Source organism: Oncorhynchus kisutch, linkage group LG4 (genome assembly GCF_002021735.2).
Source record: "Oncorhynchus kisutch isolate 150728-3 linkage group LG4, Okis_V2, whole genome shotgun sequence".
NCBI lineage: Eukaryota > Metazoa > Chordata > Actinopteri > Salmoniformes > Salmonidae > Oncorhynchus > Oncorhynchus kisutch.
The window spans coordinates 71,936,645-72,067,046 of NC_034177.2; the positions used below are offsets into that span (position 1 = coordinate 71,936,645).

At 42.7% G+C, this 130,402-nt stretch overlaps 1 protein-coding gene across 1 annotated transcript; it reads right to left on the bottom strand.

Moving 5' to 3' along the window:
- Positions 1-3,099: 3,099 nt before the first annotated feature.
- Positions 3,100-64,191, bottom strand: LOC109889958 (E3 ubiquitin-protein ligase NEURL1). The gene is made up of 6 exons (XM_020481821.2): positions 63,878-64,191; positions 48,949-49,196; positions 47,913-48,234; positions 14,512-15,213; positions 9,806-9,973; positions 3,100-8,714 (listed from the first exon to the last, which is right to left on the bottom strand). The coding sequence occupies exons 1-6, from the start codon at positions 63,990-63,992 to the stop codon at positions 8,470-8,472; spliced, it is 1,800 nt and encodes a 599-aa protein (XP_020337410.1). The 5' UTR covers positions 63,993-64,191; the 3' UTR covers positions 3,100-8,469.
- Positions 64,192-130,402: the final 66,211 nt, after the last annotated feature.

A 130,402-nucleotide genomic window follows, 5' to 3' on the forward strand; every position in this document is an offset into this window, starting at 1 on the left:
ATGACCTTCCTGTGACATCGGGTGGTGTAGGTGTCCTGGAGGGCAGGTAGTTTGCCCCCGGTGATGCATTGTACAGACCTCACTACCCTCTGGAGAGCCTTACGGTTGTGGGCGGAGCAGTTGCCGTACCAGGCGGTGATACAGCCCGACGGGACGCTCTCGATTGTGTATCTGTAAAAGTTTGTGAGTGCTTTTGGTGACAAGCTGAATTTCTTCAGCCTCCTCAGGTTGAAGAGGCACTGCTGCGCCTTCTTCACAATGCTGTCTGTGTGGGTGGACCAACTCAGTTTGTCCGTGATGTGTACGCCGAGGAACTTATAACTTACTAACCTCTCCACTACTGTCCCGTGGATGTGGATAGGGGTGTGCTCCCTCTGCTGTTTCCTGAAGTCCACGATCATCTCCTTTGTTTTGTTGACGTTGAATGAGAGGTTATTTTCCTGACACCACACTCCGAGGGCCCTCACCTCCTCCCTGTAGGCCGTCTCGTCGTTGTTGGTAATCAAGCCTACCACTGTAGTGTCGTCCGCAAACGTGATGATTGAGTTGGAGGCGGGCATGGCCACGCAGTCGTGGGTGAACATGGAGTACAGGAGAGGGCTCAGAATGCACCCTTGTGGGACCCCAGTGTTGAGGATCAGCGGGGTGGAGATGTTACCTACCCTCACTACCTGGGAGTGGCCCGTCAGGAAGTCCAGTACCCAGTTGCACAGGGCGGGGTCAAGACCCAGGGAACCTGGGACGAGTTTGGAGGGTACTATGGTGTTAAATGCTGAGCTCTAGTTGATGAACAGCATTCTCACATAGATATTCCTCTTGTCCAGATGGGTTAGGGCAGTGTGCAGTGTGGTTGCGATTGTGTCGTCTGTGGACCTATTGGGGAGGTAAGCAAATTGGAGTGGGTCTAGGGTGTCAGATAGGGTGGAGGTGATATGGTCCTTGACTAGTCTCTCAAAGCACTTCATGATAACGGAAGTGAGTGCTACGGGGCGGTAGTCGTTTAGCTCAGTTACCTTAGATTTCTTGGGAACAGGAACAATGGTGGCCCTCTTGAAGCATGTGGGAACAGCAGACTGGGATAAGGGTTGATTTAATATGTCCGTAAACACACCAGCCAGCTGGTCTGTGCATGCTCTGAGGATGCGGCTGGGGATGTCGTCTGGGCCTGCAGCCTTGCGAGGGTTAACACGTTTAAATGTTTTACTCACGCCGGCTGCAGTGACGGAGAGTCCGCAGGTTTTGGTAGCGGACCGTGTCAGTGGCACTGTATTGTCCTCAAAGCGAGCAAAGAAGTTATTTAGTCTGTCTGGGAGCAAGACATCCTGGTCCGCGACGGGGCTGGTTTTCTTTTTGTAATCCGTGATTGACTGTAGACCCTGCCACATACCTCTTGTGTCTGAGCCGTTGAATTGCGACTCTATACTGACGCTTAGCTTGTTTGATTGCCTTGCGGAGGGAATAGCTACACTGTTTGTATTCGGTCATGTTTCCGGTCACCTTGCCCTGGTTAAAAGCAGTGGTTCGCGCTTTCAGTTTCACGCAAATGCTGCCATCAATCCACGGTTTCTGGTTTGGGAATGTTTTAACAGTTGCTGTGGGTACGACATCGCCGATGCACTTTCCAATGAACTCTCTCACCGAATCAGTGTATTTGTCAATGTTGTTGTTGGATGCAATGCGGAACATATCCCAATCCACATGATCGAAGCAGCCTTGAAGCAGTCTTGAAGCGTGGAATCAGATTGGTCGGACCAGCATTGAACAGACCTGAGCGCGGGAGCTTCCTGTTTTAGTCTCTGTCTATAGGCTGGGAGCAACAAAATGGAGTCGTGGTCATCTTTTCCGAAAGGAGGGCGGGGGAGGGCCTTATATGTGTCATGGAAGTTAGAATAACAATGATCCAGGGTTTTACCAGCCCTGGTTGCACAATCGATATGCTGATAGAATTTAGGGAGTCTTTCAGATTAGCACTGTTAAAATCCCCAGCTACAATGAATACAGCCTCAGGATATGTGGTTTCCAGTTTACATAGAGTCAAATAAAGTTCTTTCAGGGCCATATATGTGTCTGCTTGGGGGGGAATATACAACTGTGATTATAATCGAAGAGAATTCTCTTGGTAGATAATGCGGTCGACATTTGATTGTGAGGAATTCTAAGTCAGGTGAACAGAAGGACTTGAGTTCCTGTATGTTGTTATGATCACACCACGTCTCGTTAATCATAAGGCATATCCCCCCGCCCATCTTCTTACCAGAAAGATGTTTGTTTCTGTCGGCGCGATGCGTGAAGAAACCAGCTGGCTGTACCGACTCCGATAGTCTCGAGTGAGCCATGTTTCCGTGAAGCAAAGAACGTTACAGTCTCTGATGTCTCTCTGGAATGCTACCCTTGTTCAGGTTTCATCAACCATGTTGTTAAGAGACTAGACATTGGCGAGTAGTATGCTAGGGAGTGGTGCGCGATGTGCCCGTCTCCGAAGCCTGACCAGAAGACCACTTCGTTTGCCCCTTTTATGGAGACGTTGTTTAGGTTCTCCGGCTGGGATCCGATCCATTGTCCTGGGTGGAAGGCAAAACACAGGATCCGCTTCGGGAAAGTCGTATTCCTGGTCGTAAAGATGGTGAGTTGACATTACTCTTATATTCAGTAGTTCCTCCCGACTGTATGTAATGAAACCTAAGATTACCTGGGGTACCAATGTAAGAAATAACACGTAAAAAAACTAAATACTGCATAGTTTCCTAGGAACGCGAAGCGAGGCGGCCATCTCTGTCGGCGCACAGACTGTATTCCCAGTCATGTGAAATACATAGATTAGGGCCTAATTAATTTATTTCAATTGAGTGATTTCCATACATGAACTGTAGCTCAGTAAAATCTTTGAAATTGTTGCATGTTGCATTTATATTTTTGTTCAGTGCAACTTGTCCACTAATGGACTTGCCAACCTCAGCAGGTAATAACCCTGACCAGTAAGTTGACAAACTGACATTGCTAGTTATAACAGGTTATGATGCATATTATTCCATGCATATCTGTGTACAGTGTAGGCAACTTAGAGTTCAGTAACAAAAGTTAAGTAGTTCCAGGCATTTAGCTTTTTAACACCACTTAAACTTTATTGAAAGTCATGTCCATCTGACTCACACAGTGAACATGATGTTGCAACTCAGAAAATGATCTTAATAATTATTGTACACACAGAGGGATTTTTTGACAAAATGATCAATTGAAAGTAGAAAGAACAAACAATGACTTGATTTCTGCTTCAAAAATCAATACTTCTACCCTGTCTCATATGGCTGTGCCTGGACTGTAAATATTTGGTCCCATTTTACAGTTAGATATTGAATATAAAATAAAGGGATGAAGAAATTGTGTGAGAGAGTGCATTTTGTCCATGTTTCAGTACAACACATGTTGCAATATAAGATTGAACATTCGTAAAATTGGAGAGGACTAAAACTAGTGTCTTTGGGAAAGACCTTTTTGGCTAAAATCATATTTCAACCCACACTGTACAGCAGGTTAACTTTTTTATTTTTACCTCTGGAAATGAAACAATTGACAAGACCTCTACATTTATTTGTTATTTTTGACATCCTGTACAATATATAAAACAAACATAATAATTAATAATATGATTGACAAAATAAATAATGATCGTACTGTACAACACAATATCATTATCATACTTTTTCTCTGTTAAAATGTCTCCATGGTTGATCTCTGTATATACTAACGTGTTCAGAAAACCTGAACCACTAGAAAAATCAAAGCGGACCACTTCTCGAGCCAATATAATTCCAGTATTATGCAATACAATGACATCGGGGGACTTGTGTTATTTAGACAGTGTCTATTAACAGCACTGAATAACTTCATACACACATTACTCACACTCAAATGTCGGCTTTTAAACACCAAATTTTGACATAAATAGATGGGATGTGTAATTTACATAAGTCTTCATTCCCATGTAGGAGTGAAATGGGTATTCATCTGAATATTAATTTGCCTGAACATTTTACAGTGTTGTAACTGATCAAAGTTCCCTTCTCCAAAAGGCACACAAGGATATACTATTCTATCATATTCAATCTTGATCAGTTTCCGTAACAGAGGGATGAGATGGAACATGTTGACACCATGAACCAACACATTCTTTAAGAAAATGTACATATAATTCACTTTTTTTTATGAACCTGAAAAATGGCTTGTTTTTCCTCTATACATGACCATTGTTGTCTTTTAAACATTTTAGATTAAAAACACTGTATTATGAGAACTTAAAGATTAGTTTGTTAAAAGGATTTGCCTAAAATACAGAAAGCAGCACTTCAAGTCTAAAGCTCACACACTGTGCAACAATAATCAGCTAGCTAGATCCATGACTTCCACACATGTGATGACACAGATGTTTACAGTTTCCTGTGTAAACAGCAAAAACACAAAGCATGAAAGCATTATATATATCACACAGGGAATTTCTCACTGAAAGAGTGAAAGGGGGATACCTAGTCAGTTGTACAACTGAATGCATTTAACTGAAATATGTCTTCAGCATTTAACCCAACCCCTCTGAATCAGAGGTGTGGGGGGGCTGCCTTAATCGACATCTTCGTCTTCGGTTCCCCGGGGAACAGTGGAGAAATCCTTTTTCCTTTACTATAATATTGTCCACCAGCCGGCTCTTTTGCAATTATTCTGGGGACGAGGTTACCTTTACCATAACAATATTGATGGACGCATGCAACCTTACAGTAACAGAGAACGAAGCTCAAGCATGGTTTTGTAACAATCATTAGAACAGTAAAGTACAGTACCTTGGATAACAGGGGTGCCAAGGAGTAACTTTGGATAACATAAAACTATTGACAAAGATCAACGGGAAAAAGTTGTGATGGAGTACTTTCTGGAGAACAATCATGCCATGCTGACTCTGAAAATTAATCAGACAATGAGGAAATCCCTGATTTCGGTAAAAATATGATGACAGTGATGGGGAAAATAATGTAGATCAACAGTGTTGTTCAGTGGAATGCCCGGTGGAAGCAGAGTATGATTGCAAATGCGGTGGGAGTTGAATAGAGAACACAGAAGGCTGTTGTATAAAACCCCTGTCTCTGGATTACATCTTCAAACTAAGGGCAACCATGAAATCCATGACAGTGAGGGAGAAGCGTTCATCCATGTATAAGGGTAAGTGTCTAATTACATTTTCAGATATTCTACGTTTCTAATTTAGTCAGAAAGTCCTTTTAATATTCCTATTTTTGCTCCTGAGTGGCGCAGCGGTCTAAGGCACTGCATCTCAGTGCAAGAGGCATCACTACAGTCCCTGGTTTGTTTCCAAGCTGTATCACATCAGGCCGTGATTGGGAGTCCCATAGGGTGGCGCACAATTGTCCCAGCATCATCCAGGTTTGGCTGGTGTAAGCCTTAATTGTAAATAATCAACTGACTTTCCTCAGAAAGACATTTGCATTGCTAGTTATAGTTATTAACTTAGTTGGTTAGCCTTTTAAAATTATAAACTTGGATTAGCTATCACAACGTGTCATTGGAACACAGGAGTGATGGTTGCTGATAATGGGCCTCTGTGCGCCTATGTAGATATTCCATTTAAAAAATCAGCTGTTTCCAGCTACAATAGTCATTTACAACATTAACAATGTAATCACTGTATTTCTGATCCATTTGATGTTATATTAATGGACACATTTTTTTGCTTTTCTTTCAAATACAAGGACATTTCTATTTCTATTCACAATTCATCATTACTTGACTTAGATTTGTGTGAATTGAGTATTTGTTGTGAAATTGTTAGATATTACTTGTTAGATATTACTGCACTGTCGGAGCTAGAAACACAAGCATTTCGCTACACCCGCAATAACATAACTACTTTCTATACTTTTAGTCTTAATCTTTGGTTGTTTACTACACAACCTTACTCACTCTGTTTAGCACAGCCTCACACGTGAATCTTTAAAGAGATGGGTCTAAGGCTTAGGAGTGTGTGAACGATGCTGAATGGGTGTAGACATAGAAGAGCTCTCCAGTAGGTGTACCAAAATAATCTAAGGCTATTTTCTCAAAAGTGGGGATACAAGTTCATCGACTTTCAAAGCACAATTACTTTCCAATTGTTCCTCAACTGCAGTGTATGATATAAAACCTTTTTAGCTCTGAGTCTCTACCAATGTAAAAAACACAATGCTTTTACAAGGTGGTGGGTCACAGTTTTGTGTTCATGAATTTTGACTTTGGAGTTTTCCCATCTAGTGGAAATCGCTCAGTTCTGCCTGAAGGACAAGACTCATCCCAATAAACTTCAACCTGCGATTACTTCCAATACACCCAGGAAATGGCACAATAATTAACCAGAGATAGTTAGAAGATAATCAGGAAGATGGCTGTATACAATAGAGTCAGCATTTTACGACCCTTCAGACAGTTAGAGTATTGATATATGTTGCGTATATATGATGCGTCTTTGCTAAGGGTTTCTGTGCACTGAACATTGTGCAGACACACACACAGGACCAAAGTGCCCCTACACTGTGTAACGAAGTCTATGGTCACGTCTCCCTCACTATACACAGAACATCCTCTATCCCAGGGATGTCAAACATACAGCCTATGGGGGATCCAATCCAGCCCGCAGGTGGTTTGAGTAACAAAACATGTTGGGGGACAGACGGACAGGACAAACTCAATATAACAAATCGAAACTGTGTATAAATGATAATGAATCTACATTCATACAGTTTTTTTTTTTACTGTGTCCAGTTCGCTAATAATCATCTAAATTAAAGCTAGACAGTCAAGGAGCATTGAAAATTCCAAAAGATGGTAAGGAAATAACACATTTTCAGTGGAGCCATCGGGACCTTGTTGAAAACCGAATGCGGCCCGCGGGGCAAAATGAGTTTGACACCCCTGCTCTATCCACATAGATTTATATCCATCTTGAATCTATAACATTCTATGGTGACCAGCTGACTGTATTTTCACATTTTTGCCTGCATGTGATCTTCCCTACAGTGTCTTTGAGACTGGGTAGAGAATGCATGTAAGGGATTATTCATGCAACATAGGCACACAGCTAATTACTATATTCCTTACTTTTCACCGGTAAAATACTTCCTCTGATTACACCATCCCTTATTCATGGCAATATCTTTCACTTTCTTCTCCAACCAAACAAACTAAAAACTGCATGTCCTCTTCATTCATGAGTCACTTGTCCAAAGGGTAACGTTATTATTCAACCAGGCGGAACATTCAGAGCGTCACAGATGGAAATGAATTGTACAGACACTAGGGCTGCCACAATTACTGTATAACTGACAGTTGTGTATGAAGACCGTTATGAAAATAAAATAACTGTCATAACGAACTGCTGACTGAAAATGGGACGGAAGGGCATTCATGCGGTTGAGTCCGTTTCGGATGTAACGTGGACTCTTAACAACTTTCTGAAACAAGCAAATTAGGATTTGGTTGCCTAGGCAACACCCCCCACAATGCAGCAGCAGGACACATAGACATAGAAGGAATATAATGGGCTTGTAACCTTAAACCCTGGCAATTTGACTGGTGAACTCATGGGTACACTACTCGCAATGACTGCCTGGTATTGGGATGCAATAATTTTCATGGTAATGCAGAATGTTCATTTAAATTATGTTAACTGATGTGGCTCATGTAATGTCAGTTCAGTTGAATCAACAAATCACAGCACATATTTTACTTCCTGCTTTGCTCCTATTGGTACACTCACAATGGCTGCCCCTCCACCTATTATGTCATCACTGACATGAATGGCGAAGCCCGTTCAATTCATTCAATTATGTGAGAGCACATGCAATCATGGGCGGTGGATAAAAAGTCAGTCTAAATTTGTCATTATGGTGACTGCGGTCATTTGGCTGGCCAAATACCGTTATCCAAAATTCAATGACTGTCACAACCCTAACAGACACAATTCTCCATCTTTCATGATATTGAATGTCTGTGCTGTACAATACATTTATAACTGCAACATTCTGAATGATAGGTCCAGGGTGCTGATAAAACCATAGATAGATAATTCCCCTTGCTGCCTTCAAGGCTCTGGAGAGATTCATGTCTCTGAAACATCCTAGTAGCAATGATATCATCAGTGGAATGAATGATGATTGTTCTGCAGAGAGTGAGCCAGATCCCTCCTGGTTAAGTCCAGCTCCATGGTGGCTGAACCCAATCCAGTATCTGGGCCACAGTGACACACTGGAGGCCAGCATTACCTCTTCCTGTTAATCTTTACAATGTATTCATATCCCAACATGTTTTTCTGATATCTTTGATGGTCCAACTGCATGATGCTGAATCTCATAATGTTGCTGAGCAATATTGAGACAATACGTCTCAATGGTTTCTTTGATGAATGAGCCTTGATGTTACACAGCCAGGCAGATCCTACGTGCTCCGGTAGGTCTTTATAATGTCTTTGATTGTCCTCCTGCAGATCGGGCAGCTGGCATTGGCCATCTTCTTCAGTTTGAGGCCACAGGCGTAGCAGAGACACATGTGACCACAGGCGTACAGCACCGTGTCCACCACGTTCTCATAGCAGATGGTGCACTCGTCACTCCACGAGCCAGAGCATGATGGGAAGGTGGGGGATTCCGAGTGGCTGGAGAATGGCGAGCTGGGGCTCGTACCTGGGAGACAATGGAATAGGTTTTAGAGGTTGGTGGATCATTTGCATACAGTAGAACTTGGAAACTATACTTAGGAATAGTTTTTCAATTTCTGACTATCTATACTGTATCTGCTCTGGAATGTTCTCTTCTATGTTTACACATTACAGGATATTGCGTCAAATAACTTGCTTTCATCCTTTTGAGAGGGGCTTAACCATCATAACAGGTGTGATATTGTGCAATATAAACATCACATTTCATCACATCACATTTCCTATTAAAGTCAAAAGAAACTCTCAACAAATGCTGGTTACGTTTACTGCAACTGACGTTGCCTTTCTTGGTCATGGTATGTTGACTGTTTTGTCACATTCCTGCCATAAACAGAGGTGGAAAATCAGGGAGAGAGAAAGGGAAAGAGAGAGGGGGGGTGGGGAAGGGGTATGAGTGAGAGAGTGAGTGAGTGGAGTGGAGTGAGTGAGTGAGTGAGTGAGTGAGTGAGTGAGTGAGTGAGTGAGTGAGTGAGTGAGTGAGTGAGTGAGTGAGTGAGTGAGTGAGTGAGTGAGTGAGTGAGTGAGTGAGTGAGTGAGTGAGTGAGTGAGTGAGTGAGTGAGTGAGTGAGTGAGTGAGTGAGTGAGTGAGTGAGTGAGTGAGTGAGTGAGTGAGTGAGAGAGAGAGAGAGAGAGAGAGAGAGAGAGAGAGAGAGAGAGAGAGAGAGAGAGAGAGAGAGAGAGAGAGAGAGAGAGAGAGAGAGAGAGAGAGAGAGAGAGAGAGAGAGAGAGACACAGATGTAGGATCTTAATTTGAGCCAGTTTGCTACAGCAGGAAAATTATCCTGCATCAACAGGAAATGTAAATTATTATGTTGATTATAATACATTTTTGTAGGCGTTGATAAACATTTTTGTAAAGGAAAATCACATTTTTTCTTTTTAAACCTCAAATACACTACACATTTTACATTTACTGCATTAAAAGAAAGTTCTCCAGCAACACAGTGATCGAATTAAGATCCTACATCCTACAGAGAGAAGAGAGAAAAGAGAGTGAAAGACAACACAGGGATAACCTGGTGAGCGAGACAATGTATTAATGGAAAGAAGGTTTACCTGTGGAGCTGCTGAAGGCTGTTGGGTTGCTGGCGTTGAGGCTGGTGTTGAGGTTGATGTTCAGGTTGGAGTTGAAGTTGGGCTCGGAGCTGACGCTGCAACGCAGAGTGGGGGTGTTGGGGGAGCTGGGAATTGACAGTCCCCGAGGGTCTGCATTCAGAGACGAGCCTGAGGGCACAGAGAAGCACTGTGTCACATGCAAACTACTCGGAACTCATGTATGTACAAATTCCTCAGAATGGAAAACGCTGGGTCTAGTTATTTGCAGATCTCCATAGATATGGTGTAATAACACTGTATGTCAGAATATGACGAAGTTCAACTTTGAGAGTCTGGCTAAAACTGACTAAAGCACACACAAACACCCATTTGCGTGTGTCTATGAGCGAGTCAGGAGCCCTTGAGGTATTGTAGTCTCGCCCCCCTCCCCATCCCCCACATATACAATCCCTCTGGCCATGGAAGAGAGAGTCTACTGTGTCTGTCCTGTGCCATCTCCATCTATTCTGAACAGCAGCACTGGCAGCCCTATTTGACATCAGCCCTCACATTGACATCTCTCTCCGCAGAGGAGAAACCTCTGACAGTTCCAAATCCACAGACCTAGTAGGCTATGTCTGAATGGCATAAAAACATTTTTGTTTACACATAACTTGATGTCTGCCATAAAACTGCTCTTGCACTGGTATAGGCATGGCATAATATATCTCTTATGTGCCAAATGAAACAACACTCAGTTTGCAAGCAACAGCAAGCATACGCAACTAACCTACACATCACCCAATTTTTTCAGGATCCCGTACCCCAAGTCTCCCTGAAATGGCAGAGATCTGTGACTTTACTCCCTAAGATTAAAAAACAACTGCAAACAGCTGTGCTTTAGTCGATGTGACCTGAAAAAACTGAGCAGGGTCTAATGCTATAGAGCCTTGACAATGGGGTGCCCCTATCCGTTCCCCTGAGTTCCCATCTCTCTTGGACCACCCTTACTGCTGTGGTTTCAGTTTCAATCTAAATAAATAAGCCTTGTTAGCTTCTGCAAACAGTGGTTCATATGGTGGCCAGGTTGGTGTTAAAAATGTTGAAACATTAACAGACACACTGTACTGTGGGCTGAGGGAAATGGCAAAGGAGAAGAGAGAGTAAATTCAAAGGCTTGGAGCCTTTAAAAGCCATCCTAGCTTTGTCTTACTAGTGTTTATTGTTGTATTGAACAAGGTTACACTCAACCATGTTTGGTTTCTTGCATGGTTATTACCAGGGGCACAACATTCACTGGGGACATGTCCCCCCCACATTCTGAAATCGCATTTTTGTCCCGCCCAGTTTTATCATTGGAATGTGATACAAAACAAGACAATGGTGTGCCTTAGGACCATGCAGGCGCCTCCGAGCCGTAGGGAGGCTGTTTGGAGTGCAAAGAAATAACTTCTAAAACCAAAGTTGGTTATTACACTAGTGACAAATGGATCAATGTCCCACTTGCAGATACACAGTATCATCTTTAAAACATGTCAACCAAATACATCCCCAGCATTACTAGCAACAAGGACAGGGACATCGTGGTAGACTACTATAGTTACATAGGTTTGCTTGCAAACTTTCTCATGATCGTTAACCTGACCTGTTTGACTGACCGGCTGCACAGCTGTCTGGTAACATCCTGGTCACATCTAATAGGAGACCAGACAGAAAGACAGACAGATACCCTTCATGTCTATTCATAAACCCTTTCATCCAGGATTAGGTTCAGATCCTGCCATCGTATGAATGCACTCCTGGCCCCTCTATCTGGAATGGATGACATCTGAGGGCATTTGAGTATGTAGGGAAGCCTGGGAGGTCTGCATGGTGCCCCAGATAAATCCACTGTGGTTATTTAGTGCATTATATCACCTTCTTATTGTTGGCAGTGATCTTTGCCACACCGCGATGGTTGCTTTTTTTTATGTGACAGATTCACTGCATCAAAACACATAAACATTCTCATTAAGACCGACTTTTCCATGCCTGACCTTACAATAAATACTAGGATTATATTTGAGGTCTCATTTTCTGTCCTCTATAGCTCAGTTGGAAGAGCATGGGTCTTGCAACACCAGGCTAGTGGGTTAGATTCCCGGGACCACCCATACAGTGAATATAAAATGTATAAACACATGGCTAAGTCCTTTTGGATAATAGCGTGTACTAAATGGCATATATTATCATATACGGCCTCGTTCAGTTGCTACTCCATTGGTGCTGTAGGGACATCAGCCACTGTACTTACATAATATGAACATATGTTTCAAACCATGTTAATATTATCACGCTTAAGCCCCATCTAGAATGTATGTGTGGAGTTGCAATGGGAATTCAGACAAACAAGTACGTTTATGAAGCTTATACAACCAAACTAAGATATTCACACAGACTCCATGACCATGTAAAAGTGATGAACTCCCATCTGCTTCATTTCACAGCTCTAACGACACCCGACCACGGACAAGTGCCACTTTCAGAGGTGGCGGTACGTTTCCATGGCAATGCGTGGCATGTGGCGCTAGTGTGTGGGCGGAGAGAAACGTCAGAGCTGCCCTCCCCACAGCTGGAGGTGGTAATGGGAAGCGCTGTCAGAGTCATAAGAGGGGAGAGAGACAGAGAGGGGGGTGGAGGTAGAGTGAGAGAGAGGAGGTAGAGAAAGAGAGAGAGAGAGAGAGAGAGAGAGAGAGAGAGAGGAGGCCACTGCTAGGATAGTAAGGTATGAGGGAAAACGCTGGCGCCTGAATGCGAGACGCAATTACATTTTAATAATGCATATGGAAGGCATCATAAACAGTTAGTACAGCAGCTAGCAGAGCCCCCCCCCCCCCCCTAATGGACAGGGGGCTCTGCTAGCTGTCTGATGCTGCTGGGCCCACATAGGACAGAAATAACCTCCTCAACCCAGGAGAGGAGAGGAGGAGAGGAGGAGAGGAGGAGAGGAGAGGGGGTATGACAGTGGAAAAGATAGGACACACAAACTACCTTGTAATATCAAAGCAGCTCATGATCAGTTCCATCACATTTTTTTTAAAGTCATCTTTAAAGACATTGCAATATTGCTCTCAAACTAGCAGTCAGTTTGGAGAATAATCAAACGAATTGAGACACGATCATTCTTATTAACAAGTTGGCCAGAAAACAAAGCCTAGCAGGGGGAACGGGGTGTTCAGGGCCTGATGACAAATATCCTGGTCTCAGTGGAGCTTGTTAACAACCTAGAGAGCACACACATCTGTGCTTACAAGCTGTATTCTGCCTCACAGCCAGTATCAAAGTCATGAACATCTAGTAATGAATATATGATCCTGTATTATTATAATGTATGCCTACATCTTCAGTGAGTTATGATTTGTTTCAACCTGTAAACACAGTCTAACAAGGACTCTTTCTTCAAATCAGTATTTCCTCATCTCTCTGTGTACCACATTGTAGGTCTGCTAAAGGGACACTGCGAGATTTTGTCAATTCAGTTTTTCTACTTACCCAGAGTCAAATTAACTTGTGGATACATTTTTTTTGATGTCTCTGCATACAGTATGAAGGAAGCTAGAGGTAGTTTCCCGAGCCAATGCTGGCTAGCGTTAATGCAATGACTGTAAGTCTAAAGGTACGCTAGCATTATGCTAGGGGCTTAATTGCCAAAATCTTGCAGGATCCCTTTAAATTCCAGCCCTAGAATCCACTTACAAACAGGAGAATCACTGCAAAGCCAAGTGAAATTAAATACGACCACAAACCTCCACATGCATTTCGCCATTAATTCCCCATTTCCAACAGCACCCTTTCCTGTCAGCCATTATTTATAACATGTTATTCTACTGTTCATTTATCATGGGCTGGTCCTAAAACCAGCCTTTTACTGGATTCAATCAAGACAGGGTTTCCCCCCTTAGGCCTCCTCATCCGGACAAGCTTGTCATGGTATGTACAGATTGGGCATGATGTGTTAGTCTGCACCTGAGATGACTTACAGCTAGGGAATTAGAGTGTTCTTATGGTCATACAGTAAGTGTGTGTGTGTGTGTCTGTGTGCGTGCGTGCGTGCGTGCGTGTGGAGAGTAACAGCTTTTTAATGTGCCCAACTACTATGCAAATACATTATTGCACCATGTTCTAATTGACCCTTATAGTTGCCTAGAGTCAAAACTGAATGGATTAAGTCGACTAGGCTAGGCTAGGATTCATTTCCCAATCAGCAAGTGAGCTGCGGTAAACTTCCATCTGTTGGAGCCACTTCCGATAACAAGTGAGTTCATTGAAAAGGAGTAGAACTGAAGATGGAACCTAAATTTACAAACTGTGGGAGGAGAAGCTAAATGCCAAGTGAGATATACGAGTTGATAAAAAGTCAGAGTGCAACAAGGAACAGAGGAAGAGGAAAACTAGTTCATGACTTGGCTATGTAAGAATCCACCCTCCACAGGTCATTCAAGGATCAGACACTGAAATAGTTTCTTAATGGGAAAAAAGACTGAAAAGTCTCACGATTTTCAGATAAACTTGAACAAAGATTAATATGATGTCTTTGAGTCAATGAGAATGACTATACAGCAACAGATTAGCATGTATTAACCCAGTTTATACTGTAATCTCACTTTAAGCACGTAATACCAATGATATGAATGTCAAAAACAATTTTATCATTATAACTGTTTTACAAAACTGTTCAGTGAACTCACCTAGGATCTTGAGTTGTGTGACGGCTCCATGCAGACCGAAGAACATCCACAGAGGTCTGGAGTTGTCCACACACACCTGCATCCCTGCGTTGATTCCATTGTGGCTCAGAAACACCTCCCCCTCCACGTTCACCACGAAACCCAGGATGTCACCACTCTGCAGGGGTGCCCCCACCCGACACACCGCCCAGAATTCCTTGCGGTCGACCAGGGACTCCGGGCTGTATGGTAGGTCGCTCGGACGAAGCCAAGCCGGGTCGCACGACGTCACGCCATAGGAGAGTGAACCGAGACGTGTGGCACCCGTCTTAGTCACTTTCACGAACACGCTCTCTCCGCAACGCAGGGGCCGGCTGGTGAACACCAGGGTCCTCTCATCACCGCTGCGATGCTCCACGCCCCGGGACACCGTGTGCTCATCGAGGGCCTTGATGTGGGCGCCTCGGAGCGGGTGGAAGTGGAGATCGCTGTCGAGGAGCGAGGGGAGCAGGGAGCACTGCTGGGAGTTGAGGGAGTTCTGGGGGATGGAACAAGAGGTGGAGCTGAGGGGGTGAAGGCGCTCCTCTTCCTCCTGCTCCTGCTGCTGGAGGCTGAGGTCACACAGGCTAATAGAAAGGTCATCTGGGTCCCGCCGTAGCGATGCTCGGTGGGCGGTGGTGAAGGAGCGAGGACGCAGGCATTCTAGAGGCACCATCTCACTGTCTGTAGGGACAGAGAGAGAAACAAACACAGAGTGATCAATAATCTGATTAACACTTTTCTTATAATATGCAACAAAGGGTCAAAGCTTTGTATAGAACTTGCTATGTTAGTACAATCCTCCCATTTGTACACTGAAGTGCAGTTTTCTGGAATACTGGTATTATGAGCTGTTTACTAAAAGCTTTTCGGTTTTCTTTCTTTCACATTCAAGATCCACTTTACTCAATGTTATGAAACATACTATCACATAAATGCACAAATAAAACCATTTTAAACATTTTTTTATGTCACACACAGCGGAAAGGTGCAGTGAAAAGTGCTGTTTTGCAAGGTCAGATATAGTAGTACGTCACCCCTGGAGCAAATTAGGGTTTAGTGCCTTGCTCAAGGGCACAGACAGATTTTTCACCTTGTCGGCTCGGGTATTTGAACCAACTACCTTTTAGTTACTGGCCCAACACTAACTGCTAGGCTACTTGCCTCCTGCAAATACCTAAATGTGCATTTTTCTGTGTTTAGAAATAAAAGTGTTGAAGTATATATCCTTATTCATCAGCCTCAAACAATCCTCATGGAATGTGAGTGTACACACAATGTATTGGAACTTAATGCTTTAATGTGAAAGTATTTGGGCTGGTGCAGTATCTTCTACGAGTAAAACACATGTATGCATAAACATGTTTCAAAAAGCTATATGACAACTTTACATAACACACAATCCCAGTGACTTTATGTACAGTATGTCCACTGTAGCCATTGAACTATGTGTTTGGGTGTTAAAGAGATGGCCAATACTGCAACTGAGAGGGGCAGACATTGAAGAGCCAACAGTATCACCTTTCCTTTGGCTGTGCTCAACACTAATAAATAGCCTCCCTTGAACTAAATTGGCAAACCGTTGAGTGAGAGTCACATGGCCGTTCATAGACCGCCTTAGCAGAGAAAATAAACCTCTGGTTGGTACAAACGGATCTGCATCATAGCACGCTTAGGGACAGGGGACAGGCAGCAGCCAAAAGTAACCTGCCCCTCTGAACCTGGGCTAAAATTAGCCAGATTGGACATGTGAGAAGAGTGGAAAGGGGTTGACTGACCTAAGAGGCAGGGTCCACTCACTGTACAAAAGAGAGAGCGCAAAGGATAGCGTGCGAAGGGAAGTGTGAGAGAGACAGTGAGAGGGTGTGTGTGACGGAGAGAAATATAGAGAAAGGAAGAGAGGGAGTAAAAAAACGAGGGAGAAATAGAGAAGAAGAGCCAGAGGAGACTTGCTACCTCACACTCCCTCTTTATCACACGGAGGCAGCAAATCTCCGGTAGGTTGGACCCAGATGATAAACTCCTTTGTCGTAATTACTTCCTGTGTGAAAGGTGTCCACTAACAACAGCCACAGTCTTAAACTTAGCACCACTATTTCTGTCCATGTCGTGATGGGGCCCCAAAATAATTGTGCCACTGTACTACAGTTCACAGTGTGGCTCCCCCTCCACTCAATATTTTTGTTAAACAGAAAACCCAGACATATGGCAGCAGATCCACAAGGTCTGCCATGAGAGGTGACTGTATAGTTCCCCTAAGGAAAAGCACCTTTAGTAAATCTGCATTCTCTGTGAGAGCTTCCCATGTCTGGAATACACTGCCATCAGACACACATAACTGCACCACATATCACACTTTCACCAAATGCTTGAAGACATGGCTAAAGGTCAATCAGATTTGTGAACATGGTCCCTAGCTGTGTGTTGCCACTCTCCATGTTGTCTGTTGTCTGTAGCTTGTGAGGTGTGGAAACACTTTGTTGCTTTTATGAATTTTGTCTTGCTGCTTTTTGTTTTATGCTGCTCTGTCTGTATGCTACGTCTTGCTTGTCCTATGTTGCTCTGTCTGTATGCTATGTCTTGCTTGTCATATGTTGCTATGTCTTGCTTGTTCTATGTTACTATTGTCTATATTGTAATTGTTTTTAATAACCTGCCCAGGGACTGCGGTTGAAAATTAGCCAGTTGGCTAAAACCGGCACTTTTACTGAAATGTTGATTAATGTGCACTGTCCCTGTAAAAATAAAAATAAACTCAAACTCAAACTCAAACATACACATTGTCCTGCACACACAGTGAATACGGTTCAAATACACTACATATTAGTATCATTTACACCTATAAATCATCTGAATCCTCTCAATTTAGAGTACAAAGGAGATTGGGCTAGAATGACATGAGTAGGGGTGCAAAATTCCGGTAACTCTCTGGAACATTCCTGGAATATGACAAAAATAAGCAGAAAATCCAGGAATCCTCCAACTGGAATTTCTGGAAAACCTGGGGATTTTGTGAAAGTTACCGTATTTTTGCAACTATAGACATGAGACACGAGGGGAAGACCAAGGCCTGAAGTCACACAATGAGATCTTCACCAAACTAACCTAATGGTCAATTTGGGCTCACACCAGGTATAGGACATGATTGTACACAAGAGAGAAACATATACAGTATTTTCACAACAAAGTTCCCAAGCAACAGCACCCAGACCCAGGGTACAGCCTCTCTCATCTCCCTCTTCGATTTTGCAACTCATCACGAAAAGCATTCATACTATTTGATGTATGACTTTACATTATTTCAATGGCACATACACCATATCACTGGCCAATGTTTTTCTTTTAATAGAGCTGATCCTAAGCCAAGTGTGATTACCCTCATAGTTGGGGGTTTAGAGCTTGGTTCCTCTCAGACTGAGTGCCTTGGTGTTTCACAACCTCACTCATTAAAACATCAATCACACACAGACAGGTGCAGACTTGCATCTTTTGTCCTCTGGAACCCGTTTGAAGCCATTGTGCCAGAAAATTAGGCAAAGGCATTCAGACATTCACTGTCGCCTAACGAGTGCCACTTTGGCGTTCCCATTTTTACTGGTTCATTTGGATACGCTCCGATGGTTTTATAATAGGGCGTATGAGGACTAATGGTGATTATCCACTATTTAAAAACGTTTCACAAAAAACAGCAAAGTTCAAGTCTTTGAAGTTTCTGAATAGCAAAAGAAAATTGTGATCACATTTTGAGTAAATTAGAAAATAGACGTGATTAAGTGACTACAACTCCACTCAAATCAGGTGAACAACACGTTATACACTAATGTTATTAACAGTGGTCGGTGCAGTGGTTGACCTCATGAATGTGGCCATTTAAAACCATAGATTTTAATCCTTGGGGCAAACTTCAAAAAGTAAATGTTTGTAGTTCTCATATTTGTGGCCATTGAAAACCACAGCCTGTCAATCATCGAACCGCAAACATGAAACAAAAAGGTAAAGGAGTCATTTCTTGTTTTATTGTGTTACTTTTTTATTTTTTACTTTAGTTTATTTAGTAAATATGATTTTAACTCGATGTTCTTAAAACGGCATTGTTGGTTAAGGGCTTGTAAGAAAGCATTTCTGTTGGATTTGGCGCATGTATCAAATACAATTGGATTTGATTTGAGAGGTCACTTTGGAAAGCAGCTTAGTTATAATCCACCTAAGACCCTTCCCAAAACTGACTCCAAATATAAAAAGAGGAACAAACAGAAACTGAGGGACTAACTGACTGAGCACAACCTAGTAAAACCAGTTGCTAAGGATTAGAATGTGACATTTTGGGGAGGTAGAAACTCCAGGATACGGCAGGGGAATTTTTTTTATCAGCCAATAAACACATGACCATTATATTGTACCTATAAGGGTTATTTAACCTCATGGAGGAAGATACATAAACGGCCCATCAAGCATTGGTCTCTGGTGCTGTTAGTCCAGTCTTGTCTGGGCTGTGTGCTGGGCTGGAGGGTGAAAGGGAGGAGGATGATAGTTTAGCCTATACTAATGCAGGAATGTAGGTCTGGACCACTGATGACTATTTCCCACTCATTAAACACAGAGAGCACCTGCTAACATAGAAACACATGATTAGTCTGATGCTGCCCAGATTCTAAATGTTCTCCTATATTCCCCAGCCAATTTAAACAACCTTTCCAACTTGGAAAGCGGAAAACGTCCTATAACTAAATTACATTTCATTCACACTGGCATATTTTCAGAAGGACCCAAATGCAATAGCAGGAAAGATAGAGCACAGTCCAGTTCACTAAAGGCAATTAAAGCTAAATCATTCACAGTAATTCAGGAATCCTATACCTTTTATAGACTTTTAAAACATCAGTTGAGACAGTGGTGTGCAGCTGTGAGTTGCCTGAGAGCGTTTGATTCATTCCTTGGCGTAGTGGAACTGGATTAGGGGGCTCACTGGGCTTTACTGAGAGTACGGCTGTAACCTCTACAAGGTCAGTGCTCCCAAGTGGCCTGTGTGTGTGTCTTTGTGTGTGTGTGTGGTGGAGGGATTTGCAGTAAGTATGCATGACTCAAGGGCCTATGATCTGTCCAGATTGAGTAAGTGAGGTCATATATCATGAAACAGAGGGGCTGCCTGGGGGAGAGCGGGAGGGGGAGAGGGGCAGCTTTGTCTGTCCCAAAAAGGAGAGAGAGGGGCTTTCGTTTATCAGGGGAAGAAAGGGTGAGGGCTCTGGGGAGAATACACATCAATGAGCTTTTAAGGAGTGTTATCCCAGCTGAGATAGTGGCGCATAGGTGTATGTGTCTACAGTATGTGTATAGTGGGATGGGGGTTGGGCACTGTATTGGTGTGTAGCAGAGGAGGTTGGTGGGAGGAGCTATCGGAGGACGGTTTCATTGTAATGGCTGTAATGGAATAAATGGAACAGAGTCAAACATGTGGTTTCCATTTGTTTGATACCGTTCCATTTATTCCATTCCAGCCATTATAACGAGCCCGTCGTCCTATAGCTCCTCTGGTGTGTAGTGGGAGGCTATATGTTTCAATGAACTCTCAGCCTCGGAGATGGCAAATGTAAGATGAGCTGTGCACGTAGCATTTTGGAACCCCAAGTTGGATTCTCTGGCCCAAAGCCAGATGTTTCTGATTCTTGGACCTCCTTCCATAGTGGAAAGAAGATGGAACTCACTGAGGTGACAAATATCTGCAAAGGCAGGCAGGGTCAGCACTTTGTGCCACTGTACTACAGTTCACATACACAGTTCACATACACATTGTGCCCTTAGAAGCACTTTGTGCTGCTAAGGGCACAATGTCCCCTAGGTCAGCGGAGAAGCTTGCCTGCCTACCCAAACTGCTTGCTCCAGCCAAACGCTACGCCACGCCCACGGACGTTTGAACAACTTTAATGATTGCAGTCTCAGACTGAAGTATGTAGCGAGCAGCGGAAGAATTCAGTCTGTCGTCAGGCATTTGAGAACCCCTTCTGTAGACATTATGCTTCAGGTGACTGCTAAACTATTGACACACACCTTCTGCGAATCATGTCATTACCAAGGAGGACAAAAAAAGAAAAATATGTTTTAGACACTTGAAATATCTTAAGGTTCTTTGATGATTCCAACATTAATCATACCTCAAAGTTGTATTGTGTCAGCAAAAAGATACATAGTTATGTCACTGCACTTCTACGGCTGAAATGTAAACATTTTCATCTGTGTGATGGTTCTGGTGAATCAACAATATTTTGCTTTGGGGCTATGGGGGGGCTATAGAGTCAATGGTGATTCTCTCTAATCACAAACAGATTTCCTCAATTAGTCTCATCTCCTTGTTTTGGTCAAGGAAACCCAGGGTAACCCCCAGTGAAACATCCACACACAATGAGCTCATTATTGATAATGGACTCTCTGGCCATCTGAAAGTGATTAGCTTCTCCCCCTGTACTGTATAGCTGAGCTCCCCAGATTTTGAGCTGACATGTTCTATTACCATTTCCATTATGATTTCACTGCAAATTTCTTCGATTCCATCCGGACTGATTAAGTCATGGTTAAGACAACTTGCCCTGTCTAGAGACATTTATATTTCTTAACAAATCATATCAATATAAAGAGCTGAGGTCATCTGAAATAAAGCTAGATTTAAATATGCTAAAACCTTGCATGTGTATAGCATGATGTTGATGAAAGAGGGTCGTCCCACATTCTAGTTTCTACTTATCCTCATTGTCCAGTGGGCATCCAGTGTGAAATGTTGGATGTTTGGAGTTGTATCTTGGGCAACATACCTGAGAATAGGGTTGCCATGGGGACTAGATCTTTTCTAAGGGAGGGCACTTATACTGTACTCTATGGTTGATCCATAGAGTGTTATTTGAATAATGGTTTATTTGGCCTTGGCCTGGATTCTGGGGTCTAAGAACATATGTATATAATTCACTGTAGTGCACACATACACTCCATTTGATCAAAAACTTCAGGACAAAGGTAACAACATGATACACATCTTAACCTCATGAGGTCTAAGAATAAATGGTAATTTTCCAAAATGTGGAAACCTGGAGCAGGATCCATACTCTTGCAAAGTTCAAATGTAACTTTAACCACCTTTAAAACACACAACCAACAAAACAGCAGGGAATGTGCAGATTATGTATTAGTGTGATCAGCAGTCCCAGACAGAGAAAGGTACGAAATAGAGAAAAAGAAAGAAAGAAAGAAAGAAAGAAAGAAAGAAAGAAAGAAAGAAAGAAAGAAAGAAAGAAAGAAAGAAAGAAAGAAAGAAAGAAAGAAAGAAAGAAAGAAGAAAGAAAGAAAGAAAGAAAGAAAGAAGAAAGAAAGAAAGAAAGAAAGAAAGAAAGAAAGAAAGAAAGAAAGAAAGAAAGAAAGAAAGAAAGAAAGAAAGAAAGAAAGAAAGAAAGAAAGAAAGAAAGAAAGAAAGAAAGAAAGAAAGAAAGAAAGAAAGAAAGAAAGAAAGAAAGAAAGAAAGAAAGAAAGAAAGAAAGAAAGAAAGAAAGGAGGGATAGAGAGGAAGGGCTGTACAATGTTTCACGATTTTAACATGCCAAACATTTCAGCTCAGTGAATTAGCTAAATGTTAATAATGTGGAGGCACTTAGCATCCCCCCGCCTTTCCCTCCATTCTCCTTTGGGTCAGAGCAGACCTTTAACAGATGAATCTGCACATTATTATTACCACTGTGAACTCCAAGCTTCACTGTTTTTGGATGATCCATTCGTAAGCAGCAGACCCATAATTAGAGGTATTAGTACAGCCTTTGCTTACTTGGGTATAGACCCTGCCTCCAGGCCTATCAAATGCATCCACCAATCACAACTAAGAAAGGAGCTTAATTCTGCCCTCCTTTACTAAGGTGAACATCCAAAATAAAGGAAACGCTTGAGTAAATGGGGCAAACACAGTAAGCAGGTGCTTCCACATAGGTGTGGTTCCTGAGTTAATTAAGCTATTAACATTCCATTATGCTTGGGGTCATGTATGCAAATGCCTAGTTGCACATTATTTTGGCAACCATGGCTAGAAGTGACTTTGAAAGAGGGGTGATTGTTGGGGCACGTTTGGCAGGAGCTTCAGTGATGAAGACTGCTCAACTTTCTGATGTTTCACAAAGAACAGTGGGATTAATTGAAAACGTATGTAGGATTCTGGCACAGCGCCCGAGACAGCCTTTTCCAGCACCATGAACAAAACACCAAATTATGGAATTTCTCATGGAAAAATGGTGTTGCATCCCTCCAATAGGGTTTCAGACACTTATAGAATCAATGCCGAGGGGCATTGAAGCAGTTCTGGTGGCTCGTTGTGGCCCAACGCCCTATTAAGACACTATGTTGGTGTTTCCTTTATTTTGGCAGTTATCTGTATCTCGCCTCATGGAGATGGTAAACAGAACCTATTGTTCTATCTATGAAAATGTAAGATTTAATGGGTCCACAAACTCAACAATTCTTAACACATGCATCTGGATATACTGTACAGACCCCCTTACACTTTTCTTAAATAATTCTCTATTTCTTCGTCTAAAAAGAGGCTGAAATTCACACCCCGTTATGGATTTTCAACATTGCAGAACCAATTCAATTATTGTAAACGTAAGTTTGACACATACAAAATTATAGACACTCCGGAGCTAGTACAGCCTTTGGCCAAGTTAAACTGCCAATAAATGTTTCTTGTAGCCATCAGTGAGCTTGCTGCACCTTTCTACTGGTCCACTCTTCAGTAGCAAACTGCTCTAATTCTTCAATGTTTGCGGGGTGCCCTCAATCAACTGCTGTTTTCAGATCTTGCCATAGGTTTAGGATGTGATTCAGACCTGGACATTTCACTGGCCACTCCAGAACAGTCCAGCATCTCTTTTGAACCATTCCTGGGTGGGTTTTTTAATGTGCGTTTGGGGTTGTTTTCCTGCTGGAAGACCCACAACCTTCAACAGAGACACATGTTTTGGACACTGGGTTGAATTAGAGCAATTCTCAGTCCGAAAAGTGGGCCAAATTGCCAGTAGAAAGGTGCAGCAAGCTCATTGGTGGCTACATGTAGCGTTTGTCTTCAATTGTCTCGGCCAAAGGCTGTACAACCAACTACTAGCTCCGGGGGTGTGTACAACTTTGTTCTCGTCATTAATCTTTATTCTCTGAATTAAAAATGGTCAAATTAAATTCTGCAACGTTGAAACTCCAATAACAAGGTGTGGTCACAATGTTGCTTTATTTTATTTTAGAAGAAATCTGGAATTATTTAAGAAAAGGGTTTCTATATATTTGGCCGCAACTGTATGTAACACACAAGTGGGTATCAGTGAATATACATAAGCTGTAAGCAGTGCCACTCAAAGACATACAGGTAGACATTACTATTTTGTTTAGTGTAAATGTTGTTTCAATGCTGTCGCTAGTGCTGCTTTAGAATGACCAGAGGTTAAACAAACCTACATTCACCTGCGTCGCCCTTGAATAAACCCTGGCCTGTTTGGCTGGCTGCTTCAATGGCCAGATTGTACAAATCTGATCTAGCCTGATTGAAAACTATTCCTATCCACAGATGGAGACCATGTGCAGCCCCAGATAACATCTACGGTGACAAGTAAAACAAAAAAAGTAAGCTCTATGTGCGTGTGATTGTTGACAAAAACAAACAGGTTAGGAAAGCTGTGTACAATAGGGTCAAGACAGCCCTAGAAGAATCAAATTGCTCAAATAAATTCAAAGAGTTTCAGTTCACATTGACCAGTATAACATGGCATGCATGAGTGATTTAAAAGAGTAAAAAGGTGTCTTTTCCACAATACATATTATGTTTTAATCAAATGTTACAATTAGTTTTTTCATCCAGTACATGTTGACCAATTGTCCATTTTTACTAGAGAGCAATATTCTATTCCCATGCGAGTTGAATTCAATTTCATCTTCATTCCCAATGTTATTTGTATGAGACGACCAGTATTCTATTTCTCACACCACAACATATAATGTATGGCAACACACACCATGATATTAAGCTAGTCCTTAGCTTCCACAAGATTATATTTTACCCTGAAACTGGACATCATTTTATATCTTCCTTAAAATGACTACAGGGACACTACCTCTAGCTTCACGGACCACTAGCACTTTGTCAGTGATAAAGTGATTAATCTAACTCCAGTAAACTAACTTCTAGCTCCAAATACCCCTCATCCATAAAAGGCTTCCTTATATTCACTGATGAACAAACTGCTTATTTACCCTGTAAGACAACCTGGTCTCAGGGAATTTCGTATTCGTCTGTACTTAAATCAGAACCATTACATTTTGTATGGTATGTATTAATTTGTGGATGTCCATCATCCATATGATATTTTATACGAATGACAATTCATATTATATGTTACAAATTTGCAAAACCTACAATATTTTACAAATTTGCTAAACTTGTATGTTACAAATTCTGGCTAGGTGGCTAATGTTAGCTAATGTTAGCTAGGCTAGGGGTTAGGGTAAATGTTAAGTTTAGGAGTTAGGTTAAAGGGTTACAGTAAGGGGAATGGTTAGCTAAAAGGGTTAAGGTTAGGGTTAGGTGAATGGTTAAGGTTAGGGGAAGGGTTAGCTTACATGTTAAGTAATTGAAAAGTTGCTAATTAGCTAAAATGATAAAGTTGCCCATGATGTTATTCAAACTCACAACATTTGGGTTGCTAGACATTCATGTTATATACCCTCTGTCCCTCCCTCCTATCCACCCACACTAACCACTCTACTTTCGTTTTTGCCTTAAGTAACCATCAGTCTTATGTAACACTACCAAACGTGACATACAGTGTATTCGGAAAGTAGTCAGATCCCTTCCCATTTTTTCCCATTTTGTTACTTTACAGCCTTGTTCTAAATTGGATGAAATAAAACATGTTCCTCACAAATCTACACACAATACCCCATAATGACAAAGCGAAAACAGGTTCGGAAATTTTAGCAAATGAATAAAAAAATATGAAACAGAAATACCTTATTTACATACAATTGAAGTCAGAAGTTCACATACACCTTAGCCAAATACATTTAAACTCAGTTTATCACAATTCCTGTTTTAGGTCAGTTAGGATCACCACTTTATTTTAAGAATGTGAAATGTCAGAATCATTTATTTTATTTTTATTTCACCTTTATTTAACCAGGTAGGCTAGTTGAGAACAAGTTCTCATTTGCAACAGCGACCTGGCCAAGATAAAGCATAGCAGTGTGAACAGACAACACAGAGTTACACATGGAGTAAACAATTAACAAGTCAATAACACAGTAGAAAAAAAGAGAGTCTATATACATTGTGTGCAAAAGGCATGAGGAGGTAGGCGAATAATTACAATTTTGCAGATTAACACTGGAGTGATAAATGATCAGATGGTCATGTACAGGTAGAGATACTGGTGTGCAAAAGAGCAGAAAAGTAAATAAATAAAGACAGTATGGGGATGAGGTAGGTAAAAATGGGTGGGCTATTTACCGATAGACTATGTACAGCTGCAGCGATCGGTTAGCTGCTCAGATAGAAGATGTTTGAAGTTGGTGAGGGAGATAAAAGTCTCCAACTTCAGCGATTTTTGCAATTCGTTCCAGTCACAGGCAGCAGAGAACTGGAACGAAAGGCGGCCAAATGAGGTGTTGGCTTTAGGGATGATCAGTGAGATACACCTGCTGGAGCGCGTGCTACGGGTGGGTGTTGCCATCGTCACCAGTGAACTGAGATAAGGCGAAGCTTTACCTAGCATGGACTTGTAGATGACCTGGAGCCAGTGGGTCTGGCGACGAATATGTAGCGAGGGCCAGCCGACTAGAGCATACAGGTCGCAGTGGTGGGTGGTATAAGGTGCTTTAGTGACAAAACGGATGGTACTGTGATAAACTGCATCCAGTTTGCTGAGTAGAGTGTTGGAAGCTATTTTGTAGATGACATCGCCGAAGTCGAGGATCGGTAGGATAGTCAGTTTTACTAGGGTAAGTTTGGCAGCGTGAGTGAAGGAGGCTTTGTTGCGGAATAGAAAGCGGACTCTAGATTTGATTTTCGATTGGAGATGTTTGATATGAGTCTGGAAGGAGAGTTTACAGTCTAGCCAGACACCTAGGTACTTATAGATGTCCACATATTCAAGGTCGGAACCATCCAGGGTGGTGATGCTAGTCAGGCGTGCGGGTGCAGGCAGCGAACGGTTGAAAAGCATGCATTTGGTTTTACTAGAGTTTAAGAGCAGTTGGAGGCCACGGAAGGAGTGTTGTATGGCATTGAAGCTCGTTTGGAGGTTAGATAGCACAGTGTCCAAGGACGGGCCGGAAGTATATAGAATGGTGTCGTCTGCGTAGAGGTGGATCAGGGAATCGCCCGCAGCAAGAGCAACATCATTGATATATACAGAGAAAAGAGTCGGCCCGAGAATTTAACCCTGTGGCACCCCCATAGAGACTGCCAGAGGACCGGACAGCATGCCCTCCGATTTGACACACCGAACTCTGTCTGCAAAGTAGTTGGTGAACCAGGCACGGCAGTCATCAGAAAAACCGAGGCTACTGAGTCTGCCGATAAGAATATGGTGATTGACAGAGTCGAAAGCCTTGGCAAGGTCGATGAAGACGGCTGCACAGTACTGTCTTTTATCGATGGCTGTTATGATATCGTTCAGTACCTTGAGCGTGGCTGAGGTGCACCCGCGACCGGCTCGGAAACCAGATTGCACAGCGGAGAAGGTACGGTGGGATTCGAGATGGTCAGTGACCTGTTTGTTGACTTGGCTTTCGAAGACCTTAGATAGGCAGGGCAGGATGGATATAGGTCTGTAACAGTTTTGGTCCAGGGTGTCTCCCCCTTTGAAGAGGGGGATGACTGCGGCAGCTTTCCAATCCTTGGGGATCTCAGACGATATGAAAGAGAGGTTGAACAGGCTGGTAATAGGGGTTGCGACAATGGCGGCGGATAGTTTCAGAAATAGAGGGTCCAGATTGTCAAGCCCAGCTGATTTGTACGGGTCCAGGTTTTGCAGCTCTTTCAGAACATCTGCTATCTGGATTTGGGTAAAGGAGAACCTGGAGAGGCTTGGGCGAGTAGCTGCGGGGGGGGGGCGGAGCTGTTGGCCGAGGTTGGAGTAGCCAGGCGGAAGGCATGGCCAGCCGTTGAGAAATGCTTGTTGAAGTTTTCGATAATCATGGATTTATCGGTGGTGACAGTGTTACCTAGCCTCAGTGCAGTGGGCAGCTGGGAGGAGGTGCTCTTGTTCTCCATGGACTTCACAATGTCTCAGAACTTTTTGGAGTTGGAGCTACAGGATGCAAATTTCTGCCTGAAGAAGCTGGTCTTAGCTTTCCTGACTGACTGCGTGTATTGGTTCCTGACTTCCCTGAACAGTTGCATATCGCGGGGACTATTCGATGCTATTGCAGTCCGCCACAGGATGTTTTTGTGCTGGTCGAGGGCAGTCAGGTCTGGAGTGAACCAAGGGCTATATCTGTTCTTAGTTCTGCATTTTTTGAACGGAGCATGCTTATCTAAAATGGTGAGGAAGTTACTTTTAAAGAATGACCAGGCATCCTCAACTGACGGGATGAGGTCAATGTCCTTCCAGGATACCCGGGCCAGGTCGATTAGAAAGGCCTGCTCACAGAAGTGTTTTAGGGAGCGTTTGACAGTGATGAGGGGTGGTCGTTTGACTGCGGCTCCGTAGCGGATACAGGCAATGAGGCAGTGATCTCTGAGATCCTGGTTGAAGACAGCGGAGGTGTATTTGGAGGGCCAGTTGGTCAGGATGACTTCTATGAGGGTGCCCTTGTTTACAGATTTAGGGTTGTACCTGGTGGGTTCCTTGATGATTTGTGTGAGATTGAGGGCGTCTAGCTTAGATTGTAGGACTGCAGGGGTGTTAAGCATATCCCAGTTTAGGTCACCTAACAGAACAAACTCTGAAGCTAGATGGGGGGCGATCAATTCACAAATGGTGTCCAGGGCACAGCTGGGAGCTGAGGGGGGTCGGTAGCAGGCGGCAACAGTGAGAGACTTATTTCTGGAGAGAGTAATTTTTAAAATTAGTAGTTCGAACTGTTTGGGTATGGACCTGGAAAGTATGACATTACTTTGCAGGCTATCTCTGCAGTAGACTGCAACTCCTCCCCCTTTGGCAGTTCTATCTTGACGGAAAATAGAGAGAATGATTTATTTCAGCTTTTATTTCTTTCATCACATTCCCAGTGGGTCAGAAGTTTACATACACTCAATGAGTATTTGGTAGCATTGCCTTTAAATTGTTTAACTTGGGTCAAACGTTTCAGGTAGCCTTCCACAAGCTTCCCACAATATGTTGGGTGAATTTTGGCCCATTCCTCCTGACAGAGCTGGTGTAACTGAGTCAGGTTTGTATGCCTCCTTGCTCACACACGCTTGTTCAGTTCTGCACACAAATCTTATATAGGCTTGAGGTCAGAGCTTTGTGATGGCCACTCCAATACCTTAACTTTGTTGTCCTTAAGCCATTTTGCCACAACTTTGGAAGCATGCTTGGGGTCATTGTCCATTTGGAAGACCCATTTGTGACCAAGCTTTAACTTCCTGACTGATGTCTTGAGATGTTGCTTCAATATATCCACATAATTTTCTTACCTCATGATGCCATCTATTTTGTGAAGTGCACCAGTCCCTCCTGCAGCAAAACACCCCCACAACATGATGCTGCCACCCCCGTGCTTCACGGTTGGGATGGTGTAGTTCGGCCTTCCCCCTTTTTCTTCCAAACATAACAACGGTCATTATGGCCAAACAGTTTTAGTTTTGTTTCGTCAGACCAGAGGACATTTCTCTAAAAAGTATGATCTTTGTCCCCATGTGCAGTTGCAAACCGTAGTCTCGCTTTTTTTATGACGGTTTTGGAGCAGTGGCTTCCTTCTTGCTGAGCGGCCTTTCAGGTTATGTCGATATAGGACATGTTTTACTGTGGATATATATACATTTGTACCGGTTTCCTCCAGAATTTTCACAAGGTCCTTTGCTGTTGTTCTGCGATTGATTTTCACTTTTCGCACCAAATTACGTTCATCTCTAGGAGACAGAACGCATCTCCTTCCTGAGCGGTATGACAGCTGCGTGGTCCCATGGTTTTTATACTTGCGTACAATTGTTTGTACAGATGAATGTGGTACCTTCAGGAATTTGGAAATAGCTCCCAATGATTAACCAGACTTCTGGAGGTCTACAATGTTTTTTTCTGAGTTCTTGGCTGATTTCTTTTGATTTTCCCATGATGTCAAGCAAAGAGGCACTGAGTTTGAAGGAAGGTCTTGAAATACATCCACAGGTACACCTCCAATTGACTCAAATTATGTAAATTAGCCTATCAGAAGCTTCTAAAGCCATGACATACTTTTCTGGAATTTCCCAAGCTGTTTAAAGGCACAGTCAACTTAGTGTATGTAACCTTCTGACCCACTGTCATTTTGATACAGTGAATTATAACTGAAATAATCTGTCTGTAAACAATTGTTGAAAATGTACTTCTGTCATGCACAAAGTAGATGTCCTAACCAACTTGCCAAAACTATAGTTCGTTGACAAGGAATTTGTGTAGTGGTTGAAAAACGAACTTGAATGACTCCATACTAAGTGTATGTAAACTTCCCGACTTCAACTGTAAGTATTCAGACCCTTTGCAAAGACTCTCAAAATTGAGCTCAGGTGCATCCTGTTTCCATTGATCATCCTTGAGATGTTTCTACAACTTGATTGGAGTCCACCTGTTGTGAATTCAATTCATTGGACATGATTTGGAAAGGCACACAACCGTCTATTTAAAGGTCCCACAGTTGACAGTGCATGTCAGAGCAAAAACCAAACCATGAGGTTGAAGGAATTGTCCGTAGAGCTCCGAGACAGGATTGTGTCGAGGCACAGATCTGGTGAAGGGTAGCAACAAATGTATGCAGCATTGAAGTTATAAGACGTTTGGAACCACCAACACTCTTCCTAAAGCTGGCCGCCTGGCCAAACTGAGCAATCGGGTAAGAAAGTTCTTGGTCAGGGAGGTGACCAAGAACTCGATGGTCACTCTGACAGAGCTCAAGAGTTCCTCTGTGGAGATGGGAGAACCTTCCAGAAGGACAACCATATCTGCAGCACTCCACCAAATCAGGCCTTTATGGTAGAGTGGCCAGACGGAAGCCACTTCCAGTGGCGGTGTGGCAATCTACTGCAAAGATAGCCTGCAGAGTGCTGTATTACTATCCAAGTCTACATCACCAGAGGAACAGAGGAGAATTCGGATAAGGGTACGGCTAAATGCTATACGAACTGGCCATCTAGCACGTTCGGAACACAGAGTAAAAGGATCAGGTTTCCGGGCACGATAGCATAGATTCAAGGCATAGTGTACAGACAAAGGTAAGGTAGGATGTGAGTACATTGGAGGTAAACCTAGGCATTGAGTAATGATGAAAGAGATATAGTCGTTTAAACCAGGTGATGTCATCTCATATGTAGGAGGTGGGACAACATGGTTGGTTAAGGCATATTGAGCAGTAATAGACGAGGCATATTGATATTAGAGAGAGGCATGCGTAGCCAAGTGAACACATTGGTCCAGTGAGTGGTTCGGCTGACTAGGGACACGGCGATTCAGACAGTTAGTAGGCCGATGCTAACACGCTAACAGATAGAAGGCCGGGGCTAAACAAGCTAGCAGTTAGCAGACCGGGTTAGCAAGCAAGCAGTTAGTAGGGGCTAGCAGTTAGCAGACCAGGGCAGGCAAGCTAGCAGTTAGCAGAACGGGGCAGGCAAGCTAGCAGTTAGCAGACCGGGGATAGCAAGTTAGCCTATGGGGGTAAGTCTGGTTTGCCTCTTCGTGCAATGACGTCGATAGACCAGTCGTGGAATTAGTAGGGTTCCAAGTAACTCTAGGTAGCTAGCAGGCCTAGCAGGTTAGCAGAATGGGCCTTCAGTGGACGTTGTGCCTGAGGGGCCTGTTGGAATCCTCAGGCAGATTATGTCGGTATTCCAGTCGTAGAGGACCGGCGGGGTTCCGTGCCCCGTTCCGGAAGTAGAAGGGGTCCGGATATTGTAGCCCAGGAGTGAGCCGGGAGATGGACTAACCCCAGGGTAGTTGGTGCTAGCTCTGGGACGGAAACGTTAGCCAGGAGTAGTCAACCCGGGTTGCGGTTAGCTAGCTGTGATGATCCAGGTGAAAAGGTTCAGAGTTTGTGGTAGGAATTTGCGGATGTGGAGAGAAAAATAGGTGCGGTATGCTCTGGTTTGAAACGCGTTGTACGAACTGGCGATAGCTTTCCGAGCTAAAGGTTAGCTGATGACCTCTAGCAGTGGTTAGCTGACTGATAGCTGGTAGCTAGCTAGCTTCAGTTGAGGTATTCCAGTTCGGAGGTAAATAGAAATACTTTAGGAAAAAACAAACAGATCCACACCACATTGGGTGAGGCGAGTTGCAGGAGAGTATTTTGAAGTTGATGTTTAGGAAAAATATGAAAAAGAATGCGGAGAAAAATATATATACACATGAGACGAGACAAGACAAAGATGTCTGACTGCTACACCATCTTGGGTAGATGGCACGATCGAACATCTCTCGAGACTGAAAATAGCTGTGCAGTGATGCTCCCCATCCAACCTGACAGAACTTGAGAGGATCTGCAGAGAAGAATGGGAGAAATTCCCCAAGTACAGGTGTGCCAAGCTTGTAGCGTTATCCCCAAGAAGACCTGACAGTGTAATCGATGCCAAAGGTGCTTCAACAAAGTACTGAGTAAAGGGTCTGAATATTGATATTTCAGTTCTTTATTATACTTTTGCAAAAATTCATAAAAAACTGTTTTTGCTTTATAATTATGGGGTAGTGTGTGTAGATTGATGAGAGAAAATCTATGTAAATTATTTTAAAATAGGGCTGTAACGTAACAAAATGTGGAAAAAGTCAAGGGGTCTGAATACTTTCCAAATGCACTGTATCATACTAAAGGGAGTGTCTTGGATTTACTTACAGAATAATACGAAATGCTCTGAGACCAGGTTGTGTAAGAACACAGCAACACCTGTGAGCAGTGTTGTCATGTTCACGGTTTTCTCGCTAAATTGGGCTACTTTGAAAAAGATGTCGCGGCCACCATTGCATTTGTCTTAAAATATATATACAGTGGCGATTTTGGTGAGGCAAACAAAAACAAAAAAATGTAGATGCATACCAGCAAAGACACTACACAACACAACACTAAACAATACATTAATTGGACTATAACGGTGACAAACGGTGCCCACAAACTGTTAGGGCCTACATAAAGCTGTCACAACAACAGAGTCCCAACAGCAGTCCCATCACCTTACCACTGTTACACATGGCTATCAGCAGAGCCTTGTCTGGCAGCGAAACAGTTCATTCAGCCTTGTTTTCTGCCTTTAAAAAAAACATAGCTGATATGGCTGACTTGCTAAAACAAATGTGGTCTCTACTGACAATTGAGATGTACAAACTATGGCATAAGGGGACGACGAGCGGATAAGAGGCAATCTGTAATTTTGATTAAGACAGCCCCACGCACCTCTCTGATTCAGTGGGGTTGTGTTAAAAGCAGAAGATACATTTCAGTTGAATGCAGTTAGTTGTACAACTGACAAGGTACCCCCTCCCTCCCATTTCTGTCTTCTCTGTAAATGTTATATAGGTATTGTCTAAGTGAGGGTCAGAGATAGTCAGAATATTGTCATCTGTTATTAATTTAATGAACATTGTTTCTTAAGCTACAGTCGTGGCCAAAAGTTGAGAATGACACAAATATTAATTTTCACAGTCTGCTGCCTCAGTTTGTATGATACTCCAGAATGTTATGAAGAGTGATCAGATTAATTGCAATTAATTGCAATGATACAGGACCATCAGGACCATCAGTCCTGTATCATGCCATCAGTAAAGGATCCTGAGACCATTCATGTGTGGGGTTGCTTCTCAGCCTAGGAATTGGGTTCACTCACAATTTTGCCTAAGAACACAGCCATAAATAAAGAATGGTACCAACACATCCTCCGAGAGCAACTTCTCCCAACCATCCAGGAAGATGTATATATAGAACTGTGACCTGCTGCTTATGACTATCAGGCATGAGCATGTTGTTCATTATTGAGTGAGTGAGTGAGTGAGTGAGTGAGTGAGTGAGTGAGTGAGTGAGTGAGTGAGTGAGTGAGTGAGTGAGTGAGTGAGTGAGTGAGTGAGTGAGTGAATGGTGGAGAGGGGGAGGGCCTGGAGGGGTGTGTGTGCATTGGGAGCACTGGTTGAGAGGTTCTGCAGCAGAAGCAGCTGAGTCACGGAGACAGAGCCATCACACGTGCCAGTCGTGACACATTTTTACCAGTTGTAGGTAGGCTATTTAGATTTATGGAGACACCCTTTTTCCATAAAACATTAACTCACTAGAAATTATAGAATGGCGACAAAGCATTAGAAAACAACTTTAGGTGCACTAGAGCTCTTTATATACATTTGCTCAGAGGTGGTTTAAAGTAAACTGCATTCTAATGTTGACTTTTCTTATACATAACAGTATCAAGGGAAGGGTTTTGATCAGTTCTAGGGTCTGGAGCGCTGAGCGAGTGGAAATTTTAAATGGAAGTTATGGAACTCCTTCGCGTGCTTGTGTTACGGGGAAAAAGTAATTACATTAAATGTGGAGAGTGATAGGCTACATCTGCATCTGTTGACTATCAAGTTGGCTATTCATTTCTATGCCATTGCAGGCTACTGTAGCCTACTATTTTATACAATAAATATATATTGAAATGACAATATCACTGGAGTCAATGCAAATCCATTTGTGCCACTTGTGTAGCTTACCTGGAGCTGGCAAACAGATGTAATAATTGTGACGTCCTGACCTTAGAGATCCTTATTATTCTCTATGTTTGGTTAGGTCAGGGTGTGTCTCGGGTGGGAAATTCTATGTTTTCTGTTTCTTTGTTTTTGGCCGAGTGTGGTTCCCAATCAGAGGCAGCTGTCTATCGTTGTCTCTGATTGGGGATAATACTTAGGCAGCCCTTTCCCACCATTAGGTTGTGGGATCTTGTTTTCTGTTTAGTTACTGTGGCCTGACAGAGCTGTGTGTTTTCGTTTTCTATTTTGTTTGAGTGTTTTTTGAATTACTACAGAAGTTCCCAACAAAAACGGACCAAGCAGCGTGGCCAGGAGGAGTGGACAAGGGAGAACATCCTGGATGGAGAAGGTCCCTGGCCGGAGAGTATCGCCGTCCATGGGAGCAGATGGAGGCAGCGAGAGAGGAACGGCGACAATACGAGGAGTTACGTCAATGACGGAAGCCTGAGAGGCAGCTCCCAAAAATATTTTGGGGAGGCACACGGGGAGATTGGAGTCAGGGTTTAGACCTGAGCCAACTCCCCGTGCTTACCGTGGGGAGCGTGTGACCGGTCAGGGACCGTGTTATGCGGTGTTGCGCACTGTGTCTCCAGTGCGCATTCACAGCCCAGTGTGCTCTGTGCCAGCTCCCCGCATTTGCCGTGCTAGAGTGGGCATTCAGCAGTTCAGGCTCATGGTCTCCGGTGCGTCTCTTCGGCCCAGGATATCCTGCACCGGCTCTGTGCACTGTGTCTCCGGTGCGCCTTCACAGCCCAGTGCGTCCTGTGCCAGCACCCCACAGTTGCCTGGCTAGGGTGAGCATCCAGCCAGGACGCATTGTGCCAGCTCTACGCCCCAGACCTCCAGTCCGCCTCCACGGCCCAGTATATCCTGCGCCGGCTGTACGCACTATGTCTCCAGTGCGCCTGCACAGCCCAGTGCGTCCTGTGTCAGTGCCCCGCACTTGCCGGGCTAAAGTGAGCATTCAGCCACGACGGGTTGTGCCAGCTCTACGCTCCAGACCTCCAGTGCGCTTCCACGGTCCAGTATATCCTGTGCCAGCTCCATGCACCCATGTGACCAATGGCACAGAGCCTCCAGCGACAGTCTGCAGTCCGGAGTCTCCAGCGACGGTCCCCAGTCCGGAGCCTCCAGCGACGGTCCGTAGTCCAGAGCCTCCAGCGATGGTCCCCAGTCCGGAGCCTCCAGCGACGCTCCCCAGTCCGGATCTTACAGGGTGGGTTCCTAGCCTGGAGTCCCCAACAACGATCTACGGACCGGAGGCCCCGGCGATGATCCCTGCACCAGATGCGCCACCGAAGTGTGGGGAGCCTCAAGCGGAGCGGGGTCTGCATCCCGCACCGGAGCCCCACCGAGAGTAGATGCCCACCCGGACCCTCCCCTATAGGTTCAGGTTTGAGGCCGGAGTCCGTTGTTGTAGCCTTGTAGTATTACGCCATTTTTAAATGACCATGTTTAGTTAATTAAATCAGAAGTGATTCATTATTATCGTTGTCACAGCTCAATCGCAAATGTATCATTCTCCACATTTAATGTCAGTTTGTGGACTTTCCCCTGAAATTAGATATTGGCCAATCAGGGGCTATAGGCTACCCGCATCTGGCTCAGCAAACCATGGCAAAGTTACAATTATAAAATGCAGATTTTTTGTAGCCTATGCCTGTTGAAATTACAATTCAATCTCGCAAATACGCCATTTATAACAGTTTGTACTCTTAACATCTGGCACATAATAATGTCACAATTGCCAGAAAATAGCCTAACATTTGTTTTTTGAAGTTTGTCCAAATGTTTCTTGCACAGAGATTGAGATCCTTTGTCCAACTTTCATCATTCAAACTCTGTCGGGTTTATCTATAGTTATGCACATGCACAAATGGGATTCATTTACAATTACAACCTGGGTGGTTTGAGCCCTGAATGCTGATTGGTTGAAAGTCATGGTATAGCAGACATGTACAAGGGGAATGACAAAAACATACTTTTTTACTGCTCTAATTATGTTGGTAACCAGTTTATAATAGCAATAAGGCACCTCAGGGGTTTGTGATATATGGCCAGTATATCACGGCAGCTGAGGGCTGTTCTTTGTGGTATATGGCCAATATACCACGGCCAATGGCTTTGTCCTAAGAACAGCCATTAGCAGTGGTATACTGGCCATATACCACACCTTCATGTTGCTTAATCATAGCAGTTAAAACATGTTACATCGACATACATTCATTAAACTGATCTGGAGAGTTTAATAAGGGCGATTTAACTTCTCTCGCGACATTCTTAAACTTGCAATAATTAATTTGATGGAAATCCACATTTTGCTTCTTTGGCTACGTTGTTAAAAATGACGTTGATATTCCTTCTTAATTCGCTCAATAAAAAGGGTTTATTGGATAAATGTGGAAACTCTTCTCTTACTGCGAAACATTTGGGATAGTTTTCAGGCCATGTGGCAGGTTTTCAGAGGTCAATTTTAACTAAACCTGGCAACCCTGCCTGTGAGACACTGCCTGAATGCCACAGTCTCATGAGCATTGTTCCCATAGATATGGTAAAGAGGTCAATTGAAATCGACCAAAACAATGGAATTGCCATGGAAACACATGGGGGAAAGGACCGTGGGCGAAAGATTCAGAGTCTCCTCATTGTCCCCCAGCAAAATGTGCTTACATTTAGGCTATTGTTTATACAGTATGTGTATTTCACACTATGTTGAGGTAAAAATCTGACATTAACGCTTGTATGGATGTCAACGCCATCACAGGTTCATGTCATCATTTCCAACTGTATTACAGTTAAAAAAGACTGACTACCACCACCGATTTCTGTATGCTAGCTATGCTAACCAGATCATACGAACGGGAGTTAGCATTTAGCAGTCACTTCTTCTAAACCTGAAAAGGGATTACTTCTACATGCAGCGAAAACAGACAAATCGGACTTAAGTAACTACATTGTGGGCCTGTTACAATACAGAAATAATAACAATAAATAATGACAGATTTGATGAATATCCACTTTGTTAGATCAGATTTGTTGAATGTGTGCCAATCTGGTCAATGGAACATCTGTGCTCCATTGACTCCTTCACTGCATCTATAGAGATCCTATTAAATGATTCTAATTCCTAATTCTATGATTGTCCCATAAACAAACAGTTGTGTTATAGAACAGAACTTTGGTTTCAGTCAGATTAGCACATAGTCCGTTCATGTCGTTAAAAAGCTGTGTGATTTCCCACCATTTTCAGCCACGAAAGGGAGGTACATTACATGACCAAAAGTATGTGGACACCTTATTCCAAAATCATGGGCATTAATATGGAGTTGGTCCTGCCTTTGCTGTAATAACAGCCTCCACTATTCTGGGAAGGCTTTCCACTAGATGTGGAACATTGCTGCGGGGACTTGCTTCCACTCAGCAACAAGAGCATAAGGGAGGTCAGGCACTGATGTTGGGCTATTAAGCGTGGCTCGCAGTCTGCGTTACAATTCATCCCAAAGGTGCTTGATGGGGTTGAGGTCAGGGCTCTGTGCAGGCTAGTCAAGTTCTTCCGCACGGATCTCGACAAACCATTTCTGTATGTACCTCGTTTTGTGCACAGGGGCATTGTCATGCTAAAAACAGGAAAGAGCCTTCCCCAAACTGTTGCCAAAGTTTGAAGCACAGAATTGTCTAGAATGTCATTGGATGCTGTAGCATTAAAATTTCCCTTCACTGGAACTAAGGGACCAAGCCTGAACAATAAAAAATAGCACTATGCACTATGGGGCAGGTAGCATGTTCCTGGCCTCCGCCAAACCCAGATTTGTCCGTCGGACTGCCAGATGGTGAAGGGTGATTCATCACTCCAGAGAAAGCATTTACACTGCTCCAATGTCCAATGGTGGTGAGCTTTACACCACTCCAGCCAACACTTGACATTGTGCATTGTGATCTTAGGCTTGTGTGCGGCTGCTCGGCCATGGAAACCCATTTCATAAAGCTCCCGACAAACAGTTATTGTGCTGAAGTTGCTTCCAGAGGCAGTTTGGAACTCGATAGTGAGTGTTGCAACAAAGACAGACGATTTCTACACGCTACGCACTTTAGCACTCAACGATCCCGTTCTGTGAGCTTATGTGGCCTACCACTACATGGCTAAGCTCTTGTTGCTCCTAGACGTTTCCCCTTCACAATAACAGCACTTACAGTGGACCGGGGCAGCTCTAGCAGGGAAGAAATTTGATGAACTGACTTGTTGGAAAGGTGGTACCCTATGACAGTGCCACATTGAAAGTCACTGAGCTCTTCAGTAAGGCCTTTCTACTGCCAATGCTTGTCTATGGAGATTGTATGGCTGAGTGCTTGATTTTATACACCTGTCATCAACGGGTGTGACTGAAATAGCCGAATCCTCTAATTTGAAGGGGTGTCCACATACTTTTGTATATATAGTGTATTATGACCTGAATCATTATATTTAGGGGTGCCGTTACCTTTTTCTGACATGAACTCTCTGATTCATCTAATCAGGGTGAGACTTAGGGTTTTGTTCCCGTAACAGGCTTTTCATACAGGAACTTCAGATAAAAATGTTAGCTTGACCTTGTGAAATAAAAGGAGTGAGCCTTTTTAAACATGCTTTGATCATTACTCTAAAAAACAGAACTATTTTAAAGTCAAAACAAACTTGAAATAATGCTAAATTAATTTCTCTCCAAAAGGGGAAAGTTATTCACTGCAACGGGACTCATTGCAACATACAGTAGCTGATAACTAGTAAAAACAACTCCTATTACTCTCTACTTCTGCTCTAAAAACACAGTGGTTATGTATACGATTGCATGTAGGAGCATACTGAATAGAGATGGCACTCAACCATGATAATATTCTGTATATACTGAACAATTCAAAAACGCCCATGCTGGTGTGCTCTACTGTATTAGAGAAAACCTTTTCTCAGGGCTTTGGATGAGCCTTAGCTAAGTGAGTCATTAACATCAGCAGTTCATGACTACAATAACCAAGCCTTTCTGTATTGATATCTGTGTAGGAAGAGAGCCTAGTGATGTAACAAATCTTACTTAAATGGCAGGGGCAGCAATGTTGGCCTAGAAGAGCCCTCAGGCTCAGTTTGATTCCGGCAGATTAATTTAGCTTCACTGGTTATGCAACACCATCTCGGCTTTCAAGTAGTCTCACCAGTCTCTGGATCACCTTTGAATTCTCACATGGGTGGCTAGCTACTGAGCTACACTGCCCTGTTACTGTAGCAGCCTTAGAGGAAACAGAACTAGAGATCCTTAGATCCTGTGTCGTAACACCCCATGAAGGCAGACAACATGAACACCACTACTGGTACTAAAAACAAGATAACAGCCCGAAATCACTGAACTCATTGGTCAATTCAACAGAAATGTATTCTTTGGATATTTTATGTACTACTAATGTTCTGTATATTCAGGCTGATACAGAGAGACTCATCCATGCTTATTTTACAAGCAGGTTTGACTACTGTAATGCTCTCCTGTCTGGTCTACCCACAAAAGTCCTTGGTCAATTGCAAAAACATACAGAATGCTGTAGAGTGAGTACTGACCAAGACCAGACGGAGATCACACATTACACCGGTCTCTGTGAGTTTTAGAATTTTTTACGATTCTTCTATTGGTTTTTAAATCAATTTACAATTGTGCACCCCAATACATGTCAGACATGCTTTTGGAGTTATGTTCCCAGTAGGTCCCTCAGGTCCTCTGGCACTAGCCTTTTAACTAACCCAAAGCCTAGTGGAGATGCAGCCTGTAGTTACTATGCCCCCAGCCTCTGTTATAGCCTAACAGAGAACCTGAGGGCGGCCGAAACTGTGGCCACATTTTAAAGAGATCTTAAAACACACACATTTTTAGCTTTGGTTTTCCTTAGCATTTCAGTTTTTATTGTCATTCTTTAGTTTTTTTCATCCTCTTATGTTTGTTGTGTAGTAAATATGTTTAAATATGTTTTTATTTTCCTGTGAAGCACATTGCGTTGCATTCCATGTCTGAAATGGGCTTTATGAAAAAAGCTTGATTTGATTTATTGCAGAAATGTGTTTACTTTATCTCTATGTGACATGTTAAAGCAAAGTCCCAGATCACTACATGACCCTAGGGGCAATGGTGTCTGCATATGATGTGGAATTGAACTGAATTGAACAGGCAGTGACTTATTAAACTCTAGTACGTTCCACTCCTTCTCTACTGTACTGCTTTTATTTACACACGCGATCCACGGTATCTTAGACTATAGCGTTGTGCCACTACCCACATCACTCAAGTCTCGCCTCACAACACATATGATGGGAAATGCATTTATAGCACAGAGCAGTCTCCTTGGGGCTGGTACTGAGGAACTGCTACAGTTACACTGATCTGGCCAGACATGTGATCAGGGACACTTTTAAAATCAATCCATCAAACGTGAAAGGCAAGGCACCAGAGAGGAAATGGGTAGCTACATTTATGCACCGAGACTGAGTATGCATCTCTGACTGGAACACAGAGTGAAAATTGGATTGAAGTTCATTTGAAGACAAGATATTGTCACGCAGATGGAAGAGAGTCAGGGCTCGGTGGTGGAGCTGCTCAAGATTTAGGAGATGGAATTGGTCACATTAGATCAAATTTTAAGCTACTCATATTTTATACATTTCCTGACATATATATATATATATATATATATATATATATATATATATATATATCACGTAATGTAGGTCACCAGAGACTATAAAGTGTGGAATCAATGTGAAAATGGTCCTCATTCATTTCCCACATTTTCCATTTGTTTAACGTGTTTACTTGAACAACCAAAATCACTTATTCCAAAGCATTGTTTGTTCGCTAAACTCGCCCCATTTGGTCCCTGCAGAAAACAGCTGGAGCCAGTCTATAGGACCAACCTCCCGACAGATTGTATGATAAATAGCTTCACGCACAACAGGTGAAATGTGTCTGCCTTTATCAGCTGGCTTAGCGTTAATGTCAGCTCCTAGTGTAAGCATCATTAAGAATCAAAATGTCCCCCGTTAGGAAACTGAGCACATGTGCCAGTTCACCGGGGCAGTCTTTGATGTGGCCGCCCCATATTTCAGGCACTAAGTGCTGCTTGAACTGCGGCCAACGGGGCAATACTAGGGCTTTGAGATATACCATGCTCTTGACTGGTGACGTTCTTAGGCTATAGAAGAAGCCTGATAGTGAAGTACCCTTCAGCTGACTGAGTGCTAAGGCTGCTCTGCTGTTTCTGTAGGTCAGTGTAGGCACGTATAGTAAGTGTAGACATGTAGGGGGCAACAAGGCTTGAGTCTCTCGTAGGTAACAGTAATATGGAGAGCTGCTGTTCTGAAAACCTACAATAAAGGCAGAATCTACTTGGACATTCAATTTTTTTAAATCAAGGATATATTTGAAATGGAATGTTTGTAGATCACTGTTAAAATGGGGATTGCATATGATTATGTTTAGGTAAAGACACAAAGCCGACTGGAGACCCAATGCTGAAGATGTGATTTCCACAGTGCTAACACAACATTCTCTTTCTTAGCTCAGTGAGAACACTGTATTTGTTCTCCTGTCTGGGAAAATGGCTTCAGTCACGCCATTTTCCTGACATCATCTTTCCTTAATGTCTGTCGAGGAACAAGAGCTATGCACAGTGTGTCATCACAGCTCGTCGCGAGCCCACTGAACTCCAGATAGTCTCACTCTAGCGCTGGATACCAAACAGCCCAACAGCAGATAGCACACTGCTTGCTGTCAACTAGCACTGCCAGAAATGAGTTTAAATGGTATTATCTATAATATATGGGAGCCTTTTCTATTCTTTTCTTATATTAATGGTGATGACAGCCTCCATTCCTTATAGAGAGGGAGGATCATTATTGGAAATGAGTCCATGTTGATTGAATTATTGGGATGTTTGAAAGTTAATTCCATGAGGGGTGATGATTATGTTTAGTAAACAAAATTGTACTCTGACAAGAGCAATTTAGGATTAAGCAAAATCTAGGAAGAGATACTACCACTACTTTACAGTAATATACAGTGCTGTGAAAAAGTATTTCCCCCTTTTTGCATATTTTCGATACTGAATGTTATCAGATCTTCAACAAAAACCTAATATTGGATAAATGGAAGCTGAGCTTACAAATAACAAAAAAAATATATACTTATTTTATTTAAATGAACAAAGATCTGCAACACCCAATTACCCTGTTTGAAAAAGTAATTAGCCCCTTACACTCAATGACTGGTTGTGCCACCTTTAGGTGCAATGACTGCAACCCTTACTGCAACTCTTACTGTAGTTGTTGATCAGTCTCTCACATCGCTGTGAAGGAATTTTGGCCCACTCCTGCATGCAGAACTATTTTAACTCAGCGACATTTGTGGGTTTTCAAGCATGAACTGCTCGTTTCAAGTCCTACCACAACATTTTAATTGGGATTAGGTCTGGACTTTGACGAGGCCATTCCAAAACTTCAAATTTGTTGATTTTTAACAATTTTCATGTACATTTGATTGGGTGCTTTGGATCATTGTATTGCTGCATGACCCAGCGGTGCTTCAGCTTCAGCTCAAAGATGGATGGCCTGAAATTATCCTGTAGAATTCTCTTTCGCCTAAAATGACATACCCAAATCTAACTGCCTGTAGCTCAGGACCTGAAGCAAGGATATGTAGATTCTTGATACCATTTGAAAGTAAACACTGAAGTTTGTGGAAATGTTAAATTAATGTAGGAGAATATAATACATTAGATCTGGTAAAAGAACAGAGTATTTTTTGTACCATCATCTTTGAAATGCAAGAGAAAGGCCATAATGTATTATGCCAGCCCAGGCACAATTTAGATTTTGGCCACTATATGTTTTAGAGTGATTCAATGAACCATTGCATTTCTGTTCAAAATGTTGTATCAAGACTACCCAAATGTGCCTAATTGGTATATTAATAACTTTTCATGTTCAAAACTGTGCACTCTCCTCAAAAAATAGCATGGTATTCTTTCACTGTTATAGCTGCTGTACATTGGACAGTGCAGTTAGATTAACAATAATTTAAGCTTTCTGACAATATCAGATGTGTCTATGTCCTGGGAAATGTTCTTGTTACTTACAACCTCATGCTAATCACATTAGCCTACGTTAGCTCAACAGTCCCACTAGGGACCCACCAATCCTGTAGAGGTTTTAAGGCAAGTCATCCAGGTCCTGAAGCAACAAAGCATCCCAAACCATCACACTACCACCACCATGCTTGACTGTTGGTATGAGGTTCTTACTGTGGAATGCAGTGTTTGGTTTTCGCCAGGCATAATGGGGACCCATGTCGCCCAAAACGTTGACTGAAGTTTGCCAAAAAGCATCGGGAAGCACCTGGATGATCACCAATACTCTTGGAAGAACGTTCTATGGACAGATGAGTCAAAAGTATAACTTTTTGGGCGAAAGTATAACTTTTCATGCTTGAAAACCCACAAAGCAGTTCTGCATGCAAGAGTGGGCCAAATTTCCTCCACAGCGATGTGAGCGACTGATCAACAACTACAGGAAGTATTTCGTTGCAGTCATTGCAGCTAAAGGTGGCACAACCAGTTAGAGTGTAAGGGGGCAGTTACCTTTTCACAAAGGGGAATTGGGTGTTTCATAAATTTGTTAACTAAATAAATAAAATAATTTAATTTGTTATTTGTAAACTCAGGTTCCTTTATCTAATATTAGGTTTTGGTTGATGATCTGATAACATTCAGTATAAACAAATATTAAAAAACTGAAAATCAGAAAGGGGGCAAATACACTACATGATCAAATGTATGTGGACACCTGCTCGTCGAACATCGCATTCCAACATCATGGGCATTCAATTTATAAAGCTTTTTTTTTACATCAGCAGATGTCACAAAGTGCTATACAGAAACCTAGCCTAAATCTCCAAACAGCAAGTAATGCAGATGTAGAAGCACAGTGGCTAGGAGAAACTCCCTTGAAAGGCAGAAACCTAGGAAGGAACCTAGTGAGGAACCAGGCTCTGAGAGGTGGCCAGTTCTTTTCTGGCTGTACCGGGGGAGATAAGAGTACATGGACATTTAAGGCCAGAATTTGTTCAAGATCTTGAATCTAGAGGTCGACCGATTAATCGGAATGGCCGATTAATTAGGGCCGATTTCAAGTTTTCATAACAATCGGAAATCTGTATTTTTGGACACCGATTTGGCCAATCTTTTTTTTTTTACACCTTTATTTAATCTTTATTTAACTAGGCAAGTCAGTTAAAAACACATTCTTATTTTCAATGACGGCCTAGGAACGGTAGGTTAACTGCCTTGTTCAGGGGCAGAACGACAGATTTTTACCTTGTCAGTTCGGAGATTCAATCTTGCAACCTTACAGTTAACTAGTCCAATGCTCTAACCACCTGCCTCACGAGGAGCCTGCCTGTTACGCAAATGCAGTAAGCCAAGGTAAGTTGCTAGCTAGCATTAAACTTATTTTATAAAAAACTATCAATCAATCATAATCACTAGTTAACTACACATGGTTGATGATATTACTAGTTTATCTAGCATGTCCTGCGTTGCATTTAATCGATGTGGTACGTATTCGCGAAAAAGGACTGTCGTTGCTCCAATGTGTACCTATCTATAAACATCAATGCCTTTCTTAAAATCAATACACAGAAGTATATATTTTTAAACCTGCATATTTAGCTAAAAGAAATCCAGGTTCGCAGGCAATATTAACCCGTTGAAATTGTGTGACTTCTCTTGCGTTCATTGCACGCAAAGTCAGTGTATATGCAACAGTTTGGGCCGCCTGGTTCGTTGAAAACTAATTTGCCTGAATTTGACGTAATTATGACATAACATTGAAGTTTGTGCAATGTAACAGGAATATTTAGACTTATGGATGCCACCCATTAGATAAAATACGTAACGGTTTCGTATTTCACTGAAAGAATAAACGTCTTGTTTGAGATGATAGTTTCCGGATTCGACCATGTTAATAACCTAAGGCTCGTATTTCGGTGTGTTATTATGTTATAAATAAGTCTATGATTTGATAGAGCAGTCTGACTGAGCGATGGTAGGCACCAGCAGGCTCGTAAGCATTCATTCAAACATTCAAACATTTTGCCAGCAGCTCTTTGCTGTGCTTCAAGCATTGCACTGTTTATGACTTCAAGCCTATCAACTCCCGAGATTAGGCTGGTGTAACCGATGTGAAATGGCTAGCTAGTTAGCGGATGAGGCCATTCTACTGACAATGTTTGTCTATGGAGATTTCATGGCTGTGTGCTCGATTTTATACACCTGTCAGCAACGGGTGTGGCTGAAATAGCCAAATCCACTAATTTGAAGGGGTGTCCACATAATTTTGTATATATAATGTATAATGACCTGAATCATAATATTTAGGGGTGCCATTATCTTTTTCTGACAAGAACTCACTGATTCATCTCATCATGCTGAGACTTAACATGCTGACGAGACCGGACACGTCAAGTGCGCGAGCGTCACAAAATACATGTAGAAATCCATGTTATTCAATTATTGCACCCACACCGCTCACGCGCCAACGAGCGTCTGCAATGCCAAGGGCTAAAATAGAACTCCTTTCTATTTCTGACGCAGATCGCGCTGAAAGTCCTGCCTCTCCCATCTCCTCATTGGTTTATAGAAGCAGGTACCCATGTGCCATCTCCTCATTGTCTTTCAATCACCCACGTGGGTATAACCAAACTGTTTTGCCGGTGGTTGTGGTAATACTATGAAAGTGTGGATGGATCACTATATAATTTCAAAGATGAAAACACCTGGAAGGAGGAGAGATGACTAGAAACGATTTGGTTGGCCATTTTCTGTGTGGATTAATTGTCGGAGTAGAGGACCTTGTGCTTTTCAGGTAAAATAACAACTCAATGTTTATGTCCCAAGACAAATTAGCTAGCAACAGCAAGCTAGCTAAATAGGACAAATTAGCTAGCAAGTGCAAGCTAACTAGCTAAATTGCCATACATGTTTAATGCTCTTCGACCTGTCCCCAAATTAATGTCATTGGTTCAGAGTTTGTTTTGATATTTTAACCTGCGTGTCATGATCTCTTTTGGTGTAGGGGGACAAAATAAATTTATGCACGATGGCGCATGCGTGCAGCCGGTTTGGGTTCCGTGTTAGGGTTTTAGTTCCCTTAACAGGCTTTTCATTCAGGAACTTCAGATAAAAAGGTTAGCTTGACCTTGTGAAATAAAAGGAGTGAACCTTTTTAAACATGCTTTGATCAAATTTAATTTGAAAATGTAAAACATACTTGAAATACAGCTAAATTAATTTATTTCCAAAAGGGGAAAGTTAGACAGCATATTCACTACAACGGGACTCATTGCAACATAACTGATCACTTGTAAAAACAACTCCACCAACCAACCTATTTGCCAGAATATACTCCTAATACCCTCTATTTCTGCTCTAAAAGTACAGTGGTTAGGTATACGATTGCATGTAGGAGCATACCGAATAGAGATGGCACTCAACCATGATAATATTCTGTATATACTGAACAATTCAAAAACGCCCATGCTGGTGTGCTCTACTGTATTAGAGAAAACCTTTTCTCAGGGCTTTGGATGAGCCTTAGCTAAGTGAGTCATTAACATCAGCAGTTCATGAATACAATAACCATGCCTTCCTGTATTGATATCTGTGTAGGAAGAGAGCCTAGTGATGTAACAGATCTTACTTAAATGGCAGGGGCAGCAATGTTGGTCTAGAAGACCCCTCAGGCTCATCTCATTTTACTGCCAATGTTTGGCTATGCAGATTGCATGTCAGCAACGGGTGTGGCTGAAATGGCCTTATCCACTATTTTGTGTAGTGTACTTTCTCACAGCACTGTAGTTATTTTCAGTTTAAAAAATTTGACTGCGCTCCTATCAATTTTAATCAGTTGACCAGCTCTCAAACTGGGTAAATCTTTAGATACTGGTAAAAAAAAACTTTACCTATACATTACAAAAATGTTCTTCAACTTTTCAAAATCTGTTGGATGGGAAACTTTTCCTGAATTAGTTTCAAGTGTTTGGGGTAAACCCATCAAACAGGGCATTTCAGAATAGATGCTTTGTTTTCCAGTGGTTCTCAAATTCCACTGTGGTGGCATTTCCTTTATGCTAACAGTGTAACTACGCAACCTTTCTAATCTCTCTCCATCTTTTTTCCATTGGAGTATTTTGGAATGATGGTGTGTGGGAAAGGTAGAGCAGTAGTACAAAAGTAACATCACCAAACAACCAACCTCACGCAAACACACACACCAGCACATACAATTTTAAATATTTAACCACCACTTGCTGTCATTAGTCAATTTGGGAAATTCATCAAAATGAATTGGAATAATATTTGGCAAGGAACGTCATTAACCCCCATAACACTTTCCCCTCTCCCTGTGAAACTTACCCAGTAGCTGGACCCCTCGTGTCAGTCCGTAGACATCTATGAGAGCCCAGAGTGTCTCGGAGGCATGGACCCCGCTGAAGAACAGCATGGGGCTGGAGCCATTGATGCGGTAAAACACACGACCCTTCTTGTCCACCCAGAAGGAGATGACATTACCCTCATTGGACAGCTCCTCGGGCAGGGCCTTGGCCCAGAAGCCATTCTGGGAGACCAGATCTGGGCAGGCGTACTTGGGCAGGTTGTCTGGGTTGATGCGGGACGGGTCCTTGGAGGTGAAGCCCAGACGCAGGGCTCCGCTCCAGCAGCACTGCTTCTTAGTGATCTGGAGGGGAACAGGTAATGGGTTTGTACAATTTTTTATTTATCCTTTATTTAACTAGGCAAGTCAGTTAAGAACAAATTATTATTTACAATGGCAGCCTAGGAACAGTGGGTTAACTGCCTTGTTCAGGGGCAAAACAACAGATTTTTACCTTATCAGCTTGGGGATTTGATCTAGTAACCTTTCAGTTACTGGCCCAACACACTAACCACTAGGCTACCTGCCACCCCAATTCAATTTTGATGAAGGGAGTTAAGCTGGTGAATGACCTAAAGTCCATTCCATTAGTTGTGTTAACCTAAGATTTACCAAAATACATTATGGTTGGCCATATGTTAAAACTTTTACAAACCAAATGGTAAACAACAACACAAATAAACACATATTGTATGTCTGTTTATCATCAGACGGGATATTCTTGTCTTGTCTCATTTAAAACCTCTATTTACACTTCTTTCACCATGCAAGATAACAGTGGCTCACATGGCAATGCTTCCCCTGCTCTTTCACTTGAGACATAGATGGACTGATAGGTGAAGTGGAAACTTTGGCTAAGCTGTTTTGGCCCACACAGAATCAGGGGAATAATGAAGGCAAAACACACAGTGAGTGAGAGAGACAGACAAACAAATAAATGGAAAACAGTTAGGCTAAAAGAAAGGAAGGAAAGACAGTGTGCTGATAACCATGGTCCACTGCCCAGTCTGTCCATACCTTGAGGCGGACCTGCTCGTACAGGGCAATGGACCGGTTGCTGAAGGTGATGGCATTGCAGAAGCTGGCCTGCCTCTTGACGGTCCTCTGGGCCACGTCCATGATGATCTGGGAGCCCTTGGCACTGGGGTGGAAGAGCAGGGGAAAAGAGGACAGGCTGCTCCCACACTGCAGGACGGGCAGACATTGCTTGGTGGGCTTATGGTGATAGCGGTGGGATGTGGTGGGGAAGGGGCCACCCAGAGAATCTGAAAAGGAGGAAGCATAGGGGGAGTTACTGTAGATATACGGATCTACAAAGAACATTACTATGGCATCCACTGTTTAAATATGCACAAAGCCAATATAACAATGCATTAGCAGCATTCACACAATCAATAAAAACTGCCTTTCCTCAATGTCGTGGCGATGACTGGGTGTACAGGTAACTGCCAAAATAAAGGAAACACCAACATAAAGTGTCTTAATAGGGCGTTGGGCACCACGAGCCAGAACAGCTTCAATGCACCTTGGCATAGATTCTACAAGTGTCTGGAACTCTATTGGAGGGATGCGACACCATTCGCACGTGAGAAATTCCATAATTTGGTGTTTTGTTGATGATGGTTGACAAACGGCCATAGCATATGGTTTACATCATTTTCATGCTCATCCTACCATTCAGTGACAACTCATGCCCTGTCCGGCATTTTTATACATTACCCTAAGCATGATGAGAGGTTAATTGCTTAATTAACTCAGAAACCACACCTGTGTGGAAGCACCTGCTTTAAATATACAGTTTAAGTCAGAAGTTTACATACACTTATGTTGGAGTCATTATAACTCGCTTTTCAAGCACCTCACAAATTTCTTGTTAGCAAACTATAGTTTGGGCAAGTCGGTTAGGACATCTACTTTGTGCACGACACAAGTAATTGTTCTGACAATTGTTAACAGACAGATTATTTCACTTATAATTCACTGTATCACAATTCCAGTGGGTCAGAAGTTTACATACACTAAGTTGACTGTGCCTTTAAACAGCTTGGAAAATTCCAGAAAATTATGTCATGGCTTAAGAAGCTTCTGATAGTCAAATTGGAGGTGTACCTGTGGATGTATTTCAAGGCCTACCTTTAAACTCAGTGCCTCTTTGCTTGACATCATGGCAAAATCAAAAGAAATCAGCCAAGACCTCAGAAAAAAAGTGTAGACCTTCACAAGTCTGGTTCATCCTTGGGAGCAATTTCCAAAAGCCTGAAGGTACCACGTACAAACAATTGTACGCAAGTATAAAAACCATGGGACCACGCAGCCATCATACCGCTCAGGCAGGAGATGCGTTCTGTCTCCTAGAGATGAACGTACTTTGGTGAGAAAAGTGCAAATCAATCCCAGAACAACAGCAAAGGACCTTGTGAAGATGCTGGAGGAAACAGGTACAAATGTATCTATATCCACAATAAAACAAGTCCAAGATTGACATAACCTGAAAGGCCGCTCAGCAAGGAAGAAGCCACTGCTCCAAAACAGCCATAAAAAAAACTGACTACGGTTTGCAACTGCACATGGGGACAAAGATCGTACTTTTTGGAGAAATGTCCTCTGGTCTGAAGAAACAAAATTAAAACTTTTTATTTTTATTTTTATTTCTCCTTTATTTAACCAGGTAGGCAAGTTGAGAACAAGTTCTCATTTACAACTGGCCAAGATAAAGCAAAGCAGTTCGACACATGTTTGGCCATAATGACTATCGTTATGTTTAAAGGAAATAGGGAGAGACTTGCAAGCCGATTAACACCATCCCAACCGTGAAGCACAGGGGTGGCAGCATCATGTTGTGGGGGTGCTTTGCTGCAGGAGGGACTGGTGCACTTCACAAAATAGATGGCATCATGAGGTAAGAAAATTATGTGGATATATTGAAGCAACATTCAGGAAGTTAAAGCTTGGTCACAAATGGGTCTTCCAAATGGAGAATGACCAGAAGCATACTTCCAAAGTTGTGGCAAAATTGCTTAAGGACAACAAAGTCAAGGTATTGGAGTGGCCATCACAAAGCCCTGACCTCAATCCTATAGAACATTTGGGGGCAGAAATGAAAAGGTGTGTGTGAGCAAGGCCTACAAAAAGGAGGCCTAGAAACCTGACTCAGTTAGGAATGGGCCAAAACTGGCCTGACTCTGTCAGGAATGGGCCAAAATTGTGGAAGGCTACCCGAAACGTTGGACCCAAGTTAAACAACTTAAAGGCAATGCTACCAGATACTAATTGAATGTATGTACACTTCTGACCCACTGGGAATGTGATGAAAGAAATAAAAGCTAAAATAAATAATTCTCTCTACTATTATTCTGACATTTCATTTTCTTAAAATAAAGTGGTGATCCTAACTGACCTAAGACAGGGAATTTTTACTAGGATTAAATGTCAGGAATTGTGAAAACTGAGTTTAAATGTAGTTGGCTAAGGTGTATGTAAACTTCTGACTTGAACTGTACTTCGTATCCCTCATTTCCATTATTACCTGTATGTTTCTTGAAGAACCATTTAACTCACTCTATTTTCAGAAATCCAACATCAAGTGCAAACAAAAAGATAGGTCTGTTAGTCATCTTGATTTTCTCCTTGGATGAAAATACATATTTTTTTAACTAGGCAAGTCAGTTAAGAACAAATTCTTATTTACAACGATGTCCTAGCAACAGTGGTTTAACTGTCTTACTCAGGGGCAGAACAACAGATTTTTACCTTGTCAGCTCTGGGATTCGATTTAGCAACCATTTTGGTTACTGGCCCAATGCTCTAACCACTAGGCTACCTGCCAACCTGAGATAAGAGCTGCTTGGTAACCAGAGAGAAATTGTACAGCTGCGAAAAACTCACAGAATTAGGTAATATCAGTAATTGGTAAACTCCTGTCACACCATTAATTTTTTTGTTGTTCCACATTTTGCCAATTTGGCACTGGTTTATTCGGATCCCCATTAGCTTTTGCCCAAGCAGCAGCTATTCTTCCTGGGGACCACACAAAAACGACAAGTAACAAAGCAAAACACTGATAGACAAGAAAAGTTACACAAATTTAGCAAAAATACAATGATATTCAAACAATACAACTAAAGAATAAGGTGTGTGTGTGTGTGTGTATCATTTCAGTCTCTATTGTGCCACGAGATGTTTTATCGATTGTTTTAAGGTAATTTAGCTGTTTGCTTCAGTGGAGATGGAAGGGAGTTCCGTGCAATTATGGCTCTGTATAATACTGTGCGTTGCCGTGAATTCATTTTGGACTTGGGACTGTGAAAAGACCCCTGGTGACATGTCTTGTTGGGTAAGTATGGGTGTCTGAGCTGTATGTTATATGATTATGCAGAAAATCTGGAATTTAACACAGTAATATTTCTAATGAAAACTAGAAGAGAAGCAGTTAATCTCTCGTCAACACTCAACTAGGAAAGACTGGCATGTTGTTGATGTTACTTTTGTATGTGCAGTTAAGGGCAAGGCGTGCTGCTCTGTTTTGAGCTAGGTCTTTCTTTGCTGCTCTTGACATTATTACCAGACAGTAATCAAGATGGGACAAGACCAGAGCCTGAACAACTAGTACAGTTGATTTGTGTCAAAAATGCAGAATATATTTTTAGAACAGATATACCTCTCCCCAGCAACTTTATTAATAGGTCTTGACCGTGATAATTGACCATACAATGTTATATCTAGGAGTTTAGCTTCCTCAGTTTGCTCAATGGTCACACCCTTTATGTACAACTCAAATAAATCTGAATTAGTCACATGCTTCATAAACAACAATGAATTGTTTACACACAGGCCCTTCCCAACAATGCAGATACAAATATATAAATAATAATAATAAATAAAAATATAAATAATAGAAAAGTAAAACACGTAATAAAAGTAATAATAAATACACAATGAGTAATGATAACTTAGTTATATACACAGCGTACAAGTACCGAGTCGATGTGCAAGGTAAGAGGTAGATATGTACATATAAGTAGGAATAAAGTGGATAAAAAACCATAGCAGCGGTGCATGTGATGAGTCCAAAAAGTTAGTTAAATAGTTAACCAAATAGCTACCTGGACTAAATATTTCTAAACAAATTCTAAATACTCTCCCGCCTCACCCAATGTGGCATGGATCTGTTTTTTTCTAAAGTATTTCTATTTACTTCGGATCTGGAATCCCTCAACTGAAGCTAGCCAGCTAACTACCTACCAGCTATCAGTTAGCAAAACATTGCTAGCGGTCATCAGCTAACCTTTAGCTCGGAAAGCTCTCGCCAGTTCGAACAACGTGACTCAAACCAGAGCATAACAAACCTATTTCTCTCCATATCCCCGGATTCATACCGCAAACTCCGAACATTTTCATCTGGATCTTCACAACTAGCTAACCGCAATCCCGGGTGACCACTCCTGGCTAGCGTTTCCATCCCAGAGCAAGCACCAATTAGCCTGAAGCTAGCACGGACAGGGCTCCTGTGCTACCACCGAAGCCCATTCCTGGGCTAAAATTTCCGGACCCCTTCTCCTGCCGGTACGGGGCACGGAACCCCGCCGATCCTCTACAACTGGAATACCGACATAATCTGCCCGAGGATTCCAACAGGCCCCTCAGGCGCAATGTCCGCTGAAGGCCCATTCTGCTAACCTGCTAGGCCTTCTAGCTACCTAGAGCTACTTGGAACCCTACTAACTCCACGACTGGTCTATCAACGTCACCGCACGAAGAGGCAAAAACAGACTTACCCCCATCGCAACGTCCCCCAAAGGCTAACTTGCTTGCCCCGGTCTGCTAACTGCTAGCCCCTGCTAACTGCTTGCTTGCTAACCCGGTCTGCTAACTGCTAGCTTGTTTAGCCCCGGTCTACTAACTTTTAGCATCGGCCTGCTAACTATCTGAATCGCCGTGTTTCCAGTCAGCCCAACCACTCACTGGACCCATATGTTCCCTTGGCTACGCATGCCTCTCTCTAATATCAATAAGCCTTGTCCATTCCTATCCTGGTTAGTGATTAGTGTCTTATTTCACTGTAGAGCCTCTAGCCCTGCTCAATATGCCTTAACCAACCATGTTGTTCCACCTCCTACATAAGCGATGACAACCCCTGGTTTAAACGTCTCTAGAGACTATATCTCTCTCATCATTACTCAATGCCTAGGTTTACCTCCAATGTACTCACATCCTACCTTACCTTTGTCTGTACACTATGCCTTGAATCTATGCTATCGTGCCCAGAAACCTGCTCCTTTTACTCTCTGTTCCGAACGTGCTAGACGGCCAGTTCGTATAGCATTTAGCCATACCCATATCCTACTTCTCCTCTGGACATGTAGAGGTTAATCCTGGTCCTGCAGTGCCTAGCTCCACTCCCACTCCGCAGGTGCTCTCATTTGTTGACTTCTGTAACCGTAAAAGCCTTGGTTTCATGCATGTTAACATTAGAAGCCTACTCCCTAAGTTTGTTTTACTCACTGCTTTAGCACACTCTGCCAACCAGGATGTCTTAGCCGTGTCTGAATCCTGGCTTAGGAAAACCACAAAAAAAATGAAATCTCCTTCGCTAACTATAACATTTTCCGCCAAGATAGAACTGCCAAAGAGGGCAGTGTTGCAATCTACTGCAAAGATAGCCTGCAGAGTTCTGTATTACTATCCAAGTGTGTACCCAAACAATTCGAGCTCTACTTCTAAAAATTCACAAATTTGCCACTTTGCTATAGACCTCCCTCTGCCCCCAGCTGTGCCCTCGATACCATATGTGAATTGATTGCCCCCCATCTATCTTCTGAGCTCGTGCTACTAGGTGTCCTAAACTGGGACATGCTTAACACCCCGGCCATTCTACAATCCAAGCTTGATGCCCTCAATCTCACACAAATGATCAATGAACCTACCAGGTACAACTCCAAATCTGTAAACACGGGCACCCTCATAGATGTCATCCGAACTAACTCGCCCTCCAAATACACCTTTGCTGTTTTCAATCAAGATCTCAGCGATCACTGCCTCATTGCCTGCATCCGTAATGGGTCTGCGACCAAACGACCACCCCTCATCACTATCAAACGCTCCCTAAAACACTTCTGCGAGCAAGCCTTTCTAATTGACCTGGCCGGGGTATCCTGGAATGACATTGATCTCATCCCGTCAGTAGATGATGCCTGGCTATACTTTAAAAGTGCCTTCCTCACCATCTTAATTAAGCATGCCCCATTCAAAAAATTTAGAACTAGGAATAGATATAGTCCTTGGTTCACTCCAGACCTGTCTGCACTTGACCAGCACAAAACATCCTGTGGCTTTCTGCATTAGCATCGAATAGCCCCCGTGATATGCAACTTTTCAGGGAAGTTAGGAACAAATATACACAGGCAGTTAGGAAAGCTAAGGCTAGCTTTTTCAAACAGAAATGTGCATCCTGTAGTACTAACTCAAAAAAGTTCTGGGACACTGTAAAGTCCATGGAGAATAAGAGCACCTCCTCACAGCTGCCCACTGCTCTGAGGCTAGGAAACACTGTCACCACCGATAAATCCACTATAATTGAGAATTTCAATAAGCATTTCTCTACGGCTGGCCATGCTTTCCTCCTGGCTACCCCTACCCCGGTCAACTGACCGGCACCGTCAACAGCAACCCGCCAAAGCCCCCACCATTTCTCCTGTACCCAAATCCAGATAGCTGATGTTCTGAAAGAGCTGCAAAATCTGGACCCCTACAAATCAGCCGGGCTAGACAATCTGGACCCTCTCTTTCTAAAATTATCTGCCGAAATTGTTGCAACCCCTATTAATAGCCTATTCAATCTCTCTTTCGTATCGTCTGAGATTCGAAAGCCAAGTTAAACAGATTACTGACCATTTCGAATCCCACCGTACCTTCTCCACTATGCAATCTGGTTTCAGAGCTGGTCATGGGTGCACCTCAGCCACGCTCAAGGTCCTAAACGACATCATAACCGCCATCGATAAGAGACATTACTGTGCAGCCGTATTCATCGACCTGGCCAAGGTTTTCGACTCTGTCAATTACCACATTCTAATTGGCAAACTCAACAGCCTTGGTTTCTCAAATGATTTCCTTGCCTGGTTTACCACCTACTTCTCTGATAGAGTTCAGTGTCAAATTGGAGGGCCTGTTGTCCGGACCTCTGGCAGTCTCTATGGGGGTGCCACAGTGTTCAATTCTCGGGCCGACTCTCTTCTCTGTATACATCAATGATGTTGCTCTTGCTGCTGGTGATTCTCTGGTACACCTCTAAGCAGACGACACCATTCTGTATACTTCTGGCCCCTCTTTGGACACTGTGTTAACTAACCTCCAGACGAGCTTCAATGCCATACAACTCTCCTTCCGTGGCCTCCAACTGCTCTTAAATGCAAGTAAAACTAAATGCATGCTATTCACCTGCTCGCCCGTCCAGCATCACTACTCTGGACGGCTCTGACTTAGAATACGTGGACAACAACAAATACCTAGGTGTCTGGTTAGACTGTAAACTATCTTTCCAGACTCACATTAAGCATCTCCAATCCAAAATTAAATCTAGAATTGGCTTCCTATATCGCAACAAAAGCATCCTTCACTCATGCTGCCAAACATACCCTCGTAAAACTGACCATCCTAAAGATCCTCGACTTCGGTGATGTCATCTATAAAATAGCCTTCAACACTCTACTCAGCAAACTGGATACAGTAGATCACAGTGCCATCCATTTGTCACCAAAGCCCCATACACTACCCACCATTGCGACCTGTACGCTCTCGTTGGTTGGCCCTCGCTTCATACTCGTCGCCAAACCCACTGGCTACAGGTTATCTACAAGTCTCTGCTAAGTAAAGCCCCGCCTTATCTCAGCTCACTGGTCACCATAGCAGCACCCACTCGTAGCACACGCTCCAGCAGGTATATCTCACTGGTCACCCACAAAGCCAATTCCTCCTTTGGTCGTCTTTCCTTCCAGTTCTCTGCTGCCAATGACTGGAAAGAACTGCAAAAATCTCTGAAGCTGGAGACTCATATCTCCCGCACTAGCTTTAAGCACCAGCTGTCAGAGCAGGTCACAGATCACTGCACCTGTACACAGCCCATCTGTAAACAGCCCATCTATCTACCTTCCTCATCTCCATACAGTATTTATTTATTTATCTTGCTCCTTTGCACCCCAGTATCTCTACTTGCAAATTCATCTTCTGCACATCTACCATTCCAGTGTGTAATTGCTATATTGTAATTACTTCGCCACCATGGCCTATTTATTGCCTTAACTCCCTTATCTTACCTCATTTGCACTCACTGTATATATACTTTTTGTTTTATTTTATTGACTATGTTTTATTTATTCCATGTGTAACTCTGTGTTGTTGTATGTGTCGAATTGCTATGCTTTATCTTGGCCATGTCACAGTTGCAAATGAGAACTAGCCTACCTGGTTAAATAAAGGCGAAATAAAAAAAATGTTTTTTTTAACTGTCTTATTGTTTGGGGGTAGAAGCTGTTCAGGGTCCTGTTGGTTATAGCCTTGGTGCATCGGTACCGCTTGCAGTGTAGTAGCAGAGAGACCAGTGCTGCATGGAGATTTACGCTGCAATGGATAGCTGTTTTACGGGCTCCTGACCAATTCTGCTATTTTGTTAATTTATTTTTTGTACACAATGTTTCTGCCATTGTTTCCTATGACCAAAAATAGCTTCTGGACAATAACCATTGAGGTTAAGATCTTGGCTACATTTTTGAACCAAATTACAATGCTTTTAGTATTACATTTTAGTCATTGAGCAAATGCTCTTATCCAGAGCAACTTACAGCAGTGAGTGCATACATTTTCATACAGGTCCCCTGTGGGAAGTGAACCAACATCCCTGGCATTGCAAACACCATGCTCTACCAACTGAGCTCCATGGGACCAGTGACAAAACATTGTAGACCAGTGACAAAACATCTCAATTTAATCAATTTTAAATCCAGGCTGAAACACAACAAAATGTGGAAAAAGTCGAGGGGTGTGAATACTTTATGAAGGCAGCCTATTTAAGTCCAGTTTATTATTAATCACACATTCTGATACTGATAACTCCTTATTTAGAATTTCAGTGAGCTCATTGGCTTTTGGTGCTGACATGTAGAGTGTGGAATCATCCACATACAGTGATTCTTGCTTCGTGTAAGACAAGTGGCAAATAATTTGTCAAAATTGAAAAGAGTAACAGCCCAAGCCAACTGCCCTGAGTGACACCGCACTGTACATATCTGATGTTAGAGAAGCTTCCATTGAAGAACCCTCTCTGGGATCTATTGGATAAATAACTCTCCAACCATGTGATGGCAGGTTATTTAAATCCAAAGAAAGTGAGTTTTTTCAATAACAGTTTATGATCAATAATATCAAAGGCTGCACTGAAATCTAACAGTACAGCTAAAACGATCACCTTATTATGCATTTATTTTAAGCAATCATCAGTCATCTAAGTCAGTGCAGTACAAGTTGAGTGACCTTCTCTGTATGCATGCTGAAAGTCAGTAGTTAACTTGTTCTGTGAAAATAGCATTGTATTTGGCCCAACACAATTCTCTCCATCAGTTTTACTAAGAACAGGCAGCAAACTGATTGGATGACTGTTGGCGACAGCAAAGGGTGCTTTACTATTTTTCGGGAGTGGAATTACTTTAGCTTCCTTCCTTCCACAAACACACACACACACACACACACACACACACACACACACACACACACACACACACCTTTAGGCTTTGGTTAAAGATATATATATATATATATGCATTCATATTGAATATAGAAACAATATATAAAGTGGGTCCACAATTATTGACACCCTTCATAAAGATGAGCAATAATCGACTGTCTTAAATAAATCATTCAAATACTGAGCTATATTGTATGCTACATTTTTGGGGGGGAAATTATATTTTATACTAATACAATTGCTCAGAGAAAGAGATTTTGTTTATCAAGTAACCATTTTTTTCTCAAAAAGGTTGGTGTCAAAACTATTGACACCCTAAAGATTCTTATAAATAAAGTAGTCAAAAGGTCAGTATTTGATCCCATATTCCTATCATGCAATGATTACAGCAGTGTCTCCCGACCCCTCCTGTCTCAGCCTCCAGTAATAGTTTATGTGTCGGGGGCTAGGGTCAGTCTGCTATATCTGGAGTATTTCTCTTGTTTTATCCGGTGTCCTGTGTGAATTTAAGTATGCTCCTGCTAATTCTCTCTCTTTCTCTTGGATGACCTGAGCCCTAGGACCATGCCTCAGGACTACCTGGCCTGATGACTCCTTGCTGTCCCCAGTCCACCTGGTCGTGCTGCGGCTCCAGTTTCAACTGTTCTGCCTGCAGCTATGGAACCCTGACCTATTCACCGGACGTGCTACCTTGTCCCGGACCTGCTGTTTTCGACTCTCTCTTTCTACCGCACCTGCTGTCTCTAACTCTGAATGATCGGCTATGAAAAGCCAACTGACATTTACTGCTAAGGTCGCTGACCTGTTGCACCCTCTACAACCACTGTGGTTATTATTATTTGACCCTGCTAGTCATCTATGAACGTTTGAACATCTTGGCCATGTTTTGTTATCATCGCCACCCGGCAGAAGAGGTCAGAAGAGGAGTGGCCACCCTTCAGAGCCTGGTTCCTCTTGGTTTCTTCCTAGGTTCCTGACATTCTAGGGAGTTTTTCCTAGCCACCGTGCTTCTACATCTGCATTGCTTGCTGTTTGGGGTTTTAGGCTGGGTTTCTGTATAGCACTTTGTGACATCGGCTGATGTAAAAAGGGCTTTATAAATCAATTTGATTGATTGACTCTACAAACTTGTTGGATGCATTTGCAGTTAGTTTTGGTTGTGTGTTTTGGTTAGTTTAGTTTTGGTTGTGTGCCCAATAGGAATTAATGGTAAATAATGTATTGTGTCATTTTGGAGTCACTTTTATTGCAAATAAGAATATAATATGTTTCTAAACACTTCTACATGTGGATGTGGATGTGAATGCTACCATGATTACGGAAAATGCTGAATGAATGGTGAATAATAATGAGTGAGAAAGTTCAAGAGAGTCAAAGAATAGCATAACACAAAAAAAAAAACTACAAAGCTACTTTGGGATGCATCTGACTTGTAGTAAATACCAAAGAATGAATCATGGGTAATAGCCAGCTTCTACACATACATTCTTCAATGCAGCTCTAATTGACTCCAAATCTACTGTTCTCACATCTGCCTTTTTGTAGACTGATAAGGCGTGGGTTGTGCCACTGTATGTGCAAAAAAATCAACAGTTAGGCTATTCCCCTAATCTCCTTTTCCCCATTCACATTTTCACATCTCCCTTCAAAGCAATACAACAATGCCAAGGACATTGAGTTGTCAGGAAGATATTTCTGGTGAGATCATCCCAAATAATGACTTATTCAACAGACAATTGTGTGGGAATGAGGCATATGTACCAAATGTTGTTTTATGACTTGCACTTAGCCGATTGTCAAATTAACAGTCACAAATAATATTTTATAATAATATGAAGATAATATCACAAATACCTGTTCTTTACAAACCTACAGTATAAACCAGCAGAGGTTTGGGAGCAGGTCAACACTGGTCTGTCACCAGGGCACTGCACTAAAAAGCAAAAGGTCTAAGGATCAACAACTAGAGGAGCACATTCGCCTAATTAAGAGGGGTGTGTGTGTATGTGTGTGTGTGTGTGTGTGTGTGTGTGTGAGAGAGGGAGAGTATCCCTAGTCTAATTTCTTAGGGATAGAAAGTTATTATTGCTCCTGACCTTTAGGGGTCAAGACCTTTTCAGTGTACCCAGGAGACATTTCAATTAGGCAGCTTATATTGGCAACAGAGAATCATGGGGCTTCTGCGAATGCAGTCACTTCAATTTCAAGACAGAAATATTCTGCAAGGTAAACAGTCTCATATCTATCCATGGATGTACATATAGCATCATTTGAATAACACATTTTGACCAGGAAATTAACCAAAGATAAAGCAGCACAGAATTTGTCATGTGTTTCTACAGAGTTATTTTCTCCATTGTTGAAACTCTTTTAGATTGTGGCTGCCAAGAGAACTCCAACGAATTGTTCAGGCTGAACTGGCATAGGAAAAGTACAGCCTATTTGTCAGAGTATACACTACTGACTTGAGGTATTCACGTCTGTCCCTGGGCTACATAAAAATGATGAATGGTTCTCTATGTACAACAATGGTCCTAAATTAAGTCATAATAAATCAAGTAACCATATTTTATTCATCATGTCAGATTGTTTGATGGCAACATAAAAGGGTGTATTGTATTCAACCACTGGCCAAGCAAATGATAATGCATGACATGCCAGAACATACAAAACAAACACTTTTGGTTGACTCAAGTCCAAAATTAGTTTACAAAAGACCTCACAAATGCCAAATGCATTTTGCTTGTTGCTACTACTGCTGCCACATTGATAGAGTTGAATTATTTATGCTTATTTACCTTCAGCATTACATTGGATTGTCTGAGAAGGTCAGTGCCTACCTCCTCAACGGCACAGAGGTTCTCTGGGCATGTCTTGAGAGCAATGCAGCCAGACAGAGATGTCAAGCATAACATTGAGCAGAGACTGGGCATGATAAAGAGAAGTGCCACGACAAGCATCAGGCACTCAGGTTAAGGAAGGGGAATATTGCTCAGAGCTCAATCGTCATTGATTGGTCAGGGGAACCAAACAGTGAAGACTGGATAGACAGAGCCAGAGACCGCCATAGGCAGTCACACCTGGCCCGCTGCCCCGCTCTGGAGTCTTTTTTCCAGACTTGACATTACGTAAACATCAGGGCTCAGTGACCTGCTAATGTGGGACAAAAGCTCAGAGGCAGCAGCCCTGGAGAGCACAGGGCAAGTGTGTTACAGCAGCTTGGTTGTCACACTGTGTCATCTCTGAAAGGGACAGGTGGAGGTTGGCCCTAACCACTGATCTAATGTCAGTTTTACATTGGACCTGCTGATGGTCAAGGTTTAGCTGGGTTTAAGTAAGATGTTCCTAGATCTGACTCTAAGGGCATCTGGCTGCCTAGGGCCACTGGGAAGCCTAGGGTGTGCACTACCCTGGCTGTCACAACTATAATTTCACATTTCTAATAGACCTCTCCTACCTGTGAGGTCTAATGTAAACTATAAACTTAGTGGTTTGAGCCCTGAATGCTGATCAAATCAAATCAAATGTATTTATATAGCCCTTCGTACATCAGCTGATATCTCAAAGTGCTGTACAGAAACCCAGCCTAAAACCCCAAACAGCAAGCAATGCAGGTGTAGAAGCACGGTGGCTAGGAAAAACTCCCTAGAAAGGCCAATACCTAGGAAGAAACCTAGAGAGGAACCAGGCTATGTGGGGTGGCCAGTCCTCTTCTGGCTGTGCCGGGTGGAGATTATAACAGAACATGGCCAAGATGTTCAAATGTTCATAAATGACCAGCATGGTCGAATAATAATAAGGCAGAACAGTTGAAACTAGAGCAGCAGCACAGTCAGGTGGAAGTTGAAACTGGAGCAGCAGCATGGCCAGGTGGACTGGGGACAGCAAGGAGTCATCATGTCAGGTAGTCCTGGGGCATGGTCCTGATTGGCTGACAGTTGTGGTATACCACAGGTATGACAACACATTTATTTGTACTGCTCTAATTACGTTGGTAACCAGTTTATGATAGCAATAAGGCACCTTGGGGGTTTGTGATATGGCCAATATACCATGGCTTAGCGCTGTGTCTAGGCACTCCGCGTTGCGCCTAAGAACAGCCCTGAGCCGTGGTATATTGGCCATATACACCACACCCTCTCGGGCCTTATTGCTTAAGTATATCATATACTGTACATTGCACACAATCTCTGTATCATTGCATAGCCAGGAAAGATGGATTACATAGCTAGGAAAGTGGTTTGTGACGTTCACCAAGATGGTGCCAATAGACACCTTGTTTCAGGCTCTTTTACAAGCATTTGGCTACACCCGCAATAACATCTGATAAATATGTGTATGTGACCAATAAAATATGAATGTTTATACAAGTTTAGAACCTCTTATTATAGCCTCATCATAGAGATTTATCTGACAAGGGACAAAAAAACAAATACAATGTATTACACTATGAGGCCATCATTGTACATAAGAATTTGTTCTTAACTGACTTGCCTAGTTAAAATAAAACATACAAATAATCAGAGGAGAACTGCAGACTATATGCATTAATTTAGAGTAATTTAACATGATTAATTAGATTAGTTATGTCATTGCATATGGTCTTGTGGAGTATCAGACAACTGATTGGACACTTGGGCAGTCAATGAGAGGCACACTGTTTACAAATACTAGGCAAGGTAAACGATTTAAATAATAATAATTAAGGAACACCATTTCTCCACATTGATAACTTCAAGTCCAGTTATTTGGCTCAATCATCCCAGATATACTTAACCATAAATTGTAATCTGAAGAAAATATGTAGCAAATAAAAAAAAAGAGATATAAATACCATCAGCCAATTTGCAACTATGCAAATACGAAGTTAATTCTTGAACATTCACGTTGCTGCACATAACAGAATATTGCATTGCTATAATTGTGTTTGAACGTTAGCATGCATCTAACATTAAAAAGCACACAAGTCATAGCTAGAGCATTCATAATACTTTAACAACATTTCTTGCTCACTCATTTCTTTCTGTGAGGGATAAACTGACACTTAATCAATTTAGAATCATCCTCAAATTATGCAATTTTTGCCTCTAGGTTTACATTGTAGCATATCCCATCAGCAACGTTTTTATTATTGCTAAATATACGCAATCAATAATCGAATATAGGCTACCCCCCCCCCCCCCCCACCCCAAAAAAGTTAAATATCCTTACCGTATAGGGTATGTCTTGTTATCTGACCTCCCATGTTTAAATACAAGGTGAGTTCCTCTTCTCTGGTTTTGTTAGATAAAATATTCACAGACATGCGCTCCTTGGCTGTCAACATAACATAATCAGATAATCACGATTTCGTTCTCTCCAAACACCGTTTACCCTCAGTGTAGTTAGTGGCTGTCCAAGGCTATTTACATTGGACCGCCGCAGATAGGCTACAAAGCAGTCCCACACGCAGCGCAGAATAACGTTGAAATTAACATAAAATGTGGAGGTGGAGCTTCAAGAATAACAATTAACACTGTCGATACTACCGAGGAAGGTGCCTTCCAACTTTTCTCCTTTTGAAGTCGACAATAGCCTACGTGACCGCATTTTTCGGTAAACAAGCATAGCGCGCCCAAAACCAGTATGCACTAAGAGGAAACCAGCTATAGGAAATCTGAACGGTGTACATAGTTTTACCAATGCAGGGAAATTCCACCAATTTACTTGTAGCTACCTTATGATGCATTTACACAGGCAGCCAAATTATGCATTTATTTTTTCACTAATTGGACTTTTGAATAAATCTGATATGATTGGTCAAAAGACAAATTAGTGGAAAAAATATCAGAATTGGGCTGCCTGTGTAAACACAGCTTAGGTTTAATAGCTAAAATCATCTGCAATCTACACTATATATACAAAATATGTGGACACCCCTTCAATTTAGTGGATTTGGCTTTTTCAGCCACACCCATTGATGACAGGTGTATAAAATTGAGCACACAGGTATACAATCTCCACGGAGAAACATTGGCAGTAGAATGGCCTTACTGAAGAGCTCAGTGACTTTCAGCGTGGCACCGTTATAGGATGCTACCTTTCCAACAAGTCAGTTCGTCAAATTTATGCCCTGCTACAGTAGATCTGCCCCAGTCAAATGTAAGTGCTGTTATTGTGAAGTGGAGATGTCTAGGAGCAACAACAGCTCAGTCGTGAAGTGAAAGGCCACACAAGCTCACAGAACGAGACCACTGAGTGCTGAAGCACGTACCGCATAAAAATTGTCTGTCCTTGGTTGCAACACTCACTACCGAGTTTCAAACTGCCTCTGGAAGCAACGTCAGCACAATAACTGTTAGTTGGGAGTTTCATGAAATGTGTTTCCGCGGCCGAGTAGCCGCATACAAGCCTAAAATCACCATGTGCAATGCCAAGCGTCGACTGGAGTGGTGTAAAGATGGCCTCCATTGGACTCTGGAGCATTGGAAACACGTTCTCTGGAGTGATGAATCACACTTCACCGTCTGGCAGTCCAACGGACAAATCTGGGTTTGGCCGATGTCAGGAGAACACTACCTCCCCGAATGCATAATGCCAACTGTAAAGTTAGGTGGAGGAGGAATAATTGTCTGGGGCTGGTTTTCATGGTTTGGGCAATGCCCCTTAGATCCAGTGAAGGGAAACCTTAATGCTACAACATACAATGACATTCTAGACAATTCTGAGCTTCCAACCTTGTGGCAACAGTTTGGGGAAGGCCCTTTCCTGTTCCAGCATGACAATGCCCCTGTGCACAAAGCGAAGTCCATACAGAAATGGTTGTCAAGATCAGTGTGGAAGAAATTGACTGGCCTGCAAGGAGCCCTGACCTCCACCCCATCGAACACCTTTGGGTTGATTTGTAACGCCGACTGCGAGCCAGGCCTATCGCCCAACATCAGTGCCCGACCTCACCCTACCTCACCCTATGCTCTCATGGCTGAATGGAAGCAAGTCCCCGCAGCAGTGTTCCAACATCTAGTGGAAAGCATTCCCGGAAGAGTGGCTGTTATAGCAGCAAAGGGGGGACCAACTTCTAACTCCCCTATTAATGCCCATGATTTTAGAATGAGATGTTCAATGAGCAGGTGTCCACATACTTTTGGTTATGTAGTGTATGTCAATTGGTTTGAATGTTTATGGTCAATTGTCAATAGAGAGTTATATTAATGATCTATTTTTGTAGGCACTAATTTCGCCATTGTTCGTTGGACATTTTTTTTGTAGGGTTTTTTGATAAACGCCGAAAATAAGGTCTGTAGTAAACAGACTCAGGAGATCTTATACATTTTGTTCTATGAGATAATCTTCATCAACTAACCTAACTTTTTGTGAATTTTGAAGCATTTAACTAATAACAAAACACATAATGCACATAAAGGCTTCATAATCCATAAAGGTCATGTTAACTGACTGATCTCATAGAACAAAATGTATAAGATCTCCTAAACCTGTGTTTACCTCAGACCTTATTTTCAGCGTTTATCCCAAAACCTTATTCTCTCCCCATTAATTTTCCCCATAGGAAAGGCTGAACGAACCAGAGATAACTCATTTCAATTTTTTAGGACTACAAGATTGCGAGTTCTATTGTAGGCCTTGAGCAGCCCAAATTTTAGGTAGATATTTATTAACAAGATATTAATGAATGATATCAGTGTAAATATAAACCTGCACCAGTTGCTAATTTTAGTTTACAGTAGGCCTACAGTACGCACAACTTCTGATTTTGGTTGCACTTTCACTGTCAGGCAGTGGTAGAAAAAGTACCCAACTGTCATACTTGAGTAAAAGTAAAAATAGAAAATGACTCAAGTAAAAGTAGTCACCCAGTAAAATTCTTCTTGAGTATTTGGTTTAAAATATACTTAAGTATTAATACTTTCAAATTCTTTATATTAAGCAAACCAGATGGCACCATTTTCTTGTTTTTTTTATTTAATGAAAGCCAGGGGCACACTCCAACACTTAGACATCATTTACAAACAAAGCATATCGGTTTAGTGAGTCCGCCAGATCAGAGACAGTAGAGATGACCAGGGATGTTCTGTTGATAAGTGTGTGAATTGAACTATTTTACTGTTCTGCTTACCATTCAAAATGTAACAATTAATTTTGGGTGTCAAGGAAAATGTATGGCGTAACCAGTACAATATTTTCTTAAGGAATGTAAAGTAAATGTAAAAGGAGTCAAATAGTAAAGTAAAGTACAGATACCCAAAATAACTACTTAAGTAGTACTTTAAAGTATTTTGACTTACCTATTTTACAGCACTGGTGTCAGGTAGGCCTTGTCTATATATAGCATGGTACAAATTATCCGTTGGTAGACTGAACAAACGCTGTCATTCAAAATTGTGCACATATGTGCAGAATTTTGAATGACAGCATTTGTTCAAAATTGGCTCTCATGAGCATAGCAAAAACCAATTGTTTTGCTATGCTCATGAGAGCCAATTTTGAACACTGATGCATTTTGAAAGGTTTGACTGTGGAGCAGCTAAGATGCCCATAGGCAGCTAGCTGTGGGCCGGAGCTGAATAAATTAATTGAGGATGCCAAGACAGCAGGGAGGTGCCCATTGGGAGCTTATTGAAGGATAAAAGTCTACGAAAGCACAAGTTTGCAGACTAACACACTTGACTACAGGTGAAGGATGAAACAAAAGCTACAAACACGTGCTTTTGTAGACTTGTATCATTCAATGTTAAATTGCATCATCATAGCCTCGGCTCCCAATGGGCAACCTCTCAGAATTGCACTGGCTTCCATTTTCCCAAAGAAAATGGTAGTTCTTTGTTGGTTTTATTAGACATGGCAAACAAGCCACTTGTTACAGTGTAGGTCTGCTCAGCAGTGTCTGGGTCCAGCCATGCCAAGATGGCATCATCATAGCCTCGGCTCCCAATGGGCAACCTCTCAGAATTTTCCTTATCACCTTCCTTGTTACATAATGCATGTCGCAAGCCAGCCTTCAGATACGTAGCTTGGCTAAGAGCATTGGTGTTAATAATACACTGTTTGAAGCCATACTGGTAAACTAGACACGCGTTTGACTGACAGGCGAGTTTGTTTAAAACAGCCATTCTTTAGCCGTCTCTGCTTGTCCAGTTGTTGTCAGCTGTTTCTGTCACTATTGATCCCAAGCACAATGACAGAATGGAAATCAGAGAAAAATGACAGCAGCCTTTACTTGACAAAATGTACAATTTATTAGATCTTTTAAACATAAAAACTACATTTCTGATGATGGATTATACAGTTTATTGATAGGAAAATGGACAAAAACACTTTTGGCTCAGGAAATAAGAATACAAAGAGAATAACAACTCACTTGGAGGATGTTTTCATCTATCTATCTACCCTGTGGCTATTACATTTACATTTATTATTAACATTGCTACAGGCCACCTGATCACTTGGCTTGGAAAATATGATTGGGCCTTTTCTGATAACAGGAGGAGTGTTGTAAACATGTAGAACAGCATAGCCTGGAGTGAAATAACTCTCTCTGTACAGCATGTGGTTTAGGCACGCTTTTGAAAGGGACTGCATCAGTCAACAACAAGTATAAATTCAAAAAGGGGAGGGGGTAAGAGGGGGGGGGGTGGCTGACTAGTGGTGGATATTCAGCAGTCTGATGGTCTGGGGGTAGAACCTATTGACCGGTCTGTTAGTTTAAGCTATGATGCTCCTGTACTACCAGCGTCTAAGTGAGCGATGGAAGCGGGGAGGTCCCTGGTGATCTTGACCTTCCTGCGACCCCTCATGTTGTAGGTGTTCTGGAGGGCAGGCAGTGTGCACCTAATTGTGCGTTCGGCTGAGCGTACCACCCTCTGTAGTGCCTTGCGGTCAGCAGTGGTGGAGTTGCCATACCAGGCTGTGATGCAGCCCGACTGTATGCTCTCAGTGGTGCTCCTGTAGAACACTGTGAGGGCCCTCTGGGACAGGCCGCAAATTGGTTGAAGAGTCGCTGTCGTGCCTTCACCACAGTGTCCGCACAGTGTCCGTGTGGTTCGATCATTTCAGCTCCTCAGAATAGATACCCTTAAAACTAGCATAGAATAATACTGTATAATGTATGACATTACACAGATGTTATCCACAAGGAGACATGTATTGAATTATACATGATCTGTAAAAACAATGATTTTGCCTTGAGAGGAGAAACATTAGTGCCACTATGCCTCAGCCACAATCCAGTCCAAAGATGTCCCTAGATTTTAGGGTGCATCTCTTCCTTTTTCTTACGTATAGGGCTGAAAATACAGCACTGACTGACACCTCCCTCTCCAGTAGGTTATTTGTTGAATAGAGTCTTCCAACAGCTGCCAAGTGGGGTGTGCTGGTGAGGGGCCTCCCGAGGACATCTTGACAGCATTGTCTGAGAGAGCCATGCGCCTGTTTTGCAGGGACCAGGGTGAACAAACACACCATTCAGCCAAGCGTTTGGACACTGGTCCTGTGGCCATGTGCAAAACATTACAAAGAAACAGAAGAGCATCATATGATCCTCAACGGGAGATAGTCAAATATCACTCCATCCCTCCAGCCAAATTATGGTGAGAAATAGGAGTTAACAGTCCCTGTTGAATGATATTGAGGCCCCACAGAACTTTAGTCCCCAAAACAGCCATACACTCACAAGGTTACAGGAAAACCGTTAGATGTTTGTGGAATCCTCCTAAGGCACATTCAAGTGAAACAGGGCTGTGTCAATGCTTTCCAAAGATTCTATTTTGCTCGTCATTGTTGCAGTAACTGACTTGTGAAATATGACTTACAGTATGTTCATATACTAATGTTGACTTTTTCACAAGTCAAGTGTTGATCTTTGTTTTGTTGTGGCAAACACCACTTTACATCTGAACTCCCTCACATTGAACTCTCGCTCACTAAGCGCTCACCCATCTTGTTTTTTCTTCTTCACTTTAGTTCACAATTGTCATGCTTTGAATATTTTGGCACTATGGGCCGCCTCTCTAACTCAAGACTTTAATCGCTTTATTAATCCAGTTTAGTCTTCATCTAGTCTGGCCTTTGATGCTGTGCAGTGGGCTAGAGAATGTAGGAACGATGGATCATCAATGGAATGGAGATGTGGGTAATGAACTGAGGGACTGTGGCATGACTCATGCACTAGCGGAGGCCCATCTCTTTCCAGATATAAAAATATTAGAAGGCAGGCAAGACTGAATGTAAATACTTCCTAAATATATCCTAAGTGTCTTGCATTGTCTGAAAGACAAACTGGAAATGTAGGGCTGCAAAAGGAACTACAGTTAGGTTACATTCAAGAACATTGAACATTGGAAGTTTGCAGACAGTGTGATTGGTGAGAAGGTTTGCTTTAATGTGCCTAATCAATAACATCACTGACAGATTTAACACCTCCTAGAGTCTCTCCTGTAGCCACTGTAAACAGCCCTGAGAATTATTACAGTCTATTTTTTTGCAATTCACATGTGACAAAGGTCAATAAATGTGGCTTATATGCGCTCACTTGCCCAGGATCGAGGCATTCCTTGTAAGGTAACTGGAACCCAGGACCAGAGAGTAGATCTAGGTTGCAACGTCACAATATTTAGACAGAAGACAAGCAACAGAGTATTTGATAGTCAACACTTCTCTCCATGTCAGCCACTAGGTTAAATACAACAGGCCAAATACACCACTTTTTGGAATTGAATGGAATGCAAGGCCCTAGACTACCTTTTTTAAATACATTTGACAGTTTATCACTACTTGTTACCAGGTCATTGTTGTCAGTATTGTGGCGAAAGGAGAAGGCTTTTCATTTGAAACTTATTTTTTCCCCCAATGTTATCCATCACACGAATTGTTAGAGCGTGTTGGATTGTCATATCAAAGTGTCCCATCCCTGAAGCTGGAGTATGACACTTATTAGACACACAACCCCTGGTGACTTTGCTGCTTGAAAGTACAATCTTTCATTTCTCACTAAGGCCTTTGCAGACTACCCTCCTGTTCTGCCATGTCTTCATGTTCATGTCCAGAAGACGTCCAGCATGGCTCTCATTATAAACTAGGAGGTACTGTACAGTACTCTCCACACAAGCAACACATGGTTTAGGTTTCACTGTGGCTCTGTTTCGCAGTGCAAGTAATAGGACTTTGAGGAGAGATTCTTAAGTGAGGACTTTGGTGCTCATTTGTTATGGCAGCTATGTTCAGCTATGTGAAATGTTTTCAGTGGTTTCAAAAGTGGTTGTCAGCACCTAAAGGGCTATGCACTTGGAATGATTTCGGTACTCTTTTAACTTATTATTAAGCCAGCATCACATGCCATCTCGTCATGAGACAAACACAAGTTTGTCTCTCGCTTAGATGGATGAGAATCACCTCAAATGAATATTCAGAAAGTCTTGAAATACTTGTAAAATGCCTGTCGTTTTGAAACTGATTCATTTTAGAATCTGCCCAAATCCAGTCTTCTATAGTTTTCATTCTTGCTTGAACAGCATGACTGGAACAAGGACTAAAGTCTAGATGTAGCATCTTTGAGATAACACATTGTCAAAGTGATTACTAGGAGGCAGATGGTTAACGATATGTCCTGTGCAATGCAGGACTGGGCCTGTGATCTTATTTGTGTTCAGTTCATTAGTATCAAAGCAGTTTTGCAATGGCTGCATATTCTTTCCCAACATTTATTTGCCTGCACTTAAATAGCTGTCTGTGTACCATATGTCTCCCCTGAAACACAGTCCTTGAACTTTTGTCCATGATTTAAATGGAACAAGGTGTCCTATTAAAAGCCACATCAATTAATAATTCTCTCTAAAAGGAACCTGTAATACTTCTGCATTGAAAATGAATGTTTTGATTAATTATGCTTTAAAAGAGTCACTATAGTAGTGTTAGTCCAACGTCCAAAGTCAAATATAGTTCATTTCAGATCTGAGCGCTATTTGTATCTACAGGTAACTGCCACAATATATGAAACATCAACAAAGAGTGTCTTAACATGGTGTTGGGCACCACGAGCCAGAACAGCTTTAATGCACCTTGGCATAGATTCTACAAGTGTCTGGAACTCTATTAGAGCGATGAGACACCATTTTTTCATGAGAAATTCCTTAATTTGGTGTTTTGTTGATGGTGGTGGAAAGTGCTGTGTCAAGCGCCATTCCTGAATCTCCCATAAGTCTGCGATTAGATTGAGATCTGGTGACTGAGCCATGGCATATGGTTAGCATTGCTGTCATGCTCATCAAACGACTCAATTGACCACTTGTGCCCTGTGAATGGGGGCATTGTCATCCTATGGGGGCATAGCCCTGGTAGACAAAACAATGACCAAAATAATGGCCTGCCCAGCATTTTTATACATGAGCCTACATGAGCATGATGGGATGTGTGAAAGCACCTGCTTTCAAAATACTTTGTATCCTTCATTTACTCAAGCGTTTCCATTATTTTGGCAGCATACTTTAAGGCAATTAAACATGATGTTTTCCACACTACCAGTTAGTACATATTCATTGCTGTGATCACTTTTGAAATGGTAAGGTTTTCAACCAGTTCTGAATGACAAAAAGTAAGGCATGATAGGGGACTGACTCCTGTACAGGTATGTCAAACATTTGTCAAATACTTTCATTATTAATATGCATACCTATAAAGTGGTCCAAACTACAATGAAAAAATCTTTAGAAGAACAAAATACTCTCATACATTATTTTGTTTAGGTCTCTTCTCTTTTGAGAATGTTTCTAAGTGTTGGGCTGTCATAAAGTGAACTCCTGAGCGATACCATGGTTCAGTGCAGTTCAGCTAGAGTGCCGTTCCCTCTGCAAATGTTTCCATCCACTCAACTTACATGTAGTCCATGATGCAAGAAAACAAGCCAGATGGTACCAGCACAACCTCCGCCGCCCCATACAGTAGCTAGATCCATTCAGCCAATGAGGAAGTGAATGAGATGGAATAGGAATTGAAGTATACCGAGGAAGGTCTCCAGCCAACGAAAAGCACATGCCAGTTTCCCCTAAACCTGATAGTAATCTCCCAATGCTGGTTCTGAAGGATCACTGTGTAAAACTGTATTCATATCAGATGGCCTCACAAGGAATAATTTTGTTTAGTCTCTATAATCATTCTTATTCCCCAGTATAGGCGGCTTTGTCTTTGGCCTGACCAAAACATATCTTGAGGATGATTAACACATATAAGCACACTGAACTTATTAACTATGTTGTTTGATTGACAGAGGTGAAACTAGGAGACAGTGGTCTACATAATCCTCTGAGGTTTTGCCCTTCCTTAACCTCCAATCCCACAAACATGTTAGTGCCACTTGGGGAATGCATGGAAGTGTAGCATTGTATTAACAACCCATCTACCCTTGCTGATCAAGATTATAAACTGTTTAATAATATTCTTTACTAATGAGTCCTACACCTACATGGTAACTGCTTGATTGATGTTGACACATCATTAGTTATTACATAGTAACTATTGTGGGACTTTCTTTAACTCAAAAAAATGTGTGGTAGTGGAAGAAGTTTAAAACATTTTCTTAAGCCAAGCAGTTAAATATAGTCAAAGTTTAATGTAGTAAAATAATTGGTCTGATTACTTTGATAGACTACTATATCAGCCTTATTACTATGGATTGTTGGACATTTAGATCACACTTTTCATTAGAAATAACTACACACTGACTACTACACTTTTATACACTCTCCTACTAGAATACCACAGTATATTCAAGTACAGAATACAAGGCATTGTTGAATATTTAAATGCATATATGTATTTAGATGACAGCGGGATGTTAATGAAGTCCTCTCTGGGCTAGAGAGGGGGATTAGTGGGAAGAGGGACTACAGGCTGGAAAGGGGGAACCCCTTCCCTTAGAGCACCTCTTCCCCCAGAGGGGACACACAAGTTAACTGAACATATATTTGGATTTGTTTAACACTTTTTTGGTTACTACATGATTCCATATGTGTTATTTCATACTTTTGATTTCTTCACTATTATTCTACAATGTAGAAAATAGTAAAAACCACACTTACACACGACAGGATGCCATGAATGCCATGAAGTCTGAAGTTTTCACATGCAAGAAAACAACAACTAAGATACGGTTTTCCCTTTTAGCCTACTTATCAGATTAATCTAGTCTGTTGTTATTAGGGGTGTGACAACCTGACAATACTCATTTTCATAATTGTATCCGTAAATTGACAGGCAAATGTAAGTGTTTCTTATGCCTAAGTAGATGTTGGCAAAATACCTATCTCCCTGCAGGTTTATAGACAAAAAAGTTGCAGATTAGGAGCAGCAGGCAGAGGTGGGTGTGTCTGACTGTGTATCCTGTTCTCAACATGCAGTGGGCAGACACATTTGCTGTCACTCAGTCAGAAAGCGCATCAGCGTTTCTTCCTTACACTCGCTTCCCTTGTTTGATATTTTTCACATTGATAGGTTGCTAGCAAATGTCCTCACCTATTGATTTATCATACCATATTAGCAGACTATCAGGAGGAAGAGCAATCTAAATGACCAGAACGAAACATGCGATGAGAAGTGATCTGGTGAAATATGAAATGCTCTATCCAATCAGAGCAGCAAGATCAATGTACAGCCCACCTTTCTCTTTACAGACAGGCAAACTAGCCAGTTAAGTTATTTACCATACTGTGCACAATGCTGAGAAGGAGGATGCCGCGCTGTTGCCTTGGCTGCCTCCTTGGCAGCCTCCTTGGCAGCAGTATCTGCTTTCTTGGTGTTCACAATTCTTCATCATCATTACAATATTGTTCTAAATTCAATCACCCTCTTCACCATCCCCAGAAATGTTGACTGCGCTGCCCCATGCGCTCCTTTGGGTGTGTGAGTATCCATAGCAACTGCTCTATTTGGGCTGCTCAATTACAAGACATGAAAGAGCTGTTAGCTGACGTTAGCTAGCTACTTTTTGTCACTCTAAACTCAGCCAAACAGCTGTAAATTTTGATTTGTAGCAGATAATTCTTTTCCAGATTTGAATAACAGACAAGTAGACCAAGATGTCATACCCTCTAAGATTTTGTCTAAAGTGCTGCAAAAGTTGTAAAAATGTCAGTTGTTTGGAAAAAGTCAGGAATGTTTTGACAGCTATATCGTTAGATTGAGGAGCAGGTATATTTAAACTGATTTCAGATGTGAATAGCAGAGAACTAGAGGAAGATTTGTAACTTTTTGTCTTGCTTGTTTGGAAAGTGGTCAAAGTAGCTGATTTGTGTCAAAGTAGAATTTTACTAGAATGGCGCTGCAATGGTTATCTGCCTTTTTACAGGCAACTTACCAATTATGCTATTTTGTGTGTTTTATTGCACTGATCTTAACTTTGTTTGTACATACTGTTTCCTCCATTAGTTTCCTATGACCAAAAACATATTCTGGACATCAGAACAGCAATGACCTCAATTTGAATTAATATTTCTACTTCAACGAGTCTGCAGCGCAGGTCATACTGCTCACCCCGGACCAGGCCCTAGTACCCAAGACTCGGGAAAGAAAGAGACAGCATAATCAATCAAATTTATAAAGCCCTTTTTGCATCAGCCGATGTCACAAAGTGCTGTACAGAAACCCAACCTAAAACCCCAAACAGCAAGCAATGCAGATGTAGAAGGACGGTGGCTAGGAAAAACTCCCAAAAAAGGAAAGAACCTAGGAAGAAACCTGGAGAGGAACCAGGCTCTGAGGGGTGGCCAGTCCTCTCCTGGCTGTGCTGAGCGGAGATTATAAGAGAACATGGCCAAGATGTTCAAACATTTAAAGATTACCAGCAGGGTCAGATATTAATAATCACAGTGGTTGTAGACGGTGCAACAGGTCATCACCTCAGGAGTAAATGTCCGTTGGCTTTTCATAGCCGATCATTCAGAGTTAGAGACAGCAGGTGTGGTAGAGAGAGAGACCAAAACAGCAGGTCCGGGACAAGGTAGCACGTCCGGTGAACAGGTCAGGGTTCCATAGCCGCAGACAGAACAGTTGAAACTGGAGCAGCAGCATGACCAGGTTGACTGGGGACAGCAAGGAGTCATCAGGCCAGGTAGTCCTGAGGCATGGTCCTAGGGCTCAGGTTCCCCGAGAGAAGAATTAGATGGAGCATACTAAATTCATACAGGACACCAGATGAGACAGGAGAAATACTCCAGATATAACAGACTGACCTTAGACCCCCGACACAAAAACTATTGCAGCATAATACTGGAGGCTGAGACAGGAGCGGTCGGAAGACACTGTGGCCCCGTCCGACTATACCCCCGGACAGGGCCAAACAGGCAGGATATAACCCCACACACTTTGCCAAAGCACAGCTCCCACGCACAGCCCCCACGCAATTCAAAGGCTCATACACGAGAGGTATGTGGCTGGGTCTACAGTCAATCACGGACTACAAAAGAAAAACCAGCCCTGTCGCGGACCACGATGTCTTGCTCCCAGACAGACTAAACAACTTCTTTCCTCGCTTTGAGGACAATACAATGCCACTCACAAGGCCCGCTACCAGAACCTGCGGGCTCTCCTTCACTGCAGTCAACGTGAGTAAAACATTTAAACGTGTTAACCCTCGCAAGGATGAAGGCCCAGACGGCATCCCCGGCAGCGTCCTCAGAGAAAGCGCAGACCAGCTGGCTGGTGTGTTTACGGACATATTCAATCAATCCCTATCCCAGTCTGCTGTTCCCACATGCTTCAAGAGGGTCACCATTGTTCCTGTTCCCAAGAAAGCTAAAGTAACTTGTTACGAGAAATGAGTGAGGAGGTGTGGAGTCAGGCGCAGAGAGCAAAAGATGTGGGAAAAAACACACTTTAATGTCCCGGAAACATAACATGAACCAAAAGTAGAAAAACAAATGATCAGAAATATAAACGGACAGCGTGAAACCCAAATACAAACAAAATACACTCAAACAACAAAACAGACTAACAAGCCCGCACGAAACAGAAGCGGGCTGAACAAACTATATATAACCCTCCCCTAACAACCAAACAAGAAACAGGTGATACCAATCAGACAAAACCAAAGGAACACAGAACAACGGATCGGCGATAGCTAGTAGACCGGCGACGACGACCGCCGAGCGCCACCCGAACAAGAAGGGGAGTCACCTTCGGTAATATTCGTGACAGTACCCCCCCCCCCTGACGCGCAGCTCCCGCAGCGCGCCGACGCCGGCCTCGGGGACGACCCGGGGGCCGAGGCGCTGGGCGATCCGGACGGAGGCGATGGAACTCACTCAACATAGATGGATCTAGAATATCCCTCACCGTAACCCAGCACCTCTCCTCCGGACCGTACCCCTCCCAGTCAACGAGGTACTGCAAGCCCCTCACCCGGCGTCTCGAGTCCAGAATAGCTCGTATCTTGTACACCGGGGACCCCTCGATGTCCAGAGGGGGCGGAGGAACCTCCGGAACCTCACCTTCCTACATGGGACCAGCTACCACCGGCCTGAGAAGAGACACATGAAACGAGGGGTTAATACGATAATACGAAGGAAGTAATAATCGATAACAAACCTCGTTTATTCTCCTCAGGACTTTAAATGGCCCTATACACTGCGGACCCAGCTTCCGGCAGGGCAAGCGGAGGGGCAGGTTTCGGGTCGAGAGCCAGACCCTGTCCCCAGGTGCAAACACGGGGGCCTCACTGCGGTGACGGTCAGCACTCTTCTTCTGCCTTATACTCGCTTGGCGTAATGACTCTTGGACAGCCCTCCAGGTCTCCTTAGAGCGCTGCACCCACTCCTCCACCGCAGGAGCCTCAGTCTGGCTCTGATGCCACGGTGCCAGGACTGGCTGGTACCCCAACACGCACTCAAATGGCGACATGTTGGTAGAGGAGTGGCTTAGTGAGTTCTGGGCTATTTCTGCCCAGGGAATATATCTCGCCCACTCCCCTGGCCGGTCCTGGCAATACTACCACAGAAACCTACCCACCTCCTGGTTCACTCTCTCCACCTGCCCATTACTCTCCGGGTGATACCCTGAGGTCAGGCTGACCGAGACCCCCAGACGTTCCATAAATGCCCTCCAAACACGGGAGATAAACTGGGGGCCCCGATCAGAAACTATATCCTTGGGCACCCCGTAGTGCCGGAAGACATGGGTGAAAAGAGCTTCCGCAGTCTGTAGGGCCGTAGGGAGACCGGGCAATGGGATAAGACGGCAGGACTTAGAGAACCGATCCACAACGACCAGGATCGTTGTGTTACCCTGAGAGGGGGGAAGGTCAGTAAGAAAATCCACCGATAGATGGGTCCACGGCCGTTGTGGAACGGGAAGAGGTTGTAATTTACCTCTTGGCAGGTGTCTAGGAGCCTTACTCTGGGCGCACACCGAACAGGAGGAAACATAGAATCGCACATCCCTCCTCAAAGTGAGCCACCAGTACTTCCTCTCAAGACCTCGTACTGTCCTAAAAATACCTGGGTGACCCGACGAGGGTAGACAATGAGCCCATCGAATCAATTGATCACGAACAGCCAGCGGCACGTACCTACGACCCTCAGGGCACTGTGGAGGCGCAGGTTCCTCCCTTAGCGCCCGCTCGATGTCCGCATCCACATCCCATACTACTGGTGCCACCAGCTTAGCTGCCGGAATGATGGGAGTAGGATCGATGGACCTGTCCTCAGTGTCATAGAGTCTTGACAGCGCGTCGACCTTAGTGTTGAGGGAACCTGGTCTATACGAGATAGTGAAACGAAATCTGGTGAAAAACATGGCCCACCTTGCCTGACGAGGATTCAGTCTCCTAGCTGATCGGATATACTCCAGGTTACGGTGGTCAGTCCAGATAAGGAAAGGGTGCTTAGCCCCCTCAAGCCAGTGTCTCCACACCTTCAGGGCCTTAACCATAGCCAACAACTCCCTATCCCCCACATCATAATTCCGCTCCGCCGACCCGAGTTTCTTCGAAAAAAAGGCACAGGGGCAGAGCTTCGGTGGCGCACCCGAACGCTGTGGCACATCCAACCCCGGCCTCGGATGAGTCCACCTCTACTATAAACGCCAAAGAAGGGTCCGGATGCGCCAACACCGGCGCCTCAGTAAACATCGCCTTCAACTTATGAAAAGCTCCGTTCGCCTCTGCTGACCACTGTAAACGCACCGGCCCCCCCTTCAGCAGTGAGGTAATAGGGGCAGCTACCTGACCAAAACCCCGGATAAACCTCCGGTAGTAATGGGCAAACCCCAAGAACCGCTGCACCTCCTTTACCGTGGTCGGAGTCGGCCAATTACGCACGGCCTTTACGCGGTCACCCTCCATTACCAACCCAGAGCTGGAAATGCGATAACCCAGGAAGGAAACTGATTGTTTGGAAAACTCACATTTCTCCGCCTTCACATACAGGTCATGCTCCAGCAGTCGTCTAAGAACCTTGCGCACCAGAGATACATGCGCAGTGCGTGTAGCGGAGTAGATAAAAATATCGTCAATATACACCACTACACCCTGTCCGTGCAGGTCTCTGAGAATCTCATCCACAAAGGATTGAAATATAGCTGGAGCATTCTTTAAACCGTATGGCATGACGAGGTACTTATTATGGCCAGAAGTAGTGCTAAATGCAGTTTTCCACTCATCTCCATCCCGAATACGCACCAGATTATAAGCACTCCTGAGATCCAGTTTAGTGAAGAACTGCGCTCCGTGAAATGATTCCACTGCCGTAGCAATGAGAGGTAGTGGGTAACTAAAACCCACCGTGATGGAATTTAGACCTCTATAATCAATACACGGACATAAACCACCACCATTTTCTTCACAAAAAAGAAACTCGAAGAGACAGGTGACATGGAGGGCCGAATGTACCCCTGTCCCAGAGCCTCGGTGATATAAGTCTCCATAGCCACCGTCTCCTCCTGGGACCAAGGATACACATGACTCCTGGGGAGTGCAGCGTCACCCTGGAGGTTTATCACGCAATCCCCCTGCCTATGGGGTGGTAATTGGGTCGCCTTCTTTTTACTGAAAACGATAGCCAAATCGTTATACTCAGCTGGAATGCGCACGGTGGAAACCTGGTCTGGACTCTCCACCGTTGTCGCACCAATGGAAACCCCTACACACCTGCCTGAACACTCATCAGACCACCCCTGTAGAGTTCCCTGTTTCCACGAAATCGTAGGATTATGAATAGCTAGCCAGGGAATCCCCAGTACCACTGGAAACGCAGGTGAATCGATAAGGAACAAACTAATTCGCTCCTTGTGATTCCCCTGCGTAATCATCTCCAACGAAATTGTGGCTTTCCTCACCAGCCCTGACCCTAATGGTCGACTATCTAAAGAGTGCACGGCAAAAGGGGGGTCTACTTTTACTAATGGAATCCTCAACCTCTGAGCGAGTCCGCGATCTATAAAGTTTCCAGCTGCGCCTGAATCTACCAGTGCCTTATGCTGGAGAGAAGGAGAATAATTAAGGAAACAAATTAATAGGAACATGTGACCAACAGGAAACTCTGGGAGAGTGTGGTGCTTACTCACCTGGGGTGACCGAGGAGTGTTCTGCCTGCCCTCTCGATTCCCAGATGAATTCCTCCAGCACCGACCAGACGTGTGCCCTCTCCGGCCACAACTGGTACAGGAGGAGCTCCCTCCTCCGATCTCCCTAGACGCGGTCCCTCCTAGCTCCATCGGGATAGGAGCAGGAGGGTCAGGTGGTAGAACTGACAGGACCCTTTCAGAACGTCCGCGAGCAGCTAGCAGATGGTCCAACCGGATCGACAGGTCTATCAGTCCATCCAGGCTAAGTGTAGTATCCCTACAGGCCAGCTCCCTACGGACGTCCTCTCTCAGGCTACATCTGTAATGGTCTATCAGGGCTCTGTCGTTCCACCCTGCTCCAACGGCCAAGGTCCGGAATTGCAGCACGAAGTCCTGCGTGCTCCTCGTCCCCTGTCTGAGATGGAACAATCTCTCACCCGCCGCTCGACCTTCTGGAGGGTGATCGAACACGGCCCTGAAACGGCGGGTGAACGCCGGGTAATTGTCCTTCGCTGAGTCGGGCCCGTTCCAGACCGCATCAGCCCACTCAAGGGCTCTACCGGTAAGGCATGTGATGAGAACCCACACTCTCTCCTCTTCCGAGGGAGCCGGCCGAACGGTGGCCAGGTAGAGGTCTAGCTGAAGTAGGAATCCCTGGCACCCCGTCGCTGCTCCATCGTACTCCCTCGGAGGCGTAATGCGCAGAGCGCTGGAACCGGATCCAGGTGGGGAAGATGGTAGAGTTGCTGGTGGGAGGGTCGGTGGGGTTGTAGGGAGACCATTCCTCTCCCAACGATCCATCCTCTCCATCATCTGATCCATGGCTGATCCTAGGCGATGGAGGATAGACGTGTGATGAAGGACTCTCTCCTCCATTGTAGGAAGAGGAGTGGTCGCTGCTCCTGCTGACTCCATATCGTGGTGCAGGCTTCTGTTACAAGAAATGAGTGAGGAGGTGTGGAGTCAGGCGCAGAGAGCAAAAGATGTGGGAAAAAACACACTTTAATGTCCCGGAAACATAACATGAACCACAAGTAGAAAAACAAATGATCAGAAATATAAACGGACAGCGTGAAACCCAAATACAAAGAAAATACACTCAAACAACAAAACAGACTAACAAGCCCGCACGAAACAGAAGCGGGCTGAACAAACTATATATAACCCTCCCCTAACAACCAAACAAGAAACAGGTGATACCAATCAGACAAAACCAAAGGAACACAGAACAACGGATCGGCAATAGCTAGTAGACCGGCGACGACGACCGCCGAGCGCCACCCGAACAAGAAGGGGAGTCACCTTCGATAATATTCGTGACATAACTGAGCTAAATGTCTACCGCCCGTAGCACTCACTTACATCATCATGAAGTGCTTTAAGAGACTAGTCAAGGACCATATCACCTCCACCCTACCTGACACCCTAGACCCACTCCAATTTGCTTACTGCCCCAATAGGAATAGGTCCACAGACGACGCATTCTCAATCACACTACACATAGCCCTAATCCATCTGGAGAAGAGGAATACCTATGTAAGAATGCTGTTCATCAATTACAGTTCAGCATTTAACACCATAGTACCCTCCAAACTTGTCATGAAGCTCGAGACCCTTGGTTCTCAGCCCTCTCCTGTACTCCCTGTTCACCCACGACTGTGTGGTCATGCACGCCTCCAACTCAATCATCAAGTTTGCAGACGACACTACAGTGGTAGGCTTGATTACCAACAACGACGAGACGGCCTACAAGGAGGAGGTGAGGGCCCTCGGAGTGTGGTGTCAGGAAAATAACCTCACACTCAATCTCAACAAAACAAAGGAGATGATCGTGGACTTCAGGAAACAGCAGAGGGAGCAGCCCCCTATCCACATTGACGGGACAGTAGTGGAAAGTTTTAAGTTCCTCGGCGTACACATCACGGATAAACTGAAATGGTCCACCCACACAGACAGGGTGTTGAAAAAGGCGCCTCTTCAACCTCAGGAGGCTGAATAAATTTGTCTTGTCACCAAAAACATGCACAAACCTTTACAGATGCACAATCGAGAGCATCCTGTCGGGCTGTATCACCGCCTGGTACGGCAACTCCTCCACCCATAACCGTAAGGCTCTCCAGAGGGTAGTGAGGTCTGCACAATGCATCACCGGGGGCAAACTACCTGCCCTCCAGGACACCTACACCACCCGATGTCACAGGAAGGCCATAAAGATCATCAAGGACAACAACCACCCGAGCCACTGCCTGTTCACCTCGCTATCATCCAGAAGGCGTGGTCAGTACAGGTGCATCAAAGCGAAGACCGAGAGACTGAAAAACAACTTCTATCTCAAGGCCATCAGACTGTTAAACAGCCATCACTAACATTGAGTGGCTGCTGCCAACATACTGACTCAACTCCTGCCACTTTAATAATGGAAACATTTATTACATCAATTTATCACTAGCCACTTTAAATAATGTTTACATACCCTACCCTTACTCATCTCATATTGTAATTGTTGTCGTCGTCTGATGAGGAAGAATCAGACCAAAGCGCAGCGTGGTAAGTGTTCATGACTTTTATTCAACTGAACACTGAAACAAAAATAACAAAGTGCAAAACGAAACCGAAACAGTCCTGTCAGGTGCAGAACGCTAAACAGAAAACAACTACCCACAAAACATAGGTGGGAAAAAGCTACCTAAGTATGGTTCCCAATCAGAGACAACGATAGACAGCTTTCCATGATTGAGAACCATACCCGGCCAAAACAAAGAAATACAAAACATAGAAAAATGAACATAGAATGCCCACCCAAATCACACCCTGACCAAACCAAAATAGAGACATAAAAAGCTCTCTAAGGTCAGGGCGTGACACATATGTATATACTGTACTTTACACCATCTACTGCATCTTGCCATCTTGATGTAATAAATGTATCACTAGCCACTTTTAACAATGCCACTTTATATCATGTTTACATACCCTACATTACTCATCTCATATGTATATACTGTACTCTATACCATCTACTGCATCTTGCCTATGCCGTTCGGCCATCACTCATTCATATGTTATTATATACATATTATTTTTCATTCCTTTACACTTGTGTGTAGAAGGTAGTTGTTGTGAAATTCTTAGGTTAGATATTATGCATGGTTGGAACTAGAAGCACAAGCATTTGGCTACACTCGCATTAACATCTGATAAAAATGTGTATGTGACAAATAAATTTGATTTAGAGGGATATATATCTTCAACCAGCAACCTAATACCATGAGAGAAGGCCGATCTCCAACAAGTCACGAAAATGAGGGGGGCGCCAACCCAGACGGAAAGATCACGTCAGTGAATCCATTCAAGTGACGCACCCCTCCTAGGGACGGCATGGAAGAGCACCAGTAAGCCAGTGACTCAGCCCCTGTAATAGGGTTAGAGGCAGAGAATCCCAGTGGAGAGAGGGGAACCGGCCAGGCAGAGAGCAAGGGCGGTTCGTCGCTCCAGTGCCTCTCCCCTGGGCTAGACTACACTCAATCATAGGACCTACTGAAGAGATGAGTCTTCAATAAAGACTTAAAGGTTGAGACTGAGTCTACGACTTTCACATTGATAGGCAGACCATTCCATAAAATGGAGCTCTTTTGGCGAAAGCTGTGCCTCCAGCTGTTTGCTTAGAAATTCTAGGGACAGTAAGGAGGCCTGCATCTTGTGACCGTAGCGTACATGTAGGTATGTATGGCAGGACCAAAAATCGGAAAGATAGGTAGGAGCAAGCCCATGTAATGCTTTGTAGGTTAGCAGTAAAACCTAGACATCAGCCCTAGCCTTAACAGCAAGCCAGTGTATAGAGACTAGCATTGGAGTAATATGATCAAATTTGTGGGTTCTAGTCAAGATTCTAGCAGCCGTGTTTAGCACTAACTGAAGTTTATTTAGTGCTTTATCCGGCTAGCCGGAAAGCAGAGGACTGCAGTGGTCTAATCTAGAAGTGACAAAAGCATAGATACATTTTTTTGCATCATTTTTGGACAGAAAGGTTCAGATTTTTGCAATGTTACGAAGATGGAAAAAAGCTGTCCTTGAAATATTCTTGATATGTTCGTCAAAAGAGAGATCAGGATCCAGAGTAACGCAGAGGTCCTTCACAGTTTTGTTTGAGATGACTGTACAACCATCAAGATTAATTGTCAGATCCAACAGAATATCTCTTTGTTTCTTGGGACCTGGAACTAGCATCTCTGTTTTGTCCGAATTTAAAAGTAAAACATTTTCCGCCATCCACTTCCTTATGTCTGAAACACAGGTTTCCAGGGAGGGCAATTTTGGGGCTTCACCATGTTTCATCGAAATGTACAGCTACAGTGGGGCAAAAAAAGTATTTAGTCAGGCACCAATTGTGCAAGTTCTCCCACTTAAAAAGACGAGAGAGGCCTGTAATTTTCATCATAGGTACACTTCAACTATGACAGACAAAATGAGAAAAAAAATCCAGAAAATCACATTGTTGTCACATTTTATCAAGGTGGGTGGAATCAGGCGCAGAGAGCAGGTTTCAGTGATTCGACAGTTCATTCTCCGGCGTACAAAAAACATGGTCAACCCAACACACAGGGTGAATAATCCAAACACAGGATCAAAATAGACAGGAGAATAAAACACAAGTACTACACCAAATGACATGAATACAAAAACAATCCCGCACAAAACAAGGGCGGGACAACCTACTACATATAAGGACGTTAATTAAACAAAAATACACACGGGTGAAACTAATAAGACAAAACCAACAGACAAACGAAAAAGGGATCGGTAGTGGCTAGTAGGACGGTGACGACGACCGCCGAGCACCGCCCGAACAGGCAGGAGAGCCAACTTCGGCGGAAGTCGTGACAGGACCCCCCCCCTGACGCGCGGCCCCCGCAGCGTGCAGCCACCGTTTTCGAGGACGACCCGGAGGACGAGGTGCTGGGCGATCCGGGTGGAGGCGATGGAAATCTCTCAGGAGAGAAGGGTCCAAAATGTCCCCCACCGGAACCCAGCATCTCTCCTCCGGACCGTACCCCTCCCAGTCCACGAGGTACTGTAGGCCCCCACCCGGCGTCTCGAATCCAGAATGCCCCGAACTGTGTACGCCGGGGACTCCTCGATGTCCAGAAGGGGCGGAGGGACCTCAGGCACCTCACCTTCTTGCAGGGGACCAGCCACCACCGGCCTGAGGAGAGACACATGGAACGAGGGGTTAATACGGTAATACCTAGGAAGTTGTAACCTGTAACACACCTCGTTTATTCTCCTCAGGACTTTGAACGGCCCCACACATTGCGGCCCCAGCTTCCGACAGGGCAGGCGGAGGGGCAGGTTTCGGGTCGAGAGCCAGACCCTGTCCCCCGGTGCAAACATGGGGGCCTCACTGCGGTGCTGGTCAGCGCTCCTCTTCTGCCATTCTCCCGCTAACCGTAGTGAGTCCTGAACGGCTTTCCAGGTGTCCTTAGAGCGTTGTACCCATTCCTCCACCGCAGGAGCCTCGGTCTGGCTCTGATGCCATGGGGCCAGGACCGGCTGGTAACCTAACACACACTCAAAAGGGGACAAGTTAGTTGAGGAGTGGCGTAGGGAGTTCTGAGCTAGTTCAGCCCAGGGAACATACCTTGCCCACTCACCAGGCCGGTCCCGGCAATAGGACCGCAGAAACCTGCCCACATCATGGTGGACCCCCAGTCTCTCCATAAACGCCCTCCATACTCTGGACGTGAATTGGGGACCCCGATCAGAAACGATGTCCTCAGGCACCCCATTGTGCTGGAAGACATGGGTAAACAAGGCCTCCGCAGTCTGCAGGGCCGTAGGGAGACCGGGCAACGGGATGAGACGACAGGACTTAGAAAACCGATCCACAACGACCAGGATCGTAGTACTTCCCTGGGACGGGGGAAGGTCCACTGATAAGTGTGTCCACGGCCGTTGTGGAACGGGGAGGGGTTGTAATTTCCCTCTAGGCAGGTGCCGAGGAGCCTTGCTCTGAGCACACACTGAGCAGGAGGAGACATAAAATCTCACATCTTTAGCCAGCGTGGGCCACCAGTATCTCCCTCTCAGACTCCGCACTGTCCTCTCGATGCCAGAATGACCCGAGGAGGGGAGAGTATGAGCCCACCGGATCAGCTTGTCCCGGACCCCCCTCGGCACGTACTGAGTCCCCACTGGACAGTTAGGGGGGGCCGGCTCTGACCGTGAGGCCTCCTCTATCTCCGCGTCCACCTCCCATACCACCGGTGCCACGAGACGAGTTGGCTCCTCGGTATCATAGAGGCGGGACAGCGCGTCGGCTTTGGTGTTTTGGGAGCCTGGCCGGTATGAGAGGGTAAACCGGAACCTGGTAAAAAACATGGCCCATCTAGCCTGATGTGGATTTAGTCTCTTCGCTGCCCGGATATACTCGAGATTACGATGGTCAGTCCAGATGAGAAAAGGGTGTTTAGCCCCCTCAAGCCAATGTCTCCACACCTTCAGAGCCTTGACTACAGCTAACAACTCACGGTCCCCCACATCATAGTTTCGCTCCGCTGGGCTGAGCTTGCTCGAAAAGAAAGCACACGGGCGAAGCTTGGGTGGCACGCCCGAGCGTTGGGACAGCACGGCTCCGACCCCAGCCTCGGACGCATCCACCTCCACTATGAACTCTAAAGAGGGGTCCGGATGCGCCAACACGGGCGCATTGGTGAACAGCTCCTTCAAACGACTGAAGGTGATGGGAGCAGCCACCTGACCAAAACCCCGGATAAACCTCGGTAGTAATTGGCAAACCCTAAAAACCGCTGCACCTCTTTCACCGTGGTCGGAGTCGGCCAATTACGCACGGCTGTAACGCGGTCATCCTCCATCACCACCCCGGAGGTGGAAATACGATACCCCAGGAAGGAAACGGACTGTTTGAAAAACTCACATTTCTCCGTCCTGCAATACAGGTCATGCTCCAGCAGTCGCCCAAGTACCTTACGCACCAGAGACACATGCGCCGCGCGTGTGGCAGAATAGATCAAGATGTCATCGATGTACACTACCACTCCCTGCCCGAGCAGGTCTCGGAGAATCTCATCTACGAAGGATTGGAAGACGGCTGGAGCATTCTGACGCGGTACTCATAATGACCAGATGTAGTACTAAATGCGGTTTTCCACTCATCTCCTCCCCGGATACGCACCAGATTATATGCGCTCCTCAGGTCCAGTTTTGTGAAGAAGCGCGCCCCAGTGAAATGATTCCACCACCGTAGCGATGAGAGGTAGTGGGTAACTAAACCCCACTGTGATGGAATTTAGACCTCTATAATCAATGCACGGACGCAGACCTCCATCCTTCTTCTTCACAAAAAAGAAGCTTGAGGAGACAGGTGATGCGGAGGGCCGAATGTACCCCTGTCCCAGCGAACACCTATGTGAAATGCTGTTCAGAGACTACAGCTCAGCATTCAACACTATAGTGCTCTCCAAGCTAACGGCCCTGAGACTGAACACCTCCCTCTGGAACTGGATCCTGGACCACCCCAGATAGTGAGGGTAGGATCAACTCATCTGCCTCGCTGACTCTCAACACAGGACCCCTCAGGGGTGTGTGCTTAGTCCCATGCCTCCTTAGTCCATACTCCCTGTTCACCTACGACTGTGTGGCTGGGCACGACTCCTACACCATCATTAAGTTTGCAAACAACATGACGGTGGTAGGCCTGATCACCGACAACGATGATGCAACCTATAGGGAGGAGGCCTGTTATTGTGGTGCCAGGGAAACAACCTCTCTCTGAACGTCAGAAAAACAAAGGAGCTGATTGTGAACTACAGGTAAAGCAGGGCCGAGCACGTCCCCATTCACATCGACGGGGCTGTAGTAGAGCGGGAAATGTATTTGTAAGCCCCACACACCAACATAGTCATGAAAAGGGCACGATAACGCGTCTTCCCCCTCAGGAAGCTGAAAAGATTTGTCATGGGCTTTGATTTGAAGCTGCACCATTGAGAGAATCTTCACTGGCAACTGCTTGGCATCCAACCGCAAGGCTCTACAGAGGGTAGTGCAAATGGTTCAGTACATCAATGGAGCTGAACTACCTGCCATCCAGGACCTCTATACAAGGCGGTGTCAGAGGAAGGCCCTAAAACTGTCAAAGACTCCAGCCACCAAAGTCATATACTGTTCTCTGTGCTACCACATGGCAAGCGGTACCTATGCAGCAAGTCTGTAACCAACAGGACCCTGAACAGCTTCTACCTCCAAGTCGTAAGACTGCAAAATAGTTAGTTAAATAGTTGACCAAACAGCTACCTGGACTATCTGTATTGACCCTTTTTGCACACACTTTTTTGACTCATCACATATGCTGCTGCTCTGTTTATTATCTATCCTGTTGCCTTGTCACTTTATTCTTAGTTATATGTCCATGTCTACTTCGTACCCCTGCACATCGACTCAGTATTGGTACATAGCCAAGATATAATTTCTTATTGTGTATTTGTTATTACTTTTCTTATTTGGAAAAGTTGGGAAGGGATTGTCTGGATTGTTGGGAAGGGCATTTCACTGTTAGTCTACACCTGTTGTTTACCAAGCATGTGACAAGTAAAATTGTATTTTATTAGAATGGAATGTTGGAAGTCTGGGAGTTGATGATGTCACAATGGGACCTTTAGACTGTTGAAGAAATCTGATGAGAATGAATGAAGATGGACAAAAGGTTTAATAATTTAAAAAGTACAATATATAATAACAAGTTGTATGCAAGCCCACTGTTCCTGACCGCTCTGCTCGTCTTAAAGTTTGAATGATGTTTCTAGCAAGCCGCACTAATGAACTCAATGTATTAAATAGTAAATACTGTCACTGACTGCCTGGGGGCCATTGAGGAACAGGACGAGAGTAACTAGTCCTGAATGTGTTACTTAATGCTTCACAGAGCCTGGTTTATACGTCACTAGCAGTGACAGTTGAGGTAATGTGATATTTTGACATTCTCTCCAATTCAGTATCCAAATACTTAACTGAGGAATCCTAACAAAATATAGGCTTGTATTTGTGTGTGGTGTCTGTTGTGATAACAATATCTGCCTGTCGGCCAGTCAGATGCAATACCTTATATATTCCACATACCACTCCTACATGGGTACACATAGACTTCAGTGTAATTGTGTGTAAAGTCAGGAGGCAGACAGCCTATAGTACTTATCATACAGTACAGGCTAATATTAAACACACACTTAATTGTATAATCGGGGGCACAGAAACAAAGCTTGAAAACATTCCATGTAGAAAAACAACCAGATACTGTGTATATATAATATCAAATAATATCTGTGTGTCTTCTGTAGTTTATAATATACATCTGGGTGAACCAGTAGTGTATTTTCAAAGTCAGTGTATAACAAGATAAGGGACAATTTACTCCAAACTATTGATTTTCCCGACAGTAACGGATGTTCTGTCATTGGCTCTGACCCACAGTCAATTAAAGCAGACGACGACGTGAAGGCCATGTTAAATCTGGTTGGCAGCTGTACACTGCTAAATACAAACACGTTTACACACACACACACACACACACACACACACACACACACACACACACACACACACACACACACACACACACACACACACACACACACACACACTCAGCAGTGAGGCTGGTGGTGTTACATTAGATAAGGCAACATGTCACCAAGTCACCATGATGATGAGGGGTCCTCCTACTGTAGATTGCTATTTGTTCCATGTGTCAGAGCTAGAAGTCTTTCGTGGTAGAATGGATACTTCAGAGTACCATTCAGAAATGTTCTTATAGAATAGATGTTTCGGCAGTTGTCGGTCTTCGCATCCCAGGTTCACATAATTTCTAGCTGCAGACTAGTAATTAGTATTGAAAATTTGCTCTTATTCTGTCTCAATCGATAGTTTCAGAGTTGAACAATTTCCACCGTGTAGCCAATGCTCCATGTGGTATGGTTAGGATTTCATCAACCATTACAACCTTAGCTTAAACTGAGATTTTTGGGGTCTCTACTCAAACCTTTGCGCCCTCAGCTGACCGAGGTATGCATGATCTGAAGAGGATTTCTTCAGGTGGGGGTTTTATTCGGAACAGTAGAAAAGGTCTGTCCCATGACGGCAGATCAATAAACTTTAAAGGAAATACATTTCTCTCATATTAACATCATTACATCATTTCACAAATAGTTTCATCTTTACTCATTCATTTTATACAATAATTAGACGCAAACCTCATAATGGAGGCACCTGTATAAACAGAGTTATGGTAATGTGGCTGTATTGTCTTTCACGAGGTCACAAACATGAAACAAAACGGACTGGGTCGTAGCTGGATTCTCCACCGACCATTTACACATTCTGCAAAACATGGAGATTGTTCAGTTCTCAAGTTATGTGATGTAGAAGAAGTTCCTTTGTTCTCTCTATGTGTCTCTTTCTGCATGGCCAAGGGGAGAGAGTCTCCTCTGGGAATTTACGACCTGATAGAACAGAACCTGGGTGTAGGAGAGGAGAGAGGGGGAAGGCACTCGCTATACCCAAAGAGGGCCACGTCATGACAGGAGTTTCCTCAAATGCAGGAGCAGCACTGGGGTCAGGGTGTGGGGTTTGGTTCGGAAGTGGAACTCTAGATGTAAGGTTTACGGTGTCTCTGACTGGGTTTCAGCCCTGATACCAGCACTGGCCCATATATTTTTTGCTGAGTGAAAGCAGTATATTTTAAGACCGCACATAAGGTCATTGTTAGCAAGAAACATACATTGGTTGATTGATTGATACGAGAGACGTCAGCTCGAGAGACGTCAGTTGGTTGATTTGTCAACTAATCTGAATTCAACGGGAAAATCAACAAAAAATCTTTTAGGTTAAAAGTTGGATGAAAAAAATAAGAAATAATCTTATGTTGAGTTTTCAGTTTTCCATGTTGATTCAACGTCATCACATATCATTTTTTAAAATTGAAATTACGTTGAAATAATGTTGATTGATTCAGTTTTTGCCCATTGGGGTGTAAGGTGACCAGATTTTGGAAATTTAAATCTGGGTGTAGCTAAGCGAAAATATTTTTTAAATGACATCGAACTATATTCTTCTATAGTCCTTTCGCTATAGTCCTTTCAAATACTTGTATTAATTATAACACAGAAATGCATGACCCCCCCGGCCGCGACCGGTAGGTCCATGGGGTGACGCACAGTTGGTCTAGCGTCGTCCGGAAGAGGGTAAAATACATTTTAAGCATTTTTTTTATGCATTACCCCTCCACAGTTTCCCTAATCTTAGCCAATCTAATCATTTTAGAATCGCCTATGTACTTTCTGGCCATGGGAATGGTTGTTCATACGTTTACAATGCATACTGATCAAACGTGTCACTTTTATATGAACTCAGAGCTGGCCAAAGTTACCTCGCTAACTCCTCAAACCTGTGATGTAGGAAAACCCTCTGGACACTCCAATTTGTTATGTCCATCATCCATTTTGTATGATATGTTACTAATTACAATTCGAATGATATGTTACGAATTGCAAATTTGTACAATATATTGAGAATTGAAAACGTATGATATGTTACGAATTCCAATTAGTTTTTTTGCTAACGTTAGCTAGATGTGTAAGGTTAGCTAGGCTAGGGGTTAGGGTTAGGGTTAAGGATGGGGTTAAGGATAGAGTTAAGGGAAGGGTTAGCTAACATGCTAATAGTTGCAAAGTAGCTAAAAAGCAGTACCTACACTACATGAACAAAAGTATGTGGACACCTGCCCGTCAAACATCTCATTCCAAAATCATGGGCATTATTATGGTTGGTCCCCCCATTGCTGCTATAACAGCCTCCAATCTTCTGGGAAGGCTTTCCACTAGATGTTGGAACATTGCTGTGGGGACTTGCTTCCAGTCAGCCACTATGCATTGGGGCAGGTAGCGTCCTCCTGGCATCCGCCAAACCTCGATTCGAACTGCCAGATGATCAGCCCAGAACTACATGGCAGGCCCTGGTCAATGACCTGAAGAGAACTGGGACCACAGTCTCAAAGAAAACCATTAGTAACCCACTACGCCGTCATGGATTAAAATCCTGCAGCTCACGCAAGGTCGCCCTGCTCAAGCCAGCGCATGTCCAGGCCCTTCTGAAGTTTGCCAATGACCATCTGGATGATCCAGAGGAGGAATGGGAGAAGGTCATGTTGTCTGATGAGACAAAAATATAGCTTTTTTGTCTTAACTTCACTCGCCGTGTTTGGAGGAAGAAGAAGGATGAGTACAACCCCAAGAACACCATCCCAACCGTGAAGTATGGAGGTGGAAACATCATTCTTTGGGGATGCTTTTCTGCAAAGGGGACAGGACGACTGCACCGTATTGAGGGGAGGAAGGATGGGGCCATGTATCGCGAAATCTTGGCCAACAACCTCCTTCCCTCAGTAAGAGCATTGAAGATGGGTCGTGGTTGGGTCTTCCAGCATGACAACGACCCGAAACACACAGCCAGGGCAACTAAGGAGTGGCTCCGTAAGAAGCATCTCAAGGTCCTGGAGTGGCCTAGCCAGTCTCCCGACCTGAACCCAATAGAAAATCTTTGGGGGGAGCTGAAATTCCGTATTGCCCAGCGACAGCCCCGAAACCTGAAGGATCTGGAGAAGGTCTGTATGGAGGAGTGGGCCAAAATCCCTGCTGCAGTGTGTGCAAACCTGGTCAAGAACTACAGGAAACATATGATCTCTGTAATTGCAAACAAAGGTTTCTGTACCAAATATTAGGTTCTGCTTTTCTGATGTATCAAATACTTATGTCATGCAATAAAATGCAAAATGAATTACTTAAAAATCATACAATGTGATTTTCTGGATTTTTGTTTTAGATTCCGTCTCTCACAGTTGAAGTGTACCTATGATAAAAATGACAGACCTCTACATGCTAGGAAAACCTGCAAATTAGGAAAAAATTACAGACCTCTACATGCTAGGAAAACCTGCAAAATCGGCAGAGTATCAAATACTTGTTCTCCCCACTGTATTTAGTGTCGTTGCAAAGTTTCTAAAATGCAGAAGTTGTCCCTGATGAGATTCTAACATGCAGCCTTTGGGTTGATAGACGTTTGCGGTATATGCCTAATTATCCACCCCAACCAGCCACTTTCGTTTTTGCCTTAATTAGCCTTCTGTCTTATGCAACCATACCAAATGTAACATATCATACTAATTTGAGTGTCTCTGATTTACATTTACTATGTTAAGTTTACGCTGAACAACATCATAACACAATTACGGTAATATAACACAACACCCTCAGACATCATGCTCTTTGTATATACATACACTTTGAGATGTGAAAGCGACCGTGTATGAGCGGACTGAGGAGGCTTTCAGTGCTGCAGTACAGTACAGTCTTTTTCTCTGACCGTGTCCACGTTCATGACAGACTCTGTCTTCAACACATCTGTCTCTACTCACACTGTAACTGTGACATCATCCTCACAGCAGAGCTATGGACCCTCCAGGCTGCACTTTTGCAGGGGGACTTGAATAAATAAATAAAAATCAACAACGGGCAACTGTTTGAAAAGCCTGACAGAAGCCAGGAAGCTGTCCTAAAGTGCTCATTCAAGGAAGGTCAAGATAGAAAATGGAAAATGTATCTTTTGCTTTTTGGATACGAGCATATAACCCAAATTGTCATCGTTGTGCTTTGGACATTTCCATGTAAAAGGACCCATGAGCACCAACATGTGAAGTTCATAGGAGCATGTATGTCAAACAGTGTGTCAAATATAAACTAAGAGTCTATATATATATATATATATATATATATATATATATATATATATATATATATATATATATAGAGAGAGAGAGAGAGAGAGAGAGAGAGAGAGAGATGTCCTAACCGACTTGCCATATATATATGGAATCATGCATCATTTTGTTAGCGGATGTACGTAAATCCACTTCACTTACTGTAGTTCAATAACCAAAATTTATTTTTTTCAAAGTCAAGGTGTCATTGTCATAGCTGACACCTGATTCTTTCTGTAGAGATCTTTGAATCGTTTTGGAAAACATGGTCACATAAAAAACTGAGGGGGATTTTACCAAAATTCTGTTACCAAGCTTTGCATATGCACAGTTCCTCCAGTAAATGTGTTTTTGTCAAATGTTCAGTTAAATTGTTAAAATTAGTCCTTGTGCAAAAATCTATGGTTTTTGTTTGGCAACATTTTGTGAACAATACGAATCTCAGCATAATTCCAACATAATTCCAACCCCTTTCCGTTATTATGCTTAAATGTAGGCCACTAATAGCAGAGAGGGGTAATCACCAGGGAGACAGGAACGGTTGAGGAGACCATTGACGTGTCATCCTTGGTTGTCAAGGAAACTTAGCTGAATGGGGTCTGGTGGCCTTGGATATAATGTGCACTGTGTACCTCTGGCCATCTGTTGCATTCAATTATATTTTTTGCCCAAACATCTGCTGCCTGCAAATTAAAATGCTGCAAATTAAAATGTCGCTAATTTCAATGGTGCATGGAGCATATGGTATATATGTAAATGCAGCAAAATATTTAGAGTTGCTATAATACAGTATTCAGTTAGGAATGTGTGGATATTTGTTTACATTGGTTGGCCTCTTGAAATGTGTCCTTGATGAGTTCTGTGTGTGACCTCTGTACCAGGAGCTGTCCTTCAGCACCACCAACCACAACAGAACCCAATGGTGGCTCACACTCACTGCTTATTCTTGTTGGACCATAGCTGAAAACTGAATCCTGCTTAAAACTGTTTGTTTGTTTAATTTACTGCAGTGGGCTAAATCACGGTCACACCGACTGGTTCTTGGTAGTCTTAAACAAATTTACTTTGAAACAAAAGTATACACTTCACACACATGGTTATGGGCTTAAGAAAAATAAGACACCTGTAACATGTCACATATAGAGTTGAAATGTATTCAATTTTGAATTTGCATCCCAATATTAGACTTTATATACATCACAAAAGACTGAACTATAACAAAACCATTGAACATAGAAACACCAGACCCACCCCCAAAAAAATGATTAGGACATTTAGAAAAATATGAATAACATTCCACCTATGAGGCCACTAGAGGGCAGTTTGGTGATTTGACTGCAGGAAAGGAATTAGATGCATACATACAGTGCATTCGGAAAATATTCAGACCCTGAATACTTATGTAAATGTGATATTTAAACTTTTTATTTTTAATAACTTTGATAACATTTCTAAAAACCTGTTTTTGCTATGTCATTATGAAGTATTGTGTGTAGATTGATGAGGGAAAAAACTATTTCACTGGCTGTAACGTAACAAAATGTGGCAAAAGTCAATGCGTCTGAATACTTTCCGAGTACACTGTATAATGGTTTGTGTAACGTTTCCCCCTATCAACACAGGTCAATGCGTCTGAATACTTTCCGAGTACACTGTATAATGGTTTGTGTAACGTTTCCCCCTATCAACACAGGTCAATGCGTCTGAATACTTTCCGAGTACACTGTATAATGGTTTGTGTAACGTTTTCCCCTATCAACACAGGTCAATGCGTCTGAATACTTTCAGAGTACACTGTATAATGGTTTATGTAACGTTTCCCCCTATCAACACAGGTCAATGCGTCTGAATACTTTCCGAGTACACTGTATAATGGTTTGTGTAACGTTTCCCCCTATCAACACAGGTCAATGCGTCTGAATACTTTCCGAGTACACTGTATAATGGTTTGTGTAACATTTTCCCCTATCAACACAGTCATCTAACGGCAAATATGTTCTGCCTTTTGAGAAATTCATGCAAATTAAATTGGCGGAGAATGAACTTGCAGCCAAGCTAATCCTCATCCCTGCCTGCTGAAGTTGTTCTCTTTCTGTTTCAACGTCCACCATATGTCTGTCAGCTTTGCAGGGAAAACCATGGATGAAGTCATCTCCAACCATTTTATTTTATTGATTCTCATGTCTTAGCTATTTTTCTGTCACGTTCACATTCCAGATATTTAGAAAGGGCAGGTCTGCATCTGCCAAATGTTTACCTCATAATGCACTACATAAACCTAGGTATCAATTAGGTCATTTGATATAACCACAGTAGAACATAAACAATCTTAAAATTATTTTTTTATCCATAACATGTTTTACCAATGTCACATCCAATTTTATGCCAATAACTGAAACTGTGAAAACCTTGATTATTCACAACCAATTACATGCAATATATTAGTCTTATAGTCTCAAGTTATTTATGCTTTCATTTATTAAAATAACTATTACTGGTACACCCATTCTGCTCATGGCTTAGTGGTGAAGTAAAGAACATCTCAACAAGGCACAGCTGGTTGCCAATGATCTAACCCCACCTTGTGTTTCATATACAAATCACAGCCTTGTAGTCTAAAACCCCACGAGACTAACTGGGATTGCCAGGGTCTGAGTTTTAGTGAGGTCCACTAAAACAGCAAATTTGGAGGAAAGCAAAAACAAGCAAAAATGATCCCACTATTATCACATTGGTTGCTGTATCTTCATTCACCTCAGTTGATCTTCAAAAATATAGCCTATTAGCTTTACAATTAGCCTCCATACATTAACTACCATTAACTTAGCAACAGAATGAAAAAACTATAATGTAATATGCACAGAGGGATCTGTTAGCAGAAGCAGTGTTGGAAAATGACTTATCTTTGGATCCTTCTAAAAACCAGTTCTTTGATAGGATTATATGGTGGGGACGCTATATTGATGATGTTTGCCTGCTCTGGACTGGCCCAGAAGATGAATGTATTTCCTTCTGCCAATACCTTAACAGCATTAACCCTAATATCAAACTAACTATGGAGTACAACAAGGATAACATACATTTTTTGGACCTTGACATCAGTAAAATTAACAAAAGTTGTTTGCACACATCGATCTTTAGAAAGCTTACAAATGGGAATACCATTCTGAGGGCAGACAGCTTCCAGGCCACAAGGCTAAAAGAGAACATTCCATATGGCCAAATCCAAAGAGTCCACAGAATTTGTTATCAGGAAACAGATTATAGTGTGAAATCTGCTGAATTGGAGAATCGCTTCTAGAATCGGGGATACAGCGCTCAGGTCCTGAAAGATGAAGGTTTAAGGGCCGGACGACTTGACCAATGATTTTGAGCCCCACATTTGAGTCCCATATGGGCTTACCTGTTTTTCATGTTATTTTGGCATTAATACATGTCACATATCAGTTTGCAAACAATGTAAAAAATAAAAAATAAATTATTGAGTCAATAAAGCTGCATACAAACATGGTCTCTTTTTTGCTTTCTTGAGTAAGGCAGCTCTAAAATGCAGGCGTTTCAGCCTAGCTCAGTGCTTCCTGTGGTGGTGGGTCAGCCAGCGGAAAATACAGAGCGTAGGTGTTGGTAATCTTCTCTAGTTGTGCCATGATTAGCTCAGTGTTCTGTCACTCATGGGGACAGTACGTCACCGCCAAGTCCTTGTCATATGAAGATAAATAATGAAGAGAAATTATAGATAAAATGTATTGGTGCCCACCGGCCATTGGACATAAACATTACACAACAACTTGGAAATCGCAAATTCAACAATGAGTGGTTTGGAATGAATCAGTGGCTAACTGCAAGCATTGCAAAGCAATGCTTTAACAAATGCACATTATACCAGGGGCATTGGTAGACACAATGTAAGTAACCTATTTTATGTCCCTCTAACTTCCCTTAATGCCTCTGCTGATCCTACAGCTATTGTATGCACAATCATCTGCCTATGAACCAGATTTATGCTGTTAGTACTGAGGCGGTGTGCCCTATAAGCTTCAGCAATGAAACAAGCAATCATCCCAGAAAAGTACTCAAAATAGTCCAATTTATATATGTAGCTTAAGAAACAAGGTTAATGAAATTAATAACAGATGACATTAATATTCTGACTATCTCGGACACTCACTTAGACAATACCTATATAACATTTACAGAAAAGACAGAAATGGGAGGGAGGGGATACCTAGTCAGTTGTACAACTAAATGCATTCAACTGAAATGTGTCTTCTGCATTTAACCCAACCCCTCCGAATCAGAGAGGTGTGGGGGGCTGTCTTAATCTAAATGACGGATTGCCTCTTATCTACTCGCTGCCAGACAATGAGTAGTTTGGAAGGAATCAGTGACTGTGGCTAACTGCAAGCATTGCAAAGCAATCACTTGCCTGCTATACAGTGGAGTGTCTGTGTGGTCCCGAATCTGGGAATAAGTGTCTCTTTTCCAAGTTTAAAATGATAAACATTCAACATTGGCCATGCTGTCAATGAAGCATGATTTGTGTCGCACGAAAAACAACTGTTAACTTGGAATTGCGAAAACTTGACTTCAGTGAGTTCAAGACAACAGGGATAGTGGAAAAAACATACTATGACTGGGAAATACGTTTTGAACGGTCATCCTACTCTGAAATGTAAGTCAAGAACTCTTTCGACCGGAAGATCAATGACGTCATCATGATTCAACCTTATTCTTTCAGAGTTCTCAGTTGCCTTGAAAGCACCATAAATCCAGAGAATGCCGGACTTTGATGACACAATTTGCCCACGAAGGACCGCCGTGCCACCTTCTTGTTCAAGTGAGCACAACACAACAAGGTGTCCAAAAATATATTGTATGCTGCTGAATAAATTATTTAATATGCCAGGGAAATATGTATACTGTGGTTAATAAAGTTATACTACGTGTATGTTGTGTAGTAAGCTCACCAACTTCAAACATCAGCTATCTGAGCAGCTAACCGATCGCTGCAGCTGTACATAGTCTATTGGTAAATAGCCCACCCTTTTCACTTACCTCATCCCCATACTGTTTTTATTTATTTACTTTTCTGCTCTTCTGCACACCAATATCTCTACCTGTACATGACCATCTGATCTTTTATCACTCCAGTGTTAATCTGCAAAATTGTAATTATTTGCCTACCTCCTCATGCCTTTTGCACACATTGTATATAGACCCCCCCTTTGTTTTCTACTGTGTTATTGACTTGTTAATTGTTTACTCCATGTGTAACTCTTTGTTGTATGCTCACACTGCTATGCTTTATCTTGGCCAGGTCGCAGTTGCAAATGAGAACTTGTTCTCAACTAGCCTACCTGGTTAAATAAAGGTGAAATAAAAATAAAAAATAAAAAATAGTTGCCCATATGCCTCACCCTAATAATTTGGTCTATTTGCCCCTATTAATTTCGCCTACTGTTCTGACTTGGTGGTGCACATGTAGCCTATAACTTGTTTTAGAAATATAATCATATAATTTTGTAAGGGCTTTCACTGTCTGCTTTTATGACCCCTTTATTTATCCTACGGTTCTGACTTGGTGTACAGGGAAAACACTGTAAGAACAGCCTGTGTTCTTAATTCTGTCGCTGTACATTTCAAAAGTGCTAAACAAATAGTTATATTGACTACCTCCATCCTAGCTCGCTCATTAATGTCTTAATCGAAATTACGGATTGCCTCTTATCTACTTGTCGTCCCCCTATACCATAGTTTGTACATCTCAATTGTCATTAGAAACCATGTTTGTTTAAGCAAGTCAGCCATATCAGCTATATATTTTTTAAAGGCAGTAAATGAGGCTGAATTGATTGTTTTGCTGCCAGACAAGGCTCTGCCGATAGCCAGATGTAACAGTGGCAAGATGTTGGGACTGCTGTTGGGACAGCTTTATGTAGACCCTAACAGTTTGTTGGCACCGTTTGCCACCGTTATAGTGCAATTAATGTATTGTTTAGTGTTGTGTTGTGTAGTGGCTTTACTGGCATGCATCCCACTTTTATTAAAAAAAAAATCCCCACCAAGAACTACAAGCTGAAATCGCCACTGCACTTGACAGAGAGGACTTGTTGAAAAGGGGAGCACTTCGTGATGCACCAGAGAGAGTGTACTTTGTTACAAAATAAAGCATTGAAGCAGAGAACATTAAAATAATCCTTAAAAATATTTGAGTAATCATCCAAAGTGATACGCTACTACACTAAGTCTATCCTGAGCCATAAGCTTTACCCTAAATGACAAATTAGTCCACAGTAATCTTCCGGGTGACTCTCAAAAAACTTGGCTAGACCACAAACCCAGTGCAACCACTGCAGAAATAATACATATTTTGTTGACAGCTTCTAAAATGTAGTTTCAAGTCAAGCATTTCATTAACTGCAAATCCACTCATGTCATCTGCACATTGGAATGTCCACAGTGCAAGGTGTTCTACATTGGACGGACAAAGAGACACCTTCAAGACAGCTTAGCGGAACACAATTATACCATATGGGTAGGCAATGAAGACAACACTATGGCAAGGCAGTCCTTAAACGATGGCATCCCAGCCTTCCTACAAGCTATGGGTTTTGATCATGTTTAGGCCTCAATTAGATCAGGGGACCATCTTAAGCAGCTAAACCAAAGGGAACGTTTTGGAACTTACAAACTACAGAACACTAAGTATCCTGTATCCTGGTTTAAATGAAGATCAAATCAAATGTATTTATATAGCCCTTCTTAGATCAGCTGATATCTCAAAGTGCTGTACAGAAACCCAGCCTAAAACCAGCATGCAATGCAGGTGAAGAAGCACGGTGGCTAGGAAAAACTCCCTAGACAGACCAAAACCTAGGAAGAAACCTAGAGAAGAACCAGGCTATGAGGGATGGCCAGTCCTCTTCTGGCTGTGCCGGGTGGAGATTATAACAGAACATGGCCAAGATGTTCAAATGTTCATAAATGACCAGCATGGTCAAATAATAATAATCACAGTAGTTGTCGAGGGTGCAGCAAGTCAGCACCTCAGGATTAAATGTCAGTTGGCTTTTCATAGCCGATCATTAAGAGTATCTCTACCACTCCTGCTGTCTCTAGAGAGTTGAAAACAGCAGGTCTGGGACAGGTAGCACATCCGGTGAACAGGTCAGGATTCCATAGCCGCAGGCAGAACAGTTGATAAGATATGGATTTCTCACCTTTCCTGTAGGGTCGTGAGAAGTCCCTTTGCTGTCATCTAGTGGACATATTGCTCTATTGCCCTCAGCCATGTTTAGACTCTTGTGGTACATGTAAATACATGTTTTTATTTAATTAGACCTTTATTTAACTAGGCAAGCCAGTTAAGAACAAATTCTTATTTACAATGACGGCCTACACAGGCCAAACCCGGACATCTCTGGGCCATTTATGTGTCCCAAAAAAAATGTAATTACAAATCAACCATTGTTACTGTTCCCGAGCCAATCAAGGCCCTGATTGGTGAACCATTGATCCATTCAGAACTCTTTGTTTGTCGGCAAGGTTAGGGATACTCACACAGTGCTTCTAAAATGTAATATTTGACACACTTGAGTGTTCATTTACAGGGCATTATGAAAGTTTTTAGACCCCTTCTCTTTTCCACATTTTGTTATGTTACAGACTTATTCTAAAATGGATTAAATAAAAACATTTCCTCATCAATCTACATACCATACCCCATAATGACAAAGCAAAAACAGGTTATTAGAAATGTAAATGTACATTTGCAAATGTATTAAATATAGAAACAGAAATACCTCATTTACATAAGTATTCAGACCCTTTGCTATGAGACTCGAAATTGAGCTCAAGTGCATCCTGTTTCCATTGATCATCCTTGAGATGTTTCTACAACTAGATTGGAGTCCACCTGTGATAAATTCAATTGAGTCGACATGATTTAGAAAGGAACACACCTGTCTATATAAGGTTCCACAGTTGACAGTGCATGTCAGGGCAAAAAACAAGCTATGAGATCAAAGGAATTGTCCTTAGAGATCTGAGACAGAATTGTGTTGTTGCACAGATCTGGGGAAGGGTACCAAAACATTTTTGCAGCATTGTAGGTCCCCAAGAACACAGAGGCCTCCATCAGTCTTAAATAGAAAAATTTTGGAACCACCAACACTCATCCTAGAGCTGGCCAAACGGAGCAATTGGGGGGGAAGGAGCTTGGTCAGGGAGGTGACAAAGAACCCGATGGTCACTCTGACAGAGTTCCAGAGGTCCTCTGTGGTGATGGGAGAACCATCCAGAAGGACAACCATCTCTGCAGCACTCCACCAATCAGGCATTTATGGTAGAGTGGCCAGACTGAAGCCACTCCTCAGTAAAAGGCACATGGCAGCCCACTTGGAGTTTGCCAAAAGTCACATAAAGGACTCTCAGACCATGGGAGACAAGATTCTCTGGTCTGATGAAACCAAGACTGAGATCTTTGGTCTGAATGACAAGCGTCACGTCTGGTGGAAACCTGGCGCAAGCCCTATGGTGAAGCATGTGGTGGCTGCATCATGCTGTGGGGATGTTTTTCAGCAGTAGGGACTGTGAGACAAGTCAGAATCAAGGGAAAAGTTATTGGAGCAAAGTAGAGAGAGATCTTTGATGAAAACCTGCTCCAGAGCACTCAGGACCTCAGACTGAAGGTTCACCTTCCAACAGGTCAACAACCCTAAGATTTAGGTATCGTTAGAACAATAAAGAAGTAATAAAACTGGCCTTCTTTAGACTAGTTGAGTATCTGGAGCATCAGCATTTGTGGGTTCGATTACAGGCTCAAAATGGCTAGAAACAAATAATTTTCTTCTGAAACTCATCATTTTATACTTGTTCTGCGAAATGAAGGCTATTCCATGCGAGAAATTGCCAAGAAACTGAAGATCTCGTACAATTCTGTCTACTACTCTCTTCACAGAACAGCGCAAACTCTCTCTAACTAGAATAGAAAGAGGAGTGGGAGGCCTCATGTACAACTGAGCAAGAGGACAAGTACATTAGAGAGTCTAGTATGAGATACAGAGGTCTCACAAGTCCTCAACTGGAAGCTTCATTAAATAGTACCCGCAAAACACCAGTCTCAATGTCAACAGTGAACAGGCGACTCCGGGATGCTGGCCTTCTAGGCAGAGTTCCTCTGTCCAGTGTCTGTGTTCTTTTGCCCATCTTAATCTTTTATTTTTATTGGCCAGTCCGAGATATAGCTTTTTCTTTGCAACTCTTTTTCTTTGCAACTACGCCACTTAGTAGGACTATCATTTGTTTTTCAACAGGACAATGACCTAACACACCTCCAGGCTGTGTAAGGGCTATTTGACCAAGAATGAGAGTGATTAAGTGCTGCACCAGATGACCTGGCCTCCACAATCACCCAACCTCAACCCAACTGAGATGGTTTTAGTTGAGTTGGACCGCAGAGTAAAGGAAAAGCAGCCAACAAGTGCTCAGTATATGTGGGAACTCCTTCAAGACGGTTGGAAAAGCATTTCAGGTGAACATGGTTGAATGCCAAGAGTGTGCAAGCTGTCATCAAGGCAAATGGTGGCTACTTTGAAGAATCTCAAATATTAAATATATTTTGATTTGTTTAACATTTGTTTGGTTACTATTTGATTCCATATGTGTTATTTCGTAGTGTTGATGTCTTCACTATTATTCTACAATGTAGAAAATAGTTTTAAAAAATAAAGAAAAACCATTGAATGAGTAGGTGTGTCCAAACATTTGACTGGTACTGTATATTTAAACAAAAAGGCATGAGTGGGTGTGGTATATGGCCAGTATACCACAGCTAAGGGCTGTTCTTACGCACGACACATCGTGGAGTGCCTGGACACAGCCCTTAGCTGTAGTATATTGGCCATATACCACAAACCCCCGAGGTGCCTTATTGCTATTATAAACTGGTTACCAATGTAATTAGAGTAGTAAAAATACATATTTTGTCATACCAGTGCTATACGGTCTGATATACCACGGCTGTCAGCCAATCAGCTTTCAGGACTCGAACCACCCAGTTTATAAATATATATGACACGCTGGTAGAGATATGCTTCTGAAATTAATATTAAGGATTACTTGAAAAAGTAACTTTAATAATATTACAGTATTTGAAGACAGTAACTCTTTATATTACTCTGTTACTGTAAGTAATATATTACCCTCAACACTGGTCCCAAGTCATTCTGTTGCAATTTGTCTAATTTTCACATTAAAACTTGGAGATTGAACTGTGTTGTGTATTGTTTTGGTATCGCTGGTATCATTATTGCTTAAATGGTAAATGTGAGAAAGGACATACAGTCTATTGTAAATATACACATTTCAGATATTCTGAGAATATGGCAACCATGTTCTTGGTATGTTTCTATAAGAGGCAACACTACCACCTGGGCCATTTTACACATAGAAATGCAATGATGAGAGATAATGTGATTCCTTATCTGAGATAATTGTTTTACATGCTATACTGTGGTGTGGATTTCAAAAAGATGAGAGATGCTCACCTATCTAGAATTCTACTGATTCCCATCTTTCAAAGATAAACTCATTTTAATTAGATAAGATAGGTGTTCTGTAACTGTTGCCAAATAATTACATTAACATATAGTTGAAGTCGGAAGTTTACATACACCTTAGCCAAATACATTTAAACTCAGTTTATCACAATTCCTGACATTTAATCAGAGTAAAAACTCCCTGTCTTAGGTCAGTTAGGATCACCACTTTATTTTAAGAATGTGAAATGTCAGAATAATAGTAGAGAGAATGATTTATTTTGGCTTTTATTTCTTTCATCACATTCCCAATGGGTCAGAAGTTTACATACACTAAATTTGTATTTGGTAGCATTGCCTATAAATTGTTTAACTTGGGTCAAACATTTCGGGTAGCCTTCCACAAGCTTCCCACAATGAGTTGGGTGAATTTTGGTACATTCCTCCTGACAAAGCTTGTGTAACTGAGTCAGGTTTGTAGGCCTCCTTGCTCGCACACACTTTTTCAGTTCTGTCCATACATTTTCTATAGGATTGAGGTCAGGGCTTTGTGATGGCCACTCCAATACCTTGACTTTGTTGTCCTTAAGCCATTTTGCCACAACTTGGAAGTATGCTTGGGGTCATTGTCGATTTGGAAGACCCGTTTGCGACCAAGCTTTAACTTCCTGACTGATGTCTTGAGATGTTGCTTCAAGGTTGGGATGGTGTTCTTCGGCTTGCAAGCCTCCCCCTTTTTCCTCCAAACATAATGATGGTCATTATGGCCAAACGGTTCTATTTTTGTTTTGTCAGACCAGTGGACATTTCTCCAAAAAGTACAATCTTTGTCCCCATGTGCAGTTGCAAACCGTAGCCTGGCTTTCTTTTATGGCGGTTTTGGAGCAGTGAGCGGCCTTCCTTTGCTGAGTGACCTTTCAGGTTGTGTCGATATAGGACTCGTTTTACTGTGGATGTAGATACTTTTGTACCTGTTCCCTCCAGCATCTTCACAAGGTCCTTTGCTGTTGTTCTGGGATTGATTTGCACTTTTCACACCAAAGTATGTTCATCTCTAGGAGACATATCGCGTCTCCTTCCTGAGCGGTATGACGGCTGCGTGGTCCCATGATGTTTATACTTGCGAACTACTGTTTGTACAGATGAATGTGGTACCTTCAGGCATTTAGAAATTGCTCCCAAAGATGAACTAGACTTGTGGAGGTCTACATTTTCTTTCTGAGGTCTTGGCTGATTTCTCTAGATTTTCCCATGATGTCAAGCAAAGAGGCACTGAGTTTGAAGGTAGGCCTTGAAATACATATACAGGTACACCTACAATTTACTCAAATTATGTCAATTTGACTATCAGAAGCTTCTAAAACCATGACATCATTTTCTGGAATTTTCCATGCTGTTTAAAGGCACAGTCAACTTAGTGTAAGTAAACTTCTGACCCACTGGAATTGTGATACAGTGAATTATAAGTGAAATATTCTGTCTGTGAACAATTGTTGGAAAAATTACTTGTGTCATGAACAAACTATAGTTTGATAACACAAAATTGGTGGTGTTGTTGAAAAATGAGTTTTAATGACTCAAACATAAGTGTATGTAAACCTCCGACTTCAACTGGATATTGCTAAGAATATGAGAGTAGAGAGAGTCCTCTAGCGGTTCTGCGATTCTGGCCACCAGCGATTCTGGCCACCAGCACCAATAACAAACACCCTAACCACTGTCCCAATAGGGAATATTTCTAGGGCATGTGCTTATTGGGCCAGTATAGTTAAGTGTGAGCGATAGGGTGAATGTCAGCTCTGTTAAATCAAATCTTCTTTCTTCATCAAATGAATCAAATTCAATCAAATGTATTTATAAAGCCCTTCTTTCTTCAGCTGATGTCACAAAGTGCTGTACAGAAACCCAGCCTAAAACCCCAAACAGCAAGCAATGCAGGTGTAGAAACAACGGTTGTAGCCTTCCCGTGAAATGCTTGTTTTACGTGCCCTTCCCAACGATACGTATGAGCCCTTCCCAGCAACGCAGATTAAAATACAAAAAAATGTAATAATGTACACTCAAGAAAAACTTCATGTGCCCCACAAACATTAGACAACTATACAGAAAGCCCTTAAATTGTTGAAATATGTGAGAGAGTAGTAAAATTAACTGATAATGGACACAGACATGGTGACGTAGCAGGAATATCTAAATGACGTGAACCAAGAGGTTGTGAAGTTAAATCCCAGCTGAAGATATGTTGAATAATAATTACTGTATAAATGAACATGCATGACATTTTTGGGGTTGGTGAGAACGTTTCTTTGGGACCATCAGGCGACATCTTGACAATTCTTGCAATGTTCCCATGAAACATGTCTAGTTCATTAATATATTTCTTACATTCTGCGAACATGGCAACCAGTCCCTGAATTTCTACCCTCAAGTTTTCAGAGCAAGAGAAAACAATCTGACAATTGAGACTTAAAGAAGTCACACTAATACCATCAGGGGGCACTGTAAAGCCACAGAGTTGCAGGTATTAGGCATTGTAGGTCTATGTCATTTTAACAGCTGTCATTTTCACAACAATCTTTGTATCTGATATCCATCTTCTTCTTTTCAGAAAATAAAAATAATCCAAATGAAATTAATGATAAAAAGGTCTGGTTGATAGGTTGGAATCAAAGGTTATGGTGTCTGGAATATGTAAATCTGTCATGCACTGGCAACTCCCTGGGTGTGGATCACTTATTAAAAGAATAGTTGGGAGGGTTTATGCAAATGAAGTCAAATCAAAGCAAGCATTCCCTTGGCTGGTTCCATTGCACAAGAGAGGAATTTGTGACTGAAACTGTGCCTGATATTGCTGTGTGGTGTAGCTACTACACTACTACTGTAGATAATCAGAGATCACCTGTGCTAGTATTAAATTAGGAATTCATGTTTTTTTGCTGCCAGGGTGTTCCAGACAAAAGCTTCTCGGCAAGTTTCATTTCCCGTTGGGTGGATTGACAGATTTGTTGGAGAGAAAGATGGATAATATCCGTTGTGGCCAAAGGCTGCTGTGAAGTAGTCTAACACAGACCCTGATTAAGCCTCTTGAGATCTAAAGAGATTGTGGGTCTTAGCAGAGAGAAAAAAACAAAGAGAATTGAACAGGCAGCAAGAATGGGGCTAGGCTACAAATTGGATTGCATGAGATGCCTGTGGCTTCTGGGGGTACTATATTGTATGCCGAGGTTCCAAAGTGCTGATCTGGAGTCTGTTTTGCTTTCCTAACCTTCTATCATTTACAATTAGTATTTGGGAAGGGGATAGTGATCTTAAATCAGTTTTAGGATCAACCTCTGCCTTAAGTTATTGTCCGCTGTGTATTATAATAAAAGTGATTTATCCTAAATAGGGAGTGTCCATGAGTTACAGTATGGCTTTGTGTATAAAGTATGACATTGAGGTCTAAATTGGACCTCTTGACTTGGGTTTGTGTTTACTCAAGAGTCTTGATGCTAATGTGAACACGACTGACATATGAAATCAACCCTGCCATCCACATCACATATTCCAATGCCAATTTGGAGAGCAAAGGTGAGGCCTTGGTGTTCAATATTTATATTTTGACAGCAAATGAAGTGAAAAGAGCAGAGGTCAATGTATTTCTCACAGACAAATATGCTAAATATGCAGTTTTGTAGGCTAAATGTCACTAGCCAGTCAAGGCCCCCACCATACATTTCCTCAGTTTGGAAACTTTTAGGTTTTTGAACAGCAGTGAAAATAGTAACAACATTTTACCAGTATCAGTTGTTGCTGATTAAATATTGTTGGTATTTAAATAGAAAATGTAGGGTCTTATTCTAGAGAGTGTGTCTGTGATGCGGGCAGTTTACATTAAGTGCAATTGCCGTCATTAATAGATAATGCAATAAATGAAATGAGCATAGATTGTATTTCCGTCATTGCCTCTCAAAGCATTTTCAATCAAGAAATATGTAGACATTGTAGAAACGTAATCTCCTCTTTCTGTCTGTATTATGGCAGCAAGGTTCAAGCTTTAACGAAATCACTCAAACTCATTTCAGCATTTAACCCAATCAGAAACCACATTAGAACAATAGATCCAAATGGACACTTAGACTGTCATGAAGACAGACTAACTTCACTTCCTACTTCAATACTTTCTAATGTGAAAGCAGAGGCGCTAATACTGCCTAATGTGAATCTAAGGGGCTTCCAAATTACAAAGTCTGATTGAATTGTTAATCAATTACAGGAATGACAAGTCCATTTTTATGAATGCACCGAATAAAATGTCTAGGGGCTGCAAGTTTCCTGATTCAATAGTATGCAGTTAGCAAGCTCATTGTTTAGCTATTACGTAACAATATAATGCCTATTCCCTGACATCCCTTGTTACTCTGCGAAGTAGGCTACTTTATGCATTATTGTTTATTGAGGTAGCATATTGTATAAATCTACAAAACAGTTGATTTAAGATTCATTACGTAAGTATAATGTCCTTTTTAAAAAGAGAAGATTCAAAATCGGAGAAAAAAAACAATGTCCTGGTACACTCAAATGGGCAAAAACTGTAAGACCATAGAGACTTGGTATAAGGTTCTCCTTTTCTTCAAGAATTCCCTGAGTTCCCTGATTCGTCAAGAGTTCCCTGATTTTTCATTTAGTAAGTGGTGGCCATTATCCCCTTAGTTTTTCTGCCAGATTATTAATTAAATCATTTAGAATAATGTATGTTTTGATGTCTTTTGCGATAGTAAATTGCATTTATAAAGGTTGGCTTTTAGATAGTTCTCAGACCATGCATGGACCATAATACCATCATCAATGAAGTTTAAGTTATTGAGTACAGCTCAATAATGGCCTGGTCTTGATGAAAGCAGGACCTCATAAAAACCTTCAGAGGAGGGCAATCAATGTGCTTTCATCCCAAGGCCGGATATTGCACTCACACTGCTCAGACGATATGAAGGTCCCCCCCTAGAAAGCCAAATCATTAACATCAAACTTGTACAAAGAAATCTAAATGTCAGTCTGCCATGGACAGACTAGTACTGGAGCCTTGCACCTTGTAATTCTATAAACATCTACTCAATGTACTGTAGGCCTATTTTCAATACCTGATTGAAATGCATTGACATTTTACCATAAATCGAAACAGGATCATTGAACGTTTTGGATTATGGCATTTGAAGTGTATTTAAATGGCATTTGGATCATTCTTGAATTGTGGAGGCATGTGCATCCCTTTGCTTTGCAACCATTAAAAAACACTTTATAATGACAGTTACACATACACAGAGCAAATTCTCCAGTGTTAAAAATGCTAATGTATATATAACACTGAGAGTGTTGAATCAACACTGAAAGTGTGGAATCTGTGGACCCTTCTACACACTGGAACAGTATTACATTAACACACTGCTTAGTGTAAAGCCTTATTCAAATGTTTCCCAGAGAGCCTTGCCTTTCGAGTAGATTGTAGAGTTACCACCCATGACTGTATTTATAAGTGACAGAGAGATGGTTGTTGCATTCATCCACTTTTGGTCCAATGGACTTCAGCAAGTCAGATCCTAAGCAAATATGTTTTATATATCTATTTAACATAATACCATATATATTTCATAAGGCCTTATTTTGAGGGCCTAGTTTTACCCTAATACATGGGCCTGAAACTCTTACACATCACTTTGAACCAAAACCACCCATCATTATCATATTTCTCAGCATACTCTATTGCATGTCGATTTTTTTAAATTGTCTGTTTCAATATCTATGTTTGTGCATGTACATTGATTAATGAATCTTATTTTAAACAAAGGTATATAACATATTATAACATATATTTTAACAAGGCTTTACACTAAGCAGTGTGTTAATTTAGCACTGATTCCGTGAGTATATGGGTCCACAAACTCCACACTTTCAGTGTTGATTCAACACTCTCAGTGTTATCTTTGTATTATTTTTTAACACTGGAGAATTTGCTGTACATATTTTGGTTTATATTGAACTGTTTATGATTAATAAAATATAATGCCTTGGCAAAACCTATAAAGTACTCATGACAAGCCATTTGTCTTGTTCCAGTAGTGCTGAGTAGAGTTGTAGTGACATGTTGTGGGGATTTAGAGATAGAAAGTAAACCAAATCAGTAAATATATTGTATAGATCCACAAAAACAAAGAATGCTATTAAAATACTTTTTTTTGTTATTTAATACTGTATGTGTCCCTTAGTATTATGTCATTGGTGGTACCGCCATGAGAATCACTAATTACAAAGATATACACAGACCTTGAACATTCCTTCCAGTGGCAAACTGTAATCTGGGAGGGTCTATATTAAAGAAATGTATTAGCTAATCACACCCTTTTAGTGTGTTATAAATTTGAGGATTCCGTGATAATTTGGTGTCTAAATTCAAAACTGTCCTTGGTGTTACTCAGGAAAATTACACTGTGAGCAAAATGATGAGCCATATCACACCAGCCCAGGACGTCCACATCTGGCTTCTTCACATGCGGGATCGTCTGAGACCAGTCACCTGGACAGCTGATGAAACTGAGGAGTATTTCTCTGTAATAAATCCCTTTTGTGGGGATTTTTTTTAAATTATTGGCTGGACCTGGCTCCCCAGTGGGTAGGCCTGGCTGCCCATTCATGTGAAATCCATAGATTAGGGCCTAATGAATTTATTTCAATTGATTGATTTACTGTAACTCAGTAAAATCTTTTAAATTGTTGCATGTTGTGTTTATATTTTTGTTCAGTATACATTAATTCAGAATGAGATGATGTACCCAAATATATTTTAAATCAAATTAAACTACAGCCAAACTGTAACTACAGCCACGGTAGTTAATAGTAAACCAAGTCACATTTTTTATCCAATCTGAAAGCCATATTCCATTAAGCATAATCTACATTTAAATCATATTGACGAGATGTTGATCAATGAATTAGTCTGTTCTCCTTGATATTATACCTTTGACCGAGGATTTAAAACAAAAAAGGCCGAGACATGTTTCTGATTGTTTAATTTTCATGTTTGAAGAGAGATCTACAGTGATCTAATCATCTGACTGTGATATTTTATAGTACACTTTCAAACACTACTTACTACTTTGTCTACTTACAATAAGCTTACAATAAGCTTCATTCAGCCAGCTTGCTGTGGCATCAAATCCTTAGATTTGCAGCATTGACTGCCACCTATTGAATTTTCTCAGTGAGTTTGTTCCCATTCTATTGATGTGACAGATGTGAAAGTTTTGTTATTTTCAGAGTACAGTTCCCGGAAAAGTATGAATCTCTATTTAACAACTGTGTCATGCACATTGTCAAAGGTTTACATAGATGTGATGTTATTTGTGAAGAGCAAGTCACTCGGTTTATTTGAGATGATCCAAAAAGTGTTAAAATAAGATGACAGATGTGGACTCACTGTACTGAAGATGGAAGTCTAAAGGCAGAATGCTCTGGTTGGGAACTGCATTAAAGCTTGCTTGAAGTTGATGAAAGCTGTAATGAGGGAAGTGCTAGCCCCACTACTACTAAATAGTGTAAACAAATTCAGAAAAAAAATTAAATGCTGGAGGGTCATGTCAGGATGAGCCTGCAGAAAGGGTACCACATGAGGGAGCAGGATGTCTTCCCTGTTATGCACAGTGTTGAGATTGCCTGCAATGACACCCAGCTCAGTCCGATGGTGCTGTGACACACCGCCCCAGACCATGACGGAACCTCCACCTCCAAATCGATCCCGCTCCAGAGTACAGGCATCGGTGTAACGCTCATTCCTTCGACGATAAACGTGAATTCGACCATCACTCCTGGTGAGACAAAACCGTGACTCGTCAGTGAAGAGCACTTTTTGCCAGTCCTGTCTGGTCCAGAGACGGTGGGCTTGTGCCCATAGGCGACGTTGTTGCCGGGGGTTGTCTGATGAGGACCTGCCTTACAACAGGCCTACAAGCCCTCATTCCAGCCTCTCTCAGCCTGAGCACTGATGGAGGGATTGTGCGTTCCTGGTATAACTCGGGCAGTTGTTGTTTCCATCCTGTACCTGTCCCGCAGGTGTGATGTTCAGATGTACCGATCCTGGCAAGGTGTTGTTATACGTGGTCTGCCACGTATAATGATCAGCTGTCCGTCCTGTCTCCCTGTAGCACTGTCTTAGGCGTCTCACAGTAATTTATTGCCCTGGCAACATCTGCAGTCCTCATGCCTCCTTGCAGCATGCCTTAGGCACGTTCACGCAGATCAGCAGGGACCCTGGGCATCTTTCTTTTGGTGTTTTTCAGAGTCAGTAGAAAGTCCTCTTTCGTGTCCTAGGTTTTCATAACTGTGACTTTAATTGCCTACCATCTGTAAGCTGTTAGTGTCTTAACGACCGTTCCACAGGTGCATGTTCATTAATTGGTTATGGTTCAATAAACAAGCATGGGAACCAGTGTTCAAACCCTTTACAATGAAGATCTGTGAAGTTATTTGGATTTTTACAAATTATCTTTGAAAGACAGGGACGTTTCTTTTTTTGCTGAGTTTAGTATTTTTTGTTGTAAAAGGTAAAGACCGAGCCAGTTTCACAACTGAATACCTTCAACTGAAATGTGTCTTCTGCAATAAACCCAAACCCTCTGAATCAGAGAGGTGCAGGGGGCTGCCTTAATCAACATCCACAACTTTTCTGCCCGTTGAACAGTGGGTTAACTACCTTGCTCAGGAGCAGAACAACATAATTTTACCTTGTCAGCTCAGGGATTCAACCTTTCGGTTACTGGCCCAACGCTCTAACCACTATGCTACCTGTCGCCCCTAAAGACTATTTTTGTTGTCTCTTGGTGTCTTTCCAATATACATATGTATACACTACCGGTCAAAAGTTTTAGAACGCATATTCATTCAACGGTTTTTCTTTACTTTAACTAGTTTCTACATTGTAGAATAATAGTGAAGATGTCAAAACTATGAAATAACACCTATGGAATCATGTAGTAACCTTCAAATAGCCACCTTTGACCTTGATGACAGCTTTGAACACTCTTGGCATTCTCTCAACCAGCTTCACCTGGAATGCTCCAGAGTCCAATGGCGTTGAACTTTACACCCCTCCAGCAGGCACTTGGCATTGCCCATGGTGATCTTAGTCTGCTCGGCCATGGACGTTGCTGACGTTGCTTCCACAGGCAATTTGGAACCAAGGACTGATGTTTTTTATGCACATCAGTACACGGCAGTCGTGCTCTGTGAGCTTGTGTGGCCTACCACATCGCGGCTGAGCCGTTGTTGCTCCTAGAGGTTTCCACTTCACAATAACAGGGGCAACCGGGGCGGCTCTACCAGGTCAGAAATTTGACAAACTGACTTATTGGAAAAGTGGCATCCTATGACGTTGCCACGTTGAAAGTCACTGAGCTCTTCAGTAAAGCCATTCTACTGTTTTCTATGGAGGTTGCATGGCTGTGTGCTCAGTTTTATTCACATGTGAGCAACTGGTGTGGCTGAAATAGCCAAATCCACTAATTTGAAGGAGTGTCCACATACTTTTCAATATATAGTGTAAGTTCAGGTGTAAAAATGTGCTGAACAAGTCACATAATATGTTAAATGGACCGCAATAATAGTGTTCAACATGATTTTTGAATGACTTCCTCATCTCTGTACCCCACACACACAATCTCTGTACCCCACACACACAAGGTCAGTCGAGTAGAGAATTTCAAACACAGTTTCAACCACAAAGACCAGGGAGGTTTTCCAATGCCTCGCAAAAAAGAGCACTTTACTGGCAGACATTGAATATCCCTTTGAGCATAGTCAAGTTATTAATTACACTTTGGTTGGTGTATCAATGCACCCCGTCACTACAAAGATACAGGCGTTGTTTCTAACTCATTTGCCAGAAAGGAAGGAAACCGCTCAGGGATTCACCATGAAGCCAACGGTGACTTTAAAACAGTTACAGAGTTTAGTGGCTGTCATATGACAAAACTGAAGATGGATCAACAACATTGTAGTTACTCCACAGTACTCCACAATACTAACCTAATTGACAGAGTGAAAAGAAGGAAGCCTGTACAGAATAAGAAATATTCTAAAACATGCATCCTGTTTACAAGGCACTAAAGTAACACTGAAAAAATTGTGGCAAAGCATATTTTTTTTTAACCTTTATTTTACTAGGCAAGTCAGTTAAGAAAAAATTCTTATTTTCAATGAAAGCCTAGGAACAGTGGGTTAACTGCCTGTTCAGGGGCAGAAGGACAGATTTTGTACCTTGTTAGCTCAGGGATTTGAACTTACAACCTTTACGGTTACTAGTCCAATGCTCTAACCACTAGGCTACCCTGCCGCCCCAGGTAGCCTAGTGCTAGCCAGGACATTTTGTCCTGAATACAAAGTGTTATGTTTGGGGCAAATTCAATACAACACATTGCTGAGTACCACTCTCCATATTTTCAAGCATATTGGTGGCTGCATCATGTAATGGGTCTGCTTGTAATAGTTAAGGACTGGGGAGTTTTTTAGGATAAAAAAAGACGTAATGGAGCTAAGCACAGGGAAAATCCTAGAGGAAAACCTGGTTCAGTCTGCTTTCCACCAGACACTGGGAGATGACTTCACCTTTCAGCAGAACAATAACCTAAAATACAAGACCAAATCTACACTGGAGATGCTTACCAAGAAGAAAGAGAATGTCCTTGAGTGGTCAAGTTACAGTTTTGATTTAAATCTACATGACAATCTATGGCAAGACCTGAAAAAGGCTGTCTAGCAATGATCAACAACCAATTTGACAGACCTTGAATAATTCTTTAAAAATAATGGGCAAATGTTGCACAATCTAGGTGTGGAAAGCTCTTAGACACTTACCCAGATAGACTGGTGCTTCAAAAGGTGCTTCTTCAAAGTATTGACTCATGGATGTGAATACTTAGATATTTCTGTATTTCATTTTCAATACATTTGCAAACATTTCTAAAAACATGTTTTCACTTTGTTGTTATGGGGTATTGTGTGTAGATGGGTGAGATTTGTTATTCATTTAATCCATTTTGAATTCAGGTTGTAACAAAACAAAATGTGTAATATGTCAACGGGTACGAATACTTTCGGCACTGTATCTCTTATATTATTTTTTATTTTCAATTGAATGTAATAACTTATGTTCTTCTTGTCTATAACTGTTCTGTACTTGTACTGTCATGTATTTTTGTATGTTTTATGTGGATCCCAGGAAGAGTAGCTTCTGCATGTGCAGTGGCTAATTGGCATCCTAATAAACTAAACTGAACTACTGATAGCTGTCAATACACTGGATCTATCAGCTCCTAATGTTTGATGTTTAGAGAGACGATTAGCTCCAGGTTCTCTGTGTTTATTGACTCTGGTGGCAGAGAGTCTGTGATTCAATACACCAGAGGTGCTGAACTGGAGAGGAGTGCAAGAGTGCCCTGTCACCAATGGGCTCTATTCACTTACAGCCATTTTGCAATCCATCCACTACGCTGCTATACAGGGAGCTAGCTCTAGGTACCCAAGTGAATTAATGTTGTCATTGTCTTACTTCCCATGCATTAGCTTCAACCATCTCAGGAATGGAAGCGAATGGAAATAGTAAATGAGCTCTAAGGCCAGACTGATGCTAGCCTGAATCAGTTGACTGAGTCAATAGAACTGAGCTGCCTGAGACAGGAGAGTAACAGGAGAGAAACAGAGAGGAGCTGGAAGGGGGGGCAGACATCTCCAGATCAAACGGCTTGATGTGTAAAAGGACCTGACATCAGATACAGATTGACTCAGGTACAGAGATGAGGGCGCCAGTCAGATAACTCACAGCTCATAGCGGGTGAGAGGGACAGATATTGGGCCGATGCCAAGGCCATTAAATCCAGGTATTTTTGTATTCTGCAGGCAGTCTGGTAGAGATTATGGGCGCCATACTGATAACATAGGAGGACTCACCTTTGCCCTGTTGAACTCCTATCTTGTGGATGGGGAGAATGATGCTATTATGGACCCCAAGATAGTTGTCCGTTCTCATTATCCTCCCGGGCCAATGATTAAATACCTCACACTATCTATTTCAGAATGTGCCACTGCTAAATCTACTGTTCATGCAGTGGATTATTTGCTTTCCATTTAGAAGGCTGTACTTTACATTAAATGACTGTAAAAAAGCAGCGTGGAACTGTCTCATGAACAATTCTTCTCCCCTTTGAGGACTGGGAGAGGTTTCACGCCTGATTAAATTCCCAACGCAACAATTTCATAATCAGTGATCTTTATTGAGGGGTTGAACACCTATGACGTGAAATATTTGAAAATGTGTTACCGAAGATTAGAATCAATTTGTTTACACGTGTAGCTCCAAATTGGCAATCTCGTCGTTTGAAATGAAAAGTGAACCTAGCCACAGCCCAGAATCTTAAACACACATCAAAGTAAGATAGATCTGTGCTCTGGCCACAAAGTGAATCTAATGCTGTGATAGATGCTGAATAAAGGCCCTAATGTGTTGTGGTACACACTGTCTGAATAGGACTCGTCAAAGGGAACATAATTTCCTTTCCCCATGACAGCCAATATATGGTAATGTCTTGGCTTGTTTGTGTTGTGTTTGGGGAGACTGCTTTGAAAGGGAAATGATAGGGATGTTTCCCTGTCAGGCGTGGTGACTTCCCATTAAGCCATTTCCAAAGTATATAATAGAGAGCCCCTGTGCATGTAGATTAGCATCCGAGCCGGACAAAACATACCCATTAATTTAACTGTACTTCAAAAGCATTTTTTTTGTTTAAGCTTGTATCAATGTTTATACTGTCAAATATTAAGACACATGCTTCAAACTTATGAGCCCACACAGACTGTGATTTAAATTTAAAAAAAATACTGAACCAAAATTCACCCATAGATTTCACTAACCACCTGTTACAAGTAGCTTTGGAAGAAGTTAAACATAAACTAAGAGATGCCAATTATGACACACAGCCTTTTGTCATTTCCTATATCCCATTGTGTAAACTTGTTTCTTTTTATAATTTCCTGAACACAAAAGATACATTCCACGGATACATTTCACTACTTACTTTCTATAACATTGTATACTTACAAGTCAACAATTTGTCTCCCACAATGTTGAGACAATGAATTAAGTCTTTGTTCTCTCCATTACTGTGAGTGGGACATCAGTGAAAAATCACTAAGCACCTCACTGTTACACTAAGCACCTCAATGTTACACTAAGCACCTCACATCTTTGGATTCATGAAACATATACATTTCTCCTTGTTTGCATAGCCTTATTGTACTGTAGATGGGAATGCGATGATAGCGTGTAATCAATTGACTTTGGGTTAAAGCAATGAAATAATTGCAGGTTGACGTTTATTGAGATGGGTCTTGTCCTGGAGGCAGAACTGAGTGATTTCTACTAGAAGGGCCAGCTGCAAAGTCAAAATTTGCTACAGTATATTGTTCAAATTCATGAAAAACTAAAAATACATTTTTGATATTAATTTAAGGTTAGGATTAGGCATTATGGTTAGCAGTGTGGTTAAGGTCAGGGTTTGGTTTAAAATCCGATTTTATGACTTTGTGTCTATGCCAGCTGGTGACCACTCCAGAACAAGATTCATGATGAAAAATGCTAACCTGCGAAGTAATTGTGAAAAGCCATTATAAAATGGATATGTGGTTCAACTGACAAAGTGATGAACATCTACTATTCGTCTGACTACTAGTTTCAGCTATGACATTTTTGCCTAATTTTTGTACTCTTAAAAAAAAACAAAAGTACTGGCAGCAAAGAGGGTTTCACACACACACACACACACACACACACACACACACACACACACACACACACACACACACACACACACACACACACACACACACACACACACACACACACACACACACACACACACACACACACTCTCTCTCTCTCTCTCTCTCTCACTCACACACACACACACACACACACACTGTGCAGAGTAATTGAAATTGAATAGTCTGACAGAGCTGGCCTTGTGTAGTGACTCAGTGACAAAGTTAAATCAACTTTTAAGGCAGAGATATAACACCATTTCACCAATGACTCTGTGCTTCTGTTTCATCTTTGCTAGTGAATTGAAATACTTTGCTACGTGACAGGATAGAAAGGAATGATAATGAAATATGCACACATGATAACTTGCCTTGACTTCATATTTATTCATTTAAAACTTTAGAGAGTTGACAATTTGAGTGATATTTTTCATGAGATCAAAAAGTAGTGCAGTGGTTGTAACTTTCCACTCAGCCAGAAAATGGAAGATGACAATTTGAACCTGAGTTACAAAAATAAAGCACATAGACACTGTTGAATGTGTGCTGACCAAACAGAATACTAAGCAAAGCATTGTGAGTGGTTCAGCAAAAGCAACAAAAGTACCAATTTGCCTGTTCTTTGTCTGTGGGCTTTATACTCACTCTAAGGTTTGTACTTCCATGACTTTGCCATCAGAGAGGCCCTGTGCCTTACAAGACGCCATAATGCACTATAAAACAGCTTGGTTTGTCTGGTATGTCTCTCTGTGGCATATAGATACAGCGATTACCCCACACGTAAGAGTCCCATAGACAGTGTGGATTGCCATGCTGGTCAGACACAGCAGTGTAGTGAATCTCTGATTGCTGTTGTTTTTAAAGGTCTTTTGGATCATTGCATTCAAACCCCATTAGGTAAATAAAGTCTGCTGCTGACTTGCATTCAAAGATGTTCATATCAATAATGTATAGAGACTATAGTTGAGATCTACCTGGACAATTGTGAAATTGCAACCTAACATGCTGATATATTCATAGCTTTATTTCCACATAGGTTACAGAGATACCACTTTCATTTTCACCATGATATTTCTGTTTAGTGACATGCAATTTTCTCCATAGGACTTGAATTTCCTTTCGATCATGTCATACTGAGGTCATTCAGCAGTATGAACATTGAGCCAAGTGGGAAGGATTTACATCTTAATTCTACAGGGTTCTGAAAGACATAGAGTGGCAAGAAAAAGCATGTGAACCGTTTGGAATTAACTGGATTTCTGCATAAATTGGTCATCAAATTTGATCTGATCTTCATCTAAGTCACAACAATAGACAAATGCAGTCTGCTTAAACTAATAACACACAAACAATTATACGTTTTCTTGTCTTTATTGAACACACCATGTAAACATTCACAGTGCAGGGTGGGAAAAGTATGTGAATCCTTGGATTGAATAACTGGTTGACCCTCCTTTGGCAGCAATAACCTCAACCAAACATTTTCTGTAGTTGCGGATCAGACCTACACAACGGTCAGGAGGAATTTTGGACCATTCCTCTTTACAAAACTGTTTCAGTTCAGCAATATTTTTAGGATGTCCAGTGTGAACTGCTATCTTGAGTTCATGCCACAGCATCTCAATTGGGGTGAGGTCAGGACTCTGACTGGGCCACTCCAGAAGGTCAGGACTCTGACTGGGCCACTCCAGAAGGTCAGGACTCTGACTGGGCCACTCCAGAAGGTGTATTTTCTTCCGTTGAAGCCATTCTGTGTTTTGGGTCATTGTCCTGTTGCATCACCCAACTTCTGTTGAGCTTCAACTGGCGGACAGATAGTCTAACATTCACCTGCAAAATGTTAGCTTGCTATCCGTCGATGATAGCAGGCTGTCCAGGCCCTGAGGAAGCAAAGTAGCCCCAAACCATGATTCTCCCTCCACCATATTTTACAGATGAGGTTTTGATGTTGGTGTGCTGTGCCTTTTTTTCACCTCACATAGTGTTGTGTTCCTCCCAAACAACTCAACTGTAGTTTCATCTGTCCACAGAATATTTTGCCAGTAGCGCTGTGGAACATCCAGGTGCACTTTCGCAAACTTCAGATGTACAGCAGTGGTTTCTTCCATGGTGTCCTCCCATGAACACCATTCGTGTTTTACGTGTTTTGTGTTTTACGTATCGTAGACATGTCAACAGAGATGTTAGCATGTTATTTATTCTGCACTGTGCTCTTGTAACGGATGTGAAATGGCTAGCTTAGTTAGCGGTGGTTCGCGCTAAATAGCGTTTCAATCGGTGACGTCACTTGCTCTGAGACCTTGAAGTAGTAGTTCCCCTTGCTCTGCAAGGGCCGCGGCTTTTGTGGAGCGATGGGTAACGATACTTCGTGGGTGACTGTTGGTGATGTGTGCAGAGGGTCCCTGATTCGCGCCCGGGTATGGGCGAGGGGACGGTCTAAAGTTATACTGTTAGACTCTTGCAGTCATCTTTGTAGGACGGCCACTCCTAGGGAGAGTAGCGACAGTGCTGAACTTTCTCCATTTGTAGACTATTTTTTCTTACCGTGGACTGACGAACATCAAGACTTTTAGAGATACTTTTGTTACCCTTTCCAGCTTTATGCAAGTCAACTATTCTTAATTTTAGGTCTTCTGAGATCTCTTTTGTTCGAGGCATGGTTCCTTCTTCTCCAAGGTGGCATAGCAGTTCAGACGTCTTTTGTCCTCGTCTTGTCGTGTCCTGTATATATATATATTTACAACTTTTTCACATACATTTTATTTTTATTTTCCATCAACTCATCTTCAAAACACTCTCCTGCAACCCGCCTCACCAATGTATATTTATAAAAAAGTATTATTTACCTCAGATCTGTAATCCTCCAAGAAGCTAGCCAGAAACTCCAGGAGGCTGGCCTGAAACTAGCCAGTAGCTAATCCAGAAGCTAGTTCAGAAGCTAGTTGGCTCCTTTACTGGCAAGTCGTTGGTGTTCAGCTAACCACGGTTTGTGGTCATCGGCTATCCTTTGGCTCGAAAGTCTATCGCCAGTTCTGTACGGCGCAGCGCGGCTCGGAGCGGAGCATACCGGACCAATTTTTCTCTCCATGTCCCTGGATTTCGACTGCTCTCTGGACATTCATGCCCGGATCTCACAGCTAGCTAGCTGCTATCCGTGTGACTATCGGCCATCGTCGATTCCGGAGCAAACATCAATTGTTCCGGAGCTAGCAAGCTCCGTCAATCACTCCTGAGTTCCATCAATCGCACCTGGGCTGCAGTCGCCTATCCGGACCCGTTTTGCTGCCTTCGCGGAGCCCCACCGGGCCTTCACAACTGGACTGCCGACGTTATCTACCCGAAGGAGTTATTCGGCTGGCTCCTCCGTCGCGACGTTACCTGAACGCCCATCTGCGGCCTGCTAACCGTTAGCTGTTTTACCGGCTGCTATCTGAATAGACAATCGGACCATTTTTTTATATTTTTTTGTTATTATTGTTATGTTTTCTTCTTGGGCCTCTATAACTATATCTATTGTTTTTATTTTTGTTGTTGTTGTGTGATTTGGATTGATCCCCTCTACCACACGGAACCCCACTAATCTACTGACGGAGCGCAGGAGGTGGCTAACAACAGACCTCCATCCCATGCTAGCTTGCTACCGATGCCCTGGCTAGCTGTCTAAATCACCAACCAACCTCTCCACTCACCGGACCCTTTTGATCACTCGACTAAGCATGCCTCTCCTTAATGTCAATATGTCTTGTCCATTTCTGTTCTGGTTAGTGTTTATTGGCTTATTTCACTGTAGAGCCTCTAGTCCTGCTCACTATACCTTATCCAACCTATTAGTTCCACCACCCACACATGCAATGACATCTCCTGGTTTCAACGATGTTTCTAGAGACAATATCTCTCTCTTCATCACTCAATACCTAGGTTTACCTCCACTGTATTCACATCCTACCATACATTTGTCTGTACATTATACCTTGATGCTATTTTATCGCCCCCAGAAACCTCCTTTTACTCTATGTTCCAGACGTTCTAGACGACCAATTCTCATAGCTTTTAGCCGTACCCTTATTCTACTCCTCCTATGTTCCTCTGGCGATGTAGAGGTGAATCCAGGCCCTGCAGTGCCTAGCTCCACTCCTATTCCCCAGGCGCTCTCTTTTGACGACTTCTGTAACCGTAATAGCCTTGGTTTCATGCATGTTAACATTAGAAGCCTCCTCCCTAAGTTTGTTCTATTCACTGCTTTAGCACACTCTGCCAACCCGGATGTTCTAGCTGTGTCTGAATCCTGGCTTAGGAAGACCACCAAAAACTCAGACATTTTAATTCCAAACTACAACATTTTCAGACAAGATAGAACTGCCAAAGGGGGCGGTGTTGCAATCTACTGCAAAGATAGCCTGCAGAGTTCTGTCCTACTATCCAGGTCTGTACCCAAACAATTTGAACTTCTACTTTAAAAAATCCACCTCTCTAAAAACAAGTCTCTCACCGTTGCCGCCTGCTATAGACCACCCTCTGCCCCCAGCTGTGCTCTGGACACCATATGTGAACTGATTGCCCCCCATCTATCTTCAGAGTTCGTGCTGCTAGGCGACCTAAACTGGAACATGCTTAACACCCCAGCCATCCTACAATCTAAACTTGATGCCCTCAATCTCACACAAATAATCAATGAACCTACCAGGTACCTCCCCAAAACCTTAAACACGGGCACCCTCATAGATATCATCCTAACCAACTTCCCCTCTAAATACACCTCTGCTGTCTTCAACCAAGATCTCAGCGATCACTGCCTCATTGCCTGCATCCGTAATGGGTCAGCGGTCAAACGACCTCCACTCATCACTGTAAAACGCTCCCTGAAACACTTCTGCGAGCAGGCCTTTCTAATCGACCTGGCCGGGGTATCCTGGAAGGATATTGATCTCATCCCGTCAGTAGAGGATGCCTGGATATTTTTTTTAAATGCCTTCCTAACCATCTTAAATAAACATGCCCCATTTAAGAAATTTAGAACCAGGAACAGATATAGCCCTTGGTTCTCCCCAGACCTGACTGCCCTTAACCAACACAAAAACATCCTATGGCGTTCTGCATTAGCATCGAACAGCCCCCGTGATATGCAGCTGTTCAGGGAAGCTAGAAATCATTATACACAGGCAGTTAGAAAAGCCAAGGCTAGCTTTTTCAAGCAGAAATTTGCTTCCTGCAACACTAACTCAAAAAAGTTCTGGGACACTGTAAAGTCCATGGAGAATAAGAACACCTCCTCCCAGCTGCCCACTGCACTGAAGATAGGAAACACTGTCACCACTGATAAATCCACCATAATTGAGAATTTCAATAAGCATTTTTCTACGGCTGGCCATGCTTTCCACCTGGCTACTCCTACCCCGGACAACAGCACTGCACCCCCAACAGCAACTCGCCCAAGCCTTCCCCATTTCTCCTTCTCCCAAATCCATTCAGCTGATGTTCTGAAAGAGCTGCAAAATCTGGACCCCTACAAATCAGCCGGGCTAGACAATCTGGACCCTTTCTTTCTAAAATTATCTGCCGAAATTGTTGCCACCCCTATTACTAGCCTGTTCAACCTCTCTTTCGTGTCGTCTGAGATTCCCAAAGATTGGAAAGCAGCTGCGGTCATCCCCCTCTTCAAAGGGGGGGACACTCTTGACCCAAACTGCTACAGACCTATATCTATCCTACCGTGCCTTTTCTAAGGTCTTCGAAAGCCAAGTCAACAAACAGATTACCGACCATTTCGAATCTCACCATACCTTCTCTGCTATGCAATCCGGTTTCAGAGCTGGTCATGGGTGCACCTCAGCCACGCTCAAGGTCCTAAACGATATCTTAACCGCCATCGATAAGAAACATTACTGTGCAGCCGTATTCATTGATCTGGCCAAGGCTTTCGACTCTGTCAATCACCATATCCTCATCGGCAGACTCGACAGCCTTGGTTTCTCAAATGATTGCCTCGCCTGGTTCACCAACTACTTCTCTGATAGAGTTCAGTGTGTCAAATCGGAGGGTCTGCTGTCCGGACCTCTGGCAGTCTCTATGGGGGTGCCACAGGGTTCAATTCTTGGACCGACTCTCTTCTCTGTATACATCAATGAGGTCGCTCTTGCTGCTGGTGAGTCCCTGATCCACCTCTACGCAGACGACACCATTCTGTATACTTCCGGCCCTTCTTTGGACACTGTGTTAACAACCCTCCAGGCAAGCTTCAATGCCATACAACTCTCCTTCCGTGGCCTCCAATTGCTCTTAAATACAAGTAAAACTAAATGCATGCTCTTCAACCGATCGCTACCTGCACCTACCCGCCTGTCCAACATCACTACTCTGGACGGCTCTGACTTAGAATACGTGGACAACTACAAATACTTAGGTGTCTGGTTAGACTGTAAACTCTCCTTCCAGACCCATATCAAACATCTCCAATCCAAAGTTAAATCTAGAATTGGCTTCCTATTTCGCAACAAAGCATCCTTCACTCATGCTGCCAAACATACCCTTGTAAAACTGACCATCCTACCAATCCTCGACTTTGGCGATGTCATTTACAAAATAGCCTCCAATACCCTACTCAACAAATTGGATGCAGTCTATCACAGTGCAATCCGTTTTATCACCAAAGCCCCATATACTACCCACCATTGCGACCTGTACGCTCTCGTTGGCTGGCCCTCGCTTCATACTCGTCGCCAAACCCACTGGCTCCATGTCATCTACAAGACCCTGCTAGGTAAAGTCCCCCCTTATCTCAGCTCGCTGGTCACCATAGCATCTCCCACCTGTAGCACACGCTCCAGCAGGTATATCTCTCTAGTCACCCCCAAAACCAATTCTTTCTTTGGCCGCCTCTCCTTCCAGTTCTCTGCTGCCAATGACTGGAACGAACTACAAAAATCTCTGAAACTGGAAACACTTATCTCCCTCACTAGCTTTAAGCACCAACTGTCAGAGCAGCTCACAGATTACTGCACCTGTACATAGCCCACCTATAATTTAGCCCAAACAACTACCTCTTTCCCAACTGTATTTAATTTTTATTTATTTATTTATTTTGCTCCTTTGCACCCCATTATTTTTTATTTCTACTTTGCACATTCTTCCATTGCAAAACTACCATTCCAGTATTTTACTTGCTATATTGTATTTACTTTGCCATCACTGCCTTTTTTGCCTTTACCTCCCTTCTCACCTCATTTGCTCACATTGTATATAGACTTGTTTATACTGCATTATTGACTGTATGTTTGTTTTTACTCCATGTGTAACTCTGTGTCGTTTTATCTGTCGAACTGCTTTGCTTTATCTTGGCCAGGTCGCAATTGTAAATGAGAACTTGTTCTCAACTTGCCTACCTGGTTAAATAAAGGTAAAATAAAAAATAAATAAATAAATATCAGGCAATGCTTCTTGTGAATAGCAAACTCAAATTTTATGAGTGTTTTTTATAGGGCAAGGCAGTTATAACCAACATCTCCAATTTCGTCTCATTGATTGGACTCCAGGTTATCTAACTCCTGACTCCGATTACCTTTTAGAGAAGTCATTACTCTAGGGGTTCACATACTTTTTTCCAACCTACAATGTGAATGTTTAAATGATGTGTTCAATATAGACAAGAAAAATACAATAATTTGTGTCTTATTAGTTTAAGCACACTATGTTTGTCTATTGTTGTGACTTAAATGAAGATCAGATCAAATTTGATGACCAGTGTATACAGAAATCCAGGTAATTCCAAAAGGTTCACATACTTTAACTTGCCACTGTATGATCAAACATCCATTAAGCAGATGAAATGGGCTTCCCAGGGTTTATTTCAGTCTTTGATAGTATATGTCACATGTTCACTAAATTTAGAGACAATTTCAAGTACACTCTTAGAAAAAAAGGTGACCAGGTTTACCTTCAAAAACTCCCAAATGAGACAAAGAAGAACATTAAATATGCATCGTTAGTACGCTCATAGTTTCTGTGACTAACTGAAATGCAGAGTAGGTTCAGAAAAAGAGTAGGTTGAAAATTTGTACAAGAGAAAATACATTATTAATTTGTCTTATACTTTTACATTCTATGTAATTGGACTTATCCTGTTGCAGTATACAGTGACGATGATTTGTACACTTAGAAAAAAGTGTTCCAAAAGTGTTCTTTGGCTGTCTCCATAGGAAAACCCTTTTGTGGAAAAGGTTTTACTTGGGACACAAAAGGGTTCTACCTGGAACCAAAAGGGTTATACCTGGAACTAAAAAGGGTTCTTCATGGGGACAGCCGAAGAACCCTTTTAGGTTATAGATAGTACTTTGTATGACAATTACCACCCTCAATGCCCCGTGGGTTTCTGTAGGCTTTGTATGACAATTACCACCCTCAACGCCCCGTGGGTTTCTGTAGGCTTTGTATGACAATTACCACCCTCAATGCCCCGTGGGTTTCTGTAGGCTATGTATGACAATTACCACCCACAATGGCCAGTGGGTTTCTGTAGGCTATGTATGACAATTACCACCCTCAATGCCCCGTGGGTTTCTGTAGGCTTTGTATGACAATTACCACCCTCAATGCCCCGTGGGTTTCTGTAGGCTATGTATGACAATTACCACCCTCAATGCCCAGTGGGTTTCTGTAGGCTATGTATGACAATTACCACCCTCAATGCCCAGTGGGTTTCTGTAGGCTTTGTATGACAATTACCACCCTCAATGCCCCGTGGGTTTCTGTAGGCTATGTATGACAATTACCACCCTCAATGCCCAGTGGGTTTCTGTAGGCTATGTATGACAAATTCACCACCCTCAATGCCCAGTGGGTTTCTGTAGGCTTTGTATGACAATTACCACCCTCAATGCCCAGTGGGTTTCTGTAGGCTATGTATGACAATTACCACCCTCAATGCCCCGTGGATTTCTGTAGGCTTTGTATGACAATTACCACCCTCAATGCCCAGTGGGTTTCTGTAGGCTATGTATGACAATTACCACACTGAATGCCCAGTGGGTTTCTGTAGGCTATGTATGACAATTACCACACTGAATGCCCAGTGGGTTTCTGTAGGCTATGTATGACAATTACCACCCTCAATGCCCCGTGGGTTTCTGTAGGCTTTGTATGACAATTACCACCCTCAATGCCCAGTGGGTTTCTGTAGGCTATGTATGACAATTACCACACTGAATGCCCAGTGGGTTTCTGTAGGCTATGTATGACAATTACCACACTGAATGCCCAGTGGGTTTCTGTAGGCTATGTATGACAATTACCACACTGAATGCCCAGTGGGTTTCTGTAGGCTATGTATGACAATTACCACCCTCAATGCCCCGTGGGTTTCTGTAGGCTTTGTATGACAATTACCACCCTCAATGCCCAGTGGGTTTCTGTAGGCAATGTATGACAATTACCACACTGAATGCCCAGTGGGTTTCTGTAGGCTATGTATGACAATTACCACACTGAATGCCCAGTGGGTTTCTGTAGGCTATGTATGACAATTACCACACTGAATGCCCAGTGGGTTTCTGTAGGCTATGTATGACAATTACCACCCTCAATGCCCAGTGGGTTTCTGTAGGCTATGTATGACAATTACCACCCTCAATGCCCAGTGGGTTTCTGTAGGCTATGTATGACAATTACCACCCTCAATGCCCCATGGGTTTCTGTAGGCTATGTATGACAATTACCACACTGAATGCCCAGTGGGTTTCTGTAGGCTATGTATGACAATTACCACCCTCAATGCCCAGTGGGTTTCTGTAGGCTATGTATGACAATTACCACCCTCAATGCCCAGTGGGTTTCTGTAGGCTATGTATGACAATTACCACCCTCAATGCCCAGTGGGTTTCTGTAGGCTATGTATGACAATTACCACCCTCAATGCCCAGTGGGTTTCTGTAGGCTATGTATGACAATTACCACCCTCAATGCCCAGTGGGTTTCTGTAGGCTATGTATGACAATTACCACCCTCAATGCCCAGTGGGTTTCTGTAGGCTATGTATGACAATTACCACCCTCAATGCCCAGTGGGTTTCTGTAGGCTTTGTATGACAATTACCACCCTCAATGCCCAGTGGGTTTCTGTAGGCTATGTATGACAATTACCACCCTCAATGCCCAGTGGGTTTCTGTAGGCTATGTATGACAATTACCACCCTCAATGCCCAGTGGGTTTCTGTAGGCTTTGTATGACAATTACCACCCTCAATGCCCAGTGGGTTTCTGTAGGCTTTGTATGACAATTACCACCCTCAATGCCCAGTGGGTTTCTGTAGGCTTTGTATGACAATTACCACCCTCAATGCCCAGTGGGTTTCTGTAGGCTATGTATGACAATTACCACCCTCAATGCCCAGTGGGTTTCTGTAGGCTATGTATGACAATTACCACCCTCAATGCCCAGTGGGTTTCTGTAGGCTATGTATGACAATTACCACCCTCAATGCCCCGTGGGTTTCTGTAGGCTATGTATGACAATTACCACCCTCAATGCCCAGTGGGTTTCTGTAGGCTATGTATGACAATTACCACACTGAATGCCTTGTGGGTTTCTGTAGGCTATGTATGACAATTACCACACTGAATGCCTTGTGGGTTTCTGTAGGCTATGTATGACAATTACCACCCTCAATGCCCAGTGGGTTTCTGTAGGCTATGTATGACAATTACCACCCTCAATGCCCAGTGGGTTTCTGTAGGCTATGTATGACAATTACCACACTGAATGCCCAGTGGGTTTCTGTAGGCTATGTATGACAATTACCACACTGAATGCCCAGTGGGTTTCTGTAGGCTATGTATGACAATTACCACACTGAATGCCCAGTGGGTTTCTGTAGGCTATGTATGACAATTACCACCCTCAATGCCCAGTGGGTTTCTGTAGGCTATGTATGACAATTACCACACTGAATGCCCAGTGGGTTTCTGTAGGCTATGTATGACAATTACCACACTGAATGCCCAGTGGGTTTCTGTAGGCTATGTATGACAATTACCACACTGAATGCCCAGTGGGTTTCTGTAGGCTATGTATGACAATTACCACACTGAATGCCCAGTGGGTTTCTGTAGGCTATGTATGACAATTACCACCCTCAATGCCCCGTGGGTTTCTGTAGGCTTTGTATGACAATTACCACCCTCAATGCCCAGTGGGTTTCTGTAGGCTATGTATGACAATTACCACACTGAATGCCCAGTGGGTTTCTGTAGGCTATGTATGACAATTACCACACTGAATGCCCAGTGGGTTTCTGTAGGCTATGTATGACAATTACCACACTGAATGCCCAGTGGGTTTCTGTAGGCTATGTATGACAATTACCACCCTCAATGCCCCGTGGGTTTCTGTAGGCTTTGTATGACAATTACCACCCTCAATGCCCAGTGGGTTTCTGTAGGCTATGTATGACAATTACCACACTGAATGCCCAGTGGGTTTCTGTAGGCTATGTATGACAATTACCACACTGAATGCCCAGTGGGTTTCTGTAGGCTATGTATGACAATTACCACACTGAATGCCCAGTGGGTTTCTGTAGGCTATGTATGACAATTACCACCCTCAATGCCCAGTGGGTTTCTGTAGGCTATGTATGACAATTACCACCCTCAATGCCCAGTGGGTTTCTGTAGGCTATGTATGACAATTACCACCCTCAATGCCCCATGGGTTTCTGTAGGCTATGTATGACAATTACCACACTGAATGCCCAGTGGGTTTCTGTAGGCTATGTATGACAATTACCACCCTCAATGCCCAGTGGGTTTCTGTAGGCTATGTATGACAATTACCACCCTCAATGCCCAGTGGGTTTCTGTAGGCTATGTATGACAATTACCACCCTCAATGCCCAGTGGGTTTCTGTAGGCTATGTATGACAATTACCACCCTCAATGCCCAGTGGGTTTCTGTAGGCTATGTATGACAATTACCACCCTCAATGCCCAGTGGGTTTCTGTAGGCTATGTA

Excerpts from the sequence above, each read along its gene's own strand:
- LOC109889958 (XM_020481821.2), bottom strand. The coding sequence starts at position 63,992 with ATGTTGACAGCCAAGGAGCGCATGTCTGTGAATATTTTATCTAACAAA. Across the intron at positions 49,197-63,877 it reads AACAAGACATACCCTATACG|ATTCTCTGGGTGGCCCCTTC; the intron begins GTAAGGATATTT and ends CCTCCTTTTCAG. Across the intron at positions 15,214-47,912 it reads ACGAGGGGTCCAGCTACTGG|ACAGTGAGATGGTGCCTCTA; the intron begins GTAAGTTTCACA and ends CTGTCCCTACAG.